This window comes from Rattus rattus, chromosome 14 (assembly GCF_011064425.1).
Source record: "Rattus rattus isolate New Zealand chromosome 14, Rrattus_CSIRO_v1, whole genome shotgun sequence".
NCBI lineage: Eukaryota > Metazoa > Chordata > Mammalia > Rodentia > Muridae > Rattus > Rattus rattus.
Genome location: NC_046167.1, coordinates 26097862 through 26242040, shown reverse-complemented (window position 1 = coordinate 26242040; position 144179 = coordinate 26097862). Strand labels below are relative to the sequence as shown.

The 144179-nt window shown below is 42.9% G+C and overlaps 2 protein-coding genes and 1 pseudogene across 4 annotated transcripts; 2 read left to right on the top strand and 1 right to left on the bottom strand.

Annotated features, from left to right (window-relative positions):
- Nucleotides 1-32091: 32091 nt before the first annotated feature.
- On the top strand, nt 32092-56658 carry Lgals8 (galectin 8). Of its 3 annotated transcripts, none has more exons than XM_032885298.1 (10): nt 32092-32218; nt 34129-34271; nt 37063-37151; nt 38675-38885; nt 41482-41601; nt 42141-42182; nt 43496-43525; nt 48864-48952; nt 50623-50788; nt 55133-56658. In XM_032885298.1, the coding sequence occupies exons 2-10, from the start codon at nt 34230-34232 to the stop codon at nt 55280-55282; spliced, it is 939 nt and encodes a 312-aa protein (XP_032741189.1). In that variant the 5' UTR covers nt 32092-32218; nt 34129-34229; the 3' UTR covers nt 55283-56658. The 3 variants fall into 3 exon arrangements, with proteins under 3 accessions (XP_032741189.1, XP_032741187.1, XP_032741188.1); XM_032885296.1 differs by having other exon boundaries at nt 32093-32218; nt 42141-42197; nt 43499-43525; XM_032885297.1 differs by lacking the exon at nt 32092-32218 and adding an exon at nt 32381-32501 and having other exon boundaries at nt 42141-42197; nt 43499-43525.
- LOC116883891 lies at nt 38972-40283 on the top strand (annotated as a pseudogene).
- Nucleotides 56659-57572: 914 nt separating the features above from the next.
- Heatr1 (HEAT repeat containing 1) lies at nt 57573-98258 on the bottom strand. Its single transcript, XM_032885299.1, is given in 44 exon segments — nt 57573-57661; nt 58442-58550; nt 60242-60400; nt 60909-61063; nt 61571-61739; nt 61822-61926; nt 62061-62195; nt 62343-62501; nt 63374-63524; nt 64172-64464; nt 65174-65314; nt 66132-66255; nt 66645-66691; nt 68854-69014; nt 69543-69669; nt 70407-70637; nt 71500-71628; nt 72824-72945; nt 73040-73158; nt 73778-73921; nt 74059-74162; nt 77484-77615; nt 78044-78286; nt 79574-79732; nt 80111-80280; nt 80929-81121; nt 81784-81920; nt 82064-82247; nt 83187-83378; nt 84273-84394; nt 84864-85075; nt 86240-86328; nt 86781-86876; nt 87528-87635; nt 88464-88581; nt 88969-89079; nt 89890-89992; nt 91207-91340; nt 91460-91671; nt 92922-93062; nt 93376-93477; nt 95115-95256; nt 97008-97224; nt 97729-98258. Coding segments are annotated over 44 exon segments (6432 nt in total). The 5' UTR covers nt 97871-98258.
- Between the last annotated feature and the right edge of the window lie 45921 nt (nt 98259-144179).

The following is a 144179-nucleotide window of genomic DNA, read 5'->3' as shown; positions in this document are numbered from 1 at the left end:
ATCTGCTGTTCTAAGATCAGGTAGATATTGGGCCTGTGCTCTGAAGTGTTTTCGTATAACCTTCCCATACAAATATACTCACTAACCTATTATTTTATGTAACATTACTTCAATACCTCAACTATCACATTCAGATAACTAGGTTTTGAATCTAATATAGAACCTTATCACTTATTTCCAGAGAAACTATACAGTAATGTCTAAATTGTGCAACTTCACACGAAAATACATTCCTCCTAACTTAGGCTGGGTATCCACATACTTTAATAGCCTAAAATTAGGTGTAATTGTAAAGAGTTTTTAACTGCATAGCACCCATTCTTTTTATTTTGTAGATATTGTTTCATATTATTCATCTATAAAAAAATTATCACCAGGCACTAAGTGCACCAGTAAAATATGCCTTTGCCATGAATAAAATGACAACATACAGTTTCTATTTTTTTCAATCCAGGCCCTGAACATATTATTTTGGGTTGAGACAGAATAAACTACAGAAAGAGTTCTTCGCTGGGCTTTTAGGCACCGTGGGAGACATAAAATAAATTTTCCCTATTTAATTATCAGAATGTGTGAGCTCTGCTCTTGAGATGTGGGGCCTGGGGATTTATTGTGTTGTTTGTTTCAAGAAGGCAGATCACCTCTGTATACTTAAAATATTAATCATTTTTGTTTTACTCGGTCAGCTAATTACATATATTCCTCCCTTATAGAAAATTGGATAACATAAGAATTGAAGCAATACTTTTGAAATTTTGATGAAAATTCTACACAAATATCTAAAAGTATTAACACCAAGCAAAACATGTGCAAAATACCCACTTGAGCACACACAAAATCAAACTGCTCAAGTGACGTAGTAAAAGCAAAAAGGTAAAATATCTGTAGAAGACGACAAATTACAAACACAAGCAAATATAAAGGAAAATGATTCTGTCTTTCTTAGGTTTCTATTGCTTTAGTGAAACACCATTACCAAAAAGCAAGTTGGAGAAGAGGGTTTATTTTTCCAAGCTGCTAATGCTGGTTTTGTTTTGTTTTGTTTTAATTGGAATTTTTTTTCTTTATCTTTCAAATGTTATTCCCTTTCCCGGTTTTCTGGACATAAACCCTCTATCTCATCCCCCTTCCCTTCCTCTATAAGGCTGTTCCCCTCCCCATCCATCCCCCTTTCCTGTGCCCCCCCAAACATTTCCCTACACTGAGGGTCCAACCTTGGCAGGACCAAGGGCTTCTCCTTCCATTGGTGCCCAACAAGGCCTTCCTCTTCTACATATGCAGTTGGAGCCATGGGTCAGTCCATGGGTAGTGGTTTAGTCCCTGGGAGCTCTGGTTGGTTGGCATTGTTGTTCTTATGGGGTTGCAAGCCCCTTCAGCTCTTTCAATCCTTTCTCTAATTCCTCCAATGGGGTCCAGTTCTTAGTTCAGTGGTTTGCTGCTAGCGTTTGCCTCTGTATTTGACATGCTTTGGCTGTGTCTCTCAGGAGACATCTATATCTGGTTCCTGTCAGCATGCACTGCTTAGCTTCATCAATCTTATCTAGTCTTGGTGACTGTATATACTTGGGGCACATGTGGAGCAGGCTCTGAAAGGCTGTTCCTTCAGACTCTGCTCCAAACTCTGTCTCCATATCCCCTCCTATGAATATTTTTGTTCCCCCTTTTAAGAAGGAGTGAAGCATCCGCACTTTTGGTCATCCTTCTTGAGCTTTATGTGGTCTGTGTATTGTATCTTGGGTAATTCAAGCTTTTGAGCTAATATCCACTCAGTGAGTGCATACCATATATGTTTTTCTGTGGTTGGGTTACCTCACTCAGGATATTTTCTAGTTCAATCTATTTGCCTATGAATTTCATGAAGTCATTGCTTTTGATAGCTGAGTAGTACTCCATTATGTAGACCTACCACATTTTCTGTATCCATTCCTCTATTGAAGGGCATCTGGGTTCTTCCCAGCTTCTGGCTATTATAAATAAGGCTGCTATGAACATAGTGGAGCATGTGTCTTTGTTGTATGTTGGTCCAGCTTTTGGGTAAATGCCCAGGAGAGGTATAGCTGGGTCCTCAGGTAGTTCAATGTCCAATTTTCTGAGGAACCTCCAGACTGATTTCCAGAGTGGTTGTACCAGTTTGCAATCCCACCAACAATGGAGGAGTGTTCCTCTTTCTCCACATCCTCACCAGCATCTGTTGTCACTTAAGTTTTTTATCTTAGCCATTCTGACTGCTGTGAGGTGAAATCTCAGGGTTGTTTTAATTTGCATTTCCCTGATGACTAAGGATGTTGAACATTTCTTTAGGTACTTCTCAGTCATTCAATATTCCTCAGCTGAGAATTCTTTGTTTAGCACTCCACCCCATTTTTAATAGGGTTATTTGGCTCTCTGGAGTCTAACTTCTAGAGTTCTTTTGGATATTATAGATATTGGAGTTCTATATTTTGAATATTAGCCCTCTATTGAGTGTAGGATTGGTAAAGATCTTTTCCCAATCTGTGGTTTGCCATTTTATTCTAATGACAGTGTCCTTTGTCTTACAGAAGCTTTGCAGTTTTTTGAGGTCCCATTTGTCAATTCTTGATCTTAGAGCATAAGCCATTGGTGTTTTGTTCAGGACATTTTCCCCAGTGCCTATGTGATCGAGACTCTTCCCCACCTTTTCTTCTATTAGTTTGAGTGTATCTGGTTTGATGTGGTGGTCCTTGATCCACTTGGATTTAAGCTTTACACCAGGTAATAAAATTGAATCAATTTGGATTCTTCCACATGCTGATCTCCAGTTGAACCAGCACCATTTGTTGAAAATGCTATCTTTTTTCCATTGGATGGTTTTAGCTCTTTTTTCAAAGATCAAGTGACCATAGGTGTATTGGTTCATTTCTGGGTCTTCAATTGTATTCCACTGATCTACCTGCCCATCTCTGTACCAATACCATACATTTTTTATCACTATTGCTTTGGGCTGTAGAGATGGCTCAGCCATTACAGGCTAGGCTCGCAACCAAAAATATGAGAAGAGGGTTTATTCAGCTTACACTTTTTTTAATGGTTATCTCTATTTATTTATGATGAGGCCACATATAGGAAAATAAGACATAGCTAATCCTTCCACTAGTATATTTTAGTTTATTAATAATATTATAATAGAAGATATACTGTGTTCACTATGTACCCATATACATAATAATCTTCACTCTTTTAATCTTACGAATCATTCTAAAGGTCAAAACCAGATATGTAGAGATAAGACACCTTCAGAGGACAAGTAGGGAGCAAGAATTATTTACGTTGGTCCTGTATATGCAATGTGCTATTATAGATAGTCTCTTTATAATTGTTTTTTATTGGATATTTTTCTTTATTTACATTTCAAATGTTATTCCCCTTTCTGGTTTCCTGTCCATAAGCCCTCATTCCCTCCCCCTCCCCCATAAGGGTGTTCCTCCCATCCATCCTCCCTTACCACCCCACTTGACATTCCCCTGCACTAGGGGTCCAACCTTGGCAAGACCAAGGGCTTCCCCTTCCACTAGTGCCCCAACAAGGCTATTCTCTGCTGCATATGCAGTTGGAGCCCTGGGTCAGTCCATGTATAGTCTTTGGGTAGTGGTTTAGTCCATGGAAGCTCTGGTTGGTTGGCATTGTTGTTCTTATGGGGTTGCAAGCCCCTTCAGCTCTTTCAATCCTTCTTCTAATTCTCCCAAAGGTTATATCACTTGTTCATCATAGAAGGAAGTGGGGACAGGAATGTAAGCAGGGCAGGAACCTGAAGGGAGGAACTGACACAGATGCTATGGATGAATGCCGCTTACTGACCTGCTCTTTAGGGCCTGCTCGGCCTGCTTTCTTATAGAACCCAGGACCACTAGCTAGGAGGTGGCCCACCTATGATAGCCTGGGCCTTCCCCTATCAATCACTAGTAGCAAAAATGCCTTAAAGGCCTGGCTACAACTTAATCTTATGGAGGCATTTAAAAAAATAAAAAATTGAAGTTTCCTTATCTCGAATGACTTTAGTTTGTACCAGGTTGACATAAAACTATCTAGCAAAGTCTCCCCCTTCCGCCCCCCAAAAAAAACCCTATGTTTTGAAGGCATGGACAATATTGTCAAGATCAACTCCATATGCAAAGAACCATGTGCTTGACTAAATTTGTTGAAAATAGTAAGTTTGACTTTTAAAAAATGTGGTGACAGTAGATATATTCTAATACAAGTAACAATAATGAACAGTCACTACCATCCAAGATTAGAAGAAAAGGAGATATATACACCATGTGACAGTATACAGAGCACCAGCACAATTTAGCAGGAGAATGAATAAAACACAAAGGAGAGGCCGGGGCTACAGCTCAGTAACACAGAGATAACATATCAACAACACCAATTAAAAAGCAACATGCAAACAACTTTCAAAGAATAAAATACAGTAATTGATATAAGAATATAATTTACGGAGGAAGGGACAGGAGGGAGAGGGAGAGAAGCCATGGCAGGTGACATTAAGATTCCACTCTGTGTATTTACAGGTTGTTATTAATGTTCTTAAGGAATGGATGTGTATTGGGCTTTGTATGTTTAGGTGGGCAATTATATCTTATCAATTGGGCCAAAAGTTATTGTGTTGTGTATTCTCTTATGTGCAGATTTAAGTGTAATGGAGTGTGGGGCCCCTGGTCTGGGCTGCCACAGAATTGGAATGTGTGCTTCTGGCAAGATATCCAGCAGATATCTTGGGGTACTGCGGTGCCAATCCTAGTGGGGGATAAAAGACAACCTTACTTAAAAGACAGCGTTTTTATTTTTTATATTTTTACAACAACAGATGTTGAACCAACATGATGGCCAAGAATCCACTAGTAATCCTAAGAGTTGAGAAAGTTTTTATTTTCTAAGTAAGAGGAGGCCAGCACCATGTTAAGTCATGTGATATCTCAAGTGTGGGAATTCAAAGAAACAGGGAAGTAGCCTGGGCTGGCAGGCTGTAGGTCCCCTGCTGTGTGATAAGTAATGGCAGATCAGAGAGTTAGAGATTAAAAGCTGCTTTTAAAAGAAAGTTGTTTAGAAAGTCTTTCAGGATACTCATATTCCTTTTAACATGGGCTCCACGGGAACTTTGGGTTGAAATCCTAGTTAGACAAGCTACTTCTTAATGACAGGCTTATTAAAAGGTGATTAAGTTTGTTTTTAGAAAGAGAGTAAAGTGATCACCTGAATCACATGGGGGTTTTCCCCCATGGTTCAGAACTTAGATAGGAAAAAATTAGTCACTAACTCCAAGTAGAGAGTTGTGATGAATGTCTGTAACACCAGGCAGAGTGAATGCAGACACATATTATACAAGTTATTAAGGTTAAAGAAAAAACCGTGACTCTGGGTAGAGAGCTTAACAGATGGATATATTTTGGACTAAAGTCCTAGTTTGATATGTTATTTATTGACATTAGAATTGATAGAAGGTATTTGGTTTGTTTTATGAATTACCCCTCTAAAGGCCATATGGCTTGTTGATGCTGGCTAGCAAGGGTTTGTGGTTACTTTTGATATTTACCACAACAGGACGCTTAGATTCTCTTAACGTGGGCTACATGGGAATTTTGGGTTCATTTCCTGATATCACAGAGTACAAAAGCCTATCAGGCTCATTGTTTAGCTTACTTCCTTTTTTAAAAATTGTTTAATCTTCATAATGGGTGTGACTGAGTTTTATGGTTATATTATTACTCTGGGAAAGAGTACAAGATATAAGCTCTTCTGGTTACAGGCTACGGAACACAGCATTTTCAGAGAAAGATTTTGTCTCTGTGTTTTTAAAAAATGTGATTAGGCTCTGGAAACCTCACAGAGTCATACTGATCAGATTTGATAGAAGTAGACCACCTGAAAAAAATGATTCAGGAGAATCAAACAAAAAGCTATTTTGATTCTAAACTTTTGTCTTGAGAGTTGTATTTTACAGAGTGTGCCTACTTGGAATCCTGGTCTCAAGGACTTTCGGCTGGGTCCAGTCAGGACACATCGGCTACAGCATTTGCTTCATTCTTCCTACCCCCTACCCCCAAGGATATCTCAACGCCCATGTACAGCTTGAAGAAGTTATGGAGGAGTCATTGCCCCAATTCCCTGGACTTTTGGGGGGCTGAAAACAGTTATTCTAAAGTTGTTTTTAATGAGGAATTTAAAATTGGTGGTAATTTAACAGAGAGGAATTAGCTAGATTGAGTTGTACAGTCATAATCTCTTTGGTAACTATGCTAAAATCATATCTTTGCTTTGGTATAGAATTTATTTGTCAAAAAGGTTTAGGGGGTTGGGGATTTAGCTCAGTGGTAGAGCGCTTGCCTAGGAAGCGCAGGGCCCTGGGTTCGGTCCCCAGCTCCGAAAAAAAAAAAAAAAAAAAAGAAAAAAAAAAAAAAAAAAAAAAAACAAAAAAAAAAATAAAAAAAAAAAAAATAAAAAAAAAAAAGAAAAAAAAAAAAAAAGAAAAAAAAAAAAAAAAAGTTTAAAAATACAAGGTTTAGAGCCAGTCCTTCTATTGATGTCATTACAAACTTCTGAGTTGATTACACAAGTGAGTTAAAGGCCAAATAGCAAATTCATGGCTCTGACTTTGTGAGAGTACTTTCAAGATAATATTAAGATATAAAGACAACTGTTCAGATTGTCTTATATAGATAGATGGTTTTCAAAAACATCAGAAATCCACAAAATTTGATATTTAAAGTTATTTATCTTTTGTTGAAACATATCTGCTTCTAACAGTTCCTCTTTGGTGGATTTAATGAAGAATTTGAACATCTCTACCTCCAGGTGAGGCAATATTTTGTGGCTAGGCAGTCACTGGACAAAATTGCCTGTTTCATCTGCAGACTAACGCTGTCCAGAAAAGGACAAATTATGCAGAATAGTTGACTGATAAGCCCTACCAAGACAGGGTGATCAGCCCTTCAAAAATCTGCATTTCAACAGTCTGCCAGTTGATTTTGGACCAGAAGGCTGAAGACTTGCACTCACATGTTGCTAATAGAGGACTGTACTAGTGGAGATTTGTCTCTATAACCTCTTAGTTCTGGAAGCCGTGTTAGGCTTCCTATGTGTATAGATATTTGGTCATTCTCAGATTTCTGATAGGGTTGAAGACTGGTGATCTTGTAGACAACCCAAGCTGTTTAGCATTGAGAAGGGTGGTTTTTCAGATGGCCTATGATCTCAAACCAGCATATCAGTCAGGTATAGAATTAGTCTTTTAGGATAGGTGACAAGGTGCTTTCGGTAATGGACAAAATTGATGGAGTATATCTTATGTTTTATAAATTGCAGAATGGTAACAATTGTACTCAATTTATATATAAGTGAAAATGCCTTTTAACTGGACAAAATGGGGAAAATGTTGTGGTTTGCCCTGGAGTTATCTGTATTTTGATGCTAATTCCACTACCACAAGGATGGCTGCCTAGTAGCGTACACTACTCAGGACTCAGGTGACTTCTCCCCATTGAATTTGTAAAATACAGGTGAGGGGCAGGTACAGGATAGAAGGAGGCCTTCTATCATCATTGGATGAGGAGGGGGGATAGGTGGGAGAGAAGTTTGAAGGAAGAGGAGGAGACTGGAATGGAAAAGAGGAAGAGACAGGAGGGAGAGGGGAGAAGCCATGGCAGGACAACATGGCAGGTGATGTTACGATTCTGATCTGTGTATTTACAGGTTGTTATTAATGTTCTTAAGGGATGGATGTATATTGGGCTTTGTATGTTTACGTGGGCAATTATAGCTTATAAATTGGGCCAAAAAAAAAAAAGAATATAATTTACACAACAGAAAAAAATAAAAATTTATACAGCAGAAAATATTCAAAAGTCATAAGTTATACTTTTTAATAGTCCTGTAATTGACATAGTTTTCTATATTTCAAAATTAACATAAAGCATGTATTATTCATAGAAGCACACAAAACATATTTGCAAATAAATTTAAAAGAACATTTAAATGAAAATGTCAATGTGCATTTATGACATAAAAAGAACAAAAACAAGTACAAACATGTTCATAGCTTGAAAGCTCTTAACTGTTAAGGTACTTATTAGACTTCAATTAATATGTAGGATCTAAAGCACATGCGTATGCAGTCAAATATGCATGCATTTAAACTATTTGTTACTAAATGAATTAATGGGCTTAAATATATGTCGATTGCAAAATTATATCTAATAACTAATAAAACTTGTCTTACTGCAACAAAACATCATAATTTAATCAAGTTTGCCATGCTCAATATCACTAGATTGAAAAATTTACCATTTAATTTTTTTCTTTATTTTTTGGTAACTTCCTGCATGCCTACAATAAAATAAAACCATCTCTATCTCATTTTTTTCTCCTAATTTCCCACGTTTACCCCTGAACATGCACCCTTCTCAATTTAGTGCCTCCCACCACCCCCATTTTTATACCCCACTAATTGTAGTTATCACTGCCCACATGTGCATGTGTATGGGACCATCCATTGGAGTACTGGAGCATGGTACCCATGGCCATACCTTCCCACAGAAACTGTCAGCTGTCAATAACTCCTCAGTTTAAGAGGGAAGCCCAAGACACTCACTGAGTGCAGAATTTTCACTCTTTTTTCTTGTATGTATACCAGATCTGCCCTGAGTTTGTGGTTTTCATAGCCATGATCAGCCCAGAAGACGGTGTATCTCCCAATCCTCCAACTCAGATTTCTGCCTCCTCTTCTGTGATGCTCCCTGAAACTTGGCAATGGAATGGTTAATACAGATGCCACGTGTTAATCAGTTATGCATCTCTCCCGTTGACTGCTACCAAGTACAAACAACAACAACAACAACGGGTTTCTATGGCCAAGGTTGAGAGCAGCCCAAATCTCTGAGAACAAGCACAGATATTTCAAGGCAATATTCAGCAAGACCCTTAGGTAAATAACAACAGTGGGCCCTACTCTAATCCCAGAGGTTGTGAAGCATAATAAGGAAGGTTTCAGAATAGTTCTAGGTTCAGAGAAAGAGGTTGGCACGGGTAATATCCCCCACAACTCCTTTTCCTGTTTCTCCACTTCCCTAGTCTGAGAAACTCTCTCCACACCCTCAAGAGCCTGATAGTCTGAGGGTGTGGGGAGCCTCTAGCCAGCCAGTGTGTAGGCAGAATGGCCTATGTGAAGCAAGGCCAGAAAGGCTTCAAAGCTGCCTGACAAAGGCGTGAATCTCCTGATGGGGACGGGCCTGCAGAGCAAGGGGAAACTGGAATGAGCAGAGCTGGCCTGGAGCCTTCTTCACTAAGGTCCAGCATCTTCTGGCAGCTGACAGGGTTAGAATCTCCACAGTGCACAGTCTGCCTCCTTCACGTCCTTTCCCAAGCACAGGCTGCCACCATGCCACTGAGCCCGGCTCCGGCTCCGAAGTCTCCAGCAGCAGCTCAGGGCTGCTTCCACCTTCCAATCCGCCTCTCTGCAGTCCATCACAGCACCCAGAGGCAAGCAAAGCCCATGCTAGGTCCACTTCTGCCTCCATCTCCACTCTCTGGCAATGCAGGTAGCCCCAGCTGCTTTCTCATAGAGCTTACTCGTTGCAAAAGGGTGAGGCCTCAGTACAGTATCGATCCACCGCTTGGACCCTCTCTAGCCCAGCTCCCTCCTGTCCATCATGCCCATTCTGCTAAGAAGTTCTGTGGATCGTGTAGTGATCACCAGTGCCCCTATAAAGAAGAGCGATGAGAATTCAGGCGGCTCCTTCCTAGAACTGCACCAAGGTTGGTAAAGACAGAACTCTGCAACCATCTTGGTGATAGAGTGCCTAGTACGTCTTCTTAGCCTGGACTGCTGGTGAAATGGCCAGCTCAGCTCCGTAGGATCACGTGAGTGCTTTAACTGACAAATGTCTCAGAACTCTGGATTTGACTCTGCGCCTCCATTTTCTTTCAGTGATCACAGAGAAATTTTTGTCTCCAACTTAAATAGTGGATTGTCTGCTTTCCCACATCCATGTGGGTTGAGTACTTTAGTTAGTGTCATTATAATTAATAGGGTTTTTGTTAACAAATCTTCCTGTTTTAGCTTCCTTACATGGATTTTGACATGTTTGTACATTCACCTCAAAATATATTCTCGTCTTTGATATTTCACTCAGTTTATTTAGGATTATGTTAATGTTCTTCCCAGTGCTGTTTTCTCACCCTTCCCCCACTCATAAGGCAAATGTGGTACACTTACGTATTTGTAGTCAAACATTCATACACATAAAGTTTTAGGAAATAATTTATATTAACGGATGCTAAATTCTATATACTTCTATTTTCATTTAGTGTTGTATTTTCTTATAGTAATGATTTTTAAACTTATAAAAGACTAATACTTTATCAATGTATTTTACTACACTAGATAGGGAATTTAATTGCAGGCTTTCCTTATTATAAATAATGCTGTTTATTATTTTTGTCTCTAGATAATGGCAAAATTGAGATGACTTTCACAAAGATGAGAATGTAATGCCAATGTCCCCAATCTTGATTTTCTTCCCTTCATGCAATGTTTTAGGGGAGAGGGAAAAGCAGGGTTTTTTCCCAATAGAATGACACTAACTATACTAACTATTCCAGGGGAGGCCTCGAGTTCAACACTTAATAGACTCCAAAATTTTTTGTTTGTGTGCTTTTATTTAAATTTGATTATTTTTTTTCCTGTTTGGGCTTTGTTTTATTCTGTTTTCTTGGTTGGGGAGTTGTAGTATTGGATTTTTGTTTGTTTCTATTTTTGAGAAATAATTTAAAGTTGGATGGGAATAGAGAGGGGGATCAGGTCTGGAAGAATTTGAGAAAGGGGAAAACAAGGTCAAATGTATTTAAATTTAAAATTGTTTTAAACAATAAAAAATAAATAGGAAAAATAAATGACATTTTCTGAACACTTTAGTGTCTAAATCATTTCTAAAGGTTTTTTCTTACAAGGGTTCTTTCTCAAGGATATTGAAATTTTATTTCATTTGGTATTTGGTTACTTTTGAATAAAAATAAAGGTTAATTATGCCCATCATAATTATTGTACTGATCTGCCTCCAACTATATTTGTTACTATACTATCATACCTATTTCAACTACATAGTATTTTCTACTACCTTCCTTTTTCCATGCATTTGTGTACTGCCAGGGTGGTTGTTTGCAATGTTCATGCATGAACAGGTGGGTACTTAACAGACAGAGGTTGATGCTGCATGTCCTCAATTTTCATTCCCTGCCTTCTCTCCTGAGGTAATGTCTTTCAATGAGACCAAGAAATCATCAGCCCACTAAGCTGGGTGTCCGGGGAGCTTCATGGATGGACTTGTATCCTTGAGAGTTATACCAGCCCTGGTAGTCAAGATATGCACCACCATTACCAACTTCCTCATGGCTGCCTGAGCAAATAATTTACCACCTTATCACCCCAGCCCTCTCACAATATTTTTCTTCTCTTGACGTGCCTCCAGCTTGTTATCAATATCACTATCCCTATCTCAACCTGCATTATTGAAGCATATATAAACTTAATAACCAATTCTTAACCTAAAGGGGATAAAAAGTCGATTATTCTGGAGCCAATCACGAATGACTGGTGGTCCAGCAAAATCAGGATTCAGCTTAGCCCAAATTTTATGTTCCACTGAGATAGCAGTTTGAAGATTTTTTTTTTAAATAGGAAAAAAGTCACAGAGCAACATACTTTTCAAAAACATTGGTAGAATTGTCAGGTAGGCAGGACACAGAGAATCATGGCCAAATCATCTGTAAGCTTCTGATTATTTTTTTCCTGTTTGGGCTTTGTCTTATTCTGTTTTCTTGGTTGGGGAGTTGTAGTATTGGATTCTTACAGAATTTTTAGGCTTTCATAGATTGGGAGTTTATACATTACAAAGAATGTGCCTAATGGTTAAAATGTTTGCTTATGTACAGAAAAGGACGGTGAGTAGCTATTAGGAAAGCTAAAAATAGCCTAATATTCTCTGGCTGAGGGTTTGTGACATTCTAAATTCTCCACAACCATGAAGTTCTAACCAGTTGGTTGGCTATGCTTCTAAGTTTGGAGATGAGGTCTCCTTTTGTGATTTTAATCTATTTTTACCTCACTTTATTTCTTATTTTTCTGTTCAAAATTGTTTTCCCGTATTCTCCTTCTGTTATCTAAAAGTAGTACTGTTTGTGTCCTCTGAAAAATTTTAAAACACAGAAGTCAGTTGAGAATAAATATCTAAGAGGTCATAGGTTCTCCAGGCTGGGAAAGAGTTCAGAAACCGGGAGCATCAGCTTCACTTCCAGAGGACCAGGGTTCAATTCCCAGCAACCATAAAAAGACTTACTCTTCATCAGTAACTCCTGTTCTAATGGACTCAATGGCCACACTTCTGGCCTCTGTGGGCAACTGACATACATTCAGAAAAAAAAAAACATATACACCTGAAATAAAAATTTTAAAAGTTTCAAAAAAGCCTCAAAGAAAACAAAATAACTAGGAAGTAAACCTAAGCACAGACATGAAGGACCTCTGCCATGTAAACATTACGCCTCTGAAGAAAGAGATAAACACTAGGAAATGGAAAAACATACCATCTTTATGGACTGATAGAATTAATACTGTGTAACAACCATTTACCAAAAGCTATGTACAGATTCAATTGTAATTTCAGTCAAAATCCCCATCTAAATTGTCAGAGAAATAGAAAAGGTTCCTAGAATTCAATGGAATCACAAAAGACCTTGGATAGCCCAAACAATCCTGAGCAAAAAGAATCATGCTATAAGGTTCCCAATCAAGGTCTTTATATATTACAAAGCCAGAGTAATAAAATCAATACGGTAGTAGCACAAAAATAGCCATGTAGACCACAGGTAAACCCCAGATACAAAGATGTCAAAAACATAAGCTGGAAAAAAAGAAAACACCTTCAACAAATAGTGTTGGACAAACTGGATACAAAAGAATGGAATTAGACCTATGTCTATCATCTCTCTCTCTCTCTCTCTCTCTCTCTCTCTCTCTCTCTCTCTCTCTCTCCTCTCTCTCTCTCTCTCTCTCAAAAATAGAACAAAGACTTAAAACCTGACTTACTGAAACCCTGTATCAACTATTTGTTGCCCCATCCTGACAGCCAGAGTGTTCTCTACAGTTTCTTGCTCTTTGGTATCAGTGGAAGTATCATTTATTATCCCCTTTCAGGCTGACTTACTTCACTCAATGCTACATCCATATTGAAGTATGTATCAGAATGTGCTTCATATTAATATCACCTCTTAATGTTCCACTAAATGTATTTTCATTTTGTATGTCCAGGCTTCTATGCATGTGGGTTATTTGCTGTGTCTTGTGTACAAAGTTCTTTATCACGTTACTAAGCAAAGTGATGTTTAGACAGAAATAACTAAAATAAAAATGACATATAGCATGCCAATATTCCAAACTATTAGTTGTACAGTGTAGACTCTGAGATGTGAATACATTTCTTGCATTTGTGGAAATAGACATGGGATTAAATTTTTAGGATGACCAATATCAGCCTTTTAAAGATATATGTATTATCATGCACTTACACTAAAATATCATTATAAACACATGTTTTAGTTGCTTTGTGTTTCTGAGATCAAATACTATAACTAAAATTGAAGAAAGAATTTGTTTGGTTTGTATTCCCAGAGGGAGTGTCTATAATGCAGAAAAGGCTTGGAAGCAAGTAGCCAGAGTTCCAGACTAACAGACCATATCTTCGACCTGATGCAGAAAGCAGACAGGGTGATTGGAAGTAGCATAGAACTATAAACTCTCAAAAACCACCCAGGTTGACATGTTTCTTCAGAAATGTTCCATGTCCCATAGTTTCTACAGTCTCCCTAAACAGTATCATCAACTGGAAACCAAGTATTCAAATGCCTGAGGCTCCGGTGATATTTCTTTTTCAAAGTAGCACTGTAGGAGACTGACATAGAAACCAAAGAAACACTTGTCACTAGACGTGACATATGGCACTATGTATTCAATGCCACTGTTCTACATCTAAAACAAAGATTCTACAATTCTGGATCTATCACATGACAATGTCTGATTGCATGGTTACTGTTTCTGTCTATGTTCTCTCTTAGAACTTCAGGGTCCAGGGGGCAGAACCAAAGAACGCTAAATCCTTGTGATATTATGTCCACCAGAGACAGAGTGTAGCTTCTAGAAATGCTTCTCCAGATGTCCCAAGTTGCTATTTAGGCTCTTACCTTTGGAATCAGATAATAAAGCAAAGCAAAAACAAGTCAAGCACAAAAGCAAATGCTTTGTAGTTCTGCCACGTCTTTTAAAGGCTAGGAATAAGCTCCCTAATGGAGTGCTTGCCAGGCATGCATGTGGCTCCATTCAATTTTCCACACCAGAGAGAGAGAGAGAGAGAGAGAGAGAGAGAGAGAGAGAGAGAGAGAGAGAGATTTAGGCAATTCAAAGGTTAGACTCTAGTGTGTTTCTAAAAATGTCTCTCTGAAATTACAATATAAAAAAAATGCAATTATCATGCTTCTGAGCAAGAAAAAGGCACCAGTAGTCCATTTGATGAGTCCAAGAAGGTAATCTCCCACTGGGGTCAGAATAAATATCATTTGTAATTCTTGGAAGAAACACTAAATCCTCAAGGCAGAATTTACATTTATTTCAGCAAAAGCTTCTTTCTAAAAGGGGGCAGGGTAGAGATATTTTCAATTGTGTAATTTTTTGTCAATGAAGGAATTCTGCTCTGATGGTAGCTGTGTTCTTCAGTTTCTATCTTGTTGTCTAGTCAGCCTGGCTATGATGAAAATTTTAATCTGGTTTTGCTTCTGTTGCAGGATATTTGATTATACTGTGACCAAGACATTCTGTTATTTCCTGGGGGGGGGCCTGTTTCTATGTTTGTATGGCTCAGCCCTAGAACACATCTTTAATCCAAGAGCTTGCTATTTACTATTAAGAGGCAAAGCAGGCAACCAGTTGACATGGAGTGAACACAGGGCAAAACCATAGAGAATAAGAGGAAGTCGGGAGAATGGGTAGAGAGACACACAGGAAGTAGAAGGGAGGAAGATACAGATCAGTGGGTTTTTAGGCAGTATAGAAAAGGAGAACTCGGGGTTGGGGATTTGGCTCAGTGGTAGAGCGCTTGCCTAGCAACCGCAAGGCCCTGGGTTCGGTCCCCAGCTCCGAAAAAAAAAAAAAAAAGAAAAGGAGAACTTACTTTTCCTTTTGGGAATTTGGTGAAATCGGAAGGTAAATTGGGTGCTTTCTCTGCTCCTCTGAAGTAGCAGGCTTTCACTCCAACATATGGCTCCCAAGCCTGTACTGACAAAATTGAACATTTGAGAGTTTGTAAAAACAAAACATTTGGTGACCCAATGCATGTCATGACAGAAATTACGCAAGTCACAGACAAACTAAGAAATCATCAGATTTAGTAACTCACCTCAGAACTCCTCTAGGAGAGAGTTAAGGATGGGAAATATCATAATAGATGGTGCTAGGACCCTATATATTGCCACTTTAAGTGACATGAGGGTCTGAACCAGTGCACTGAAGAAGACTTTGGGCACTGGCTCCACACCCAGAGGAACAACACCCAGAGGAAGCTCAACTCCCGGATGTTCTAACATGCCCAGGAACACAGGTGAGGAGGCCAGAAAATCTGTCCCAACCCCTGGTGTAACTGGGTCCTGCAGGGTCCAGGAACAAAAGAACTCCCACCCAGCCAGTGGCACATGTCCCTTCCAGTTTGAACCTGCACTAGAGGAGACCTGGGGTACTGGCTCTGCATCCATTCTTACAGCACCCAGAAGGAGCCCTGCTCCAAGGTGCTCTGAAATGTCCAGGATCACAGGATCACAGAGGAAACTCAACTCCCAGGAGATTGGACACAACCAGGAGCACTGGACCTTTGACACACTCAATATCACAGTTGAGGCCAAAACATCTTTCCCAACAACCAGTGTAACTGGGATCTCTACAGGAACCAGGGAAACACAAACCCCCCACCCAGCCAGAGGCACTGGTTCCTTCCAGCTTGCACCATGCCTGAAGAAAACCCAGGGCTCTGGCTCCCCGCCCACTCCTACAACACCCTGAGAAACTTGAATCCCAAAAGTTCTGAGACAACAGGATCTCAGGAGCTTGATCACACCAGGATTTCAGGACCTTAGAGGCAGCTTGACTCCCAGGAGCTCTGACACACCCAAGATCTCAGGATCACATTATCCCAGAATCACAGGATCACAGAGACAGCTGGACTCTGAGGAGTTCTGACAACCAGGATCACAGGAGACACAGGCACCAGTCGGAGACAGAAAGGGCAGATAGCACTAGAGATAACCAGATGGCAAGAGTCAAGCACAAGAACATAAGCACAGAAATCAAGTCTCATTGGCATAATCAGAGCACAGTTCTCCCACTACAGCAAGCCATGGATACCCCATCACACTGGAAAATCAAGATTCAGATTTAAAATCACATTATAATGGTAGAGGTCATTAGGAAGGAAATAAGTCCCTTAAAGAAATACAGGAGAACACAGTTATAGGCAGAAGCCCTTAAAGAGGAAACACAAAAATCCTTTAAAAATTACAAGAAAACAAATGGGTGAAGGAATTGAACAAAACCATCCAGGATCCAAAAATGGAAATAGAAACAACAAACCACAAAGGGAGACAACACTGAAGATAGAAAGCCTAGGGAAATAAATCAGAGTTATAGGAAAAAAGAATCGCCAACAGAATACAAGAAATAGGAGAGAGAATCTCAGATGCCAAAGATACCATAGAAAACATTGACACAAAAGTCAAAGAAAATGGAAAATGCAAAAAGCTCCAAACCCAAATCATCCAGGAAATCCAGGACACAATGAGAAGACCCAGCCTAAGAATAATGTGTAAAAGAGAGGGAAGACTCAACTTAGAGGACCAGTAAATATCTTCAACAAAATTACAGAAGAAAACTTCCCTAACCTAAAGAAATGCCCTTGAATATAAAAGAAGCCTAGAGAAATCCAAATAGGCTAGACCAGAAGAGAAATCCCTCCTGTCATATAACAGTCAAAACACCAAATACACAAAACAAAGGATATTAAAAGCAGTAAGGGAAAAAGGTCAAGTATATAAAGGCAGACCTATCAGAATTACATCAGACTACTCATCACAAACTCTGAAAGCCAGAAGATCCTGGGCAGATGTCATACAGACCCTAAGAGAACACAAATTCCAGCCCAGGCTACTATACCCAGCAAAATTCTCAATTACTGTAGATGGAGAAACCAAGATATTCCATGACATAAGCAAACTTACACAATATCTTTCCACAAGCCAGCCCAACAAAGGATAATAGAAAACTCAAACACAAGGAGGTAACTACACCCAAGAAAAAGCAAGAAATTAATCTTTCAACAAACCCAAAAGAAGATAGGCACACGAACATAATTCTACCTCTAACACCAAAAATAACAGGAAACAACAGTCACTTTACCACGATATTTCTTTCTTTCTTTTTTTTTTTTTTTAGAATTTTATTTATTTATTTATTATGTATATATCATACAGCTTTCTGCCTGCATGTATGCCTGCAGGCCAGAAGAGGGCACCAGACCTGATTATAGATGGTTGTGAGCCACCATGTGGTTGCTGGGAATTGAAGTCAGGACCTCTGGAAGAGCAGACAGTGCTCTTAAACCTCTGAGCCATCTCTCCAGCCCTACCACGATATTTCTTAACATCCATAGACTCAATGCCTTAATAAAAAAGACATGAAAAACTGACTGGATACTTACGCAGTACCCAGTATTTTGCTGCACACAGGAAAAACACCTTAGTGACAAAGACAGACACTGCCTCAGAGTAAAAGGCTCAGCTCGCCTCCCTGTCTCCATGACATCCTTTTTCCTGGCTCTCTCTTCTCAGAGAAGGCCTCATGTGTAATTTGACTATTGTCCCAAATACAGATGTTTTTGCCCCTGTGGGTTCTTTTTCTGGTGTAATGATACTTTTTTCAAAAAATCTTTAAGCTCCTGTAAATAAGAGCTGCTGTGCCTTCCCATTACCTTAGTACTGCAGTTAACCCTTTGCACCCCCACTGAATATCCTGCCATCCTTAAGGATGAAAAGGGCTGTTTTCTTACCCCTGGTTGCTAGATCGCCCTTGCTAAGTCCACTGTGGCTGCAGGCTCGGGAGGGGGAGCTTTAGGACATTCCCTTCTCCCCATGGCAAAACTTTCTCAACAGTTTCAATTAGCAGGAGAGGCCTCAGCCGAATCTCTGGCCTCCCCCCCCGAAGGCAGATGAATTCCTTTGCTCAGGTCACCTTACAGAACTGAGACGCCTTAGATCTCCTGACCATGGAAAAGGGCGGAACATGCCTGTTCCTAGAAGAATGCTGTTTCTATGTCAACAAGTCGGGCTTGGTGGAAACACAAGTTAATAGATTACATAAGCTCAGTGTTAAATTACAAAGACAGAAATTTTCCTCTGTCGTTGATGGTTGGTGGAGGTCGTCTATGTTTTCTCTTTTGATGCCCTTTGTGGGACCTCTGGTCAGTATTTTGCTTTTGGTTACACTGGGACCTGTGATTTTCAACAAACTCATGGCTTTTATTGAACAACAAATCGAAGCCATTCAGACTAGGCCCACACAGGTCCATTATCATCTCCATGAGATGGATGATCTAGGTGGATCGTCTGCTGCCAACCACCTCCCCTGTGAGCTGAACTGCACAGTCGATGACGGGTAAGAGAGCAACATTCTCTGACCATTTCTCGGCCTAAGACAGGGGGACCGACATAAGCTGCTGCCTTATCCAACGATGGGCCTAGAGAAGAATGTCTTGCTCCAACCTAAGACAGATGCAGTTCCCGAGGGGCTCTCTCGTTACTTGAAATAATAAAAGAGGAGGACCTGTCCGGGGCCTCCTGGCCTGCTTATGCCTTTCTTTGCCTGAGCTAGGTGTTTTCCACTTCATGGGCCCTTGTTTCCAAGTAACATACATGGCAGTCACCACCAGCCAAGAATACTGGAGAGTTCCTGGTAGCTTACTTCTGCACTAGAATGAGTTTCACTCTATTGTTAGTTAGAAGCTCCAAGGAAATGGAAACTTATTGTAGGTTAGAAGTTTTATGAAAATTGAAACTCCTGCCATTGGTTTCTAATGTGATGTGTGCTATTGTTACCCTGACGACCAGTTTGTGCTGTGTGATTTTTCTGCTTATAAGCAAGTGCCTTTTTCTTTGTTAAATGAAACTTGATCAGAATACTGTCTTGTCTCCATTACTTGTGCCTCTTGTCCTATCCATTCCCACTCCCCTCTCCAGGGTCTCCATTGACGTTCCCACAGGCTGGAACAAGAAATTATGGAGAGCAAGCCAGTAATCATCACTCCTCTACGGCTTCTGCTTCCGTTCCTACTTTCAAGTTCCCGCCTTGGAGTTCTGGCATTGACTTCCTCAGTGATAGAACATGACTGGAGACTTGTAAGATGAAATAAACACTTTGCTGTCCAAGCTGCTTTTTATACTGGTACACCATTACAGTAATAAATAAAGCCTCTTTGTGAAGCCTCCATCTTTTCAGATACTGGCCTTTGGACTTTCCTAGTACTGTTAGTTTAAGTTTACAGTAGTTTATTCTTGCTAGAATTTGATTTTTTTTTCTTTTGTGTTGAGGGAATGGTAATAATCACTGATTTTAGAACTGAAAGGTGTCTGTGCTTTTCGGAAAAAAATAATAGTTTAATAGGAGTTTTATCATAACCTAGATATAATCTACAAAGGAAGATTTCCTTTGTGTGCTTTGTTTTTGATTGTTTTGTTTTGTTTTTGAGGTCTGACCATGTAGCTCTGGAACTCACTATGTAGACCAAGCTGGCCTCCAACCCATAGAGATCCAGCTATTGTACCTCCCCAGTGCTGAGACTAGAGGCACATACCACTATGACAGGCTTTTCTCCTTACTTTTTAAGCTTTAGTTTATTTGTTATTATTTTTGTGTGAATATACATGGTATGGGTGACAATCACATTATGCCATGTTGAATGGCATCAGACAACTTTTGGATGGTTCTCCTTCCACCTATGTGATTGCTGGTTTCAGGGGCCAAAGAGCAGGTTGTAACTAAGGCCATCTCTCCCAGCCCTTTACCTTACTTTTTTACTTTTAGTTTATCTCATTTTGTGGGATATATCTTATTTTTAACAAACACATTGTGCTTTCCTGAACCTTTGGAAAGCCTTTTGTGGAGTTCTGTTAACCTATACATCCATGAGTTCAGGGTCAAAACACTTGTCCTAGCCTGGTTTGATTCTTGGCCCAGGGTCATCTCACCTTTTTCACAGATCTTATTTTTGCTACAGACTCTGAACCTAGAGGCTGATTCTCATGCTAGGGCAGTGAGTTCCAGGGAGTCACTTGTCCTAGGCCTGGTTTACTGATTCTTGGCACAGAGCACAGCTTTTTGTATGGGTGCTAAGACTCTGAACTGAGGTTCTCATGCTTGGGCAGCAAGCACTTTCCTCCCAGCCCTTGTATGAACATTTTTCAGAGCACAGCAGATCATTTTAAGGTCAGTCAGTAAGACAGAGTGGACAGTGTTTAGACTTCAATAAATCAAGTTTACTATTACCACAAAAATAGGGACAGATAAAAGAAGTTTTATTCTTATTTAGCTATTTTGGGGCAAGAAAGTTTGAGATAAGATTTTCCAGTTGCATTAAAAGAATGTGTTAAATTTATATCACATTTATGAAAATTTCTGTTGGTAGCATTTGTGGTTTCATTGAAGAACAAGGTTACATTCAAAATTAAACTATCCATAAGACTTCATTGTTCAAGTCTTAATGATAATGTTGCAAGGAAAGGCTTTGTGAGCATCTTTTAGAAGTAGGACTGTTTTCTTTGAATGTTCTAAGTGACAAGTTAGGGTTGAAATATTCATATTGGGGAATAAAAACATTCTTTATCTTTCCTTTGTCAGGAGTAGAATTACCTGAAGCAGAAGGTTTCAGTGGATCAATTGTTCCAAACAACTTACTTGAAAGCCTCACTCATGGGGAAATAATATACCCTGAGATTTGCATTCTGGGATTAAATTTGCTTTCTGGTAGCAAAGCTAAACTTGATGTGCTTGCTCATGTGTTTGAGAGCTTTCTGAAAATTGCCAGGCAGAAGGAAAAAAACATTTCTCTGCTCATGCAACAGGTAAGGATGGACTAAGTCCAATCAGTGCCTACCACACTCATGTTCCAACTATTCATTCTTACGTTTAAGCCAACTTGGTATGAAAGCTATTTGACATGATTTCTTGTCTTTCTTTTTATGCCTTCAGTGTGTTTTCACTTTCAAGTGATTTTTTGAAATCTTCTAATCCTATATTTCTTTTAGCTAAAAATTAATATTGTCCTTGCAGATCTTTAAACAGTAATGTTTAATCCTGAGACCAGTTTTAAAACTCATTTAATCCTCAATCCTCTCAATATCATTCTTTCTGTCATTTCTGTCTCTGTCTGCCTCTCTCTCTCTCTCTCTCTCTCTCTGTCTCTCTCACACACACATACATACATATGTGCACATGTGCACGCATAGGCTCTTATGTAATAATTAATTATGGCATTGCTCTTGTATTATGCTTCTGTCAAGTCAAATGTTTTAATTTTTTTATGTTTCATTCTTTAATCTTGAGGAAACTGTGAAAATCCTTCTAGAAGGGTTCTTAAATATCTTAACACAAACTAATTCTGATTTCCAAGGTGAATTGAACCTGGTTTAAGGAAACAACTTTGAAATTCTTATGTTCTTGCGTGAAGAATTAACGATTATGTCTTCCACTGCTCCTTGGTTTCCAAATTGTTACTCTGTGTATCATCCTCTCTGTTCCTCATGTTCACTCAGTAAAGGGTATTGAGTAGAGGGACAAATGTTGATTCCAAGGCCTGCAATGAGTTTTTCAGTAGCTTTGTGAGGACGGTACTGTACTGCTGCTGTATCTGGTGTTTTCTCCTCTTCTTGGCTCTTTCTCAGGCATTTGAGGAGTTTGTGATGGAAGCGAATGTGATTTCTGCCCACAGCAGATCTGAATTATAGTTGAAGGTTAAGACTAGTATATATGAAATTTTAATTTGGGTTTGTGTGATGCTTCCTTCCTCCAAATAAATTTTAATTTTCGTCAAGAATACCCAGTATTTGTGTTAAGTCCTCTAGAGGATGCCATATCCAAGGATTTGTGATGGCTGTGTTTTATTATTGGGGATGTTAATTTTAATCATTTCAGGTAAAGATGGTCTACAGGTTTTTCTCTATTGTAATTTGCAAATATCTTATGGGTGGCAACTTGAAAGAGTATAAATATCACTTTTCTCAAATTTTAGCCCACAGTTTTTAGCATCTATTTTTGATCATGTATGAGAAGGGTAGTACTGTAATAATCGCTAAATAGTGATTTTGTATTTCTGTTATTCTTTGAACATTTATGAATTGGGATTGTACTATAAGGAAAAGGTCTTTACCCCTCCGTTTACTTACTTAAGGCCTGAATATATCATACCTATGTCACACTTTTCCATACCAATTTTCTCATTACAAACATTAACGCTGGTAGGACACGTTTAAGTTCACAAACCTCTGTTAGCACATTATTACTATCTAACACTCATAACATATTCAATTTCTCATAAGGTGTTACCCAGTGTCCTTTTCTTATTCCTAAAGAGTGCTTCCCTTCCAGGATACATACGATTCATTGTCACAGTTCCTTGCTTTGGTTGCTGTGCCTTTTATGTCAGACATAGGGAAGACCGATCTATGATCGCAGAGATGTACTATTTCTAAAAGTTATTTTACTCTCTCCATAATCTTTGCCCTTTGTTTTCCTGTGTATGAGTTATAGAATTGGGCTTTGAAGGTTGATCTTCCCATGTATCTTATCTCGTACTTCTTTTGTGTTACATTTAGGGAGACTTTCTATTCCACTGGGGCTGGAGACAGAGCTCAGTGATTAGGAGCACTTAACTTCTTTTCTGAAGGTCTTAAGTTCAATTCCCAGCAACCATGCCCCGGCCTGTGGGGGTTCAGAGGAGACCTGGGAGGGGGCGAAAGAATGGGGGAACAGGAGGCACAAAGAAGGAGAGCAAGTCTACGTTCTGATCAAGCTCTCAAACTTTAATTTAAAAAACAGTGGGGGCTGGGGATTTAGCTCAGTGGTAGAGCGCTTGCCTAGCAAGCGCAAGGCCCTGGGTTCGGTCCTCAGCTCCGGAAAAAAACAAAAAACAAAAAAACAAAACAAAACAAAACAAAAAAAACAGTGGCTTATAAAGACAAGCAGGCGGGAAGGTCACCCAGGACCCAGGACCAATTTCACTACCAATTCCACCCTCCCTATATCCCTAAACCGTAAGTTGCAGGTATAGATAAGAACAGACGTTGGAGACTAAAGCTGTAAAAGTGATAAGAACGGATAACTGGCTGGGTGTCCCAGAGGGTGTAAGAGGGCTTGACATTCCTGAGACAGAGGGTGTGTAAGCGGGCTTGGCTCCTGGCACAACCACATAGCAGTTCACAACTGTCTGATGTCTTCTTCTAGTATGCAGATGTATATGCGTACAAAATACCCACATACATAAAATAAATAAATAGACATGCTTGTCAAAACTTTTAAAAGCAATTATATCCCAATCTCTTATTCATTTTTAAAATTATGGAGCTGCCCAATGTCTTAGTTCTATTTTTGTTGATGGGACAAAACAGCATCACCAAGGCAATTTATAGAAGTAAGCATTTAATGATGGCTTACAGTTTCTAAGGGCGAAACCATGGCTATCATGACAGGGAGCGTGGAAGTAGGCAGGCAAGCATGACTCTGGAGCAGTAGCCAAGAGCTTACATGTGATCCATAAGCAGGAGAGAGAGAGAGAGAGAGAGAGAGAGAGAGAGAGAGAGAGAGAGAGAGAGAGAGAGAGAGAGAAGAATATGAGAATGAGTAGAGCCTGAAATGGCTCAGCAGGTCAAAGTCCTTGACAAATAAGCCTGGCAATCTAACTTTGATCAATGGAACTCCAGTAAAGGTGGAAGGAGAGAACTGACTCCACAGAACTTTCCTCTAACTGCTACATGTGCACCATGGCAGGTGTACACATACACACACACACACACACACACACACACACACACACACACACACACACACACATCATACACTAATAAAAACTGTTAAAATGTTGACTCTTGGGCTAAATCATTTGGGTGGTTTTCATTCGTTCCAAGGTTCATTGTTTTCTGGTTGTATTAGCTCAGAGCTCTAATGCTAGCACCCAGGAGACACTTAGTGAGTTCCAGGCTACAAAATGAGCCTTGGCTACAAAATGAAACTCTGTGTCAAACAAACAAAAAGAAGACAATCATTTCCCTAGAAAACCCCACCTCCAGAGTCTTACAGAGCCATGTCTGATGTTAGACGCTACTCTGTCCTGGGCCACCAGCTTCTTTCCATAACCTTAGTGACAGCTTTCAGATGCTTTTGGTCTACAGATTAAGAAAATGAAGAAATACAGATCACATGGGGACCCAGAGCTCCTGGGTATCTGTCATTTCAAACCAAGATGATTTCCTGCCTAGTCATGAGATTCAACTTCCTCTCTACTACTGTTGCAGGAGTCCATTCCTCCACCACCAGACTATGACAGGCCAGTCGCATGATAAACCACTTCGTCAAAGCACTGGCAAAGTTTCTTCGGTTGTCAAGACTCTGTTCTGAATAATAACTAGGTAATCATAAAAATATGTGTCTGAGAGAAGACCGTAGGAGAAACACTGAATGAAATGAATGTTTGTATCAACAGAGGACAGTGAAAACTATAGGTAAACTGCAGAGAAAACAAATTGATAGGTCCTTTGCAGTAAGAGCCTTGGAGGTAATTCTTGCCCATTGAGCACAGCTGAGTTTCCGCAGTTGTACCTCTGTGTAACTTAGAGGAAGGTGGACCTCACTCCAACCTCAGCATAAGAAAGCAGCATGGGTAAGGTGTAGATTCTGGCTAGATCCTCCTTCAGCTAGCTGTGTTCCTGGATCACAGGGACACAGGTAACCAGCCAGGTTTAAAAGCAAAACAGAACAAAAAAAATTTTTAAAGGAGCCACTCTGCTGGCATGAGCCTATAATCTGTTTCTCAGGAAGCTGAGGCAGGAGGATCACAAATTCAAATCAAGGCTAACCTGGGCCAGAGATCTAGAGATTGAGTTCAAAGCCAGTCTGGGGTTGCTAAGGATATAGTTCTATGGCAGAGTATTTACTTAGTGTGAGCAAGTCCTGAGTTTAATTCCTGGTATAAATGGGGGGACGGGGTAGAGTGGGGTGTGATGAGTGTGGGAGTGGGGTGGGAGTGGGGTGGGGTAGAGTGCGGTGTGGTGTGTGTGGGGCAGGGTGGGGAGCAGTTTCACTCATCCCCATTACTTCAGACTTGCCTGATTCATTATTCCCACCTTTCAGCTCTTGGTTGGAACCTTTCCCATCTCCTCCTTATATTCCTTAGACTTCCTGGGCCCCTGACTCCCATGTGGTTCTGGACCCTGCTCACATCTTTGGTTTTGATCCCCTCTCACCTCCAGTGAGCGGTTTCCAAGTAACAGCCTCTTAAGTCTCACTCTCAGCATCCTTCCTGCCACCAGAGCCTGGACAATTTACTTATTTTTAAATTTTTATTTATCTTCTATTTGTATGTGTTTGTATGCATGTGTCTTAGTTAGACGCCGTGACCAAGGCAACTCTTATAAGGACAACATTTAACTGGGGCTGGCTTACAGGTTCAGAGGTTCAGTCCATTACCATCAAGGCGGGAGCTTGGCAGTGTCCAGGCAGGCATGGCGCAGGAGGAGCTGAGAGTTCTGCATCTTGTTCCGAAGGCAGACAGGTGAAGAGTGGCTTCCAGGCAGCTAGGACCAGGGTCTTAAAGCCCACGTCCACAGTGACACACTTTCTCTGACAAGGCCACACCTACTTCAATAAGGCTACACTTCCTAATAGTGCCACTCCCTGGGCACTATTATTCAAACCACCACAGCATGCTTATGTAAGTGACTCCATGTGAGGACAGGATCCTGTGGAGCAGAGGAGGGTACCCGATCCTCTGGAACTAGAGTTACATGAGCTTCCATGTGGGTGCTGGGAATTGAACCCTGGTCCTCTGGAAGAGCAGTTAGTGCTCTTAACTGCTGAGCCATCTCTCCAGTCATTCATTTACTCGTGAGATATTGATTTAATGTGTACTCCTGGCAGTCAAAAGTCAACAACAACAACATGCAGAAGTCGATTCTTTCTATCCACCACGTGGGTCCCAGGAAATGAATTCAGGTCACCAAGTGCCTATAGCTTGGTCTGAGCAGGTGGCCTGTCCTCAACTCCCTCTTGCTACATCACATGCTCTCCCCAGGGTGTGCTGCCTCGACAGACCCAAAAAGCATGGGCCAACTTACTTTGGTCCCAAACCTGCAAATCAGTAAGCTCAGATAAACCTTGGCTCTTTCCAGGTTAATTGTTTCAAGTCTTTGTTATGACAATGGGAACAAAGTTGCTTAGCCTTTGGCAGACTGAGGAGGAGGTAACTTCTCCTGAAAACCCCTAACGAATGAGGCAAAATCCAGTCCCATAGCGCTCTGATAAATTTTACAAATAGTGGATAGAAGTACCAGTATTTTCTCACAGAAGAATCCCACCCAAGCAAGGGTGGGAGAAATGATACATTAAAGTAGCACTGGTTTTTGGTTCTTACTGAAAGTGATTCTAAGCATGGCCATCAACAGCTAGACACTAAAATCATCTGATCAAAAGCTAGAATGAAAACTGAGGCTGGGGTGTGGCTCCATAGGTAAACTTCTGCCTAGCATACATGAAGCCCTGAGTTTGATCTTCACCACTACATAATCTAGGTGTGGCGTTGGACACTTTCAAACTCAGGTCTCAGGAAGCAGTAGAGGCAGGAGGATCAGAATCCTCAGCTACATAGAAAGTCAGGCCAACCTAGGCTACAAGAAACTGTAAACAAACAAACAAACAGAAAAGCAAGACAAAACTGGTGGGCACTTTGTATTATGTGGGTCAGTCTACAAGCAAGATTCAGGTCTGAGTCACAAGACAGACGAAGAAACATACAAGCCTCTGGATAGGATGCAATTACAAGTTCCGGCCCCTATGAATTCTGGCTAGAGAATGTTGAAAATGGGGTCTTACTGAACCTGTGAGTGTAAGAAGTGCTTCTGAAGTTTTTGTGGATGTCCTTGTGAAGTGGCCAGTAGTGGGCAGGAAGTAGGTAAGGCTTGTCACTGGGTAAGACTTGTCTGAAATAAGACAGGCTACACTGATTGTTGCCACAGCTGGGCAGTGAGTACACAGACATTCATCACGCTATACATAGCTATTAATCAAGTTTTTCAAAGAGTTCTTGGAGGAAGCTGGGGAGGTTGCTCAGTGGTTAAGAATTCTTGTTGCTCTCACAGAGAACCAGTTTGGTTTTCAGTATCCGTGGTAGTGGGCTCAGAAACATTTGTAATTTCAACTCCAGGGAATCTTGCACCCTCTTCTGCCTCAGAGGGCACCCATACACACACACACACACACACACACACACACACACACACACACACACACACACACACACACACACAGAGAGAGAGAGAGAGAGAGAGAGACAGAGACAGAGACACAGAGAGAGAGAGAGAAAACAGACAGAAAATAAAACATTGTTTTTGTATTTGAAAAATCACCTTGAGTTCTGATCCATTTTAAGCTACCACTGACTTTATTATTAATGTCTCACTCATCTTTGTAATGAGCTGCATAAACACAAGGACGAAGGAGAGTAGCTGAACCAGGAGGTCTGATTCAGTACCAAGACTGGGTTGCAGAGGGAATCCTTTTAGTAAGTCTCAGTGACTGGGCATGAGCAGATGAATGTGTGTGTAAATACAGCCGTTAAGCTCCAGGAAAGTCAATTTTTGGGGTACAATTCTACCTTTAGTGGGTACGAGACTTGGGTCTCCCTTTTCCTTTTCCTCTCTCTCCCTTTTTCTCTTTCAATATATATTTATTAATTTATGTTATATTAATTTGTATTATGTATCTATTGATATTATATAGTATATAATTATAAATTTAAATAATTTATATAGAGACTAGAAGTCTTTATTTTTTTTTAAGTATCTTGTTTGCCCTTTACATTTATACAATTTCAGAAACATTTTCACATATCAAATATTTCAATGTTTTCTAGCACTAGCACATCATAATTCAGAGGAAAATACTCTAAGAACTAGGACAGTATGTCATCCTTCAAGATACGCTGCTTCTATTTACCTTTTTCCTGAGATCTCTCCCTTTACTAAGATTCTACTATTTTGTGATATAACTAGTTCTAGAAGCTTGCTTCTCTCAGCTGAAACATTAAGACACGGGACATGAAACGAATCTGTAGCACATATGAGGTAAGCCTTGTGACTCTGCTGAACGGAGGCCTGGCTGAGGGGGAAGAGACTCAATGTTCCTGGGTGATGCTGCTCAAGTGTGGCAGTCATTAGGTCTAAGTGAAAGCATTTGGGGCTGGGGAGACAGGCGTCAGTGCAGTGCTTTGCACACATGACCATCTGCCTTTGAGCTTAGTATCCACATAAAAAGCCAGGTGTGGTGGCTTATAACCCCAGTGCTGGGGAGTCGAAGACACGAGGATCCCTAGAGTTTGCAGGCCAGTCAGTCTAGCCAAATCCAAAAGCTCCAGGTCTCAGTGAGATGCCCTGTCTCAAAAAGGAAGGTAGATTACTCTGGAAGAACGACATCCAAAGTTAACCCCTGGCCTCTATGTGCATCTGGTTATCAATCACGTGATGCTCAATATTTCACATCTGGTTTTTAAGAGAGAAAAATCCTGAGAGGGAGTAAAGTGTCTCATCCTGGACTAGGTATCAATATAAGCAGGACAGCACACGATGGCTTTCCTAGCTGGTATGAGCAGACTTTAATCTTCGTTAAGTGTCCATGGATGTCGGGTTACAACCTGCTACTGAGTTTTACAAACATTTTAGGTCTGCGCACCATATGTGTACATAAATAGTATTTTTTTTTTTGTTTGGTTTGGTTTGGTTTTGGGTTTTTTGAGACAGGGTTTCTCTGCATAGCTTTGGCTGTCCTGGAACTCGCTCTGTAGACCAGGCTGTCCTAGAACTCAAGAGATCCACCTCCCTCTGTCTTCTGAGTACTGGGATTAAAGGCTCCCACTGCCCAGTCTATGAATAGCCTTTAAAAAAAAAAAACAAAAACAAAAAAAAAACAAGGGGTTGGGGATTTAGCTCAGTGGTAGAACGCTTGCCTAGTGCGCAAGGCCCCTGGGTTCGGGTCCCAGCTCGAAAAAAAAAAAAAAAAAAAACAAACAAACAAAAAAAAAAAACAGATCAATCCAAGAATGAGTTTTGTGACAATTTGTTTCTTCACTGAAACATATGAAGTCAGGGCAGAAACACTTCTTATTGTGGCTTATGGTTACAAAGTCTAAAAGTCATGGTCACAAAGTCTGTTGTATTGTCTTTTTAAAAACAAAGCAGAAACATGGATCTTAGTACTTAGGAGAATGAAGCAGAAGAATTGAATAGTTCAAAGCTAGTCTACATAGGACCACAGTATCTCAAAAGTATCTACTCCTGGAAAATGAAAATCTTTAAAAAAAATATTTGTGTGTATGAGTAGAGGAGGCTGTCGAGACCAGAAGCTGTTATCCTCTGGACCTAGAGTTATAAATGGTTGTGAACTGCAGTTGTAGGTTCTGGGAACCTGCTCGGGTCTTCTGCAAATGCCATGTGCAAGTGTAGGCTTTTCTCCAGCCCCAGTGAAAACCATTCTTTACTCTTCCACCTCCTTGCTTCTCAATTCTTCCCAGCTAAATGTTTCTCGAGGTTTATGACTACTACTCCCACAGCTTCTCCAGCTCTCATTTCTACACTGCTTTAAAGTCAGTTCCCAGTGACCTCTGCTGCAACACCCATTGATCCTGTTTGTGTTCTATGACCCCTCGAGCATTCAGCAACCTGAATGTTCTCTGTTTTGGGTACCTATAGCCATTCCCAGCAGGTCTCTAAATTTGACCTCTCTCTCTCTCTCTCTCTCTCTCTCTCTCTCTCTTTCTTTCTTTCTTTCTTTCTTTCTTTTCTTTCTTTCTTTCTTTCTTTTCTTTCTTTTCTTCCTGGCCAAGTCTGTTTTCCCATTCTTTCTGTGCTCCTAAGGGACCTCCCATCAGACCCAGCATGTTGATCTTTATTTTCAGAGCACACCATTGCTCTCAGGAGCCCCAGGACTTTGTACTAGCTATTCCCACAACTTGGAATGCATCCAGCACCAAGGGAAATTTATCTTATTTTAGCTTTGTAAAAAAGCAGTTCAACTCAGGCAAAACTGAAGATACTCAACTGTTCTTCACTTTCGAATAATGTAGCATTCAGCCCAATCTTTAGGAACCTTTCTTTAGAGGCATTACATTAGGTGTTGGGAATGTGTAAGGCAAATTCCCTATTGACCAAACCAGCTCAGTCAGTCAACAGGTTCTCTGGGCAGGGCATGAGGATTAAAAGAAAAAAGACAACTAGACAGCACTGTAGCATGACCCTCGCCAGTTCTGAGGCTTAGGCTGGTTTATTTCTTTTCCAGTCCGCTTTCACACCACTTTAAGTACATGCTAAGTAATAAGATCAGTTCTGGGCCAAGGAACAAGCAAGGTAATAAGCAAAGTCCTGTGATCACTGTTTCTAGGGGTTTACCAGTAATGACCGAGATATCTGAGCCTACTTCCCTGTCCTAGCCCAAAGTCAAGTTCTTGCCTGAAGCCTACTTCTTTGTTTTAGCCCCAAGTCAGATTCCTACCTGAGCTTACTTCCAGATTCCCGCCTGAGCTTACCTCCACATCCTGGCCCAATGTCAAATTCCTGTCAAGTTTCTAGAAGCGGCCTCCAAAACTCTCCACACCCTATCTCAACTTACAAACCCCAGAAAGTGTAATGAGAAGCCCATCGCACCTAATAATAACAACAGAGCTAAAGCAATGTATATCAAGGGTTAACTCCAGCTATTTGGGTAGAATCTTGGAGTGAATCAAATTTAGAAAATGGACAAGAGGAAGGAGAAAAAATAACAACGAATCAAACATGAGGTTGCTGCTAAGAGGCTTGTAAAAAAAAAAATCCAAGTTCAAAATAAAACACAAAACCAGACAAAAGACCAAATGGCTATGTCAAACATGTCCTTTAAAAACAAACATGGGCAGTATCCAGAGAAGAGCATAACCTTGAGGCCGTTAGTACATCAAAACTAAGCAGCTTGGCCAGCCGTTCTCAGTGCCCTACAGCCTTACTTGTATTTGTTTGTACAAAAACGGGGCAAACTGTCAGCCGTGCAGGCCCCTGACTATGCAGCTAAGTGCTTACTGACCATCTATCTACTCTGCTCAGAACAGAGCACCGCAGTATCTAAACTGTTTCCTAAGGAAGCATTACATGTAGTAAACCCCAGCACAGAATAACCGGTCAATCACCCAGTGTTGACATGTCCTGGCTACTGCTCATAGGACGGGGTTTCTTGCTGGGGCAATAATCAACCGAGTTCCTCCACACCTTAGGCTAATTATTGGCAATAAGGAGCGGCTGTTAAATCCGATAGGCACAGCATTGCTCAGTTCTGACCCAAGGCTGCAAGGAGGCTACCTGGGAAGGCCCTGGCCCCAGCTACATCCGCCACGATTACTCTTTAAATGTTTTTTAACATTACCCTTGAGACGGTGTGTCTGTACCAGAGTGACCCAGAATGCCTTAAATTCTCTAGTATGACATTGAATTTATAATACTCCTGCCTCCACATCGCAAGGGCTGGGATTACAGGGGTGCACCCCGATCGATTTGTGCAGAGCTGGGGGACGGAAATCAACCTGGGTGCTTCCAGCACGTGTGGTGAGCCATACCCCAAGTCTAGACACCCACTCCCGCAGCCAGCCAGTAGTTTGCGTGGGTGACAGGAAGAGCCTAACAGCCCCAACTCCCAGCGTTCTGACGCCCCGCCCCTGCAGTCGTTCGCACGGAAACGGCTGCAGGCTGACCCCGCCCTCGGCCTGTAGCCGCTCCGGGAACCCGGACGGCGTCCGACAGAGGACACACGTCGGAGCGCAGCACCTACTACCACCTGGCTGGGGTGAGTCCTGGCGACTGCGGGCTCAGGGGCATCGGGATACCACTGTTCCCGGATTGGAATCCGAAGGGAGGTTCGAGTGTGGACACGGCGTCCCGCCGTCCCCTTCGTGACATGCGCACGGGCCACCAGACACCGGGAGCGGTCGTGGGTTGAGGCTTGTACTCGGACCGTATTCTTAGGACAACGCTGCCTGCCACGGGTGAGGGCTCTTCGCGGGGCGGCTCCCCTGCCGTGGAAAGGCGAGCATCACCTGGATCCCCAAGAATGACAGGCCCGGGGACAGGTGATTGACAGCTCTGTCACACTGCGCGATTCTAGACACGCACTTTAGGCTGCTGAGTCATTCGATGCCAACATTAAACACGGGGAAACGCAATTTCTCTGGGTTTGGGGATCGTCCTAAAACCTAAGTCATGGCTTGTTGGCTGTGACGGTGAGACATGCCTGGAGACTTCGGAGACTAGTTATTTAATGCCAGCCTAGGCCATCTTGATCTCTCTCTAGGCAAGCTATCAATTATGGATGTGGTAATGGCAATTCTTGTCTCCTTTTTATTCTTGTTCGTGCTTCCTGAATTGAACAGAACAGAATGAAAGGTTAAAAGGATTTGACTAAAATGAGTTAATGACAGATACTAGGTAGGGGCCTAGGGTGGTCTTTAGGGGTGTAACCAAGAGAGATGTAATTTTCTGTTCTCCGGTATAAAAGCGATTCAGCGAGTGCCTATTGTTAACAGCCTGAAGGAATTGTAGGAAGTAAACCGCAGGAAACTCTAGTTTCATTTTCTGGCCTGGTTCTGGTTTGAGCCATCAAGCCTAGAGGTAGTAAGGACACTGCGAAAGTGCAAAGCATGCACTCTTTAAAAACCAGGCGGATGCAGAACAGTGCTTCTAGTATTCAGAGGAGTAACTATGCCGCCCCCACCCCACCCTCAACTTATTTAATTTGGCTGGCTGAAGAAAACCAACGTCTTCTGTTAGTAACAGCTGACACATACTGAGCTATTTTCTACTATGTAAACTAGTTTAATCCTCGGGACAGCCCCACCATGTGATTCCTACTTGTTCTACAAATAGGAAAAGTTAAATGACTGTTGTCAAAGCACTGCTCGAGTGATATTTGCCATTGTTTTAGTTTAGGGGTCTGTGTCTTGTTTTTGTGTTAGGGACTGAACCCAGGACCTTGAGCTTGTTAGACAAGTTCTCTACCGCTGAGCCTCACCTCCAAACCCTTTCCCCACCTTTTGTTAGGTGTTGAGGATTGAACCAGGGTTTCAGGCATACTAAGCTCAAGCAAATGGCCACTGACCTTCTAGTTTGTATTTTATTTGTATTTACTGCTTTTGACTTGTTGGTTTTGCGGTGCTGGCATAGAACCCGGGGCCTCATCACAGTAGGCAAGCTCTCTTTTCAATCTGTGCCTTTAGCCCTTAAAATTGATCTTGACAGGATTTCTTAGCCTCTGTTCTACTGCTGTGAAGACACCATAACGGAAACATATAAAGGAACACTTGTAGAGGAAAGCATTTAATTGGAGCTTGCTTATAGTTTCAGAGGTTTGGGTCTATGGTCGTCACGACTGGGGAGCATGTGGGATGCAGGCAGACATGGTGCTGGAGACGTAGCTGAAAGTTCTACATTTGGATTCCCAGGCAGCGGGAAGGGAGAGACACTGGACCTGGCTTGGTCCCACCTCCAGTGACACAGTTTTCCCAACAAGGCCATACCTCTCTATCCTTTTAATTAGTTCTACTCTTTGGTGGCTCTTTTATGTATAAATACGTTATTATTAATATATGGTAGGTCTTTGGTAATACTCACTGTTGTCTGGTAACCATCAGTAAAGGAATTTAATTGACATAGGAAAGTTTGATTTGAAGAGAAACTGTGCACGGTTCTTCTTTTACACAGGACAAGTTATTACTTTGAGTAATCCTTAAATGAAGAGTGGGTAAAGCCCATATACAGAAGAGAGACTCCAGTCAACAATATCAATAAGTCGAAGAAGAAAAATGTTGTCCTTAAGCAATCTACAAAATATCATCTATAACCCGGTAATAACAGATTTTTAGCAAAGTTTTGGGGGTTTTTTTGCCTGTAGTAGGATTGACAGCGGGTACACTCAGGTTCTAAAGATCCACCGGGGCCAGGCGTGAACACGATTAAGTTAGCACTCAGGGCATTCTGGCTGGGAGACTGATACTGTGACAGGTGCTGGCTCAGACCTTAAAAACAGAACTTTCAAAGGAAAACGCATTTCTTAATCTATATAGTTTTCCCTTCTTTTTAAACAATTTTAATGATTTATTTTTATGGGCATTGGTGGTTTGCCTGCACGTGTGTCTCTGTGTGAGTGGAACTGGAGTTACAGACAATTGTGAATTGCCAGTGCGGTTTCTGACAGTTGAACCATTTTCCCAGCTTCTCCTAGTCTTCCCTTCATTTTTTATAACATTTTTATTTACTGTGGTGTGTGTGTGTGTGTGTGTGTGTGTGTGTGTGTGTATGTGTGTGTGTGCGCATGCACATAAACCTAGATGCCACAACACACATGAAGGAAAGGTCTGGGGACAACTTTTGGGGAGTTCTATTCTACCATTTGGGTCTGAAGTTGAACTCAGGTGGTCAGATTTGGCAGGAGGCACCTTTACCTGCTGGTGCTGTTATACTGGCCTCATCCTTCTTTCACCTGTCTGTCTGTCCATCCATCTATTGTATAGAGGATAGAACGTATGGCTTCATGATTTGGGTATATTATAGCACTAGGCCACACTGTCCATCCACCCATTCCCTGTCCATTCATTTATTAGCTTTTTCTGCTTGTTTTAAGATAAGGCACTGCTGTGTTATCCAGTCTGACTTCAAACTTGAAATCCACCTGCCTCAAGCCCTAATACTGGGATTATAGACTAGTGTGTTCCACCACACCCGGCTTTTTGTGGTGTTTTTGAAATGAGAACTGTCCACAAGAAGTTAGCGTCTCAGACTTCCCCTCTGTCCTCCCAACACTGCTTGGAAGTATAGCAGGGGAAGTGTCAAGACCTAGAGGCAAGAGACCTGAGCAAAACATGTTGTCCAGTTCAGGCTGCTGAGTCTGACTAACTGCTAGAAAATGCAGTCAACATCCTGGTCTTCTAGAAACCTGTGAAGGGCTTACTTTGGTTTTCAGTTTTGGTTTCAGAGCCTCTCTAGATGTGCTTGGTTTCTTTTTACCACCACATTGTTGATAGAGACCTGACATAGAGCCACTGGTTTTTGGTGACCCCCTAGGAGACTCTTGGGCAGTAGAAATGACAAAAGTCACTGAACCGGTTGTGTGTGTTGAGAACATAGCTATGATTTTCCCCCCTTAACTCTCAGTACCACAGTGAAAGAAAGGTTTTAAGAACCATGTCAAGCAAACTGAATTTTGGGGAGAAATAGCCTTATGTGGCAATGGGTTTAAAAAGGGTTTGCAAAATTTGACATCAGTGAAGACATTTAAAGTTATTTTATGCATGTTGTAGCTAAAAACGTCTCAAGGTTGTAGACTGGAAAAAACAAGACTAGGCCTATGTGGGGTGTGTGTGTGTGTGTGTGTGTGTGTGTGTGTGCATGTGTGTGTGCATGTATGTGTATGAGAGAGTATGTGCTTGTGCATATGTATGTGGTGTGTGTTTGTGAGTATATGTGCATGTGATTTTTTTTTTTCTGTACTTGGTGGAAGACAGGAACTGCTTCCTGTTCATTTGACCTTATGATGAATGTTTTAATGTTCTTGGTCTAGACTGGTGTAACGTCTGTCAGTGTTAAAGCTTCTTAGAACAGATAAAGTACACATTGTAACTGGTGGTGTCTTTTTCATCTTTCTACTTGGTATATTTATTTCATTAGTTCCACTGAAAGAATTTTAAAAATTAAAAGCCAGAGTCACTCTTCGTTCAAATCGAGTGAGTAACTTGAAGACATTGCCTTTGTTCTGTACCAGAAAGGCAGTCAAGCGGCATCTGTAGGCATTTCATTGTCTTCTCATAGACTTTGTAGTTGCTCTAGGCACTCTGGCTTTTGTTTTGTTGAGATGAGCACGGACACCTCACTTTTGTAGCCCAGGTTAGCCTCCAGCTTACCTCAGTCTCTTTGCCTCAGCTTCCCAAGTGCAACTTGAGCCTCCACACCCAACTTGTGGGGACTTAAGCCTCTCTTGATATTCAGCTGAACTCATCCACATTAACCCTAGCTGGAGCTGAGGAATGGCTCCTTCTGGAACCAGATTCCCTAAGGCCCCAGCCTGAGGCCTGAGGCCTGAGGTCTCCAGTGCATGGCGGATCTCCTAGCTGTTGAGTTATTACAGCCAAAGGGCAGAGAGCAACTCTGCCTGAGGAAGGAGTGCCGGGGCAGAGTCCAGAGGAATCCAGCACGTGCCCCAGGGCCATTTAGATCCGCCACAGTGTGACACTAAGGTGGTGTTGTCTGCTGGGGAAACTGAAGACTCAGGGTTTTTAACTGTGGCTGGTCACAAAGGTGCTGTCTGTCTCACATACAGGAGCACTCTAGACACCTAGGGAGGAAGTCCATGTGTCCTCCTGTTGCCTAGGGCAACAGCTGCCTTCTTGGAAACCCAAGCGTAGGACTCAGTCAGGAGCCAGCCTCTGGAGGGCAGCACTTTGCCTCATGTTTGCTTAATCTACTTCAGTATTTTTCGCCTCATCTCCAGTGACAGCTTCTTAATCAGTACTTGGGAGGCAGAGAGGCGGGAGAGTCAGAAGTTCAAGGTCATATCTTATTAGATACATTAATCACTGAGTTTGGTCATAATTGCCTTAATTCACGTATGAAAATAACGTTTGTAAAATGTCTTTCCCTTAGACAATCCCCTATGTCAGTACCATTACTGAGCAGTTGAAGCCTGGCTCTTTGATTGTGATCCGTGGCCATATTCCTAAAGATTCAGAAAGGTAAGATTACTGTGTGGGATGGAAGGCCAGCTGTCTCTCTGTGACTAGAGAGGACATTTTGATGCTCTGAGGCCTCTCTGCTTCACTAACAGCCCTGCTGAGATGTGAGGAGAAGGAGTTATAGGGTGAAAGTTCCTGGAATGTTCTGTTCTGTTTTGTTTTGTTTTGTTTTGTTTTGAGACAAGGGCTCTCCATAGCCTTGGCTGTCCTAGAAGTCACTCTATAGACATGTTGGTCTGGAGTTTATAGAGATCTGTCTCCCTCTGCCTCCCGAGTATGGGATAAAAGGCATCACCACCACACCCAGCTGATTACTGGAATTTTTTATATCATCACTGTAAGTCTGATTTCAAAATAAACAGATACACTGATGGAAAATCGGGGTTGTTGAATAACAGAAAGTCTCAGCACAGTCTTAGCACTGTCACAGCATCTCTCGAGAGTCTCTCGGTGGTGCTGCTGACAAGACATGGTGTTGCTGAGTGTCTGCTTTGGGTATAATAAACTCAGGGTGTTACTTCTCTTGTTCCTGAGAAAAACAACATAGAGAAGAAAGATTTATTTCATTCAGTTCATGATGTGAGGGTACAGTCCATCCCGGTTGGGAATGTCTGGCAGTAAGAGCAACTCTGCAATGGTGGCAGGGTCTTGAGGCGACTGATCACATTGTGTCCATAGAGAGGGAGTAGAGAGATGAATGGCTGGGGCTCAGCTCACTCACTCTCTTCTGTATTCAGTCAGGAACTCTAGTCTTTGGATGCTGCAGTCCACATTTAGGGTGGGTCTTCGCTCCTCAATCAAACCTCGATGAAAATGCTCTCACAGACACGCCCAGGGGTGTGTCTCCTGGGTGACCCCCAATTTGGTCAAGCTCACAAGGAAGAGTAGCCATCTCAGATCCTGCCATTCAGAGCTGGATTCAGTTCTGAGAGGCCGACATGATTGGTTTGAGTGATGTATGGAAATTATCCTACAGAGACCCCTTGAGTGTACCCGTGGGAACAGGCCTCATGACAAGAACCCTCACCAAAAACGTAGCCTGACTTTCATGCTTTGAAAGGCTGGTGGTCTATGCATAGCAGGGGGTGAGGTGGTAGAGCAGGAGTGGGTGAGATCAGGTACAGCTTGCTTTGAACAGACTCTTGGACCGGGAGTTTCCCTCGCATCTGACCTCTGTTCATCAGCAGATTTGAACACAGATAAGGCCAGCATCCAAGACAGGCAGGAGAGGGAAGTTCTTTTTTTTTTTTTCTTTTTTCTTTTTTTCGGAGCTGGGAACCGCGCTCTACCACTGAGCTAAATCCCCAACCCCGAGAGGGAAGTTCTTATTCTGGGTCCATTTAACTCAGCTCATACTGTGGGGCTCTGTTACTGAGGAAAGAAGAGGAGAAGATGGGCAGGCTTCCCTGTAGGTCCTGTGGATGAAATGGGGGGTGCTAGGGTAGGGGGTGGTTGGGGGTGCTTGTACTTTCCCCACGGTTCACCTTTGCAGACTCACGTGGTTCTGTTCTGCTCTTGCCCAGATTCCAAGTAGACTTTCAGCATGGCAACAGCCTGAAGCCGAGAGCTGATGTGGCCTTCCACTTTAACCCTCGCTTCAAAAGGTCCAACTGCATTGTTTGTAACACACTGACAAATGAGAAATGGGGCTGGGAGGAGATCACCCACGACATGCCTTTCAGAAAAGAAAAGTCCTTTGAGATTGTGATCATGGTGCTAAAGAACAAATTCCAGGTAGGTGCTGAGAGAGAGAAAGTGGGTGTGTGAGCATGCGTGGGGATGGCGTGGGGAACGATATGTCACGGTTCAGACGAAAACGCAGATGCAGAACAGAGACACTCTTAGGTCTTCTTCCAGGAGGGCTAAATTCTGGATCATGTCACGGTTAGGGGAGTGGGTTATCAAACCCACAGCTGCAGTGTCCCACTGCCCCTCATGGCTCCATGACAGATCTAGTGCATGCATCTCCCACCCCGAGAGGCCATGGTGCCCAAGAGGAAGGTTAGCGTGGATGGAGCGATGAAGGCGGAGCCCAAGCTCCACTCCTTGAGGCTGTCGGCCAAGCCCCGCCCCTGCCAAGGTGGACACAGAGCCGGAAAAACAGACAAAACAGTGCAGATAAAAGGGAAGAGGGGAGCGAAGGGCAAACAGGCTGCAGTGGCTGACTACAGATCTGCCTGCAGACAACGGAGAGACAGAAAACCAGAGAAGAAGAGAAAGATACCAAGTCCAACTCAGCTTCCATCGCGTCTGTCAGTGGCCCCTGCCGCTCTTCTTGTACAACCCAGAGGAATATTTGTATCAACCATTTTGTAAATGCCAGTTTTTTAGTAGCTCTAGAAACATTTTTAAAAGGTGAGGGGATCCCACCCCATCCCATTTTTTTAAGTGTAAATGTTTTTTTTTAAGAGGTTAAATCATTTGCTGGTTGTTTATTTTTGGTACAACCAGAAAATAGCAGGATACTGAATCAGGAGAGGCTGTGACTGTGTTGAGGGCCACCATAACATTCCGTAGGGGGGGGTTGGTTCTATATCCCACAGTACAAAGCAGACTAAATGGCAGTTTGGAGCCTCAGTCATGCATTCGTGTCTGGAATATTTTCAGTTATATCTGGTCCGGTGTTTCTAGTAGAGCCATTTTGTAAGAAAGCCAGTCTTTGGTCCTCGCCCTGTCAGAACTGTGATGCCTTTTGTCATGGCAGTCCATTTTCCTAACAGTTGGGATAATGTGCTGTGAAAGATGGAGATTTTGAGTATGTTCTGTGGTGGCATAAAGTTGTGAATTGGTGGAACTGAGGATTATGAGCATTTGGTTGTCATGAGAGGTCTTATGGAAACTTGCCAAGTTTGAGGAAACAATACGTAGCTCTTCGTTTGCGTACGTGACGCAATGTGACTCTTGCGTTTGCATACGTAACGCAATACATGGCTCTTCAGAGTTTGGGTCCTGTGATAAGAATTGAAATGTCTGTGTACTCTGCTCCTTGACCAATAAAATCTTAGTTATGAAAATAAATAAACAAACAAATCCCACACCTGAAGTGTGGGAAAGTCTGTATGACCCGTCTATTGGTGAACAGGGAGCACCTCAAAGGGGCATGCCCAGTCTCTCAGCAAGCTACTGCTGTAGAGCCCTGAGGGCCTTGTGAACAGTGACTTCCTGGGGCTGCAGTTTGGCTCCAGAGGCCCCTAAGAGTGCCAACCCCCAAACCCATAGAGGGCTTGTGCAGCGGGGGTCTTGCAGCACATTTTGGTCCAGGTCCTTGTGGGACATTGCCCTGTGGAGCCCCCTGTGCTCCTCGGTTTGCTGTCCTATGCCCTTCAGTCTTCAATCTAGCTGTACCCTCCGTTGTTGCCCTGGGTTTGTTGTATATGGGGATTTTTAAAGCTCACTCAAAGGTCCTACTGTGGGCCCTACTACGGGCTGCTCACGTCTCCCTCCTGGAATCTGACATACACCACCTGGCATTTGAAGGTCCTGTGTAGAAGATTCACAGATACAATCTTACCATCTCACACAACTGTAGCCCACTGAGTGAGGCTCTTCTCACACTTATTTACCTTATTTACTCTTCTCACACTTATTTGAGATAAGAAATCTCAAATAAGTCAGAGAGCTTACCGTCACTTTGCTTTGTGTGTGGTGGGGGGCGGGGTTGGTTTTGTCTTTTAAGACAGGGTTTTTCTGAGTTGTGCTGGCTAGCCTTGAACTCACTCTGTAGACCAGGATGTCCTAGAACTCAGGAGTCTGCCCGCTTCTGCCCACCAAATGCTGGGATAAAGCACCATCGTTGCTTGGCTGCTGCGTGCTTTCACCGAGTGAGCTCAGTGCCTTCTTGTCCCTCCCATAGAGGTGCGGCTGTCAGACTGTAGCCCTGAAAGAGGGTTGGGACCACAAGGAGGCAGAGCTTACCTGCATCTTAGGCTTCCAGACCTCGTGGATGGCTCTTGGGGCCCTGGGCATGGTTGTCTCCTGGGCACACACAGATAGATACATGTGGAGCACACATAACATCCAAATGTATGTGTTTGGAGAGATGAGCCAGGCACTTACTCAGACAGTGCTCGAAAAGTTCAGAATTTCTGCTACTGTGGTTGCTGCTTTCAGCCACAGTGCAAGCAGAGATCTGTGAGAAAAATAAACCTGAGGCGTCATCTCATTCATTCATTCATTCATTCAGTTTTGTGGTGCTGGAGATGAAACCTGGGACTTCACACTGTGGGCAGGTGTTGTACCACAACTCCAGTCCCACCCCGTAAGAGACACTTGTTTGGATGAGGACTTAGCTATCACTGTGCTGAGTGTGTCGCCTTCTGCGTCTCTCCAGGTGGCTGTGAATGGAAAGCACATCCTGCTGTATGCTCACAGGGTCAACCCAGAGAAGATAGACACGCTGGGCATCTACGGCAAAGTGAACATTCACTCCATCGGGTTCAGATTCAGCTCGGTCAGTGCCCTCCACACACCCCTGGGGGCTTCGGGGACAGTGTTTTCACGTTTGCTCAGACCAAATGGCAGAAACTTCCTTTAATTTACACCTTCCATTTAGGTAAAAATAATATAACTATTTCAGACCTAGTTGGGTTCTGCCCACTAAGCATGCCTTTGTTGTTATAGGACCTCAGATCTAGAGTGAGCCTACCAGTTGGTCAGTTAGTGTGAATCTCCTGTCCCTGGGTGTGAATAAATATTCCTGTAAGACAGTTTTCTATGCATCTAAATTTAAGCTTCCTGGACATTGCTAGCTTGTTTCCAATGCTGTGAATGGTGTAATTCTCAACAGCTGTGCCCAGCTTTTAGTAACATTAGATCTTGTTCTCACAAACTCTCGCCAGTTTGGGGGACCCCCACTGTTGAGTTGCATTTTTAAAAAGCATAATTATCAATAATTTTCCATGCTCAGTATCACCAATAAGTTTTTATTATGTTCAATATTTTAAAGAGATATTCTAATGGATGTTAAAATTAATGTATGTTCTTTTGCAGGATTTACAGAGTATGGAAACATCTACTCTGGGACTGACACAGATAAGTAAAGAAAATGTAAATATTCTATGAACCATCAGTTTAAAATGTTCTTAGTTACCCTCAGTGGAAGGAAGGATCTTTTCTCCCTTTAATGATGGAGTTTTCTGTATGTGTTCACATGCATGCAGGCGTGTGTGGTGTGTGTGTGTGTGTGTGTGTGTGTGTGTGTTTGTGTGTGTTCAGGGAGGCTAGAAGTCAACTCTGAGGTCTAAATCAACTGTTCTACATCTTTTAAAAAGTTATTTTGCATGTATATGTCTGCAGTATGTGTATGCATGTATACATGTGTGTTGGCATGAAGCCAGAAATAGACATTGGATGTCTTCTTTGATTAATCTCCACCTTTTGAGGCAGGGTCTCCTAGTTGAACCCGGAGCTGGCCAATTCAGCTAGTCTAAGTGGCTAGCTTGCCCTAGAGATCCTGTCATGTGCTAGGGTTGAAGGCAGGCGTCCATGCCTGCCCAGCACGTATGTGGTGCTGAGGATTTGAGTCCTCATGGCTGCCCTGCAAGTGCCTTAGCCTTGGACCCGTCTCCCCAGTTCTTCCACCTTGTTTTTCTGAGACAAGGTCTCTGACTGAGCCTGGGACTCCCTGTTGGCTAAACTGGCTGTTCTGCTCGCCACAGGGGCCAGCCTTCCTCTGTCTCTCTAGTGCTGGAGTTACAGATGTGCAGCTCCCATTCCTGGCTTTTATGTTGAACTCTCTCCCTGGATTCCCAAATTAAGTTTTTAATGTGAGGTCAGGCTAGAATTAGTAAAGAGCCAAGAGAAATACTGTTTCCTGGTGTCGGGCATTATGTTTTTGTTAACGTGTAGTGTATTAGTTTAAATGACTACCACTCTGGTGTATGTAAAAAGCACCCTGTCTCCCTGGCTTGATGAGAGGTACTAGCGTGAAGCACCTGTAAATACTGAACATCAGGTGCACTTCAGATGAATTCTCTGCTCCCGACAGGAACAAGAACAGTTTACAATTGACACTTTGCTGTTCTTAAGAAAGCAGGTCTTATCCCTGTCTGCACGTCTGTGCCTGCAGGCAAGACATGCCAGTGTTTAGAGAGTTCTTGGGCAGGACAGGTAAGATGCACCTGAAACTCACATGTAGACATTTGAATAACTTAATTTATGGATGATAAGGTGTTCACATGAGGATGCTAGACCTTGTTGCCCTTCATAAGCTTCCTGTCAGGAAACACAGTGCCCATGTCACTCCAAGGCAGATAGGGCACTGATACATGAAGCCACAGCAAACTGCTCCTTTGCAAACCTCTCAGTCGCCCAGTAGGTAGTTCTCACTTTTCTTTTTCTTCCACCAGATACAAAAGTCTGGCAAGCTGCATTTGGTGAGTACTTTTGCTTGGTTATTACATATGAAATATATTGTAAATAACCTAGAATGTGAACAGCTGAACCTTGAAGGCAGCTGCATTCTTCCTATGCTTTATTGTAGAACTGTTTCCTGTCATGTGGCAGTAGCGAAGACATTCCTAAAAGCCTGTAGTATGATTTATTTTGTGTGCCTGGCATTTTAAAGGACCCTTCAGTGCCCTTCAGTGTTGGTTGCCTCTTGAAATTCTGAGAACAGGGGAGGATATAAAAGGCCAGCAGAGGCTGAGAGAGAGGAGAAGGGTCCAGGATACAGAAGAGCAGGGTTAGAGAGTAGAAGACAGGACAATTGGTGATAGCTGAGCCAGGAGGAGCTGAGCTGAGCCAAAGAAGATATTGTTAAGATACAGGAGAAGAATTTAGGAAGAACCCACACAAAGTAGCAAAAAATTATGAAAAGCTACATTTGGCACTCAAGGTAGGGCTAGGCAGAATGGGAGGTTTGATTTTGTAGAGCAAATGGCAGGAAAAGGAAGTACAGATACTTTGTTTCAACAAGCGGACAGGGTGTTTGCTGAGGCTGTTAGAACATCTCAGCATGGTTTTCAGAAGCAGGTTTTTTTCCTCTCATTTTCTTCTTTATAGGCTATTTTGCTTATTAAAGGGTTGAAAGATTCTGAGCAACTGGAAAAAATAAGGGTGGGAATAGAGAAGCTTGGGAATTAAAAAAATGGAGAAAATGGAAGAAAAACAAGAGGGTTCGTTCCTCTCTTTTCTGAAAAAAGTAACAGTTGGCTGTACAGCTAGAGAAAGTTTAGAGTAGAGGCGACAAACTTGAAAAAAGCATCAAACATTAAAAGGGGAGGGAGAGAACAAATAGGTTCACTCCCAGTGACTGAACCAGGCAGTTTTTACCAGGTAGAAAAGGGGAAAGGGACTCTGTGTCAGACGGCAGTCAAGCCAAAGAAATGGAGAAGCAGAAGAATGAGAAAGCCTTTTTCAGGAGACACGGTTAAACCCACAGAACCTTCTGAGGACAGGCAGTCCTGGTCCCCGGAACCACCAACAGCACTCCCAGAAGTTAGACAGCACATGCCTGCTCACGGGGCTGATCTGCAGGTTATGATGAATTAGGATGGCGGCTGCAGAATGAGGGACCTGAAGCTTCTAAAGAGGCAATGATGCCTTAATGGATGCACTGCCCCTGTGAAACAAACTCTAAATAACTGGGCTTCTCGATAGACGTATCCCCCAAGACTGGAGGGGACTGGTAACGCATGCACAGGAGGCTGGCCCTCATTGTATGGTGGTTATGGTGGAGAGGAAAATGCAGACTTGGAACATTGCAGTGGGGTGAAGGGAATGAATGAAATGGGGGAGCAGTTGACAGGCGCAGGTCATTATGTGATACACAAGAACAGGTGCGGTTCGAAGACGCGGTCATGAAACAGTGTCATCCAGCAGCTTTAAGACCTTGGGACGACATTGAAGAGACAGGAAAGAAGCCCACGTCATTTCCAAAGATTATACAAGGCTCTGGAGAAACCGTCACTCATTTTTTTTTTTTACAAAGATTGATCTCAGCAGTAGATAGGACTATACTGGACTATATTAGCACTTGAAAACCCAAATACCAAACGTAAAACAAAAACCCTAAGACCACTAAAGGCAGGGGCAGCACCCATGGACGAATGGATAAAGAATACAAGTGACATTGGTTCTAATGTAGACCACACTAATGTAATAGGTCAAACTGTAGGTCTCTGGTATCAAAACGCCTGGTGCGTAACTGTGGGAAATATGGACATTCAAAACAAAATTGTGACCAGGCCATCTCTAAGGACAAGGGTTGCCACTGGACCAATGAATGTAGGACCAAGAGAGATAGCCAAGGCAATTTCTTACTACTGGGGAAATGAGATGGGCACACAGGAGGTGGGGGTGGGGCAGCCTTGGGCTCCACAGCCAAAAGTACAAGCCGTTTGCCACTTGTCAGCCAGGAAATAACAAACAAGCAGAAAAAACTCAGCTAAGTATCACAGATCTAACGCATGCTACTACTGCAGGCAGTGCTGCTCTAGACTTGGCCAGAGATAAACATCTTAGCTAGTCCTAAAAACCCAGTGTTATAAAGTAACTATTGGAGGTTATGGTCCTCTGCCCTCAGGGACAGTAGGAATGGTCTTGGGAAGGAGCAGTTTGCCTTCCCAAGGATTAACTGTTCATCCAGGAATTATAGGTGAAGATTTCAAAGGGGAAACCGAAATAATGACTATGTAAAAGAGAGATGCAGGTGATGGGATTGCTCAGCTCTTACTGTTTCCCTATATATCAAGGGCAAAGCTGCTCCAGTTAAAGATCAGAAGGGTTTGGAAATACAGGAAAATATGTGTTCTGGAAAACAATTGTTAACGATCAGAGGCCAGAATTAGAGTTGCAAGTGAATGACTTTGAAATAGAAGACTTGATGGATACAGAAGCTGCTTGGAATTCAGAGTGGCCACTTCCAAAGGTTTATACCCAGGTTCTAGGAATTGGAAAGTTATCTCAGATAAAACAAAGTGTGCAGTAGCTTAAATGTGTGTGATCAGAAGGTCAAATAGGAAGGTCAAACAGCCTTATGTGGCTAACATAGCCATAAATGTATGGGGATACGAATTATTACTCAGATTAATATTCTATCAATACCAGAGACAATCCCTAAAATAAAAGGGGTGAAGCGGCAGATGCTTCTTGGGAGGAAATTTGAAAAATGTCATTCAGAACAACCACAGGCTGGGCAGGTTGTCCAAACACAGGACACAGGGACTGAGTTTCTCAATTTCAGAGTACTACTGAAACCATACCCTGCCCTTAAAATGGTTTACTAACAAGCCTTTGTGAGTAGGTCAGTGGCCTCCAACTAAGGAAAACTTACAGGCATTTTAACAGCTTGTATAAGAGCAGCTGAGGGTTCAACATACAGAAGAATCTACCAGACCATACATTTGCCCTGTAATTGTTATAAAAAAGAAATTAAGGAAACGGGGAATGTTAACAGATTTGAGAGCCATGAATAGAGTAAGCCAACCAATGGGATTACAGCCTGGAATTCTTTTACCTTTTTTATTTTCTAAGGCATGGCCTGTAAAAGACTGGCTTTTTTTCTTCTATCCTCTTGCAAAAGCAAGATAAAGAAAAATTTGTCCTCCCAGTGCCTGCTTATAATAATGTTCAACCTGTAACTGGTTATTAGTGGAGAGTTCTTCCACAAGGAATGTCAAATAGTCAAACTCTCTGTCAATATTTTGAGCAACAACTGCTAGAAATAATTTTTAGGCAATTCCCTCAATCCATTATTTACCATTACATAAATGATATTTTGTTGGCTGATTCTGATGTAGATACTTTAGAGAAAATGTTTGGTGAAAATAAAGAATTTTTCTTTGTTGGGGTTTGTAGATTGCTTCTGAAATAAAATACAGAGTAATGACTACTATGGGGATACCTATACGAATTAAGACTGACAATGTTCCTGCAGTAAGATGAAGCAATTCTTTGCATAGTATAAAGCACATTTCAGGTATACCACACAATCGTAGAGGGCAAGCAATTGTAGAAAGATCTAGTCATATTCTTAAAAAAAAAATGCTTACAAATTAAAAAGAATAAAAACCCCTTAAGGAGAGACTAAATCATGCCCTGTAAACTTTAAGTTTTCTGAACATTAATGAGAAGGGAACAACAGCAGCTGAGAGACACTGGGTTATAGAAAAACCTGTGGGATTAAACCAGTCTATATATGATAAGGATATGGTAACATCTGAATGGAAGTGAGCATATGTTTTGTGTTGGAGTGGCGGATTTGTTTATATTTCCATAGGAAACAAAATGCTGTAGATCATCAAAACTAATAAAGCTCAGAGATGAGCAGGGAGGTGTCCTGACCCTTGGCCACTGAGCCAAAAGGAGTAAAGAAGAGAGCTTGACCAGGCACTGCCTTCCCCTGCCAGCCAGCCAATCCCAGGCACGAAACGTTCAGCACCTAACCACGACAGGCCTGCGAGCAGGACTTGGGTCTAAGCAGGTCTTTAAGACAGATCGTGCCGAGTACCACATCCTGCGTGTCCCAGTCAGGACTACAAGCCCAAGGATCACAGAGCTGGGGACAGAGATTGAGACTTCAAAGAGGGACTCCAAACTAAGACAGTCCAGAAGTATAAAAGGTTCAGGAAGTGGGACCCAAGTTACAGGAAAGAGAACATCACTGTTAGTTTCTTATCTCACAGAAAGGTCACATCAGACAACTGAGAACCCACCCTGGAAAAGGCATTGGAAAGAATGGAGAAGTAGCTTCTAAACTCATAGTTAGTAGCTAAAACAAATGGGGGGAAATGTAGTGTGACTTATTTTGTGTGCCTGGCATTTTAAAGGATCCTATGCCCTTCATTCAGTGTTGGTTGCCTCTGGAATTCTGACAACAGGGGAGGATATAAAACACCTGCAAAGGCTGAGAGCGAGGAGGAGGGTCCAGGAGACAGGAGAGCTGGGTCAGAGAGTAGAAGAGAAGGCCGTTGGTGATAGCTGAGCCAGGAGGAGCTGAGATGAGCCAGAGAAGATCTTAAGAGACAGGAGGAGAACACAGGAAGAACACACACAAAGTAACAAAAAATAAATAAATAAAAGCTACAACATCATATCCAGAACTTTCTACACCAAGAGCATAGATGCTACTGCCACTCACCAAAATCCTGTCTCCCAGCTTTCTGTCTACGGTTTGAAGAGCCAACAGTTTAACTCTGTATAGAAATTAAGTTGTGGGCTGGAGAGATGGCTCAGCGGTTAAGAGCACTGACTGCTTTCCAGAGGTCCTGAGTCCAATTCACGGCAACCACATGGTGGCTCACACCCATCTGTAATGGGATCTGATGTCCTCTTCTGGTGTGTCTGAAGGCAGTGACAATGTACTCACATATATAAAATAAATAAATCTAAAGAAATTAAGTTTTAATTAGCAACTACATGTAGCCTCCATTCCCAGCTGAAGCCAGGGCAGCCCTTTGCGTTCTGAGATGCCCTCAGGCATGTGTCTGAACCACTTATGTAGTTGCTGAGCCCACTAGACGGGATGACCTTGGTTCCAGTCACTGACAGCTCTGCAGGTGGTATCAGGTGCTATCCACACCACATCCTGTTCTGTCCTGTAAAGCAGTCCCTGTGTGTGCTGAGTGAGGCCGAGCTTTGCAGGGGACCCAGCTGAGATCACCATAGCAATAGCAAAGGTCTTCCCCTCCCAGGGTTCACAGACTGTTAACCCTGCCTTCGTTCAAGAGCCCTTTCTGAAGATGCCTCATTCTGACTGTGGCCCCTTTTCAGAGCCTGCCATTTGAAGCAAGGTTGAATGCCTCCATGGGCCCTGGACGAACCGTTGTCGTTAAAGGAGAAGTGAATACAAATGCCAAAAGGTCAGTCTGCTGCTGTGCCAGCGCCTGTGCACTTGGGCTATGTTGGAGCTGGTGTTGCTTTCCTGACAGGAGGGAACTGGCAGGGTCAGGTCCCACTGAAGAGCTGCTGGCAGGGTCAGGACTGAGGGCGGGTTCTGGCCAGGGAGGAGAAAACTTTGTCTACGAGGCCCCTCTTGCCTCAGTATCTCCAAACTTGGGGTCACAGTCCATACCCCAAGAAGCCAAGTTGAACGAACAATCCTCAAGGAGACAATGAGATTAGTCAAATCAGTAGTGAAAAACAGAAAAGGGATTTACTCAACATGGCCACAGTGGGGAGAGACAGAGATCCAGTGACCCCTCTCAAGTTCATCTTCAGGATCCAGTGGCAAGATCCAAGTTTAGAGGGCCAAGGATCTGTACATCTAAGCAGTCCCAGTCAAGGTGTTGTCCCACCACCACTGGCCCACTGGGCTCCTGTCTCACCCAGTGAGGTGCTCTGACAAGTTGTAAATCTTTTTTCAGGTGACAAGTTCCCTCTGTGAAACAGTGGTAGATGAGGGACACGTCTCTCTTTACAATATCTTCACTTCTGCCAGGCCAGTTCTGTCAGGTCAGGTTTCCCTCCTGTGACACAGAGCATTGTGCTTTAAGACTCTTTTCTGGGTTGGGCATGGTAGTGCACGTCTAATCCCAGCATGCAGGAGGCCGGCGAATCTTCGTGACACCAGCCAGGTGTACACAGTGAGACTGTCTTAAAAAATCGTTCATGAGTGGGACTGGGGAGTGGGTCAGCAGGTGAAGTTTGGGTCAACAGCACCTGTTTGAAAGTGTGGTGGCATGTACTGTCTACAACCCAGCCCTGGGAGGCAGAGACAACCCTGCCTCAAAAAATAAGGTAGAAAGGCTAGAGACATGGCTCAGTGATTAAAAATATACACTGCTTTTGTAGAGTCACTCTCCAGCACCAATGCCAAGTACCTCACAACCTCTGGTGACTCCTGCTCCAGGGGATCTGACTCCCCCTTCTGACCTCCACGGGCACCTGCACTTACATGCACAGAGCTATGTCTCCAGGGGATCTGATTCCCCCTTCTGACCTCCATGGGCACCTGCACTTACATGTACAGAGCTATGTATGTGTGCATACCTAAAAATAGTAAAATGAGTCTTTAAAAAATGAAAGTAGTGGGGTTGGGGATTTGGCTCAGTGGTAGAGCGCTTGCCTAGCAAGCGCAAGGCCCTGGGTTCGGTCCCCAGCTCCAAAAAAAAAAAAAAAAATGAAAGTAGTAAGTTAGTATTGGAAGACACCTAGTATCAACGTCTGGCTTCTGTGTGCACAGCCACCCCCGTGTATCACGCACATGCACGCACGCACGAACGCACGCCTCTTTTCCCAAGATGTCCATATTATTGGAAGCTTTTCATTTGTAGAAGCTTTCAAGAAGGGGTCATGTAGAACGGGTTGGAGAATGCCTACACTGAGAGACCCTGAGGCCTGCAGCCTGAAGTACTTAAGGGGTGCACCTGTTCTGAACCCCCAGTTGTGGTTCAGCTGGACCTCAGCTTCAGCACTGATCCCAGTCTCGTGTTGCATGAGAGTCAGCGGCATGCAGGTTGGAAGTCCCTCCTCCGCGTGCGTGTACATGGTTTGAAGTTCAAGTCTGAGCTTGCCTTTCTTTCTCTTAAAGCTTTAATGTTGACCTAGTGGCAGGAAGGTCAAGGGATATCGCTCTGCACTTGAACCCACGCCTGAATGTGAAAGCGTTTGTAAGAAACTCCTTTCTTCAGGATGCCTGGGGAGAAGAGGAGAGAAACATTACCTGCTTCCCATTTAGTTCTGGGATGTACTTTGAGGTAAGATTATGTTTGTTTTGTTTTGTTTTGTTTTGTTTTATTGGACAGGAAAGAGCCCTGAGAACACACTGGAATAACTTTTATTTAAATAAAACCCAATCTTCTATGTAGGCAATATCTGCTGCTGGTCACTGGCCATGGAGGTTTTAATCTGAACACGGGCCATTGGCGCAAACAGCAGGGCCAGAAAGATTGACATTCGTCATAGTGACAACAGCTGTGTAGCCCCAGGGAATTTTGGCTGGACCTTGTCATAGTACAGGAACCACAGATACACTTTTACTTACACACACACACACACACACACACACACACACACACACACACACACACACACATGCAGTTGTGCACACTCAAGGCCAGGGGTGGTTGTTGGGTTAGGTGTCTTCTTGTTTTGTTTGTTTTTGTTTCTCCCCATTTTTTTGAGACACATCACATGTCTCTTACTGAACCTGGAGCTCACCAATTGGTTAGGCTGGCCAACGAGCCCTGGGACCCACCTGTCCCTGCATCCCAGCACTGGGAATAAAGGTATATCCCACTGCACCCAGAGTTTTCCCTAACTCAGGTCCTGTGCAAGCACTTTATCTGATGAATCATCTTCCTAGACCCACATTATGTACTTCTAAGTGGATATATGGGAACCCTAAAATTGCATGGTTTCACTATCCATGCCTTCCACAGTTCCAGATAGCAGTAGTTTTAAGAGCCAGTCCTGTTGGCAGGTAGTCAAGGATTAGTACACCAGAAGGCATTCAGTTTCTAGTCCCCAGGGTGTACTGTTAATACATGGTGCTTCCCAAAACCTTTCTGAGGTGCTTTCTAATCGGAGAGTAACATCTCCTTGGGATATGGATGCCAGGTGGCTGGCTAGATTTTCTCTCGGCTTAGACCGCTCTTGGTCTTTAGATCATTAATTTAGGTTGTGCCTTACTACGACTACTACTACGACTACTACTACTACTATTACTACTTCTTTCCTCCTCCTCCTTCCTCCTCTTCCTTCTTTCTTCTTCATCTGTTTTCTGTGTAGTCTTGGCTGTCTTGGAACTGGCACTGTAGACCAGGCTGGCCTCTAACTCAGAGATCCACCTGCCTCTGCCTTCTGAGTGCTGTGATTAAAGACATGCACCACTACCAGCCAGCTACATTTTAAATTCATGTGCTCCAAACCTTCCTAATGCTGTGACCCTTCAATACAGTTCCTCATGTGGTAACCACCAACCATAAAGTTAGTGTTGTTGCTATTTCATAACTGTAATTTTGCTACAATTGTGAACCATAATGTGTGACACCTGTGAAAGGGTTGTTCATGGGGTCACAGCCCACAGGTTGAGAGCCACAGCTCTAAACTATTGGAGTTCTTGGGGATTCATCAAATTGGTTGTTGAAGCATGAACAATCAAGGTGATAGGAGGTGGCAATTTGATGTAACATTATTCCCCAGTTCCCAGTCGAGCCTAGTGCTTGGACGGTGAGTGATACGGATTAGACGTGGGAAGCCTTTGGAGGTGTAGGTACTGGTTGTGAATTCAGAAGGCTGAGCAAGGGCTGGAAGGCCAGGTTTAGGGCACTTTGAACAAGTCACTGGAAGTGGGAAGTATGGCTCAGGGCTTGTCGTTGGCAAGGGACAGGATCTATGAGATGACCTAGGGTGTACCTCTAGAAGGCAGCTAGTCCTTGTGGCTGAGAGGAAACCAGTGGTATAACTTGGTCTTGAAATAAAAAGATAATAACAACCAAATAATGCTGAAAACAACAAAAGTGAAAATTAAAATATTTACCTCCTCCAATTTAACTAATAAGTTGGATGAAGATTCCATGAAGCAGGGGCTGGAGAGATGACTCAGTGCTTACTGTTCTTGCCGAGGACCCAAAGTCAGTTTCCAGCCAGTCCCCACGCCAGGCAGCTCACAGCTACCTATAATTCCAGGTGCAGGAGATCTCAGACCTGTACTCATGTCCGCCCTTCACACATACACATAATTAAAACTAACATAAATCCTAAGGCGAGATAGATCAGTACACGTCGAATCCATACTCCTTCAGTACTTGGACTCGCTTCTCTTGTGAGCGCTCGTGCTACAACAGTGAGTATCTCATGTTGCTGTCAGTCTCCCACAAGAACAACACTCTTTGGGTCAAACTTGTGTCTCGTCAGTATATTTCCCTGAGGTTCTTGCAGATCTTTCCACTATGCCATTCTTTTCAAGTGAACAGGATCTTGCACTTCAAATTTCCTTACCCTGATTCTCTATGTGCATGTTATATGTGTGTGCCCAGGCCTACTCTACCATGCAGTGCCTTTTCCAGACAGGAAATCACTGAACCTGGGCTAAGTTGGTAGCCAGCAAGCCCCAGTGATCCTGTCTGGACTCCCCATCCCCCACAGTTACAGGTGCTTGGGCAGCTCTCTTCTTACTTGCGTGGTAGGACCCAAACTCAGGTTCTCTCACTTGTTTCTATAGCAAGTGCTCTTTTCCACTGAGCCCTCTCCAGTGGAAATAGTCACGCTGGGGTAGAGCCCAGTGCCTCACAGGCAAGCACAGAATCACTAAGTTACACTGGCTGTGTCACTGCAGACACTGTATCAGCGGAGCTCAGGAGACACCAATCAGCTTTACTGTACTCCATGTTGTTCAGCCCGGCCAGTGTGGTTACTTCCAACTCTGAAGACATAAGTCCAGGGCAATCACAACTGAAGAGCCAGCAAATTCTATTTTTCTGCCTGTTCTGAAGTCACTTAGGGAGGGTCTCTGCCGTTGGACATTTCTTGTCTAGGCCGACTGCAGGTCATGTGCCTTGTTTTTCCAGTGATCTCACTTGTTTATGAGAAGCATTTATTTGATACAACTGAGGGAACTTGCTAGGACTGCTCCTGGCTTCCTGCCCTGTGCCTATACCCTCTACAACAGGAGACTCTGATCTGAGACTTATTAAATATATTTCATCCAAGATCCCTTCCAGCTGGTTGAACTTGGGATTTTTCTCCCATTCTTGGGGAGATGTATTTCCCCAGTTCCCTGTACAGCATACTTTGATTTTGATCAGTTATTCTGACTTCCCATAGTAGCTTTTTCTGTATCTGCTGTGGAAAGATTAAACCCTCAACTTGCTTCTTTGCAGGTTCACGTTTATTGTTCATCTAATCTCTGGGAATGGGGCAGGTCCAAGGCCAGGCTGTGCTGTTTTCTGATGCTTCACATGGCAAGGAGCACAGTGTAGGGCCACCAAACTGGCCTTTTTAGTGAGTAGACATTTGGTACAGCCAACAACAGGCCTATTTAAGCTCTGTGTCAGAGTGTACAGCAAAGGGGAGGCCTAGGTGTTACAGGATCCTAGCTTTGGACGTTAGGTTTCCTTTTAGGGGAGTGCTTTGGAGGGTAGGCAATAGTGATCAATCTACCAGGATGCTGACTACTGCACAAAGCCTGGGAACTTGGCCCTAAAAAGCTTTTTGGAAACATGTTCTGAGCAAGGGCAGAGTTAGTAATAGGTCTCTCCACCAACATAATAAGCCAATTCAAGCCAAATTAAAAGTATAAAAGCAGGTTTGTTTGGGAATGTCTGTCAGGTTCACAGGTTTCAAAGAACAAGGCCAGAGAAGTTGCCATGCAGACAAAGGGGGGGGGGCGGGGAGGGGGGAGAGAGAGAGAGAGAGACAGAGACAGAGACACAGAGAGAGAACAGAGTATACAGGAAGGGGTAGAGGGCTGAGAGAGGGAGTAACCAAACTGTCTAGATCATATAGGAAGGGTATGCCAACCATACCCTGTAACAGATAGGGACTGAGGGATGCTAGAACCTGGAGACCAGTGCACTTAGATGTCAAGACACCTTAGCCCCTGGTCCTGGGTTTGAAATGTAACATTTAGGATTACCAAGTAACTGCTCTTTTTACCAAGTGTCCCAAGCCTTATCAGTTGAACCTTATCTGTGGCTAAGACCTTTAGTATCAAGGCATGATATTCAGGGTTCAAGACTCAGCTTATCAGAAGGGGTGGGAAGTGGGGCAGTGACTAGCAGCTGTTAATTCCCAAATATGAGGAGAGACATTTCCCAGTCTTCTGAGAAGAACCAGGAGCAGAATGGGGATAAGGGACTACTAAGGGAAGGACCTGATAAGACACAAGTGGGCTGAAGCAGAAGATGCCACCATGATATACTGGGGACTTGGGTCATCTTTAAAATCACTCAGAAGTGAAGTTAATGGAAGAAGGCTGGGGAAAGGTGTCTAAGCTCAAAGCAAACCAAATAGTTTTCCTTCTGACCTTCTGTTAGTATAGAAGAAACGTGTTTTAAAATGAAAGGCAGCTACTGATGGTATACCTCCTTTCTTTTCAGATGATAATTTACTGTGATGTCCGAGAGTTCAAGGTTGCGGTAAATGGTGTGCACAGCCTGGAGTACAAGCACAGATTTAAAGACCTAAGCAGCATCGACACACTAGCAGTTGATGGCGATATCCGTTTGCTGGATGTAAGGAGCTGGTAGCTATCATGACTGCCAGAACCCTGGAAATACAAAATGGCTTATCCGATACTGGCCACGTCAAATGCATCTCGCTTTCACCACATTGTTATACTGTTAAGTTGAGCTCGCACAACATCAAGTCCTACTGGTGTTGTCAGGCCTGGCCATGCAGTGTGGCTACCTCTGAATTCCCAGGAACAGATCGGGGCAATCACAGCTCACTGCCAGCGAGGCTCTGCACACTGGGTCCCTCTTATAAAACTGCACTCAACAAATAGATATCTAAGTGCCTAATATACTACATATGCTAGCTGACAGGGATAGCAAGCGTACTTCCTCTGTACATTCTCTGAGCTGGCCAGACATGGCAGTGCCCACAACTTGTGTGGTGCCTGTTTTCTGGCACTCCCGTGTCACTCAACCAGTTTCTGATGTAGGGTCTTCCTGCTAGCATTGCATTTACCCCACTAGGGGCCTTTGCAGTTAAGGTCAGAAAAATATACTAATGAATGGAAAACACTACTTCCCCAGTAATCCTGTCATAATCAACATTCTGTCATATCTCATAACTGAAGACTGCATAACATTTATTTAGCTCTCACTGCTTTAAACTTTATAAAATACATGATGCTGAACACAGCAGAAAAATCGAGGCCCAAACCCTGAATTCTGACAAGTGTTCTGCTCCAGGCAGATTTCTGCTGCTTGATTGGCAGATTAAGTCCAGGGTGTCTGTGGCAAAGTGCGGTAGAAGTTTATAGTTTGAAAAACCCTCTTGGGTAACGAACATCAAGGTATACAGTGAGTATATAAAACAGGCACTGTCAGAGCAAAGCCCATCCAGGAGGGCAGTGTGAGCTGCTGTGGAGACCAGCCCTCGTGCCTTTGGGTCTGAAGATGTCGGCACATCAGCGAGGTCAAGCACCGCTCTGCCTGCTAAGTCGACTTGTATTAGCAGATACAGCTTCTGTACTCCTGTAACCTCCAGGATTTGACTTTCTTCACTGGTTGTCACAGATGTCAAAGGTTGTCTGTTGGGAGGGGGAAGTGTTACTTTCATCAGGTCATTGTATGATATTAAACCACAGGATAGCATTCTGCCAGGGTTTAGGAGTATTCAGTCAATCTGCCCAGATACACGTAGCATACATAGGAAATAACAGCATCAGCAATCTTACTTTTTAGGAAGTACTCAAGGCAGCAACTGCTAGTCCTTCATTTTCATGCAGATTTATTATGTTTACTCTAAAAAATTCATATGGGGTGGTGGGTGGAACTGGGCAATTCGTAGGGAGCCCAGAAGGCTCTAGAATCCCCCAGTTACTTCCTTCATGCATTACTGAGATGTTGGAGGTTGAAAAACCCTCAGTTAAAAATAAAAGCCCATTCATACAAAAGTGTATTTTCATTTCTATTTTTATACAAAGCCATTAAAACTTATTTTGAATAGATTCAGTTTTAGTTCTTAGATTCTGGTCTTTTTAAAAAGCTACTGGAATTTATTAGGTTCGGAGACATTTTGTTGTACATTGCTAAGTTCTATCTCTAAACTATAAAATGTCTTTTTGCTTGCCTAATTCTGCATTAAAGTTTTATATTTAGAATGAATTCTCTCTGGAATAGTTACTCCAGGTTGGAGACACTGAAGGCAAACTGGTTTAATTCTGTTGGAACTCTCGTTTCCAGCCTCACCGAACAGTTCTAGATAGAGAACTTCAAAACCAGCACTAGTGTCTCTATCCTTCCTGCGTGCTGTCAGTCAGGTGTGGGTTGTTTCCCAAGCAGCACAGCTCCCCTCCCCACACACAAAAGATGAACGACGGAGACATCAGGGCCCTGAGTCAGGCTGCACCGAGGAGCTGCTCCAACTCTCAATCTACCCCGAATAAACGCAGAACCCAAATGGCTGTCACCAGAGCTTGCTGAATGCTGCTGCATGATGCCATTTTCTTGAGAGCACTGCTGTGGGTTGCAGTGCTCCTAACACAGATACCACACCCATGAGGTGCTGCAAGGAACAGTGAGTGACAGGTCATGTTTCAAGGAAGCATTCGGTTCTCAGGTACTGAAACTAAACATGCTGGTCTCATCCAGAACACCACTCAGGATAAACACAAACACCAGTTTGTATAAAAATACCATTCAGTTTACTCCTTAGCAACTCTGTACAAAAGGCAGGAAAGGATCCTGGGCATCCCAGACAGGCAGGGATTTTGTAAAAACATTACAGAACAGCAGATGTGAAAGTCCCAAAGTTAACATGGCACCACGCCCCCATTAGAACATGAGCATACATGAGAACTCTCCCGCCTCAGAAGTAGCTCTGCAGCGGCTCCCCCAGCACGGCCTCCAGCTGCTGGACGGTCTTCTGACACTGGTGTTCCACTTCTTCACACTCATCTGACAACGAGAGCCAGAATTAGATGTGGGCCTGCCAGCTGCCCTGCCTAATTACCACTGTCTGTCAAGGTCCAGGAGGCACCCAGCAGGCTGTGACCTGAGGTGCTCCCCAACTGTACCCACTCCCCACCCGCATGTCCTTGTTCTTGGCTGCTGAAGAGGAGCAAGCCACGAGAAGGGGCCACACATTCAAACCCAAGCTCCCCAGGGACCCTCTGCCCCAGGAGCTCTCCAACCCTCACCAGACACCAGGCCAGATGCACAGCCAACCGCATGCAGAAGTACCCCTACTTCCTTAACACCCCCGATAAACATGAAAGGCACTGGATGGTACAACGTAGAGGCATGTCAATTAGGAGTGTTCCTGTTTAAACCAGCCCCACCTGCCACTCAGTGCTGTTATTAAAGTCTTAAAGCTTTCCAAACCTCTCATTCCTTAGGTTCCTTTAAAAGGCAGTGTGAAGCCACTGAGTACTGAGGAAGAGGATGTCAGCACCTAACACTGAGCATCAAGTACACCCATCATCCCAGTGGACAGCTGATGAGCCCTTAACGGCACAGACAGCGACTCACGCAAATATCTGAGGTTATTTCATAAACAGTACTGTGGCCTATAATGAGCAGTACAACCTCAGGGGGAGACACCAGAAAGACGCTGTAGGCTGCTCTCAGGGGCTGTGAGGCGACAGCGTCCCGATTTGTGCCGGAGGACCTGTGTCACTGTGTCAGACAGACAGCCTGTGGCCACAGTATTTGTATCACTGTTGGCTCCAGACTTACCTTCCATCAATTCTGCTAGGAAGGGAATGGACTCTGGGAGCAGAACAATGTAGTTCTCTCTCAGCTTTTCAGCCAGTGCTAAGACAGTAATCAAGGCTGCAAACCGCACCTGCAAGGAATAATCATCAAGAATGAGACCCTGTAGTCTGTCCCTCACTGCTGTTCACTGCTGTTCGCTGCTGTCAGGCCTGACCTGAATGAGGATGGCTCCTTTATACACTGAGTGCTTTTACACCCTCACTGTACTCACTCACTGTCCACTATAGAATAACTACTATGGAGCCAGTAAGAGCTATCTAGACTAAGTGTAGCCTACGTAACCTTTTCAAACTGTGTCTAGCACTGCAGCTGTTTAAAATGTGGGGAAACAATACGGTATTTTCCTTTACAGAGAAAAAGAAAAGCCAGTGGGTAAAGGTGCTGCCACCAAGCCTGGTGGTGAGTTCTCTCCTCAGGAGCCACTTAGTGGGGGGAGAGGAGAACTGACTTTGCAAGTTGTCCTCTGACCCACACATACACCACAGCACGCTTATGCCCCACCCTAATATATAAATGTAAAACAAAACAATGCCACATGCGAGCTTAAGGGAGGCACACCATGGACCTAGAGGGAGATGGTTTGTTGGGTTGCCTAGCCTGTGCCAACCTGGTGATGTAGCACCTCTGGCAGTCCCTGCATGACCTAGGCCAGTCTCAATTCAGCACTGAATAAAAGCCGAGGGGTTTCTCTCCACATACCTTACCTATCGTAAACAATGCAAGGAGCTAGGAAGTGTCAATAGAAGTCCGTTGAATCAAAACAGTACTTTCTAATTTGGAATAATTTTCATAATTGTATCTAATCAAGATTTTCTAAATAGTAATCAGAATAAAATATTAAAATAAATTTGTTTCTGCAACTATATGATAGACAGCTTTACAGTTTTTTAACTCCTAGAAATGAAATCAATTGAATGAATCCCACTCAAAGTCTGCTTTGGGCTGTTTACGCAGTGAGCTCTTATTTGATAGTTTGATAGTGGTGGTCTATTAATAAAACTGCTGGAAAATTCCAGACAAGGAATGCTAACTTCACTCAAGGCACCAGGGCACTCATTTCTAACCGTGACTCCAAATAAAGAAGTCCTCTGTGCATACACCAGTATCCCTTATGTCGGCGCAGTGACATAAAAACATGACCTGGAGTTTTTACTGCTTGAGACTTAGAGGTATTTAGAAAGCATTTTAATGCTTATGCCCACTGTACCTAGGGCACTGTGAAATATAGCTATTTATGAGAACCTACAGATTCTGTGTGTGTGTGTGTGTGTGGTGGCTGTGTGTGTGCGCACGCACTCGTGTGCACATGCATCTGAAGGTCAGAGGCCAATCTCAAGTGTTGCTGTTCAGGTGCCACCACCTTAATTGTTTTCAGCCTGTGTGTCATCTCTGCATGTCACTCGCAGATGCATGCCAGCATGCTGGCTTTATTTTAACACTTAAACGATTATTTTCTATTTTATGTGCACTGGTATCTTGCCTGAGTGTGTCTGAGTAAGGTGGTCTGATCCACTGCAACTGGAGCCCTAGAGAGTTGTGAGCCACCATGTGGGTACTGGTTATCCTCTGGAAGAACAGCCAATTCCCGACTGTCCCCAGCATGTGGCTTTGTACGTGAGTTCTGGAGATCAAACTTTATTTATATGCTTGCACAACAAGCACTTCATCAACTGAGCCATCTTCCCAGCCCAAGAATTCTTTATAAAAGCTGTAATTGTATATTACACAGTATGTTAGGCCTCACTCCCTCACAGTCCTCACCTTAGGGGAAGAGTCTCTTGTCTTCAGCAGAATCTGGTAGTTCAGGGGTTTCCACATGGAGTCGTCTGCCATGGCCACTGAGAACTGTGCGATGCAGGGCACCAGGTGCTTTGTCACCCGTTCCTGAAATCTGTCTTCTCCTCCTAGCCTGTTTTCCAGCTAGGAAGAAAGACACATGGGCTGTCAGCCATAGGCCACATTTCCTCTGTGCCTGAAAACATCCCTAGTGTGTGTTTCACCATCTTTCATAGCATTAACAGGCTCACAAAGTAAGCCTCACTAACCCTGTCTAGGGCCAACTTCTCTCTGGAGCTCAAATAGCTGTAAAAGCCCTTAGCACCAGCCTCTCCCTCTGGAAGACTGGGGTGGTGGCACTTTCCCATGGGAGTAGCCATGCTCAGTGAAGCGCCTTTGACAATAGGTAACATACCTTTCCACTGCCAGTGAGACCTTATTCTTTCCTTTAGAGAAAATCCCAAGTAAAACTCAATGAACTCCACGATAAAGACAAGTCAAACCATGGAAATCCATTTTTGAGTAACACTTCCTTAAAGGATCCCTCTCCTTAAAAACACCTCATGACAAAGCCTTGAAGCTCCCATGCAGCACACAGAAACATGCAGAGACCGATCCAGGAGCCTCAGTGACAGGCCGTCCAATGGGTTACCTGATCCACCAGGGGCATCATCAAGGCTTCCGCTCTCTCTTTACTCATGAAATTCTGGGTGTCAAACAGGAAGATCTTATACAAGCAGTTCAAGATAAACTGCAGCAACAAGCAGCACTTCTCGGGGTCATGCTCCGAGTCAAAAAAGGCTTCGTCTGTACGCAGGGAAAGAGTACAAGTGCGGAACACTAAGTCCTGGTGCTTACAGACACTGTCACAAGTATAACAGGGAGACTGGGAATTACTTAGAAGCTATAAAAGGCAGAACACAGAACAATGGCCTCCAGAGACGGGGCTCTCCTTCAGAGCTAAGACTTTGATGCTTAAGTTGGGCAAGGTCAGTCACTTCAGCTAATTATTAGCAGAGGATAGACCAACCCAAACCTGGGGACGGAACCCACGACCTTACTTAGTCAAAGAAGCACTCTGACAGTGGGCTGTCTCCAGCCCCAAATCTACTCTTACACAGTTACTACCAATAGTAAGTAATAATGCCCATTTTACCCTTCTCCTTTGTCAATTGATTATTTGTTCTAACATAACAGAAAATATTAAAAATTCATCATCCTTAGACCAAGGACCATAAAGTCTTTTCTAGGTCTTGTGCTAACTGTCTGTCAGACACACGGACAAGGGTGCCTCAGCGCAAAAGAGCTACTAACCTGTTTTGGAGATGTTTACTTGGTTCAAGGTATCTGCAAAAGGTTTCACCAAGTGGCCAGCAAACAGAGTGAAAAGGCCTTTTAACTTCTCAGCAATGCAGTCGGCCAGATTGTAAAATGTCAGCAGCCTGTCCTTCGGGGCATCTTCTGTCTTGGCCCAATCAAACAGCTACAACCATGAGAGAACAGTGACATCATCTACTCATCCTGCTACTGACAGTGAGCAAAACATGCAAGCAAGAAAGGCTCACCTTGAAGAAGAGAGGCCTGAATGTGACCTCTGAAAGCTTCACCACCATGGCTACTAGACAGTCAATGATCCAACTTTCTGTTTTCCCAACTTCCTCTAGATCATCCTGAAAACAAAGGAACTACTTAGCACAGACTAAATGCTTTGGCAAGGACAAATGCTACACTGTTAATTTTTATCTGGCTCTTGCACAGATAGGGAATGGCAGTTCCAGGGCATGGGGAGTGGGAACCAGCTCACCTCTGAGTGCTGTGCCCGGAAGTCCAGGGCTTCCAGGAAGAAGGTGGTCAGCTGAGACTGGTGAGATAAGAGCTCTTCCTTCTTCATGACCCCAATGTGCTCTTGCAAGATGCTCATAAATGGGCCCATGAGGTTCTAGCAAGAATACAGCAGAGAATATGTTTGCCTTGTCTTAGAGCTCAGTGCATCCTCACAGAAGTGAATGATGTTATGCTCCCAGAAGTGGACATTAAACATTTCAGTACCACCTTCCCTCTCCAAAGTTCAACAGTTAACACCCACCTTCCAGTTCTTCTGGATCTGCTTGAAAGTTTTGCTAATGGCTGGCAGGAGGACTCGAGGCGAGAGCCCGGTAGCCAGGGTCTTTTTAAGAGAAGTCAGGCGGATGTTAGCCTGTGAGGCAGAACCCATTTCACTAGTGATTTTCTCTAGGTGAATCACCTGCAGGACATGAAAAACAGTGACTGAGGGCACTGGACGGTGCTGGCAACCACACTCACAAAAAGGCTTGGAGATGGCATGCAGCCAGCTCAAATGCCAGAGCAAATAATTCCTTTAAAGCAAACTATCTGCAGATAAACCTGAGTAGATGACTCTCCTAGGCATGGGAGCTGATGCAGGTGAATGACAAGCAAGCGCAGAAGCACAAAGGCCCCTCAGCCTGACCGTTTTCCTACAACTCATGTTTTTGTTCACTAAGAGCCGTTGAGGAAGACTCCATCAGCCTAACCCCCTTCCATTAGACAGCAACTTTGAGCCCTGGCTGTAGACAGTGAATGTCAGTCACTAGCACCATGGCAGTCAAATGCAGCTTCACACGGCAGTAATCACAAACCAGAGCACTAGTAACCGGTCAAGGAGGACGACTTTCATGGGTAGTGTTCTGACAGGCAACTGCTCACGTAAATGAAGGCCACTACACAAAATACCTTACAGTTCAAGAAACTTTCCCATCAAAAGCACAGCCATGCTACTTTCCAAAACTACAGTAGGCAACTCTTCCCGCCCTTCCTCACAGATGTAAGGTAAGTGAAGTGGTACATCACACACAGCTGAAAGACCCGATTTTGCCTGTTGGTTCCATGATGAACCAAAAATGACAATGGAAGAAAAGAGATATATTCAACAAACCATGATTTTGTTTCTGAACAGAGTGTTTTTCTATTTGTTGACCTATGTTGGGAAACAAAAAAATCACGTAATGAATCACAGAAAAGCAAGGAAGGAGTAAAGAGCCGAGCCAGGGAAGACTGAATGGTAAAACTGTTTCCCTGCCCACCCTGGGTAGCAAACATAGTCAACTAAACTCCCACCTGGGTCAGAAGACCTTCAGGTAGGGGCTGATGAAGTCACGGCAGAGTCTCAACGACTTTGTGCAGGGCAGCCAGGGCACTGAGCAGGCAGACCTCACTGCGGACCAACTCACTGGTGCTCTTTATGGCTGTCAGCAGCGAAGGCATCAGGCTGGCAAAAAGGAACAAGTGCATTAGAGCGGCTTCAAGCCACAAACACACACTATGGAAGGGAGCTGGGGCATAAAGAAAACAGCAGCCAGCTGTGTTTGCTAAACACTGTAACCCCCAGTGTGCAGAACACTGCCTGTACACTTTCTACCACTCCACCCAAGAAATCCTTGGTGCCAACAGGGCTGCCACATGGTGACTGAAAAAGAATGTTCTTCAATGGCTGAACATGTGCTAGATGTCAGGGTTGTGTACAAAGCTCAACAAGACCTATAAAGAGAAACATGGGGGTGGTTAGGATATGCCCCTGTATCATAGATGACGGAGCTTTAGGATAAGTAACTGGCCACAGCTGCATGGCAGGCTATGGTCAGAGGCAACAGCAGAATTAGGAGCATCTAGCTTCCCCCTGCACAGCAAATGCTGCTCTGGACAGGATTCGTAATAGGGAATTACACCACTGCTTCCTGAGCACAGTGACTCCGAACATCACCAAACAACGCCTGAAGGTCACAGGAATGGTGCATTTTCCAGAGCAAAGAAAAGATTGATTCTTTCCCGTCTATTTTCATTTACTTTCTAGTTAAGAAGCCAAAAGTCCGGAAGGCGCTCCCCCTTTCTCTGCTGCATGGCTCCTGTTCCAGGTACCTGGGTAGCTGGGGAATGGCCAGCGCTTCCAGAGTGGAGGTCACCTCTGCTATGCAGAGCAGGGCGCTTCCCAGGACATTTTTCTCCTCCTTCTTCTCCGGTGCTATCAGCTTTACTGCAGTGCTCAGAACTGGTATGAAAGGCTCTCGGTTCTGTGCCCCAAAGTTCTTGCACAGGAGTTTCAGGGTGTACAGCGCTGTCTGTCTGTTAATCGCTTGTTCTTCTTCTGCCTCCTTTTTCTTATGTTGCACAATGGCCAGAAGGACTGGCACCAGTTTGAGAAAGCGGTGAACCTGAAGAAAAGGTGGCCAAAAACCGTAATCAGAGCTACAAGAAGGGCCGGTCTCCTCTCCCATCTCCCCTGCTTGGGTCTGAGTCCCACACCACACGACCACACTCTAGCGACTGTTCCCCCCCAGTCCCCAGGGCAGAGAAGCTGGCTAGGGCCTTGGTCTACCATGGAGCTCCAGCTCCAGACTTCTGTTCATTGTTGACTTTTGAGATAGGGCCTCACTCAGCCGTCCAGATTGACCCTGAACTCACTATACAGCCTAGACAGGCCATGAACTTGACATCCTCTTGCTTGGTCTCCTAGTCTATCTGCCTTTCTTACTGCTAAGCATAAGTTGTGTGACCGACCTCTGATCTAAACACAGCATCCATGAGAAAAGAGCAAAACCTGTTTCAGCTAAGGGCTGCATGGGTCACAGCAAGCACAGGTGCCTTAGGAATTCCATCCTCAGATTTTAACACAGCTGTAGCACGAGAATCAACAGCATGCGTCTGTGTCTGTGTCTGTCTCTCTGTGTGTGTCTGTCTCTGTGTGTGTGTGTGTGTGTCTGTGGTGTGTGTCTGTCTGTCTCTCTCTCTCTCTCTCTCTCTCATCACACACAGTATGCCAGCCCAGACAGTAAGAGCCTTCCACTTAGGTGGTGTGCCAGAGAACTGTGGGAGAGCTAAACGAGCAGAGGAGGTCACGCGGGTTTGCAGGAGGGTCCTCACCATTTTCTTCTTCCAGAATGTGCTGTGCTGGAGCTTGTTATTCAGAAGGTCCAGAGCTTTCCTCCGCACAGATGGCAGGGGGTTGCCCACCAGCCCTTTAATCACAGAGATGAATGTTTCTGTGGGCAGCAAGGCATTGACCTACAGAGAAGGGAACACAAAAGGAAAAGGAGAAGCTCAACCCTGTTAAGATAGACTTTACGATTTTGACAGAAAGCGTATCTATGTAGCCCAGACTAGCCTTGAGTTCAGATTTGAGTGCTGGGTTTCGCAAGTTACCATGCCCAGCTCAGACTCTTATTATAAACCCTGAGGTGCTGGACACCTTCATACATGCTCTCTCAACGTAGTTCTACAATAGCTCTTGGACAGTTATTACTAATCACAAATAAAACCAAAACAGGGGTGGAGAGATGGCTCAGCTCTGACTGCTCTTCCAGAGGTCTGAGTTCAAATCCCAGCAACCACATGGTGGCTCACAACCATCTGTAAGGGAATCTGATGCCCTCTACTGGTGTTTCTGAAGACAGCTACAGTGTACTCAAATACATAAAATAAATAAATTTTAAAAAAATTAAAAAATAAAACACTAAAAGGAAGTAAACTACTCTAGGCCATGTCCTAATTTCAAGGCCAATCATGTATTGATTACATCTAATTGGCCTTTTTATATTATCCCACTTCAATAACAAAGAACATTACATATACATGATCAACCATTAAATTCATCACATTTATTGAGGCACATGGTCTCATCATTGGTAGGGAAATACTTGCTTTCCAGAAAAGTTTGTTTTTAGACATTAAGAGACTTGAATAAGAAAAACATGAGTTTTCTTATATCAAGAAAAGTTATTACTAAGTGTATTGTTAATGCGGAAGTTTGAGTTAAATAATTTTACAATGGCATAAAAAGTAGTAACACACATGGTAATTAAGGAGAGAAACGAAAGCCTACCTTATCCAGCATGTCGTAAGCTTTGCTGAGCAGTGCTCGCCAAAACTTCCCAGTCAGTTTGTCTGCGTTCTTTTCCATGGAGTGCGCTACTGTGTTAATATAGCCCAGAACTGTTTCTAGCAAACTGAAAGAGACACATTCAGAAAAGGCAATTTAGTAAAGTATTGCAGACTTACTTCAGAAGTTCCAGGAGGAAAAGGAGAAGAGGGACCAGCACTGGTTATCCTCTGCTTGGAAAACCAGTCCACAGTCTTCACTCTGCCTTGGAGCAAAGTATCAGCAAAGAAACAAACTTAACAGATTTGCTTTCAGAGACAAAATGTCTGCAGCAAGAATAAGGAAGCCGGGTGCAAAGCGGCAGTGAATGTGGCCAGACTGTGTGCATCTGTCATGTTCATATTTCTGATTCCTTTGCAAGTTGGATTATTCCCACGACGTACATAAATAAATAAATAAATAAATAAATAAATAAATAAATAAATAAATAAATAATAAATAAATAAATAAGCATACCTCTGTTCAAGTCCGTGTAGGCTCTCAGGACCACCACTCTCAACAACCTAGGAATTAAAGAAGCTCCATGAGCACAGTGTGGAGAAACCTAGCGTTCTAGTTGTCTCGGTCCAGTGATATATACTGTTCCTCGGTAGAAACACTCAATCACTTTCCTTTATTGATACATAATTATGCCCATTGTTTCTTCACATAGAATGAATACTTCCCCTTACCCAAAATGCTTGATGAGACCTATTCCAATTTTGAATCTTTTATTTTGGAAAGTTTGCAAATAATGATAGTGAGGATCGGACATGTGTTTAAACATGACATGACCGTATAGCCTAAAGGTTTTCACGCCATGTTTCATGTGCTTCTGTTTTGACCGTGACCTGACTGACACATGAGGTCGGGTGTGTGGTTTTCCGCCTATGCTGTTAAGTGAGGGGTTTGAAATGGTTTTACAGTCTGGTATTTTGAAGCATTCCTGCCAGGTTAGTCAGGGATGCTCTCCTGCACTAATACGGCTTGAGAGCATCTTTATGAGTCTCTTAGGCATCTGGGCAAGCTTGTCTAGCTTACTCGCCTCTCTGACCCTTTCTGAAGTGGCTGCCTGTGCACACACACACTACCGCCACTGCACGGCCGGGCCCTTGCCTCTCTCGGCAGCAACAGTTTTGCCATTTCTGCCACTTGGATGAACAGCAAAGCAGCTTCCCATTTAGCCCACGCTTCTTGCTTTGCTCACCAAGGCATTTGAGTCCTATCAAGTATTAAGCAGCCGTTTGTGGTTCCGAATGGAAACCGATGAGCTCACTTGTGAGCTGCAATGTTCTGTGTCTGCAGCTTTCCTTCTGCTTGTTTATGGCGGCCTTTTGTTGACCCACGATTTGAAAAATTATTTCTTCTTTGCTCACAACACTGTTCTCCTAGATTTCCTTTGAAAAAAGCTCTAGCTGTTGCTTTTCACATCAAAGTTTTTATTCTAGCTAAAATTGATGTACATGGTGTGAAAGCAGACTCACTTTCCCCATAAATAGAACACACCATGCCAGCATTGGTCCTTAAGTGTACTTTCTTTGTGCCTTTGTAAACCATCTGCCACTCTCCCCCTCCACCTAGGTGTGCTCTCAGCCTGCTGGTCAGTCACAGTGACCTTCTGATCGCTCTTCCTCTACCACTTGGCTGAGCCCTCAGCACAGCAACATCATTTTAAAAGAAGTTAACTGGGGAAGTGTATGCACGTCTATGTTAATCTAGAATCTTTGAACAGTTGAGTTTTAAAAAAAACAAAAAAAAAACAATTTACTTGGCGCGCGCGCGCGCGTGTGTGTGTGTGTGTGTGTGTGTGTGTGTGTGTGTGTGTGTGTGTGTGACTATCACAGAAGAAGTATAGAGGTCAGAGGACAGCTTGCAGGAATGGGTATCTCTTGCCCTGTGGGTCCCAGGAATTAAACTCAGGTCATCAGGCTTGACAGGAAGGGTATAACTCACAGCCCAACAGTGTATCTTTGTATACATGAACACTGTCTCTGTTTCATAATATTCTTGCCAACGTTTCATTAGGCTGAATTTTCAATACCTCATTTATGTTGTATTGCTTATGAAGATTTTTCCCTATAATTTAAAATTAGTGACGTTTTATAATGTGAAGGTGGCTGGCACACTGAGGAAGCTGCAGAGCTAATGGCTAGGTCTAATAGACTGCTGACTCTCTTTCCCTGATTCTCACTCTATTTCTTAGCTTGCACAGAAGTGATGACCGAAGGTGCCTGTGTTCCTGACTTCTGGAGAGGTGTCGACACCTCATCCTTGATATAAACCACAGTTTCCTAAGAGAGCTTCCTCAGGTGGCTGTGTTGTTCACAATCTTCCCCCAGAACCAGGTGATTTATCCACTCCGCTGGCCGACACTGGACTGTTAGCAGTTTGGGGCTGGCATGAACAATGCTATCCTCTATTTGCCTTGAAATGACTGGTGATGTGCATGCTCCCGTGCTTCCACGGGGTCTATACTGCCTGAGAACGAAATCACTGGGTCCCGGCTCTGGCAGACAGTGTCCAACAGTCTGCACGGTGAAGTGCACTGTTTTGTCACTCTCTTTCAAGGCACACCTCACATTTTTACAAGACATTTGGTGACCTATTTTTCTGTGAGTCTAAGACACTGTTCTTTAGCAAAAACAAGATCAGTTTTTATCATAAACATGCTTAAAGAACATATTACCTTTTTGAGGAAATGATTGGAAGCCAGGAGTTGGGCCATGAAGGACACTGACAAATATTTAAAATGCCGAAGCTGCTTGCTTGTGTGAGTGTCCACCTTAAAAACTGGTAACATTTCATCCTGCACTTCAATCTTAGCAGATACTGCCTTAGAGGTGGCTTCTGAAAAACAGCAACAGAACAGGGAACTTTATCCATCTCCAATCTCCAACGACTAACCTGTACAGTGTACACGGGGAGCATGGTGAGCAGGATGCCATCTCACAGAGAACTGTGCTGGGCTCAGACACCAGACTTTTCCTTAGCCAAAGCAGTGAGCAGTGAGGGAAGCACCCACCCCACAGGCCTGAAAAGAGCCAATCAATCAAAGCAGAAGATATAACAACACGGGAAAGTGGAGACGATCAGACATTCTAGATCTGGACTGAGGTCCTGAGGGCTGGAGCCCAGAGGCTAAAGGAGGGCATCTCCACTCAAAATGCTCGTCTAAAAGCTGGAGATATGTATCTCAGAACTTTAAACTTCAGATATAGCTAATAGAGTGTTACAGGTACAGTGGTCAGGGGTCTCTGATGAACTTAACATCCACAGTTCATCTACGGATGTACTAGGTTCCAAGGACATCCTCAATCCTGTCTGCTCTGCTGCAGCTCTCAGTTTAATGGTAGCCCACACCTGACCAGGGCTTACCTTCCTTTTCCTCTGGCAGTTTTTCTAGGTACTGGAGGATATGCATCAAGCTCTGGACCTGATGCTGGACACTGAATTCACAGCAGACTGAAATCCAGAACTCGGTATCTGCCTCTAAAATAGCATCCTATTTGGAAAGAAGGAGAAAGGTGACTACACTGCCTAACAAGTCCATCAGTGAGCACAAATTAAGGACACACCCAGAACACATCCTGCAGCACCACGTGCCTTGCCCTGGAGCTGTCAGCAGATAAGGAAGCTATGAATCCCTTCAGTAATTCAAAACCCTACAGTGATTCAAAGAACCTCGCACAGGAGCTCTGGCCAGCCCTCCCCTCACACAGTGCCTCCACAGGCAGACTGCAGAGATCCCGTTTCAATGCCCCTCTCTGCTGGCCTTAAAACAGAATCACCGGAGGGCTCCAGACCCATTTCTTAGAAAAAGCCAAGGGCCCTTAGAAGATGTTTTGTTGCTATTTAAAGATGTTCTGGGTTGCTGGGCAGGGGTGGCACCCACTTTTAATCTCAGAAATCAGGAGGCAGTGGCAAGTGGATCTCTGTGGAGGCAGCCAAGGCTACAGAGTGAGCTTCAGGTAGGTCAAGGATACACAGAGAAATCCTGTCTCGAAAAACAAACGACAAAAGGTGTTCTGGGTCTACACACTCTGAAAGCTTTAAAAGTCAAACAACAAAACAAAACAAAACAAACAAACAAAAAAAAGAAACAAGAAACAATCTTGAAAAAGCTTGTGGGCGAGCACTGTCAAACTGCACACACAGCAGTGCTAGCCCTATACGTAAGCTGACCAGCATCACAAAGCCCATGTGACCCCAGCCCATTCCCTAACACCCCAATATTCTGACCTTTTCTCCATAAGCAGCCACCAGCACTGTTTTAGTGACGTACTGTTCAAAAAGCAAGGCGAGGAGAATCCACAGGAATTTTTCTGCACCCAGTGTGTTGATAAGCTGAACGAGGATGGGCAGGCGCCGGTGCTCTGGCACATGTGGCAGTGCATCCACAAACACGCCGATGATTTTCACCACAATCTCCTCAACATTTCTAGTGACTTCTATAGAGTCTCCATTATCAGACTGCAAGAGAACAGACAGGGATTGGAGGAGGCACAAATAACCTTCAAAACCAGCTTTCAGAGGGATTAGGTCTCTCAGTGAAAACTCAGCGAGTGTCTTATCTTGGCTCTTCCGTACTTCTGTATAAATCGTGCCCTCCCTTTTGTTGGTTCAAATCCTGTTTCTTCTCAATTTTTCTGGTTGTTCTAGACCACGTAGATGTTTCCTTACTCTAGACTCTTAAGCATTTACTTCTTCATTTGGCAAATAATGTATGTATGTATACAGAAACATACTTTAGGCATTCACCCTATAGCTGCCAATGTATTGAACACAGAAAGCACCAATCTAAAACCAAGAATAAATAAAAGGAGACAGCGTGAATCTATTTTATCCCCAGAACAGTTAAAAATATGGCAAATGATATTCTCAAGTGTGCGTGTGGGGTAACAGAGGCTAGAAGTTACTTTCACATCGTGTGCTTGTCTCCACCTGATAAAGACAAGTCCTGGCTCTCAGACCATGCTTAGAAAACTTCTGTCAATTTGCATGCTAATGGATTTGACATTGTAGTTATAAAAGTTCCTATCTCATTTTTTCTTTATTGTACTCTCAATCTAAAAGCTTCAATATCAAATTGTAGAACAGTCACTTTACTCACTGGAAGGTCAAACGCTCCCACAGCACATTACTGTAGTTCAGTGAAACCAGACTTACATATCTGATGGTATAACAGAATATGTGATTAACTTGTGAGCCCATTTGCTGACTTCAGCACTGTGGAGCTCTGGACAAAGAAGAACCTAAGTCTTCCAAACTGGAATTTACATGAAAATGTACAAACTAAAAATAGTAACAACAATGGTGGCATGCAGCAGCTTACCTGAATAAGTGCTGGGATGACCATTTTCACAGTCTTGCTAATAACTTGAAAGCTATAAGCATCATCTAGGCGCATGACATTGGCTCCCATGAATGTAAAAATAGACATAATGTTGTGAAGAACTTTATCCTGAAATAAAGTACAATTATCACCATTTTTCCCTTTCAAATACCAAAGAGTTATTTTTAAAAATCAATAAAAAATAGAACTATCCTTCCTCAAGAACAGGCAAAGGCTAGGACTAGGGCTATAGTTCAACAGCAGAGCACCTGCTCAGCATGCACAGGGACTTAAGGCTAATGCCCTACCCCACCGGAAATAAAAACAAGCAAAAAGAATGTAAAATAAAAATGGGGGGCTGGGGATTTAGCTCAGTGGTAGAGCCGCTTGCCCAGGAAGCGCAAGGCCCTGGGTTCGGGTCCCAGTTCAAAAAAAAAAAAAAAAAAAAAAAAAAAAAGAAAACTAATAAAGTATTTAAAAAAAAAAAAAAAAATGGGCAGACTCCCCCTTGCTGGGTGCAGTACTGGATGGGCCAATCGGGGCAGGGCAGGAGAGCTCTCCCTGATGGTGTGCAAGTGAGAGAGCTGGTGGGCCGACCAGCTCAGATACCTCTGAGGCCCAGATCCAGGTCTTTGAATTGGTCCACCCAACATCTACCCCATCAACAAACTATCAGTGTGTGTGAAGGGGCCAGTCCTGCAGATACAAAAGTGTAGGGTCTCTGTGACACAGGCCAACAATAGAAGATATTCCAGTGAGGAGTCCCAGTGAGGATCCACTATTGACAGTGTAGCAAAAACTATAGGCCTCAACCAGACCAATGAGTCATTGAAATGAACATTTGTAAGCAAAGAAGTGTGGACAGAAGAGACACACTATAGCCTTGCGAGTCTGTCTGTCTGTTTGGCTGTCTTTCTTTCTTTCTTTCTTTCTTTCTTTCCTTCCTTCCTTCCTTCCTTCCTTCCTTCCTTCCTTCCTTCCTTCCTTTTTTGCTCTTGTTTACTTCGTATCTTCTGGGAATTGGCAAGCTAGTCTTCTTGGAGAGTTACAGGATGTCAGATAATATATGAAGGGCTAACCACACATTGTCCAGCTGAAGCTTCGCCACATCTCAGTGAGAAAAATTACTATTATTTTTACTTTACTGACTGAAGCTTCTTCTTTTTTCTTTCCCCAACACTGGGAATCATACTAGGTCTTACATTTGCCAGGCAAAAGCTCTACTGCTGAGCCTCAAACTTCTGCCTAATGAATTTAAATCCGCACACACCAACGCACGCACTGAAGAGACCTGAAACGGCCACTCGAGTCTTCTTTGACTTACCGGAAATATGCCAGCAACAGTACCCAACAGCAGCAGGGCATGGTGGTGAGTCTGCGGCATCTCCGAGAGGCGGATGCACTGCACTATCAGCTCCACATTGAACTTCTCCTCATCCACAACATCTACAGTGGAGGGGGAGGAGGAAGTCTGAGTGGCTGACGCACTCATGTGCAAAGCAGGCGGTGCCTTCCTGGCCTCCTGTCCCCAAGCACATACCTTTAGGTATTCTGCCACCGTCTGGGGACAGTTTTTGGCAGATGTTGAGCAAACAACTCAGAATTAACTGCTTAGTGTACTCCATGTTCCCCTGCTCTGACGACAACGGCTCTAAACACCTTCAGGAACCCCAGAAGAGAAATGATGAGTAATTCAGAAGTTAATACAGTCACATTGTTCAGAAACTATTCAATAAGGAATAAAGAAAATACTATTACTAAACATAGTTTAATAGATTTCTAACTCTGGTTTCCCACGTAGCCAAGTACACCTAATGATTTTTCCCCCCACAAATTACGCATTTCCTACTAACCTACTTGTAGTCTTCTAACAATGTGGAGAATCACTGTACTTTTCTAATGACAACAGACTCCTCAGCGCAGTGGTAAACTCTGAAGTTACGTTTTCTAATAATTTATAACGAAAATTTAGCAGGTGTCACACAGCATCCTTAAAATACAAGTGACAGTGGCTAAGATATGGCACTGTAAGTTAAGTAGGAAAGCAGGTAGAGCAATGAGGCCAGCTTCTGCACGACCCAGGAAGAAAGAAGTCAGCTTAGGAAATCCATAATGGGTTACTAAACCCAGTCTTCAGTATTTCAACTACAGTTCTTTAACTTGCTTTATTGGTTAGATGATCTGAACAAGAAAAGTATCCCCAAAAGACAAGGATAAATTAACACTGGCACATTTTTACCACCTTATTGTCTCACTGACCAAATCCAAGTGCCATTACCTTGACAGCAAGTTAAAGAGAGTCGGAATCAGTATCTGAGGGCATTTGAGCTTCTTTTTGTGCTGCAACAGCTCCAGGATGAGGGTGACTCTTTGCCAGTAAGGGCCCTCCACTTCTTGGACAGCTTCTACATCTTGTGACTTTCTGGGAGACAGAGAAGACGAAGTTGACAATGTAAACACTATCACAGCTGTTTATGCAAAACTGGTGAGTAGAAACCACAACTACAGCCTGAGCCTGGGGAACAAGACCAGACCCCTTAGTGTGTTCAAAGCACTTACTTTTGTTGCATTTTCTGCCTTCTCGTTTGCTGAATTGTGCCCAAAGATTTAGCTTTATCTCGTGGCTCCAGTTCTATTCTGATTTGTTCAGCATCGACAGAAATCTGAAATATTGAAATAATGGCAAGTAATGTAATTCACTGGAACAAGATTACAGCAATAGTTGTAATTCTAAACTATCAACTTTAAAGTAAAACAAGAGAGTTGGGTGGGGGTGGCATATACCTTTTATTCCAGCACTCAGGAGGCAGAGGCAGGTGGATCTCTGAGTTCAAGGCCAGCCAGAACTCCACAGTAGAAACCCTGTCTCAAAAATCCAATAGACAGACAAACAGACAGACAGACATTGCTGCAATAAACATAACTGCACAAGTCAATAAAAGCATTTCAGTCCACATTTATGTCATTATGCCACTTGAAGCCTGCCCATTCCCCAAACACAAATGACTCCTTATGCATTATCTAGGATGTCCTCAAGTACTACGTTGAATAGATTCCTATGGTATTTACTTGCCGTCACTAAGTTCAGACATATGTACAATATTACTCACACTGCCTAACAATCAAGGCCAAGCTCATCTTTAGCTGATATGGCATGTTTGAAAATATGTCTTCTTTGGTTTATCTGTTTTTGGATTTTTAGAGATAGAGCCTCAGTATGAAGCCCAGGCTGGCCTTAAATTTGTGATCCTACTGCCTCATCTTCCAAGTGGTGGAATTAAAGTGTGCATCAACCTATGGTTTGCAAATATTTCATGTGCACACTAGTTTACTATTTACTGAGATGGAAAGGGAATAATTTAGAATTACATGCTCCTTCTTACAACCTCTTAACTGTCTTATGAAATTATCATATGAAAGAATGTCATATGAAAGAAATGTCTCTTTTGGGCTGGATCTCAATTTAACAGAATTAAATTGTCATTGTATTTAAAGTCTGTTAAAATATTATCTACTATGATTTTAATTATCCCCATTTCTTTACAAATAAAAATAAAGGAAAGTTGTCCCATAAAAAGGGACAAAAGGGGACAAACTCTTTAACTAAAGCTAGAAATGCCATCCTGGATCTGCGGCTGCAGGCCCTTTCCCTATATGATGTTGTTACTTTACAAAAAAAAGCAGGAGGAATAAGGGTTCCAACCAAAGCCAACACCACATTTGCCAACATGGCTTTAGCTTGAAGGTTCCCTTTAACTGAGCCCTCTTGCTAGCACACACTGGCTAGGGGATCCTGGTCTGTGAAAGGCCTCTTCTTCTAAGTACGGCGTGGTACCACTTCTCCAACACAGCATCTGACAGTTCCACATTCAGCCTTCAGTGTGGAAAACCTGGCTCCACATGCCAAGGCAGACATCCTCACCAAATGGGAAAGGTTCACAGATTCACAGTCCCAGAGAGTCTTTAGGGATGGGTACAATCAAGGAATCTTTTTTCAAAAGTTTTGAAATTATAAGTAAATATTTGGATTCAATTCAAAGAAAATAACTATAAAATATATTTGTGAGACATTCATTAAAACACAACTGTGGACTGAGTAGTAAATGGAATCAAGGGATTACGATCAATCTTTTCAGGTATGTTGTAGTTATGTTAGACAATGGCCATTTTTAAAAGGTGAAAAGGTAAGAAGTGCACAGGGATGGAAATTAAACATTCTAGACTTGCCATAGAGTACTTCCTTCCGCAAAGAAAAAGCCATTCAAGATTGAGAGCTAAATCTGGACACTAGACCCTCACCATCATCAAGTTACATACTTTATGTGTATGGGTTTGCTGATGTACCTCTGTGTACCACCTACATGCCTGGTGTTGGCACAAGAAGATGCGCTGGAACTAGAGTTGCGGATCCTGCGAGCAGCAACGTGCGTGCTGGGAATCAGAGCCAGGTCCCCTCCTGAAGAGCAACAAGTACTCTCAACCACTGCAGCCCTCTCTGCAGCTCAGACTTCCATTGTTCTTACTGTTACATACACTGTGTCTGCTGTGTGTGTACACATGCGTGTGTGTGTGTGTGTGTGTGTGTGTGTGTGTGTGTGTGTGTGTGTGCATGCATGTGGAGATCCAACAAAGACAGGGAATCTTCCCTGACTGCTCTTCACCGTAATTTTTGAGGCGAGGTCTCTTACCTGAACTCGGAGCCCAACTACACAGCTAGTCTAACTAGCAGCTTGCTCTAAAGATCCTGTTTTTGTCTTCTAAGCGCTGGAACTACAGGTGGGCTACTATGCACACCCACAATGTATGTGGGATACAAACTCCAGTGTTCACACTCGTAGGGCAATCACTTTATCCACTCCTCTACCATTCTCTAGTTTAGTCAATTCCAGAAATGGAATAACCCACTCCAATGATGGCTAGGTTTCAATGCACAAACATAAGAAGCAGAACTGCAACTCCGTCTTATACATCGCATATCTATTTAAGTGAAATAAGGCCATCTTGCTCAACAGCAAGCCCCTCACAATTCCCCATTCCTTTCATGAAACAGGCAGGTGCACCTAACATGAGTAAGATCGTAGGTGTAACTCACTGAAAATATACATTTCATATAAAACAAACAAACAAAAATGGTGAGTGGCTTTGCCCCACCAACAGTTGTCCTGCTTCTGGCACATGGATGGACATGTGGCCTCTCAGCTTCTGGCTCTAGCTGCTTGTTACCACACCTCCCTCACCATTACAGACTTGTTTTGGAGCCATTTATGCTGTTCTTAATCTTGTTCAGAGAAGCTGCCTCCACAGTGGGTAGTGGCTACTACAAACTCCTAACCATTCAAAATACTGAGAATAAATGACTGTGAATGTTCAGCCAGATGGGACATCTATAATGACCTGCTCCATACCAAACCAAGACCAGAGAACATTGTGGTAGAGTGGGCAGACATAATCAAAGACCAGAAAGTGGAGAAGAATGCTGGGGTTACATGTACAATGTCATCTGTTAAACGTTAGCACGAATGGGGGAGGGGTTCCTGAGGCTCCGCTCCTGGCTCTGGAGCTGTGGACAGCAAATGGCTTCTGAGTGAAGGATAGCACTGGCAGTTTGCCTATGCCCCGGTGTATGACCCCACAAGCATCCACACATGGGAAGCACTAGTTGGACTTAGTGGATTGTTTCTTTTTAAAGAGAAGGCTTGAAGCCGGAAAGGAGGTATACTGACAGGGGACAGAGGGGGAGGAAAGAGAAATATGTGGATACGATTAAAGTGAATTGTATAATCTATGAAAAATTTAAAGAATAAATTTAAAAATAAAAAAATGGTAAAGACGTAAGATTTGGGTTTTGAACCTCTCCAGTACATAATTTCCTATGAGTCTTGTTAATAACGAAATCTGACCCAAAGAAAGGCTGTAAAACACAGGCGAAATGCTTTGTCAACTGGAAAGACTAAGCATGTACAAATACAAAGTTTGCAACTTACCCCTTTAAAAACACTGCCAACCGTCTGGACACAATGTGAGTTTTTGCAGTTCACTAACAAGTCAAACAACACACACAGAAGCTTCTGCTGAACTTTTCCATCTGATACAGCCGCAAAAAACGGCTTTGTAATCTAGGAGCAGAAAAACCCAGAAGTCAGAAAACAAACTTCAACCTAACTTTCCCTTACTATTAAAAAAATAAAATAAAATAAAATAAAAATGGTGCTTCATTATTCCATTTAAAATTCAATGCTTAAAAAAATGGGAGGGGGTATCTCTTAGTATTGTGTGCCTTGATGCCCGCATATAGAACTTTTGGGAATCAGTGCTCACTGCGGGTTCTGGGGAATCACTCAAGTAGTCAGGTTTGCATGACAATCACCTTTACCTGTGGCGTCACCTCACCAGCTTTTAAATGCAATTCTTTCTAATGGCCTGCATGCAACTTTTGTTCAGTAGGTAAACATACCTGTGCCTCTATAAGTAGGTTCAACCTATTAATAACTTACAACTGTCTTCATGCTTGATCAAGCTTGAGTTTCTAAAGGGAGCCACTGACCTTTTCAAGAGCAGTAATCTGAACGGTTGGCATTCCTGGGTGAAGCTCCTTTGTTGTGTGCATAGCTTTTATGAACAGGTCTAGACTCTTCGAGTCTTTTTGTAAAAGCGAAGCTGAATACTCATTGTATTTTCCCAGAGTGAGATGCAAAACAATGGCCTCATCTTTCAAGACAGCTGTGGGCTTCTTCTCCACCTTCTCTAGGAGCTGTTCCACCATAGGCAGCAGCTGGGCAAGCACCATCTAAAGACATAGAAGGTTGTCAGACTCATGCTCTGCTCAGGAAAGCTCATCTGACAGTTCTCTAAAGGACGCTGTGATTGTGAGGACAGAAAATATGACCTAAAATATGAGTAGATCAACAGTTAAGCATTTGCCAAAGCACTGCATTTCCCTCAACCACCATTTCCACTTTGACATGACTAATGTGAATTTAAATGAGGATGTCAAGGCTTCAATAATTAAATCATAGGTTAGCAAATCATGGCTGTCTAACAAATTCAGTGATGTCCTGCCTTTTTAAACTTTCATGGACAACAGCCATAATTATCTATTTCCATACCCTCTGTGGCTGCTTTCCCGAAAGTGGCAGATCTGAGCTGCAAAGAAAGATGGTTCACAGAGCCAAGAGCTGTTTCTTGATGTCTACAGAGTACTGCCTCTAACCCATTCCTTAAACAAAACCCTATATACTCAAGCTCCTCACAGAACATGGCATGGTGTGCACATATAATCTAGCACAGCTTTCCGAAACTCAGTTCTAAGCTAATTACAGTAACAATGCTGTGCTTTATAGGAAATAAGGAAAAGGGAAAAAAAACCCTGTTTACTATAAACAGAATTTTTCTCCCAAACATTTCCAAGTTGGGCCTGGTTGAACCAGAAAACAACCTCACAGACAGGAGTATGAACCATATTCACTCCTTTATACAAGAAATTTCATCAACTTGCAAATGTCCCTCCCCACTGACAACCCAGGGCTGATAACTGATACAACTGATTATAATATCAATTAATTTATATCCCCTTGTACCCACTTTATTTCTCTGAATATTTGTCAGTCAAGAGCAATGGGGCACCTGGGCAATCGAGGCAGGATAAGAAGGGACTTAAAACTCTGAACAGAGCAGACACCTCCTTCGCATCACAGGCTTCCTCAAGGACATAATGCAGGCTGTGCTTTTCCCTCCAGAAAAATACATGAAGCCATAAATTTTATAAGTAAGAAAAACCAGTTCCAATTCAGAGACTGCAAATATGTTTCTTTGTAGAGGAATTCTCCTTGAAAAATGGACACAAATCAAAAGCTATCTGGAATAGCGCTGATGTGAGATAATGCCCACAATTTTAAAGTGAACGGGCATTTGTGATGTGTGCTTTTGCATCCTGTATCCTTCTTTCCTCTGTAATTCTTCCTCCTAATCTGAAGAGCATTCTCCCCCTGGAGCACATGGTTGCTTCCTCATACATGACAGTTACTCCTCGGGTCAGGGACACATGTTCTACTGCATTCTGTGAAAACCTCCCTACCTCACTGTTCACATCCTGTAATACTTTCATCAAGTCTTTTGCAATGTAAGACGGGCAGTCATACACACAGTGAAGAAGGCTTCTCAGGGTTTCAGACAACTTATGGTGTGATTTCTGTTTCTCTTCATTCGGTAGTTCACCAAATAGTGTAGCCAAATCCTAGGATACCAGAAAGAAAGAAAAATGCAGTAAGAAGGGAAAACGAACTTTAAGGACTAAATATTCTAATTCTGGAAATTTCCAAATGGCATGACACTTCTTACACCTTTTTAATTTCTCTTAAATAAGGTTCCAACTAGAAAGAATATCAGTATCCAAAAGCTAGCTCACTGAAAGGTTCAACATTACTCTTTCATGCAAGGACAGCAAAATTGAAACACAGTTTATGACCTTTTAAAAAAAGGATCAAAAGCCTGTAGTTGCTGATGTGAACTTTAAATTATTGGATTAGTCCCACAGTCCCTGCAAGGCACAGGAAGAGAAGGCTGTTCCTGTTGCACAGGCCTCAGATCTCAACCTTCTTTGACAGTGGTCTACCTGAACCACATAGGTAGCATCTGAAGTGATCTCCTCTGCCTTAGGAACGAGGTGATCTATCACCAGTTGAAACTTTGAGGCTACTCCGCTGAGGGCCTGGAGACACTGAACAGCAGCTCTGCGGACTTCTTTGACAGGGCTTCCCAGATTGAGGAGTAGAGACATCACCACTAATGCCAGAGGGGAAAGAATGTGTCAGTGGGCAAAACTTACATAGTGTCAAAGGTTCACAGTGATAGGCTTCCTTCTAGGGCTGGGAGCACGGCTGAGCTGCATAGCATTCATCGGCCTGGCTACGGTCTCTAGCACTATTCCCACCCTGGCGGTCATACACACAAAGGTTCCCTCTCAGACTCCCTCTTCTGAAGACTGTTCACCATCTAATTATTTCAGGAAAATGTGGGTCATGTTTCCCCAAAGCATACAAATGAGCCCAGAAAATCTACTGTCACCATGTGCCACCACACCTGGCTTTTTCTTAATTTTTAAATTACATTTTTAATAAATAAATAAAAGCAAGGATATTTTCTGTAACTATATTTGGTAGCGGTGCAATCACCACTGACTGAGTGCAGAGGTCAGAGGACAACTTTGAGGGATCAGTTCTCTCCTTTCACTATGTGGGGACTGGGATTAAATTTAAGTCATAAGGCTTGGTGGCAAGGGCCTTTATCCTTGTCACCGTCTCCCCTATAGAATCTTCTACTTTAATAAATCATGTTATCTCTATACAATCAAGTACACGATTATATGTTCCCCTTCCTCAGCGTAAGATGTCTACAATGTACTAATTAAGATGATACATGGGACCCGCCTACCTGGAGATGCAGGATGTGCCAGCTTTTGTTTACTCTGTGTACTCTGAGAAGACAGCATCGCAGAGCCTATGTAAAGAGCTTGAGTCTGCAGCTCCGACTTCACAGTGCAGCTCAGTGGATTTGAAAGGCTAGAACCATAGGTCCACAAAGTGCAAAAGAACTTGAACAACTGAAGAACATCTTGTAGATGTACCTAATCAAAAGAAAGCAGAACCAAGTGAAGTCTAGTTCTTACTCAGATATGCTGTCTCTAGATCTGTTCATTACTGTACCATAACCACACGGGAGTGATTTGATGAATCACTTCTTCAATATTTGGACTTCAACCTGTTAGGATGTCACTTGAATGACATTCAAGAAGCCTCACTATAACTTTGCACTTGACAATACTGAACAAAAAAGACGTGTGCACTGACTAAAGGTCAAGACAAGGGTGGGACCCGGGAAGCTTCACTAAAGCTCTGGAAGGAGTGAGAGATGGCGACCATGCTGAAAGCCGCAGAGACAAGACCACAGTGCTTGCAGCATGGAGGTAACAAGGCCCAGAGAGGTCTCGTGAGCGACTGCATTTCCAGAATATCATCTTTGAACACTTAGCTAGTTTTCTCATCTTTAACTGACATTTAAAACACAGATGGAGTTGTTTGGTCTTTGAACACAACTGCTCATCAACAGGGACGCGGCCTGCTACTGCAGACTCAGCGCGCTCGCTGCCTGGCCGTGACTGCCTGACTGCTCTACAGGGCATGTTTACCAGCACGCACTGTTCACTGGTGGAAACAGACCTTATTATTAGACTTCAGGAGTAAAATAGCCGACACCACCTACAGCGGATGCCTGAGGAGAGCCACCTACCTTCACTATGAGCCTCATCAGGACCCTGAAATGCATGGCATCAGAAACCCCCAGCAACATTTCAAAGAGGCCAATGAGCAGGCACAGGTAGTGTCTGCTGTCTTCATCCAGTCGCTCAGGATTCCACCACATGGCACCTGAGGGGACATGGTGACAAAGAGAAGCAATGACAATCCTACACGAGCATGCTGGGGGAACTAGTCGTTCAAGTGAAGGTGAACCACGTACAGCGCTAAGAATGCAGTGCCTCATCTCATTAAAGACCATGGCCATGCCTTACCTGTAGGAAAAGATTTTGGAGCCTTCAGTGCAAAAATAAAAGATTTCAGGGAAAATACAAGTAAAATAGAGTCCTCCGTGGCAATCCTCTGGGCACCGTGGAGCTGCTGCACGTAATGCACCCAGAGCTCCTCCGGTAACCCTCTGTTCAGCATCAGTTCCAGATGCCACTCTGAGGGGACTTCCTGAAACACGAATGGAAACGGAAGCTAGCTTACCCTCAGAGTAGTTCCAAACAGAGTAGGGAGTGAGCTAACAATTGCTCTCTCACACACACACAGAGAAGGGGGAGAGAGGGGAAGAGAGGGAGGGAGGGAGGGAGGGAGGGAGGGAGGGAGGGAAGGAGGGTGGATGTTGCTACAGCTGAAAAGATACAGTCCTCAGAAAGGGCACTAATAGAGCAATGTGAAACAACCTGCAGCCTACACTGAATAAAACACAACTGTTCTATACTGCTAGCCCCAAAAAGACAGTCAGACATTAAAAGGGGCTCACTTGAGCCACTTTTGAACGTTTAAAGAAGTATGCTAACTTCACATAATTTTAGTTAACAATGTCTACAACTAGAATTTATAAAACTCCTGAGAATATACATAAATATGAAGTGTAATTCTCTTAGCAAATCCTGTAATGAGCAGCCCTTTGAAGTTCAGAAGATAAAAGAAAAATACTGATGCGAACAGCAGATATTAAAACAAGCTTGCTACCTCAAAATGGGGTACTAGGAACTTTATTAACACTGTCAGGGACAACAGTAGGCCACAGACACCTAGACCTACTGAAATATTCAACTATTTTAAATAAATAGGATACACTTTCAATAAATACTAGAACAAGTTTTGTGAGGAAGTGAATCACCAGTAGTTAGGAAAACTTGGGTTATGCACTGATAAAAACAGCAGGAGAAGAGTCAGTTATGACAGAAAACCTTCCAACCTTGGAACCCTGGGATTCAAGTAAAGTTCCTGCAAAAGCATGAGAGCGTCTTATGACACTCGCGGCTACAATTCGGACCAGCACCTCCCACTCCCCAGCAAGAGTCAGACTAAGCACAGCTTCTGGGCTTCAGTTTTGCTGTGACTATTAGCCCACACTCAACTTCCTGCAGACGCTGCACTCCTTACCACAGCAGTGATGATGCTTTTGAGCTTCTTTATTTTTTTCTGCAACAAACTGAACACTTTTATGGCGAATGGGAAGCAGGTTTCTCTCAAGGATGAACAGCAAGAGACAAGCACAGACACAATCACGTGAAATGCCACCTTCTGCTTCACGGTGTAGGATTCCTTTTCTCCAGCACATACTAAATCTTCCACCTTGAAAAATAAGCATGTTCGATTACTAGTAAGTCATGGCCTTTACAGACCATTTTTCTTTTTAATTTTTTAAAAAGATTTATTTATTATATATAACTATACTGTAGCTGTCTTCAGAAGAAGGCATCAGATCCCATTACAGATGGTTGTAAGCTACCATGTGGTTGCCAAGATTTGAACTCAGGACCTCTGGAAGAGCAGTTGGTGCTCTTTAACCGCTGAGCCATCGCTCGAGCCCCAGAACAAGCTTTCTATCTCAGGCCTATGTAGGTATCGTGTATAAAATAAGAGGACTTTTTAAGATCAGTAAACACTGATTACTAAGTCATTAGACACTCTTAGAAATTATAATGAACATAAATACACTTGGCATGTTAACACACTTAACCCACAGACCTAAAAATACAAACAGTAATAAAAATCAATAAATCAGACACCTAATACCATTAAAAAGTTTACTGAAGTACTTTCCTTTAAATTCATTTTGCTATGGTAACAATGAAAAGACTTCAATATTTTAAATATAAATTAGAAAAAAATGAGATTAAAAAGAACAAAGTATTCTCACTAGTCCAAAAAATGATATAAAATATTAAGAATTTCAGATAATCTTTACAACATGCTAAGTTAATCCCAGCACTTGGGAGGCTCAGGCAGGAAGACCAAAATTTCTAGGTCATTTTGGGCTATACAGTGAGTTCTAGGCCAGGTTGAGCTGTAACTCTCAGCTACAGCACCAAGGAAATACACAAAATTACCATTGTATTTGTTTAAAGCAAAACAGGGTTTAAGAATGAAATAACAGCAACAATTCAGAAGAGAAGCCGTGTGGAACGGAAATGGGAGCCTAATAAGCATGAGGAGAAGTGAGAGGGGAGTGGACAGCACACATACCAGTTTCAACATTGAAGAGCGGTCTCCTGAACTTAAATTGCTGCCCAGCAACTGAACCATCTTCTGATTTCCTACACCAATTATCTCTCTTGATTTCCTGCTTTTAATAACATTTTCAAGAGCTGTAAAAAAAAAAAAAATTAAAAACTCTATCACTTATATCACTGGCATTCCCATAAAGTACTGGGGAAAAGTAACTCATTTAGATAAAATATTTACTAGTTCTCTACAAAGGCTTGCTTTTTATTTTTAATCCAATTTTGAATTTGTCTAGTAGCCGAGCTTCCCTGTCTTAGTAAACTTAGAAACTCTTTTGTTGACATGTAACAAGTATCACTGTGAACAGCAGCGACAGTGGACTCTTAACTGACTCTCTTCTTTATAAGACAGTTATCTGCTTTATAAAGTCGTTTTAGGCCAGCTTGAGTTATAACTCTAGCCATGGCCTCAAAGGAATACACAAAATTACCTTTGTACTTGATTAAAGTAAAACAGCTTTTAAGACTGGAACAACAGCAAAGAGTGAGGGGGACAAAACGTTGTAGAGCAGAAGTGGACATTTAACATTGACTTTAACACTGACTTTCTTACCTTCTTTCCAACCTCTCAATAGAGGATGCAGGGAACAAATCCCTGATCTTGACAAATGTATAGCCATTTTCGTATCAGGAGACTCTACATCATTATCAATAATGACCATAAAAGGCAGCAACTGGGCAACCACCTGATTTGATAACTGGTCGTTTTTACTCAGTATCTCTTCTCTGACTAGTATGTTTGCTGCTAGCTCCAGCACGCTGTACCTGGAAGACATAAAAGTGCATGTGACTCAGACACATGCTAGCGTCTTCAAGTCAGCAAAATTCATCATCACACTGCTTTGGATCAACTGCCAATAGCTTGTCTGGTCTCCTAGTCAAAAATACTGCTCAGAGATCACCAAGATACAACCACAAATCCATTCTAATAAAGGAGTTATCTAGCCAATAACTTTGTCCTGTCAAATACCTTAAAAAGAAACAAAAACAAAAATCAACAAATGAAAAACAAGAAACCTGTAACTGTTACTATATATATATATATATATATATATATATATATATATATATATATATACACACACACACACACACACACACACACACACACACACACATACATATATATATTTTTATCGGACATCTCCGCTCCACTGGCCAGTAGAGATTCACTCATGTAGCCAAAAAAAAAGCACATCCCAGAGTGGCTCAGTAAAGAGCACTGCACTGGCTGCTCTTTCAAAGACCTGGGTTGTGTTTGCCACACAACAGCCACATGGTAATTTAACGAACAGTAAAATACCACTTCTGGGGAATCTGACACCCTCTTCTGGTTTCCAGAGGCACCAGGCATTTATGAGGTGCATGTGAATTTATGCAGGAGAAACACCCCCATGCATCACACTGCATCATACAATAAAACAAATATCCTTTCTGGGAAATGGAGACCTAGTTTTCACTAAGAGTGTGGCCTCTGGTAGATCAACATGCTCTACTGGATGGTCCCACACCAGCACATGGGCAGCACATGGGCAGCACAAACCTAGAGGGTTATAAAGGATGGATGTAAGACAACAAAACTGAGAGAGAGGAGATGAGGAGAAAAAGGTGGATCTAGGAGGAACTGGGGTACACATAATCAAAATACCGTGCACCCAAGCGCACCTGAGTTCAATTCCCAGACCCATAAGAAGGTAAAAACAGATGACTCCACAAAACTGTACTCTAACCTCCACGTGTGTGCAGTGGCATATGCACACATATGCACACAGACACACAATGAGAAACGTTCTTAAGGCTCTGTTCTACAATCATGAGCAAAGGTCAATCACAAAGTTACCGAAGTCATTAGCCAGAAAGGAAGAATAGTAATGTGAACTCGATGAGAACATCGCTAACAAGAGCATGAACACAGAAGCGAACACGTACCACCCCTTATTCTTTGAAAGTTCTGCTCTTTGAAAGAGATTCAGAATGTTTGAAACCGTCTCTTCTACACCAAAGTGTTGTTGAAAACTCTAGAAGAGGAAAAAATACCATGAGTAAACATTTACTTGCTAAATATTGTAAAGCGTTTCTAAAATGAAACTGAAAAATGATTAATTATTAAGAATTTCTCCCCAGATTCTAATGTAACTTTTTTCTATGAGAACTTTTCTCTTCACTTAGAACAATTTCTCAAAAATTGCTTTCATGACCCAATTTGCCATGGTCATGGGACACCGGCTGTTAACAGAAAGCTCTTACAGCAATATTAAGAACTCACAAAGCATTCTTCCCTTTTGTAGTACTTCCTTATCCAGCAGATTGTGTAGTCTAACTACCCCTTTGAGACTCATGACCAGACTTAAGTCTATACTCAGCAAAGTAATTTCTAAGCTCCCATTCCTGCCTAAAGTCAAGGACCACGTGCGAGGAACAAGAAAGTATTGACAAATAAAACGTGCACATCCACAGAATGCTTACTTACCCCAAAGGCACTCAGAGCCGCTGAAACAACATCCACATTATCATCACCTAACCGAGTTAGAATAGCCTCTTTAATAAACGTCTCATCAATGCCCTCCTGAGGAAGAGAGAAACAAATCAGACGTTACAACAAAGAAGCTCACAAACTTAGAGACACCTCAGAACACCAGTGCTGAGACCACGGCCACCTCTGAGAGCGCAACAAAATCAGAACCAGGCCATCAACAACAGGCCTTCTGGGACTGGTGACCACTACAGGCCTCTTCCAGTCCCACTGAACATAATACTACACTCTAAATACCATCTTTTCATTAGGGAGCTGACCTTAAAAAGAGAGAGCCCATAGAGAGATGATAGGTCCTTAGATGGCTCTGTGGGTGAAGGCCTTTGCCGGCAAGCCTGACAACCTAACTTCAATCTCCCATAGTGGTCCGCTGACCCACAAGTTTCTCTCTGACCTCTGTGCACACACCTGTGTATATATGCATAGGCACCAAATACATACATACATACATACAAACATAAACGTAATTTAAAAATTAACTATAACCTTTAAAATATAACAATATAAAAACACAAAACAAAAACTCTGTAAGGCAGATATTTAAAAAAAAAAGGTAAAAATTGACTCATCTACAATTATACAATATAAATTCTTTACAGAGACTCCAATTTCTTATTCTAGAATTAGATTTGTTACTTACTATAAGGTGGAAAAAATCAAAAGTAAAAGCTGTTTGGCACAAACCTTTGATGTTTTCATGATATTTTTTAGGTGATTAACAGCCAGAAGTCTCACAGGAGCCAATGGGTGATTCAAACTGAGCATCAGAGAGGTATCAGAATCCTCTAAAAACTGTAGGCCAACATAATTAATGTCATTTAATCTCAGCAACATATAACCAAAAATGAAAACAAAACAACCCACATCGCCCAGTGTACTATACAACAACCATAAATATAGAAACAGAAAATTACATTCATCTCTAAAACTTAACCAACACGTATGAGTTAGAACACACGAAAACATGCATGTTGTACATGGTATGTTCTGTGTACTTGTGTGGGTTCACTTTAAAGTAACTCAGCACTTCTCGTGGATATTTAATTCCAAGTGAAAGTACTAAACTGGTACCTGACTGAGGACAGAACACAAAGGAGCTAAATAACAAAGACACGCTCCAGCTTAGGCGACCATGGAATCAGACTAAAAGTGACAGCTACTTGATTGGAAATGCAACGGCACTGAGAGTAATAGCTCAATTTCAAGAGAAAAACTGCATTTCTCTTTAAAATATTTGTTTTGAAGGCTAATTATAAGAACTTCTGTGTAAACATCAGATTTCTATTGTTTAGGCTTGAATCACCAGATTCAAGATCTAGCATGGTCGTGCTCATGTGACTGCAGGCTCCTGTACTGGTAGATGCACGCCAAGAGGAAAAAGGCATGCTGGGAGCCTGTGAAGCCACCCTGTGGTGACTTAACCAACATCATACGAAATTCCCAATGTTTGCCTGATATTATATTCTTCTCCAATTATGATTCCTGCCCTAGAGCTCTATTTCTAGTAACTATCAAACTGTATAAATCCTCAGTTCTTTGAAGATTCAAAGAGGGAGGAAAGCAGAAAATTACTACCTGACACTCTCCAAATAACCGCACCACCAATTCTTGTCAACATACCTGATACTTCCCTCCACTTGTAGAAAGAGAAATGAACTGGTGGAAAAGCTCCTGTTTTTTAAGGCCTGTAATCTCCTTCAGGTGTTCCTCTAATACAACATCCAACGTTTTGGGGTATCTATGCAGGAGTTACACTTCGTCAGTACTCTTGATAGAGCTGTTAACCACATTCACCCACGTACATAAAATACATGACATTTTAAGTTACATAGAGTGAAACTTAATTTTAATACATGCTATCCATAAAGGCTAGTGTTGACCAAGCTGTCACTATGAAGACAATAAAGTCTCTAGTGTAAAAATATTATACTGTTCACAAACTCTTACAGTCCCTGTTTCCTTTTGTCTTTCAATATATCTCATTATAAACATACTGTCCCTTTCTGAAAAGGAAAAAATAAAAACAAGTAACCATAACCCACTGCTTTAAGACACAGCTTGCAAGTTATTTCTTTGAAGACCAGTCAGTAAACAATGAAGATGATATCCACAACACTAAACTTACTTGCTTTCTAAAAGTCTGACGAGTGGAAGAAACTGCTCATTAAGCAAAGCCACTCTATTAGCTTGGGTTTCCTCCTGGGAACTGTATGAAATATATTCTTCAAAAAGACGGCTGCAAAAGAAAGTGGAGCACCAGCAAACACGGGTTATCATTCATGGAATTCCCTGCTATGTGCTAAATGCTTTATAAATCACATCTCTAATAATCACACTTCCATAGGAAAGAAATTACATTGATTTTGCTTATGAAAAAACTAGGACATAGAAAATCTTCCAATTTGCCTGAGGTCAAACAAAACAGCAACAATAGTGACCCTTTCTCTGCGAAGAGTAGGGGAGGGCTTTAAGTTTTAAAGGCTGTTCTGATTCCACACTGTAAACTAAGCCTCCGTGAAAACAAATTCAGGCAGCTCCCTTTCTCACCTAACATAGTGGCAAAAGCAGACCCAGGAGGACTGGCTTCCAGAACTACTACTCTAACTGACGTGGTGTTAGCCAGATCCAACCTGTGTCCACTACTACACTAAAGCATGCTATTCACCATATAGCACTGTCCGTCAACTAGGGAATGAAAGGGGGAGACAGAAATGCCTTTCAGAGAAAAGGAGGAAATAATTTCCACCACACACCCATTCTGGGTGACATTCACTGAGTTTTCAGCTTTGATGTGCTATTTCAGGCACTACAGCCCATTTATTAACAGAAGAACTTAGACACTTGTAAACTTAGTTACAACTTATAAGAAAATTTTGCATTTGCATTTTATGCTGTCAACTCTTAGACTCAATACCAACAATTAGTGCAATGATATAAGCATTGCAAAATATGTTAAAAAGCATTCAGAAAAGCACTCCTAAATCCTGAAATGTATACTCACCCATAAATGTGCACATCTATCAGAAGCACGCTAAAACCACCTTACCTAGCCAGTAGGTGGTCTAAGTTGTTCGTCAGTGGTATTTTTGTAAGGACTGCTTCTAAGTGTTTCTTGTAGATCTGACCATCGATCCCTTCAGTTTCTTCTCCTTAATATGTAACAGATGGAAACTGAATTAGGGATATTCTTTTTGACAGGCTCATGATTAAATTTACTTACAGTGAACAACTTTTCTAGTAATAACATATATACTATCTAACTTAACCTACTTTCTTTTTATAAAAAGGCTGTTTTATTTATGTGTATGACCATGTACACCGAGCTCATGTACACCAGATGTATGCAGTAGCCTGCGGAGGCCAGTGGACATCCGATCCCCTGGAACTGGAGTCATGGACAACTATGAACTCCCCAATATGGGTGCTGGGTACTTAACCTGGGTCCTCTGCAAGGACAGTAAGCACTCCTAACAGCTAAGGCATCTCTATAGCCTTCTTTTACTTATATTTGAATATATATTTTCTATTGAGTACGTTACAGTTTTCAGACTGTTTCTGTGTATACTACTCTCATCTGTCTGTCACCTGAAATTCTCCATACTTTTAATAAGTATAATCATGACACAGGTATCAATAAAGTGCAAATATCCTGCTTCCTCAGATCACACTGAAAGTTAGCAAGGCTGGGCTACCACCTAGATTTCTGAGAGTAAATAAGCTAAGATTTCATGTCAATGCCTCCGGACTAAACCAAGGTTGCCATCTTCTAGAATTTACTGCAATAAAAGCTTGAAGGTAAGATTGGGTCATGTAAACCTTTTTTACATCTGACTCAACATAATTTTAAAAATGCTTTTCTTAGTATCCATCAGATTTAACATAACTTAAAGACTTTTTGTTAGTATTCTCTAAGCAGTAACAGAACCAAGTATTTACTTTCTTTTCTGTTTATTGAAGTAAAGGGAAATAATGCAAATTAATCATTTTCTTTCATAATTTGGATTTTTATACATGAAATCTTCTTGGCTTACTTCCTAGAAGCTGGATATTTACTGTGAATGAAACACTAGAGACCAGTTAGTATCTAAAAGGGGAAAAAAGGTTTACTTGGCCAAATTCTCTCATTCCTTCAGGCCCTATCTAAATAACAGAATCCTGAGAAATTTCTCAGAATAACAGGTTCCCCCTTCAGTGAACCTGCCCCCAACCCTAAAGATTTTTCACTTAATAGAGAAGTTACATAGAAACTACTGAATTAGGAGAAATTTTAAATAGTTAAATAGTTAAAACCTATCAACCAGGTGTCCTAGTTGAAGATAAATGAAACTTGGGAAGCTTTTAGACCCAAATGCAAGCCACATACCTGCAACGTGCTGAACAAGAGAGGCAACCAGATGGGGAAGCATGTAGCGCAGAAGAGGACTCACATCGTAGTTTTCGGAGATCCCATGAAGTAGCCCTATAAGGTCTGGAACACCACACAGGTGAGGAAACGGCCTTTCAAGAAGCAAGCATACACAATAGCAACACATTAGACAGGAGCAATTTAAAAAGCACACTTACCGAAACACATTCAAAACAACTTTACTAGCCTCTAGCTATACAACAATACATACTTTTTCCCAAGGGTCTCTGGCTTCTGTCGCTGTAGGAGAATTATCAGGCAACCTAATCCATCCTTGACCTGAGAAGGAACCTTGGTCAATGTTTTGATGAGCTGGGATGCCAGTGAGTTCACAAAGGTGTCTTCCATTGTTACTTTGACAGAAATCTGACAGATTATCATGTATGTCGCAGCTCTATAATCTGCTAAAGATGATTTCAACCCCTAAATGTTTTTAAAATATAAAGAAAATGACAAAATTTAGAATTATGTTCTTCTACTTAACTACAACAAATCATAAATCTCAATATTTGCCCTGCTTTAAATGTTAAACATAGTAAATACACATACTGAAACATTAGTAGCAGGACTGTGTACATTCCTTATGTTTCTATGTATAAGATAAAAAAAAAAATTCACAGCACTCAGGGGCTGAGGCAGGATGAACATGGGTTCAAAACCAGTGTGGACCACACAGCAAAAACCTCAAAAAACAGAACAAAAAACCCTAAGGCTGGGGGCTGGAGAGATGGCTCAGCGGTTAAGAGCACTGACTGCTCTTCCAGAGGACCTGAGTTCAAATCCCAGGAACCACATGGTGGCTCACAACCATCTGTTATGAGATCTGATGCCCTCTTCTGGTGTGTCTAAGATAGCTACAGTGTACTCACATATGTAAAATAAATCTTTTCAAAAAAAAAACCCTAAGGCTGGCAGGATGGTTCAGCAGGTAGACACTTGGTATCATGCCTGATGACCTGAGTTCATCATCAGGGCTCACATATGTTGTCCTCTGGCTTCCACCTCAGTACACACATGTACAGACAAACAAGCAAATGAAAAGGATGGGCCCTTTAAGAAAAACGTAGTTTTAAAAACACTTTAACAAATAAATACATTGTAAATTTAAAAGAATCTATAAAACCTAATGACGCTAACAGACAATGACTCTTTAGAAGTAGAAAACCAAGGTGTTCACTTCCATTCTTATATGGACACAGGGATGAGACAAGTCTATAGGATGAGAAGGGACTTCTGAAAAGTCTCCTAACTCAGACATCTCAACAAGAGGCAACAAGCTCTGCCCGACCTGTGAGCTCATATCTTTGGAAGAGAGCCGACCACCTCATCACTCACGGGGTAAAAACTACTGAATTAAAGATAGTAACCTGGGCCTAGAAGTAAAAGCAGAGCCTCTGCCAAGTGCCTGGTACAGATGCCTGTGCTAAAAGAACAGGTAAGTGACCGCCTGTGCTCGCAGGACAGTCTCTGCCTAAGAAAACAGATCCAGGACACAGTGAGAGCTAACACTAATTACTAGACACTTACTTAAGAACTGACAGGTCTTTTAAACCGAAAGATTGAATCTTACCAACGATTCAAAATAAATTACCAATCTAAAAACAATTATTTCTCCATGAAATTTTCACAAGCAAGAGAATTACTTTATGTATTAAATGATTTATTTGACCAACCTTTTGGATGTATGGAAATAGTTTGGCAACTACATTGTCTGACAGGTTCTCAGCAGCCACTAGAGCAGACACAATGGTGGAGGCATAGAAGGCCAAGAGCACTCTCAGCTGGGCTGAGCTTCCCGGATACTCGGCAAAAGCCTGAAATAGGGATCACAGCACACGTCAGCTCTTCTGAAGCACTCTGGCTCTAAGTACCATACACAACGAGAATGACTTGCCTGACAAGCTTCCTGACATTTTTGGATAGTTTCTACTTAACAATCACTATAGCTGGAACCTGACAACCAATAGACTAACTTATTTTTATAGAAAATATCTTTGGTGAAAAGACTGATTCTTCACCTGCTCATGCACCCCAAGGAACTTCTAAGTTCCACTGAATATATTTCCTTTCTCGGGGTAATTAATCATTTTATGAGTCCACACACTGAACAACACACTCACAGCTCACCTTCACAGATCTGGTCACCAGGCTGCAAATAAAATCCATGAATCCCAGGTCTTTGTAGCAATGGGTGACCAAAGTTCCTCTAGCTAACGGCACTCCAGATTGCTATTGACAAAAGAACAAGCTATTAGAAACAATTGCCAACTGACCATTACCTCAAGCATCTACCTAGTAGCATTTGTATATTGTGGCAGGTCCTCAATACAGATACAACCTCTCCTTATAACTGGTGGTGATGAGATTAACACATAAACCCTTAGAAACTCCAAAGAGCGGATAACGATGAAGGCAAAAGAATTCAGCACAAAGCACTCAGCATGTGCTGTTTATGTACACACTGAACCTCAACTCTGTAGCTCTGCACAATCCTACTCGTAGGATTGTTCTGTCTCCACGTCACAAGGTCCTAAGAGCAGAAGACCTGGGCCAACCTGTACTATTACCAGCTACTATTAACTACTGCCGCACATGGTCTGTGACCAAACATTAACACAACAATTAAATGAAGCCTGCAAGGAGCCTTTAGTGGGAGGATGAGGCTTAGATACCCAGAAAGGGTTCGTTTCTAGACAATGGTGAAGTCTGTGAAGACTAGAATGGGCTTGATGTTCTCAGTGCTGGGAAAGGCAGTTTGAACAGCAAGTTTATCACGGATGCAGGTTTTGAACTCCAGTTAGTCCAACTGTTTTACATCCAGTCTTAAATTTTCTTTTTAATTCAAACTGGGGATTCCTTCCCTCGTTCCTTCCGACTGCTGAGTTCACTGCCGCTGTCATTAGCTCCTGGCGTAGGCCAGTGGTCTGTCAGTCTGCTCTCTTCCTCAGCAGCTCCTTGGCCAGTTCCATCAGCAAGCTCACATGGAGTTCCGCCCATGACATACACCTACTTTCTTCTAGTCTGTGTTGCAGCAGATAGATCCCGCTAGGCCTTCTTCTCAGGTAACTATCCCTTCATTCCAAACACCAACTCGATTTTAACAGTATCCTGATGCTCTTCTAGTTATACTAATCCCTTTAATTTGTGTAAGTATTTTAAGAGTTCCACTGTCTTTTGTACCAAAGTTACAGATGCAGAGTAGCACTGTACAGAGAACAGGGCTCATATAGTAACCGTGTTCACTTCAGGTATAGGAACTCTATCAAATAGCTGAAATTTTCTGAGTCTGTCCTCTCCTGTATAAAGAGTTTATGAGGCTCCATGGGAGTATGATGTAAAATGCACTGTCTAACATTGGGCACTAAATACACGCTAGGTGGCACTGACAGAGTTTCTGCTAGGAAGTCAATGGCATAGGTACTACTGGACTATCCCAGGATCGTTAAGGGCTTTACTTTTCCCAAACTAAATTGAGTTGAACTCAAAACTCCCCATCCATTCTCCCCTGTTCTGACTGCCAGCTCCACCATCTGTCATTAGCAATTGGTGCTGGCGGATCTGTGAGTTTGAGGTCAGCCTGGTCTACATAGTGAGTTGCAGGCTACCCAGTGCCACATAGAAACCCTTTCTCAAAAAAATAAAAGTTCATAACCAGCTTTAGATGTATAGTGAGACCCTACCCCCAAAACAAAAGCAGCCAAGCAACTAAGGAGGGAATTGAGGCCAGCCAGAACTTCACAGGGAGTCTCTACCTCAAAACAAAACAACAAAAGCAAACCCCACAAAACCAAACCAAATCATAAAACCGTAATCATGACTTATAATAATTATGTCACAAATGAGTATGTCATTAAACACAATGTTACCTTAACAGGAAAGAGCCAAAACCATTTGTTTTTCGGATTACCAATTTTTAGAAGCTGTATCACACGCACAAATACCCGTGTCTCGTGGTATGGCAGAACACAAGCGATGAGACTGTCTGGATTGTAAAGATGGATGTGGAACCTAAGAAAAATATGAACCCATTAAAATACAAAATTCAAAAGTACAAAATATAAAACTCACAGGTCCTTCTTTTTTCTTTTTCATTTCTTCTGACAAAGTATCACTGGATGGCCCTGTCTGTATGGAACTTGCTATGCAGACAAGTTCAGGGCACTTCCAAATCACAGATCCCCTGCCTCTGCTTCCCAAGAGTTTATCAACACGTCCGGCAGACCCACGTTTCTAAAAGGTCCAAAATCTGCCTTGATGAAGTACAAAGTATCAATCACAACAGATGAAGACAAGAAGCCCTCCATTTTGCATTCCAGTTTGAGTCAACATGGTTCAATCAATTCGGAGCAATAACATTTTGAATGTTCAGTATCAAAATGCATACCCTATTCACTTTCTTTCAACTTTAATGAAACTGTGCGAGCATCACTAAGACACAGCAATAACCACTGAGCTTATCTGTGCTCCAGTCACCTTCTACAGCTTTCCTAACTACTGTTTCCAAAACCAAGAGGTTTTTTTTTTGGGGGGGGGGCAGTTGGGGGTTGGAGGGATTGGTTTTTTTCAAGTCAGGGTTTCTCTATGTAGCCCTGGATGTCCTGGATCTAGCTTTATAGATCAGTCTGGCCCTGAACTCAGAGAGCTCCACCTGCCTCTGCCTCCCAAGCACTGGAACTAAAGGTGTGAGCCACCATACCCAGCAAAAATCAAAAGACTAATAAAATCACATTAATTTATCCAGATAGAAAAATGACAACACATATATTTTGTATATGAACTTGAAAATGTCAGTTCTTCTACGCTAAGAACATTAAGAAAGATTCTCCTATTCTCTTGCATGTACTTAAAGAAAAAAGATTATATACAGTACCTACACAAGCATGTGCACCTCATCCACACACTTGCCCACAAAGGTCAGAGGGCACTGGATCTTCTAGATCTGGAGTTACAGATAGCTCTAAGTGCCCCGACACTTGAGGGGTCCTCCTCAAGAACAGTAAGCACTCTTCACCATGAGCAATCTCTTAAACTCCTACATGTACCTTAGTAGTAGCAGACCTTGCCTTCTATCTACTTTATACAGGTTTTGGTATTAACTAAGACACTACTTAAATGAAGTTTTCCTCAACAAACCTTGGCATAGCTACCTCTCTAAATCTTGTGTAAAACATTAAGGTATTTATTTAAGACACATAGTCAGTTCCAGGCCAGCCAGGCCAAAAAACAAAGTAAGTTAAAAATCAGCTTGAGCCAGGTGGTGGTGGTGCACGCCTTTAATCCCAGCACTCTGGAGGCAGACACAGGTAGATCTCTGGGTGTGAGGCCAGGCTGGTGTACACAATGAGTTCCAGGACAGCCGGGGCTACACAGAGAAACCCTGTCTCCAAAAACAAAGCATTCAACAAACAAAAAGCATCATCAGCAACAAATGAGGGCTGTATAATGTATGAGACCCTATCCCTAAAACAAAGCTAGCCAAAGACCATGACATACTTTCCAGCACTCGGGAAGAAAGGGGCAGATCTCTGTGAGTTCGAGGTCAGCCAGAGATACACAGTGAGACCCTGTCTCAAAAATCAAACAAACCCCTCAGACTCCAAACACACCAAATAGGAACGAATGACACCTTATTCAAGATCAGCATGGTTAATATAAGAGAATGTTTACCTGACATTCTAGACATCATATTAACCTTCAAAATCTGCTAAAGCTAACAATATAGCTTATCAAGTGTTTGTAACTACTTAAGTTTTAGCTACCTGTGAATCAGCCATTCCAGACACTTCTGTGCTGGCTTAAGGAGGAAATAAGGAGACAAGTGAAGGAGGAACAGTGAAATGTTTTCATCCAGCTGCTTGTTCACTGCTTTGGTCTGGACGCTGCGCTCCAAGGTTTTTGCTAGCTGGCTGAACAAAGGTGCTTCAAACTGTTCAAAGGCAGGGTCAATTCCAAGAAGTTCCTCCAGGCCAGTGCATCCTAGGAGAAGAGTCACTTATAACTTCTCTGTAAGCAAACTCAACAGGTAGTCTTCTACAGTCTTCCTCACCCCTAAGTTCATGAGCTCTGTTATAACGTGTAATGCACTCCCAAACATTGGCTTTAGTTGTTAATATATAGGATAAATCTGATCCCACTCATCAGGAGAAAAGAAAGTACTTCATGACAAGAACTCCACTCCGACCCCTTCTTTTTAGTCCTTAATAGAACTACGCCTAGTTCTGAAAGTCTCCTCTCACACCGCAGTCATTGTCTCGGTTTCTTTACTTTTCTTCCTTTTTAAATATTAGTTGACTTGTGAAATTCCAGATACTATTACTTATAAATACATTCAAGCATCTAGCAAGATTGGTGTTTTTCCCCGTTTAACAAGATAAATCAAACCCCGCACTGCTTGGGGAAAAAAAACAGACAAGAAAATACAGAACACTCCACCACCAATATCATTGCTCCAGGAGCTTTGCTAAGTGAAAGGGTGCTCACCGATGGCAAAGGCGGTATCCCTGTCGATTGTGGCCGCTTCTTTGGGGTCAAATAATAGAGAGGCAACTTCACGTCTAGATAGAAGGCTGGAATCAGTCTGAGGGAGGGCGAGTCGCTGGAGTTGCTGAGCTAAGGACGTCATCTTGCACGGAGGCGGATGTCTCAAAACGCCGGCTAAGAAAAAACAGCGTGAAAATTTCTTGCGAAACTTCAAGCGGCTTAATTGATGGCAGCACCGGCCTCATGTACTGATAATGCGGCGTTCAGTACTTTCGAGGACACAGAAATCTCCTTTCCAGCCACTCCAGGACCCACGAAGCTCAAACACCACAGCATTTGCATTAACTACACCTCGGCAGCACCAGCTTTCCCCAGCCCTGGACCATGGTCTCAAGGCCCACCCTGGCCTCCCGTCCCAAGACACGATCGCGCCTAGCCGCACCGTGTTCCTCCTCACCCCGAACTAGGAATATCAGCAGGATTCGACAGCTAACAACTTCTTAGAGGAGCTCCCACATGGTGCCGGCACTGTCCCGGAACTCTAAAGCACGCCTCATAGGAACTTCCGGCTTCCTACTACGGCAAGAGAAAAGGGACATCTTAGTAGGAAAGGCGTTACAACAGCCCCGCCTCCCTGACACTAAGTTCCGCCTATTCTTCAGGCCAGTCATTTAATTCCCCACCTACTTTCCCCTCCATGTGCCTGACCCTCAAAGCCCCGCCCTCCGCTTGCGCATCCCTTTAAGCTCCGCCTTCCATCCTCACCTCTTTCCAAACCCCACACTTATTACCCCTCTTTTAAGCCCCACCCATCACGGAAACGTCTAAACCACGCCCATAGCCCCTCCTTCTTGGAGTTCCTTCTTTTCAGAAAGTCGCCTATAAGACTCGCCTCTTTCGGAACCCCGCCCCCTCCAGTCCTTGGTACTTAAGCTCGCTTCTGTGGGTTCGTTGTATGTGCCCTCAGGCTTATGTTTGGGATTCAGTTTCTGCAGTCGTCTTTTGGAGCTTTATGGGTGTGTAGCAGGGATGGTTCATTCACGGGAAACTTACACAGCCAGCGAGAGGCTGAAACAAGGGAAGCCGCGTTTCTAATCATGTGCTACACACTTGGCTTGAGCTGCAGACCCTAGTGCAATTTGGTTGCTTTGTAAGTACACACACGCTGCACGCAGCTAATGACAACCTTATCACTTTTGCTTTGTCTGCATTCCTAGGGAGTTCATATTTCTTATTAATTCTTATTTCTTTTATTAATTATTATTATTATTATTATTTGAAACATGACATTTTAATTTTTAAGTGAAAATAGCTTTTTTTTCAAGATGAGAGGTGGGGGCTCACTCCTTTAATTCCAGCACAAGGGCGGCAGAGGCAGTCGGATCTGGGTTCGAGGCAGGACATCCAGAGCTGCACAGAGAAACCTTGTCTAGAAAACAAAAACAAACAAACGAAAATCAAAATCACACAAAAAATTCTTTTCATAGTCTTGTTACAGTTTCCTTCCACAGCTCTTTCCAGATCCTCCAACACTTCCCCACCCACCCAAATCCACACTGTTTTTTCTTTTTCTCGTTAGAATGCAAACTGATGATGATAGGTAAAATAAAAACAAACAAATCATAATAGAAGAAAACAAAGAAACAGAAGAAAAAAGAGCCAAAGCAAAGCTCAAGAAACACATATAGACACAGAGACACACACACAGAAAATCATATAAAAATACAAAATCAGAAACGGAAATATATATGCCAAGGATCTATGGGGGGGGGGAGCCCTGGCAAAGAATTATGAGGCAAAGAACCTCCAAAAAATGCTACAGAGTTCATTTTGTGTTGTCCATATGCTAATTGGGGCTGGAACCTGGCCTTAGGCTTGTGCAGTGGATTAGTTCCATTGGAGAAAACTGATTTGTCAGTGATTATCAATGGGAGATAGCTTCTGGGTACGGGACAGGGGCTTATATCCTTCCTCTCTCAGCGCTGGAAGCCCATCTGGCCCAGACCCAGGCCGGCGCTGTGTGCTGCCAGTCTCTTCTACTGACTTTGGAAGGCCTTGTTTCCTTGGTGTCCTCCACCCCCACTTACTATCTTTTGCCCTCTTCTCCTACCTTACCTTTTGGCTTCCTTTTTGCCTTCCTAAGGAGAGGGTTTAGATGGAGACCTCATATTTAGGACTGAGCAACTGAGGTCTCTCACTCTCTACACATTGCCCAGCTGTGTTGTGGGTCTCTGTATTCTCTTCTGCTACTGGAGGAAGTTTCTCTGAGGGCAGCTAAGCAAGAGAAGCTGATCTGAGTATAGCAGAATGTCTTTAAGAGTCATGGGGGTAGGAGAGATGACTCAGCAGTTAAGAACACTGATAGTTATTCTTCCAAAGGTCCTGAGTTCAATTCCCAGCAACCACATGGTGTCTCACAACCATCTGTAATGGGATCTGATGCCCTCTTCTGGCGTGTCTGAAGACAGCAACAGTGTATTCATATAAATAAAATAAATAAATCTTTTAAAAAGAGTCATATATGTGTGTATTTAAGAGTTATATATTGGGCATATACCCAAAAGATGCCCCAACATATAAAAAGACACGTGCTCCACTATGTTCATAGCAGCAGCCTTTTTATAATAGCCAGAAGCTGGAAAGAACCCAGATGCCCTTCAACAGAGGAATGGATACAGAAAATGTGTACATCTACACAATGGAATATTACTCAGCTATCAAAACAATGACTTTATGAAATTGTAGGCAAATGGTCGAACTGGAAAATATCATCCTGAGTGAGGTAACCCAATCACAGAAAAACACACATGGTATGCACTCATTGATAAGTGGCTAATAGCCCAAATGCTTGAATTACCCTAGATGTCTAGAACAAATGAAACTCAAGACGGATGATCAAAATGTGAATGCTTCACTCCTTCTTTAAAAGGGGAACAAGAATACCCTTGGCAGGGAATAGAGAGGCAAAGATTAAAACAGACACAGAAGGAACACCCATTCAGAGCCTGCCCCACATGTGGCCTATACATATACAGTCACCCAATTAGACAAGATGGATGAAGCAAAGAAGTGCAGGCTGACAGGAACCACATGTAGATCTCTCCTGAGAGACACAGCAAGAATACAACAAATACATAGGCGAATGCCAGCAGCAAACTACTGAACTGAGAACTGGACCCCCCCGTTGAAGGAATCAGAGAAAGAACTGGAAGAGCTTGAAGGGGCTCAAGACCCCATATGAACAACAATGCCAAGCAACCAGAGCTTCCAGGGACTAAGCCACTACCTAAAGACTATATATGGACTGACCCTGGACTCTGACCTCATAGGTAGCATTGAATATTCCAGTAAGATCATCGGTGTAAGGGGAAGCCCTGGGTCCTGCTAAGACTGAACGTGATTGTTGGGGGGAGGACGGCAATGGGGGGTGGAGGGGGAGGGGAACACCCATACAAAAGAGGAGGGGGATGTTGGCCCGTAAACCGGGAAAGGGAATAACACTCGAAATGTAAATAAGAAATACTCAAGTTAAAAAAAATAAAATAAGATGACTATAAAACATCTCGGAGTCCTCTGAGACATCCATGAGGACCACAACATTGCGTGTCTGAGGTCCACATCAAAAAAAAATAAAATAAAATAAAATAAAGAGTTATATATATTTAAGATATATTTATTTAATATATTGATATTATATAAGATATATATGATATATATATATATATATATATCAATAAATGAACAATAGTAGTTGGGTTTCCCCTAGTTCCCTAGCCTATCTGGTTTCAGATTCTTGATCACTGAGGAATGTAAGGCAGACAGGTCACTATTATAGGTCAAAGGTTTGGCGACTAGATTGGTTTTACCTTTTTCCTCTTGCATGCAGAGCACCCTCCAGGACCATGAACACCAGTCAGTAGGTGTGAAGGCTCTGTGTAGGCACCAGCTCGACCTCTCCACTTTCAATGAGTCGTGTAAATGTCTTCAGCAGTACGGCCTTACAGTCAGTTTGTGGAGAGCAATCAACAGCTTCGTCAATAGGTTGTTTGGGACTTCCTATGGGGCCCCCTTGGCTGACAACTCGGTTAGATGTAACCCTTTCCTGGAACTGGAGACTTCATCTGGTAATGAAAGATGTCCAGTTGGGGCTCCATTTCCCCATTATTTGGGAACTCCAATTGGATCATCTTCATATATGTACGTATTTTAGAAGTTTCTTCTGTACTAGGTTTCCATACAACGTGTCAAACGGCCCTTAGTCTTAGCCGTCCCTCTCTGAATTTCCTCCCTCACCCCTTTCTTCCATCCCCCTCTTTTTTTGATCCTCTGTTCCAATCCCATCCCACCCCATTCTCCCATAACTGTTTATTCTATTTCCCTTTCCCAGGGAGTGCCAACCTTGTCTGCCCCACCCCCAACCCCTTACTCTATACCTAACCTCTATGTGTGTATAGATGGTACCCTGCTTACTGAAAAATTAACACGTATAAGTGATTATTTACCATTTTTGTCTTTGGGGTTCTTGGCGACCTCGCTCAGGATGATTTTTTTTTTCTAGTTTCATATGTGCACCTGAGAAATCCATGATTTCATTTGTTTAATCTTTGAGTGACATTCCAAAGTGTCAACATGCCAAGTTTTCTTTCTCTCATCCATCCATCGATAGGCATCTAATATAGTGATAAGTAAGTATGGTGTAGCCTTTATGTCTGACTTTAAGTGAAATGTTTCAGCAAAGCCTTTATGTTTGCATGAATAAGTAGAGGCTGAGAATTGTTTTGAGAATGTTCGAACCTCGAAGAAATGTTGTCTCTCCAGAGAATCTGCCCTTGGTGCTCTGTGAGAGCTTGCAGCTGCACCAAACTTGATCCTAAGACACTCCTGGCAAACCTGGAGTTCTTACTTTGGATTATGGGTAGCCATGATCAAAAGGGACTGAGATTTATATGGGTCATCTGCTCTCACGGGCAGCAAGAGAAGGATAACTTGGGTAGCTGGAACCTTTCCCAGTCCCACTTAACCTCGTACACTGTTTGAATGAAATAACCGGAGTGAGCTAGCTGGATGTCAGTCTTTTCCAAGAAGGCTGAACCCCTTTCCTCCTTCAGAAAAATGAAAGCTTAACATCTTGATGAGTTTCTCTCTCTACCGTGGCACCTACAACTGACATCAAACAATAATCTAGTCTGTCTTCCATTTCTGGCTATTACAAATAGACCAACAATAAACGTAGTTGAGGGAGTGTCTCTGTAGTAGGGCATTAAGCCTTTGGGTATATGTTTAAGGATGCTATCGTTCGGTCTTGGAAGTAGATCTTTTCCCAGCTTCATAGAGCCGTCACACTGATTTCCATGCTGGCTGTGTAAGTTTACACTCCCACCAGCAATGGAGGAGTGTCCCTCCCCCCTTATTCCAGATCTCACCAGCAGGAGTTGTCATTTATTGATCTGGGTCATTCCGACTGGCGTAAAATGAAACGTCAGAGTGGTTTTGATCTACATCTCCCCAGGGGCTAAGGATGTTGAGCGTCTCTTAGAGTTTCTCAGCCATTTTTATTTCTGACTTTAAGGATTCTCTCTTTAGATCTGTACTCCAGGATTAAATTGGGTTGTTTTCTCGATGTCCATTTTTTTTTAGCTCTTCATATATTTTAGATATGTTTAGATACTAGCACTCTATCAGATGTATAGTTGGTAAAAAATCTTTTCCGTTCTGTAGCCTGCCGCTTTGTTCAATTGTGTCTTTGGACATACAGAAGCGGTTCAGTTTCATGTGCTCTCTGTCTTTTCTTAGTGCCTGTACGGCTTTCAGCATTCTGTTCATAAAATCTTTCCTTGTGCCGGTGGGCTCAAGCCTATTCCCCACCTTCTCTTCTCTCAGACTTGGTGTATGTGGCCTTATGCTGAGGTCTGTGGTTCACTTAGAGTTGAGCTTAGTGCAGGATGGTAAGTGTGAATGGATTTGCAGCCTTCCAGTTTGACCAGCATCATTTGTTGAAGATGCTGTGTTTTTTCCAGTATGTATTTCTGGCTTCTTTACCAAAAATCAGATATGCATAGATGTGTGACTTTATGCCTGGCTCTTCAATTCAATTCCACGGGTCAATTTTTATTACTATTGCTCTGTAGTACAATCTGAGGTTAGGGATAGGGAGACCTCCAGCAGCTCTTTTCTTACTCCAGGGTGTTTTAACTATCGTGTGTGTGTGTGTGTGTGTGTGTGTGTGTGTGTGTGTGTCCACATAAAGCTGAAAATTCCTCCTTTGAAGTACTGGGAAGAATTTTATTGGAATTTTGATGAAGATTACATTGAGTCTGTAGATTGCTTTTGGTAGGACGGCCATTTTCATTATGTTAACCCTCCCAATCCATGAGCGTGGGAGATCTTTCTATCTTCTGATATCTTCCTCAGTTTCTTTCTTCAGGGACTTGGAGTCCTTGTCATATAGGTCTTTCCCTTGCTTGGTTAGAGTTACACCAAGGTAGTTTATGTTACTTGTGGCTATTGTGAAGGGTGTCATTTCCCTGATATCTTTCTAAGTTCTTTCGTCTATAGGAATGCTACTGATCTTTGTGTATTAAATCTGTATTTATCAGCTGCAAGAGTTTCCTGGTGGAATTTTTAGGGTCACTTATATATACAACCGTATCTTCATCCAACATGAGGCTTTGACGTCTTTCCATCCTGTCTGTGGATCCTTTCCATCCCTCGTCTTATCGTTCTAGCTAAGACATCAAGTACTATCCTGAGTAGGCATAAAAGGAGTGGGCAGCGTTGTCTTGTTCCTGATCTTAGTGGAATTGCTTTAAGTTTCCATTTAAGATGATACTGGCCATGAGCTTGCTGTGAAAAGCCTTTATTATGCTGAGGGATGTTTCTTGTATACCTACTCTCTCAGGGACTTTTATCATGAAGGGTATTGGATTTTTGTCAAAGGCCTTTTATGCACGTAATGAGATGTTCGTGTGGTTTTGTCTTTCACTGTTTATATGTGGATGGCCTCTGTGGATCTATGCATGTCCAACCATCCTTGCATCTCTGGGATGAAACCTACATGATCATAGTGGACAGTCTTTTTGATATGTTCTTGTATCCAGTTTGCATGACCAGGGGGTTTCCAGGGAGAGTGTCTCGGGTCAGACAATAGGATGGGGTGAGGAAGGAAGGCTGTAGGAGAAGATATGGGTAGTTCCCCAGGAATCATGTTTTTTCCTTTAAATCAAACCTAGGCCAGAGAATTGACTGAACAGGTAAAAGCTCTTGCTATCAAGCCTGATGACTTGAATTACAGGGTAGAGGGAGAGAACTGACTCTTACAAGAGAGCCTTCTCTTGCATATAAATAGTAAATGTCTTTAAAAGGCACCTTGTTGAGGCATAATTTTGAAACAATAAGAGCAATCATTTCAGTGAAACCACTTGGCAACTGTTAGCAAATGAACACGCAGGTGTAACCATGTCTCCATCCCTAACAGAAGTTTAGCATAGCTACAAGTTATTTCGCTGCAGCCTCTGCGATGACGTCAACACAGCCTAGCCCCAGGAGTACCAGGTAACCACACAACAAACCTGCTTCAAGGTCACTGTGGCAAAGGATACGCTCCGTGGACCACACGGGGGAGGCTGGATGCTCTGCCTCTCTGTTCTGGAGGCATCCATTTCTCTCCAGACTTGGGGCTCACCATTGCAGCAGCATCCAGCTTTCTGTGCCCCTCTTCCACTGGAAATGTGGGAAACACAGCTGCTCTTTTGAAGGCATTCTTGGCAAAGTTCCTGCATTTCTCTCCATTGGATTAACATAGTCTCCCATCGTTGGCTTAGCGCTGGTTAAGGCAAACAATAAAAAATAAAAAAACTACCTTCCATGTATCTCTTCAGACAGTTAGTAACCTGTGTCTACACAAGGTGTTCATTACTGAGAACAACAAATACAGATTATAGTGACAACATTTTAATAAAATTATTTAAGTAAACCTGAAGTTTTAGTCCTTGATAAATATTGTCTCAGGAAATATATATCACGATGACAAATTACAATTTTGTTATTTAATATTGAGACCTAAGAATTATTTAATATGGCTAAATATCTTTTAGCTGCCACTAACTAAATAAAATTCTGTTGTTGAGAATTTTACACTAATGTCTGAGTACATCCATAACCATAAGCTGAAAATACATAGGGAAATTGGAAATTGGATGTTTGAGGCTTCTTAGAAATAACTTCTACTCTGCCTGAATCTGTTACGTTGTAAAAGGAAGGGTGACTGGCCCCCCAGTCCTTTCTTCTCACTAAGAGGTTCTTAAGAGTCTCCCTGAAGCCTGGAGCCATGGCTGGAAAAGCGGTAGCCCAGGAACATCCAGCCTGTCTTCTAGTTGTGGGGACACAGGAGAAGAGCTGCTTCCAAAAAACTTAAGCACATACCCAGTTATTTTTAAACTTTTATTTATGTATATGTGTGTGAGTGCATGTGTGTGCACACAGACGTGAGTGTGTGTATGTGTGTATGTATGTGTATGTTTGTATGTATGTGTCTGTGTCCATGTGAGAGTGTATGTGTATATGTTGGTGAGAGAGAGAGAGAGAGAGAGAGAGAGAGAGAGAGAGAGAGTGTGTGTGTGAGAGAGAGAGAGAGAGAGAGAGTGTGTGTGTGTGAGAGAGAGAGAGACAGAGAGACAGAGAGACAGAGAGACAGAGTGTGTGTGTGTGTGTGTGAGAGAGAGAGAGAGAGAGAGAGAGAGAGAGAGAGAGAGACTGTGTGTAAGAGAATGTGTGTGTGTCTGTGTGAGTGTCTGTGTGGTGTGGATGTGTGAGTACTCTTGCACAAGTGTTTGCAAGTGCCAAGAACACAGAAGAAAGGTTGTCAGGCTTGACCTCAGACACTTTGATTACCCACCCAAATTTATCTTTTGTTGAAATGGGATCAGCTGGACACAGTGACATATGCCAGAAATCCCAGCATCTTGAAGGTGGAGGCAGGGGGATCAGGAGTTCAAGATCATCATTGTCTACACAGTAGGTTTAAAGCCATCCTGGGCTACAAGAAACAGACTTTATTTATTTATTTATTCATTCATTCATTCATTCATTCATTTAGCAGTCAGGGTTTCTCTACACAGCCTTGGGTGCCCTATAGACCAGGCCAGCCTCAAATTGACAGAGTTTGTCTCTGTCTCCCCTCCCGAGTGCTGGGATAAAAGGCCACCGCTGCCCATCAAAACTGTTGTTAAAAAGAAAGGAAATGAAGAGAAATGGAAGGGAAAGGATAGGAGGGAGATGAAGGGAGGGAAGGGGAGAGGGAAGGAAAAGAGATGGGAAGAGAGGGAGGAAAGGGGAAGAGGGAAAGAGAAGAATAAGGGAGAGGAAGGAAGACAGTGGGAGGGAAAGGGGGTACAAATGTCCTTAGCAAAGTAAACTCAAAACGTAAAGTCTACACTTTGGCTACGTACTCTAAAGCACTTTGAAAAAAGTACTTTAAAGTGGGAAAAATAATACAGTGGTTCATATTTCAAATATCGAGGTATTAGAAGCAATGGGTAAAACAAGATCTTAGCAACCAAAACTGGGATATCAGTTTTAATAGCTCTGATCACTTGTTGTTGTGGGAATTTTCTAATATCGATAAAAAGAATTGAAAATGGGGAAGCCAAAACAAATCCTTTCTCAACTTAGGAATATTTTACTTTGACAAAACAAAACAAAAAAATCCAGTTGTATGTAGCCCAGGCTGGCCTGGAATTCTTGATCTTCCTGCCTCCGTTTCCATAGCTCTATGGTTAAAGACATTCCACCACATCCACATAATATTTTACTTTTAAAGTAAATATTTTAAGTTTTGAGTTTGTTTTTTTTTTTTAAGAAAAAGATTTGGAAATAATGGCAAGAAGCACCTGTCATACCTCTGGAGTCCACCAGGTGGCACTAAAGCACCTTTCCCCGGTCTTCCAGGAGGTCCATAGAATTAGAAATGTATACTGTTGTCTAAATACTGATTTATTGCCCCTGAACATGTTGTAAAATTTACTAAAACAATACTCAAATACCATTTAGGGAGCTAAAGAATTGTTTAGTGGTTTTTAGCTAGTGAGAACTATTCAGTGATCTGCTTATAAACCCATTCATTCAATTAGAGGTACAGGTAGCCCAGAAGGGTCTCGTCTCTCTGCCTTGTGCTATGCTTATTTTGTTGAATATCTACCACTTCCTATATTGATTATTTGCCAATTACAAATAAGACCAGCACTGACATAGATTTTAGAACCGGCATCTACAGATAATAAATGGTATATTTTATTTGTATTCCATATTTCTAAATACAGGGCTAAGGAGATGATTTGGTGGGTAAAAGTGCTTACTTAGACTTAAGTCTAAATTCCCAGGACCCATGTGAAAAAAAAAGCTGTGTGTGGCCTTTCAATCTTGTATTCCCGGACACAGTCAGTGTAGACAGGAGAATCACTGGGGTTGCTGGCTGCCTAGCTCCAGATTCAGTGAGAGACCCTGTCTCAAGAGAATAAGAGAGAGTGACATACTCACACACCCACACGCATACACACATACATACATACATACACACTAACACACATACATACACTCACATTTATACACATACATACTCACACACCCTCTCTCACACACCCACACACATACACACATACATACATACATACATACACGCACACACACACATAGGTGTGCAAGATAAGCACCTTCTGTATATACCATGTATATCCTCAACTGGAAAACGTTTAAGTAGCTGGACAGTGGTGGCACGCACCCTTAATCCCAGCACTGGGGAGGCAAAGGCAGGCAGATCTCTGTGAATTCCGGGCCAACTTGGGTTCAGAGTGAATTCCAAGATAGCCAGGGATACAGAGAGAAACCCTGTCTCAAAAAAAAAAAAAGTTAAAGTAATTAAGTATATAAGTGATCTTTATCAATCATTTACTATCTAAAGCAATATTACTTGCTCCTGACAAAAACATTTTAAGACATTACCAACAATGCTGCCACCCTTTAGGCACCACGACCGTTTAGGAAGCAATTTGGAAACATGTGTCTGGAACTTGACATATGTGCATTCCAGTTAATGCACTGATTCTATTTCTGGAAGTCTTTAACAAGTTGACATTCCAGAGCCAGGAACAGACCATTATCATCCTCTTGTGTGGGACGGCAGATTTTCCTTTAATTATAGGGGCTGAAGAGAGGGCTCGGTGGTAAGAGAACTAGCTACTTTTTCACGGAATCCGGGTTTGTTTCCCAGAACCAACATGGCAGGGGATCCAACACCGTCCTATGGCCTTTTTAGGCTCCAGGCACACAAGTGGTACACACACATACACACACACACACACACACACACACACACACACACACACACTCTCACACACATACATATACATTCACTCATACACACACACACTCACACATACACACATTCACATACACACATATACACACACACACTCATACACACACATACACACACATACACAAACTCATACACACTCACACATTCACATACACACATATACATACACACTCAACATACATACACACATATATACATACACACTCACACATACATACACACATATATACATACACACACTCACACACATACACACACACACGGCAAAATGCTTATACACATAAAATAAAATAAAAAATTTTAAATATAGTTCTATATTGTTAAGTATAAATATAGTTCATAGAAATACATATTTCTTTTTTGGGGATGGGGGGAAGAGTTTTACTATGTGGCGCTGACTGTCCTGAAACTCACTATGTAGACCAGGCTGGACTCAGAACCACCAGCTTCTGCCGCCCCAAGTGCTGAGATTAATGGTGTGTACCACCATGCTAACCAATATACATGTGCGTGTGTTATTTCAAAAACCGTAGTTTGATAACTTTAAATAGGAGCAATTGAAGGTATTTTTGTAAGTTATCCATGCATATCAATAATTTTTTGTATTGTGTCATTTTCTGTCTAAACCAACCTCTAAATTTTAAATCTTAATATGCATTGTTAAGTTTTTTCCCATAAACAACTACATATAAGAAACGAACTAGAGACAATAAACCAGGACTCCAATAGAGCATGTTTTTTGTCACACAATTTTAATGGCAGGTCTTTAGAAGGAGAACAATTGAACTCTTTGAAGAAGGCTCTTAGTGCTGGGGGTCAGCTTTCTACAGATAAGGAGACGGGGGATCATCCTGTTAAAGACACTAGGTGGTTTAGGGGTGTGTGTGTGTGTGTGTGTGTGTGTGTGTTAAACATTGGGAAATCTTGCATTCAGTATCTCAGAGCAGCTTCCTGAAAAAAGAAAAATTAAACAGTATTGTACAGGCAACATTTTAAAGTTTGTTTTGTTTATTTGTTTTGTATATACCTGCGTTTTGTTTTACCTGTGTGTATATCATGTGAGGTACCTGGTAGCCTCAGAGGCCAGAGGAGAGGCCAGAGGAGGGCATCAGATCCCCTGGTTTGGAGTTATAGGTATAAGCCACCATGTGGGTGCTGGGAATTGAACTGGGGTCCTCTGGAAGAGCAACCACTGTTCTTACCTGCGGAACCATCTCTCCGGCACATATTTTTAATTGTGTGTGCACGTGGAAGAACTGTGCATTCTTGTGTGCATGTGAGTGTTGGTGCCCAAGGTTCAAGACATCGGATCCCACATGCAGCCCGACTTAGGGAGCTGGAGTTGCAAGCACATGCAGGCTGCTCCAGGTGATGCTGCAAACTAACTTGGATCTTCTTCAAGAGCAATCCTCTGCTCTTAATTTCTGAGCTACCTCTCCAGCCCTCGAAGGACTTCTGTTTTTGTAAATTACCTCTTAATCTGGGTAAGGTGGTGCATGGCTTTAATCCTAGCACAGAGGAGGCAGAGACAGGTAGATTTTTGTAGGCTTATATTTTTCAAAGCCTATTTTAATAAGGGTTCTTTAACCCTTTGACGGTTTCACCTACCTTCTAGCCTACAACCTACCAGAGGGAGTGGACAGGAAAGGTTAACAGGGCAAAGGAGGATGTGGACCGGTTTAGGAGTAATTCTCTGTGGCTATTCCAATCTTCATCGTCAAGATCACAGCAGTTCAGTTCCCAGACAACAGTAGCTTGATCCACTCACAGGCAATGGCAGTTCGATCGAGAAGAAAGGAAAGGCTCCCCCAATCGTCCTGGATCCAAGAAAGTGCCAAGAAGCTGCTGGAATCCCGCCAGAAGTTCTTAGGTGACCTCTCTCTCTACAAACGGAAGGACAATGAGGCAAGGCAAACCAATGCCACAGCATCGTCAGCCGCTGTCATCGATAAGGCCACACTGTATCTTAGCTGTCTGTTAGCTTCTATCTATACCCTTTCCAAACATCACGTGTTCTCGCAAAGCGTCTGCTCGAGCAAAACACCAAGCGCCCCTTTCCCAGTCAGCTTCCAGAAAAACACCACGCGTCTGTGTTCTCAGCAAAACATTCTCCCACGTGTCTGCTTCAGCAAAAACACCCTCCCATAAGACCGTTTCTAGAAAAACACCACATGAAACAACTGAGTCTCCAAAGAAATCAGAAATGTCCATGTTGGATCTCTGTGAGTTCAAGGCCAGCTAAAGCTACATAATGAGACTCTGTCGTAAAAGGTAAGTAGGTAAGTAAGTAAATCCTTTTTTTGTCTTGTTTTGTTTTTTTGTTTGTTTGCCTTTGATTTTCAAGATGGGGTTTGCCTAGCCCTGACTCTCCTGGAACTCACTCTGTAGACCAGGCTGGCCTCACACTCAGAGATCCCTCTGCCTCTGCCTCCCGAATGCTAGGATCAGAGGCATTTGCCATTACTCCCCTGCTGACAAAAACTTTTTAAAAACTTTTTTTAAAAATTTAAAGATTTTGCAGCTATGTAAAGATTTTATGAACGCTAAAAAGATACCAGAAAAGAGAACATGAGACCAAAACTACTGGTAAATAACAAACCTCTGAGAGCTGTGGCAGTCACTCTCTGAGGCCTGGACTTCTAGGAGAAGGCTTCTGTGGTGTCAATCAACAGAACCATAAATCCAAACGGAAGAACAGAGGCCAGGGCCGGCAGAGCCCATCAATCAAAATCACCTCCTCCTGGCAGACTTTCCATCATGATGCTGTCATAATCTTTTCTCTCCCTTTAAGGCTGGCAGGAGTTTGATCAGCGTTAGGATGGGCCTACACATCCAACGTTAGCCAGAAGAGATGGCTTCCTAGGAACACTTACTAACGTCCCTAACCGAGACTCTGGCAAGTGATGGATTTTGCAAAGCCACACCTCTTCAGTGAGATACTCAGGTTTGTCTTTGCTCCATAATGAGCAGAAAAGAAGGGATAATTTTTTTGTCTTAAAATGGAGTTTTAGATCAACATACAAAGATTGCTTTCATAACACAGTCATGCGTTCTTTGGTGTAATTTATTCCCTCCTCCAAGCCCCTCCTTCCAGTTCCCTTCCTTGGTCTCCTCTACTACACCCCACTCCCAGATATTTTACACTTCTTAAAATATGTTTTTACTATTGTTTTTTTCCCTTTTAGTTAAAATAGCAGAAAATATCGATCCCTTCATATGACATTGACTGGTTCTGTGGGCGGCCTGCTCACCTGGCGCTCTCTGAAGAAACAATCAGGCCTATGAATTGTGGTTTCTATTAGCATCATCATAGCGTGTGTGTGTGTGTGTGTGTGTGTGTGTGTGTGTGTGCGCGCGCGCGTGTGCGAGCACATGTGTAGACACACGTCCTCTCTCTCTCTCTCTCTCTCTCTCTCTCTCTCTCTCTCTCTCTCTCATGCTGTGTGCTGCAATCTGATAGAACAACAAACATTTTTAACTATTGACACATCTCTACAAACACCCTTCCTTCCTCCCTTCCTTTCTTCCTTCTTTCTTTTCTTTCTTTCTTTCTTTCTCTTTTGGGTGGTGGAGAAGTGGGAGGGGGAGGATGACGGTGCTTCATTTGCCCAGGCTGGTCTTGAACTCACTCTACAGCTAAGTGAGGCTGGGCTTGAACTCCTGATTCTCCTTGCTTCACCTCCCAAGTACTGACACTCCAAGCACAGGCCTGGGTATTTGCTTATTTTTAATTTAACTCTTCCCATACTCTATCCCTTGTCCTGGAATCTCCTTTTGTCTGCGTCTCAGAGCTCCTGTTTGGTAAGTCATTCTCTTGGCGTAGGAATGTGACCGCAGCCCACCCCTCTCGTGGCTGTGATTTCTTTCTGCTGCCAGCATAATGTCCTTTGTTTCTTTGTTTGGCTTAATGATCATTTTACTTCTTGCTGTCATTTTGTTGACTTTTTATGCATCGTAGGCTGGCCTTAAACTCACTATGCAGCCTAAGCTGTCTTTGAACTCATGACCCTCATGCCTCAACCACCCAAGTTCTGGGATTAGAAGCACATACCACCATTACCACCAAAAAGTAGGTTTACCTTTTAGTTACCTTTACTGAGACATTGTTTACATATAAAATTATAATAAAAACATCCACATTGATATTTTACAGTGTCCTGTTCTTAACAGCCCCTATGTTGTATTCATCTTCCTTGTGTATACAAAGGCCTCTGGGTATAATGATTGAACTGGTGTAGCCTTACTCCACATCGTATATAGTTTAAGGGCCCTTGATACATCTTTGACCTCTTTCACATTTCCTCTGCCTTTTTCCCTCACTGTGAGCCACTCTGAATGTGAGATATACTTCCTTTTCAAGACCTTTGTGCTTATTGTCCTCTTCTCTTCGCTCTTGACCCTAACCTGGTTAGCTTCAACTGTTAACTTGACACAACTATCTGGGAAGGAAGCCTCAGTAGAAAAAAATTGCCTGTGGGCATGTCTCTAGGGGGAGTCTCTTGATTGGCAATTGCCTACTATGGGTGGCATCATTCCCTAGACAGATGGTCCTGAACTAATGGGAAGGTTAGCTGCGTATGCCTCTAGCCAGCAAGCATAATTCTCTATGGTTCCTGCTGTACTTCAGCTATGAAGTGAGTTCCTTGGTCAGAGACATTGCTGCATGGAACATCAAGCAGGTCTGTACCCCCACTCATTTTTAGTGAGCCCTGGCCTGAAGATTTCACAAAAAGCTACAAGTCATTGGCACTATCATAACACTTCTTCTTTTTCCTTTAGCACATGTCGCTCAATATGCTAAATGTACCTATCTGACTTGTTTACCATCTGTCCCTCAATACAAAACACAAGCTCTGTGCGTGCAAAGATCGATGTCTGCCTTTCTTCCTGTGTCACTTCTGCAGCGTCTGGAACACAGACTGACAGGTATCAGGTACTCAATAATTATTCTTTGGATTTCATATCAATTTGACAAAAGCATTTCATTTTTCCATAGTACAATCCCCTGATACTCTTCGCAGATTGACAAATGGCACTAAATTACAGAGATGACTCACAATTCTGCCTTAATGCTTCAGCCCTTTTAGCAACAAGCAACAAGCTCTTGGTGCTTAGGTGGGTAAGACAGAAAGAGCTGGGAAAACATAGGGGGATCCAATGCACAGTCAAAGATTCCACAAGGTCACTTAGAAGCCAATTGATTGGACCTCCTAAAGTTACTTTCAGAGCACCATCGGGTACAAAGGGGCAGCTTCAGAGAAGCCTGAGAAGGCTGCAAAGTGCCAGAACCTGAAACCAGATCTGCCCCACGGGAAAGGCTGGCCCTGGAAGGACAGGGACAGGTACTTTGAATGCCAAGGGCATTTAGTGTATCTGGGAGGATGTTGTTCTGAAGACAGGGGAATCAGAGAGTGTTATAGGGGGCCCAGAGGAAATGACGTCATAACTCTGTTGGGAAGTAGACATCAAGTGCTCACACTCTAAGAGTGATCATGCTTAGAAGACAGGCTTGTCAAAAACACCGAAAAAGAGGATGCTAAGGACATAGCCCAGTTGGTAGAGCCCCTGCCTAGCATGTATGGGCGTCGGGATACAGTCCCCGTCCCTGCAGTTAGCAGGCGTGTTAAATGCACACCTGACGTCCAGCACTTGGGAGATAAAGGCAGGAGGAGGATCAGAAGTTCAAGAATAGCTTTAGCTACATGGAGAGCTTCAGGCCAGCTTGGGAATACATGAGACCACAAACAAACACAAAAAGAACAAAAGTATTTGAGGGTGAGCCACAGGATACAGAAAATCGTTAATATAAAATTCATGTATGTAACAAATGACTCATGAGAGAATATTTTAAAAATTGTTCCAAAACAATAAACATATTTATGTGTGTATGTTTGTATATGCACATATACCCATATGTGTGTGTGTGTGTGTGTGTGTGTGTGTGTGTGTGTGTGTGTATAATACAGAAACTACTAAAATGGCCACTTGATTATTAGGGTGGAAGGTTTTATTGTTAATAAAAGAGAGGAAATATCTAGAGACTTCTAGAAGATCCAGAGCAGAGAGAATTAAAAAGTCAGACTGGACATGGCTAAGGGTAGGAAAATGGGATATGGGAAAGTTTGGGGTATAAGGAGGCAGAGTAGCTGTGGGGAGGGAAGTCTGAGCTGGAGCAGGCCTAGGAGTATAGAAAAGAAGGGACTGCAGGAGCCTGGAAGCTAGCATGGGCTTCGGCACGCTGGTGGTGCCACAGTTACTTGTCACTGCAGAGCCATGTGTTTCTTCTGCCAGAGGCAAGGGAAGCAACGCCTTTCCTCAGTTAGAAAACAAGCTCCTGGGGAGTGCTGGCTTTTAACAGACCACAGAAATCCTCTGTAGCTCATCTTGAGCTCATTTCTGCGTTCCCCGAGACCTAATCAAACATGCTCGATTCCACACCAGGAGAAAAATGAGCAGACACCTCAACGGTCATTAAAGCAACAGTGATGCTATCCCCATTACGGGTAGCCCATCAATCAGAGCCACCGTGAGGCTTCCCCACACAGGACCAGCAAGGCTGGAGCGGGAGAGACTGTCAGGGTCTGAGGGTGGACCTCAGTCCTCTTTTTCCAGGAGGGAAAAAGAGCAAGGGAGAAAGAGAGAGACAGAGAGACAGATAGAGACAGAGGAGGGCAGAGAGACAGAGAGACAACCATGATAGGAGCTGGGCATGGTAGCTCACATCTTTAATCTCAGCACTCAGGAGGCAGAGGAAGCAGATCTCTGTGAGTTTGAGACCAGCCTGGTCTACTTCCAGGCCAGCCAGGACTGTACAAAGTGCGGCCCTGCTCAAGGGGAAAAAAGCAAAACAACCATCCAAACCAAAAACCAAACCAAACAAACAAACAAACAAAAAACCCACCTAATATTCTGCTGGTGCAATATACTATCAGGACAGATACTTCTTTAAATTATTATTTCACAATTAGGTACACTGTCAGGTGCGCTGTTCAGAACAGAAACGCCCAAGAAGACCCACAAGAGCATGGTTTGTAATGTCTTACATTACAGAGCCAGAGCCAAGCCAGACGTCGACGTCCAGCAGAAGAATGGACACATGTGCTGGCCATGAACCCACACTCTTGCCCTGTACTATAAAAAGGACGAGCATCCTGGTGAGCAACAGGTGCCAGGTAGAAGAATGCACATGCCGTGATTCTACACGGATCACGAGGTCAAAGGTTGCTGGAGTTAATACCTCACAGAAGCTAACCTACACAGCAAGGATAAGAAGACACTGGGCAGGGTGAGGGGTCCAGGCTCCTTCGATAGTCTGTTTCTAGGTTTGGAGGATAAAGGGTGCTCATTTTGTGAAAAATATCTTCAAGCTATGCATCCTTCTCTCCTATACACAAGCTATATACTAGTAGGATACTTTTTAAATTTTTATTTAAACAGAAAAGAAGACAGGACAATGTAAATAGCAAGACTTGGATGCCATGCCCAGGGATGAAAAGTAGCCTCAGGTAAAATTGACCAACAAGAGTCACACAACCATAAAGCTGCTGTCTACTGCTCTGGCCCTGTCCCTCAACAGCACGTCTTGGATCTCAGCTTCCTTGGTTGCAGAACGGAAATAATATAGAGCCCTCCGAGGTAGACAGTTCCCTCCACTGAGCCTCCTCCACTTCATAAACGCCCTTCCAAAAGTGTCTGTCAGTCAGTGGGAGCCAGGTGCCCAAACACTCGAGCCTACGGGAGACATTTCACATTCGAAAAGCTGTACTGTGCTAAATGACTGAGTCAGTCACACAGAAAAAAATATCCTGTGATTCCAATCACAAGAGCACCTGCAGGAGTCAAATTCAGTGAGAGAAAGCAGGTCAAGACTATGGGTTACCAGGAGGAAGGAGGAATGAGTTCTTTTTAAAATATTCATTCACTTATTTTACGTGAATATGTTTGTACCCGTATGAGTTTGTATGCACCACGTATCCAAAGGAGCCTGCGGAGGCCAGAAGGGACCATTAGATTCTCTAGAGCTGGAGGAATAGCTGGTTGTGAGCCACTAACTGGTTGCTGAGAACCAAACTCTGGTCCTCAGTGCACTTAACCACACTCATGATCTCCTTCTTCAGCTTGTGGTATGTTTTAATGGACACTAAATTTTGGTTTTATGACACACAAGTCTTAAGATGGGTGGTAGAAATGGATATGCAACACGAATATACTTACTATCACTGGGCTGTGCTTGAAATGGTTAGGATTTTATTACATGTATTGTACTGCAATTTTAAAAGTTAAGAATTGATAGAACTAGCAGGAACACACTTGTAAGTGGTGTGATGGCTTGAATAGAGGGAGGGTGCTGGGATGAGAAAGGGCCACAGACACAGCTGTATGCTGGACCCAGATTATAAAAGGGCGTGTGTGCCACAGTGAAATGTTCACTAGATGCTATGCATTGTAGAAGCAAGAGGAAGGCCCACCAAATTGGCTGAAACACAGGGAATCAAAAACCCATGTCTCTGCAGTCCTAGAGGCTGGATCACAGCCTTTTCCACAGCCAACTTCACGCCACTAGCTAGCCTCCCATGGTCAAAGAAGAAGCTAGCAAGTCTTGGAGGCCATGTGATGTGGGGAAGGAGAGATCTCAGAGAGGAAAGGCTGAGAAAGGAGATAGGGAAAGGAAACATATATATAACGATCCAGAGACTGGAACTTTCTGGACATGAGCCCACTTGGCGGATGCAGGCTCTAAGAGTCACAGGCCAATTCAGAGCCTGCCCCACATGTGGCCCATATATGTACAGCCACCAAAACTAGATAAGATTGATGAAGCTAAAAAATGCATGCTGAAAGGGACTGGATATAGATCTCTCCTGAGAGACACATCCAGAGCATGTCCAATACAGAGGTCAATGCTAGCAGCAAACCACTGAACTGAGAACAGGACCCCCTTGGGAGGAATTAGAGAAAGGATTGAAAGAGTCGAAGGAGCTTGCAACCCCATAAAAACAACAATGCCAACCAACCAGAGCTTCCAGGGACTAAACCACTACCGAAAGACTATACATGAACTGACCCAGGAGAGAATAGCAGAGAATAGCCTTGTTGGGGCACCAGTGGAAGGGGAAGCCCTTGGTACTGCCAAGGTTGGACCCCCGGTGCAGGGAAATATGGGAGGACAGTAAGGGGGATGTATGGGGAGGAATACCAGTATGGGGGAAAGGAGGAGAGGGGATGGGGGCTTATGGACAGGAAACCGGGAAGGGGAATAACATTTGAAATGTATGTAAAGAAATATATCTAATAAAAAAATTAAAAAAAAAAAAAGGAGTCACAGGCCAGCCTCTCTTCCCATTTGTCCCTGCTCTCCAATCCTCCAAGATAAAGCAAGCTGAGCCATGGGTACCTTTCACCTCTGATACGCCCTGGTCACCACACCTTCTTGATCCCAATGGGCTGTGTGTGTTACATCAATCACAGAATATCTGACAGAGGCAACTTAAGGGAAGAAGGATTTTATTTGACTCACAGTTTGAGAGGGTGTGGTTCACCGTGGTAGGAGAGACACACTGGGTTTCAGGGTGACAGGGGCATGCAAAAAAAGTACTCCTTACACCCTAACAAGCCAGAAAGTAGAGAGCAGAGGCACGAGGCTTGCCACCAGTACAGGGCCTTTCAGCTCTTCGGTCTAGAGATCAAGTGTCCTACCTAACACATGGGCCTGTGGAAGACGTTTCATACTGAAGCCTGTTTGGACCCTGAGACAAAGTAAATCTTTTCCTTAAGTGGCTTCTTTGAGGTATGTGGTCTTAATGATAAGAAGAGTAGCCAACATACTTCTCCTTTCCTTCAGTGGTGTTCTCACGGCAACCCTCTTTCCATTGTCCCCAGCAGAGTTCAATCCCGCACTGTTCTTCACTGTATGTAATCCCCATTTAGCCTCCCTACCCAGACTCAGGTAGACCTGGAGAGGATGGAGTGAAAGAGAAGCTACTGGGGGGCAAAGAGTCACAAATGATTAATCATTAAGGGGGCAGCCTTCTTTTCTCTAACTGTTATCCTCTGTGGGATTTATTGTGAAATGAGACAGTAAGTATTGTTTGCTAACCTTAAGCAAATGTCTGATAAAATTATCCGTGGCCAGCGAGATGGCTCAATGGGTAAAGGGGCTTGCTGCCAACCTTCATGGCCTGAGTTTGATTTCAGTGACCCTGTGGTGGGTCTCTCTTTTTTTAAATTTTGTATTGGTTATTTTATTTATTTATTTATTTACATTTCAAATGTTATCCCCCTTCCTGGTTTCCCCTCTGCAACCCCCCTATCCCGCCCACCTCCCCCTGCTTCTATGAGGGTGCTTCCCCACCCACTCCCCCTCACCACCCTAGCATTCTCCTACACTGGGACATCAAGCCTTCACAGGACCAAGGGCCTCCCCTCCCAATGATGCCAGATAAGTCCATCCTGTGCTACATAATGCGGCTGGAGCCATGGGTCCCTCCATGTGTACTCTTTGATTGGTACTTTAGTCCCTGGGAGCTCTGGGGGAATCTGGTTGATCGATGTTGTTGTTCTTTCTATGGTGCTGCAAACCCCTTCAGCTCCTTCAGTCCTTCCCCTAACTCCCCTGTTGGGGTTCCCATGCTCAGTCCAATGGTTGGCTGCAAGCATCTGCATCTGTATCAGTAAGGTTTAAAAAAAATGAAATATATCAGTCATGGGCAGGGAAATAGCTCAGTAATAAAGGCAATGGTTGTCAAGCTTGACAGCCTGACCTCAATCCTGAGATTGGATCTATATGATGGGAGGAGAGGATGGACTACCACAATTTATCCTCTCACCTATACCTACCATGTGCACACACAAGCACAAATAAAAAATGTATTTTCAAATCATTCCTTTAATTGTATAAAAATTTGTAAGCAAACTTACAGAATTCATAAATTTTTAGTGTATTACACTTTGCTTTACACACAAATATATATAAATATATAATAAATTTATATATATCATATATATAATTTTATGTGTTTGGATATTTTGCCTGCATGCACATCTATGTACCACATGATGCCTATGTAGAACAGAAAAGGGTATAGGATCTCCTGGAACTAGATTTACAGATGACTGGGAGCCACCACGTGGGTGCTAGGAATTGAACCTAGGTCCTCTGGAAGAACAGCTAGTTCTCTTAACCACTGAAACATCTCTACATCCCCTAGATTTTTGTTATATTAACAACTAATGTCTGCCTATTAAAGAGAAGGTGCTAGAATCCTACCTTGGCTCACAGAATTCTGAGAGGAAATGGTGCCAGTAGAACGCACCGTGTATCTTCCGTAGAAACAGTTCATAAAAGCATCCCCTAGTGTTTCCCCTTCCTCTGCAGGACAAGTATTTCCGGCAAGCATTTCATGCAAATACTCATGTGTGTCTGCATGAAATGACTCTTCGCGTGTTTATCCTCTCACTAGCTTATGAGACTTCCTTGGAAAGGTTTCAGGTCTGTTCGTGTTGTGTCCTTGTCTGATCCTGTCTCAGTGACTTCATCATAATTAAGTATGACAATGGACATATGTTGGCTAGTCAGCTGTGTGCAAATGTTCATGATGCGCATAGGTGGCTGTGCTGTGCTGGACGAGTTTTGCCAAAACAAATTTACCCCTTAAATGCATAAGCATTCCCCTCCCCCCACCCCAAAGCATATTTGCTACATCAAACATTGATGCAAGCTTTACTTCACTTTCTCCATGATGAGGCTTGCTAGGGAGGGCATCCCAAGCAGAGGATCACAAATGATTTCCCAGCATCCTCAGCTCATGACGTCAGCATACGCATTCAGCCCATTCTCTTCAGCTTATATAGCCCTGGACACCGGCATCATCTGAGGTTACAATGTCACTCAGGTGGCTCACGTCACCACTTTCCATTCCCTCCCACTGCTGGAGTCTCATTTTAGCCTCGGGGATCACAAGGCATGGAGTGTCCAGAATGTCACTTGTGGAGATAACATTACTGTTTGCCCCTACTGTCCAGTGACCCTGCTCCAGCACCGAGCACCACGTGCTGAGCGTGTGACTTGAGAGGAGGATGGAGGAGGGCTTTGCTTGGGGTTGGTGTGGCCAACAGAAAATGCAAACAAGGCAGTTTCTTGTGCTCAGCGGCAAACTTGGCATTAGTCTCCCTGTGGCTGTCCCTGCAGCAAATGACAATAGTATTTAGATACTCAGTTTTCAAGCGTTAGGAGCTCTGGTGCTTGGAGTTCTCACTGGCTGAGTCGTAGGAGCTAGAATGGCAGCTCCCGTTTTTCCACCCGGGAACATCTCTTTAGGACAACCACTTCCATTTTATGGCTTTTCAGTTCAGCCTCATAAACCTCCCCTCAGAGGGAAATACAAAAATAGAATCAGAGAGACAAGGAGAGAGGGCAGGGCGACGGAATGCTTCTTCGGAGCCCCATGGACTGTTTGGAATTTCCTTTCTCGATAATCCACAGGATCATCAAAGATAGGGTCTGTCGGCTTTCCACAGCTCTGCGAAGTTCTAGGTCTGGGCCCTCCTAACTCAGACATGCCGCTGGTGTGGCGGGGAGGGCCCACGGGGCAGGGGTCGCTTGCTAGCACAGCTGCTCCTGAGCCCAGGAGCTTACTCTAGCCAGCCATGAGCCGTTGCCAGGTTTCTGGAGTGTTAGAATAGTAAACAGTTGTTTCTCAGAAACAGAGATAGGGTGACCTGCAGCCTCACATGCTAAATTTAAATTTCATTACGCTCTTTCCTAACAACAGGGATCAGGGATTTTCAAGCAGGGTGGGGCGGAGGGAGATGTGGCTCTAGAGGGTTGGAAGAAAGAACCACTAGGCGATTCAGTAACTCCAAATCTCAATGGATGCTTTGCTCATGCGCTCACCGTGTCCCCGACATTTTGAGAGGAACCTAGAAGCTCTCAGGGAAAATTCGACTGAGAGGTGTCACAAGTTCTTGGTCCCTGGCCCCAGTGCTGCCCCTGTGAACTTTCTCACAGTTAGCAGGAAGCAGCCAAAGGGCTGGGAGCAAAGGCGAATAAGGTGCACATAATTAAACGCTGACAAGAGTCCAGCTGTAAACTCCGATGTCATCAACCATGTCATCAGAACAGGGGTGGCGAAGCAGATGAAAGGGACCGGAGGGGCTGCAGACATGGCTCTGTCAGTAAAGCATCTGTCACGCAAGGACAAAGTCCTGAGTTCAGTCTCTAGAATGCACATAAAAGTCATGGTAAACATCTGTAATCCTGACTCTAGGAAGAGGGGAAACAAGTGGATCCCTGAAATTTGTTGGCTAGCTAGTCTAGCTAACTGGGGAACTCCAGGTTCAGGAGAGACCCTGTATACATGTCTGTGCACTCAAAGACAAGTGTATTTATACACACTACACACACATACACACACACAAATAAAGTGATGGTTTGAATATGGTTGGCCCAGGGAAATGGCACTATTAGGAGGTGTGGCCTTGTTGGAGTAGCTGTGGCCTTGTTGGAGAAAGTGTGTCATCATGGCTGTTGGCTTTAAGACCCTCATCCTAGCTGCCTAAGTCGGTCTTATCCTGTTTGCCTTTGTAACAAGATGTAGAGCTGTCAGATCTTCTAACACCATGCTTGCCTGGACTCTGCTGTGCTCCAGCCTTGATGATAATGGACTGAACCTCTGAAACTTAAGCCAACCCCAATTAAATGTTGTCCTTATAAGAGTTGCCTTGGTCATGGTGTCTGTTCACAGCAGTAAAATCCTAACTAAGAAAAATGTTGGGGGGTTGGGGATTTAGCTCAGTGGTAGAGTGCTTGCCTAGCAAGCACAAGGCCCTGAGTTCAGTCCCCAGCTCCAAAAAAAAGAAAAAGAAAGAAAGAAAGAAAGAAGGAAAAAAAGAAAGAAAGAAAGAAAGAAAGAAAGAAAGAAAGAAAGAGAGAGAGAGAAAGAAAGAAAGAAAGAAAGTTGTTGGTACTAGGGACTGGGGTATTGCTGTGGTGGGCCTGACCATTCTTTTGTTTGGAAGAATGTGGATTTGGGGCCTTTTGATTTGGAAATCAGTGGAATGCATTAAGTCGATCTAAACGAGCTATCCTAGAAGGAATATGGAAGACTTTGTTGCTCAGAGTGATTTGAACTGTGCAGAACTGGTCCAAGAGGTTTCCGTGGAAAAGAATTTCAGTATGTGGCATAGAGACCTTTTTTGGGGGTATTTTGGTGAAGAGTTCACCCACACACAGGAAGGAGAGAAAGAGAACAGAAAGTAGGGCCAGCAATAAAACCCTCAAAACACGCTTCCCAGTGATGTACTTCTCCAGCAAGGCTCTACCTCCAAAAGGCTCCCTAACCTTCACAAACAGTGCAACCAACTGGGAACCGAACATTCAAATACATGAGCCCATGGGGGACTTTTCTTATTCAAACCATCACGATCTCCCAATGAACACCTATCTTCAGGTATTAATTACCACTGTTGGCAAAAGATTAAGAAGTTAAATATTTATTTAGTCCTTACAGCCCATTAAGAGGTGACCCACCAAAGCAATCCGATTTAGGGTTTATATTGTCTCAATTATTTTGAAAAGTAGTTGATATCACTTAGTTCTAGACTAAGCATGGTCATTTTTGGAAAGAGTGGAGTTCGTGAGAAGTCTCATTTTATCTATAATATAAACAACACTATTCTCCTCATGCTTTGACCTTGGCACCTGCCTCAACCGAGCATCTCTAGGCAAACATTCTTACCTCTTACTTTTACCTAGAACACTTCTGCTACCAAACATACAGTTCTCCAGGACTTTGCTTATTGGGGTTGAGGGTCTGTGATAGTGAATACTGAGGATGGACTGATAGAATCTATACTTAGAAGACAAGCTCTAGGCAAGGCCATAAGGGGTTCTCTAAATCAGGATACCTGAGGTAGGAAGAGCCATCATAACTATGAGTGGTACCTCTCTGTGGCTGCAGTCCGGACTAAAGAAAATAAGGAGCAAGCAAGCTGGGGGTTTTGTTACAGCAATAAGAAAAGCAAACAATGTATTATTGCCCTGCAGTTTCATGCTGTTCTGATATCAACGACTGCTAGCACAGACCCAGTGACTAAGTGTGCAATCCCACAAGCTGGTGGCCCTCGTCATATGTCAGTCGTAAGCCTCAGTTTGTGAGACCCACTTCTACCCAATGGCTCCCATATATTTCAGGTGCTATATGACTGAATTATTAGTTGTAAGATCTGTGAGAATTAGATTGGTGTCCTGGTTAATACCAGCACTCGGGAAGCAGCAGGTGGATCTCTGTAAATTCAAGGACAACCTGGTCTACCAAGTGAATTCCAGGATAGACAGAGCTACATAGGAAGACCATGTCTACAAAACAAAAAACAAAACAAAACATAACTAAAAAAAAAAACAAAACAAAACCCATGAAACAAACAAATGATTGGTAGAAGTTACTTGTCTGCTAAGTAGTGTGTTCTAAAGGTTTTACCCCACAGTCACGAAAACACTAGTTTAGTGGCAGAGGTGGAGGGTATGTGGTGACCAAGGGAACTAATAACAGTCAAGATAATTTTGGCCCTGGATCTTGTTGATGGTTGGTTTTCATTGTGCATTTGACTGGGTTTGGGATCACCTAGGAGACACACCTCTGGGTATATGAACACGTTTCCAGAGAAGTTTAGCTGAGGAGGGAAGACCCATCTTGAATGTAGGCAGCACCATCTCATGGGCCACAGTCCTGAGTAATAAGGGAAGAGAAAGTGAGCTGGGTGCCAGCACTCATCTCACTGCTGTGAGGCCACTCCATGCTCCTGATCCCATGCCTTTCCTACCCTGATGGACAATATCTTCAAACTATGTGCTAAAATAAACCCTCTCTAAATTACTTTTGTCACAGTAACAGGAAACACTACAAATATAATCTCCAGCATCCCATCTCATTACAACCTCACACGTTCTGCCCAGTATCTGTAAGATCTTCTACACAGATATCAGTTCCTTGGGGAATTTCAGTTGACAATTCAGAAAACCTCAGTGAAGAGCAGTTCTTTGATCTTTACATCCGGCCATAATCCTGCCAAGGCGGTTGTGCAGCACGTGGTGACATCCCCAAGGTGATGTGCAAGTGTGTGTGTGTGTGTGTGTGTGTGTGTGTGTGTGTGTGTGTGTACATATGTGCAGCACTTATAAATTTGCTTATGGCGGAGACCAGAAGAGAGTGAGTTACATACAGATGGTTGTGAGCCACCATGTGTATACTCAGAATTAAATCCAGGTCCTCTGGAAGAGGAACAAGTGTTCTTAACAGCTAAGCCATCTCTCCAGTCCCAACATGTGTTAATTCTTGACAATAGCCTGTAGCAGCTTTCCGAAAGGAGACAGCAGCTACGTGACAGATCTGCCCAAGTTCCCTCCAACTGGGTCCTTAGGAACAGCAGCCTCTCTTTAAAGGCTGCAGAGAGCTCCAGGGCACACGGTTTGCTTCAGGGACATTGCAGCTTTATATGGGGATGACGACAACTTTCTGGCTTGTGGCTGTGAAGCACCCTAAGGAAGGGTATTCCTACTCTGGTTACTCTGTCTCCCCAGACACAAACGGTGAACTGTGGGGAAAGAGGGCTCCATCACTTGTACTTTTGTAGTGGTTTCCCCATGGTGGATGAAAGATAACATCCTTTACTCTCTGCCCTGCTAAAACCCCATTATTCCGGCAGTCTTGGCTAGAATCAGAATACACACACACACACACACACACACACACACACACACACACACACACACTAGCATATCCACTAGTGCTCAATGTGTCCTGGTGACTCTTAGCTATCATATCTGATTCTTCCCTATTCTATCTAATAAATGTTACTTTGGGTAATGGCTCATGCATTTCCTGTCCCTTATATCCTTTTGGTCAAACTTATCTATGTCCATATGTGGAATTCCAATCACCGGAGAGAAGCAATAGAAGTGGATTTTGGCTTTATAGTTCCTTATGCTGTCAACACTCACAACCAAGGGGCTATATAAAACCAAGTGCTATTATCAGCCCTGACTGAAGAGAAAACAAGCCAGAGAGGTGTGCCAGCCTAGGAAAACCCATCCTAAAAAAAGATATGGATGTCTTCAGTTTGCTGGTAAGAGTCTCCAATCTTGACTGCTCACGTCAGCTCAGCCATGCTGCGAGAGTTTTTCCTTGGTGTGTTTCCAGGTTAAGCACTGAGGCGCTCGACTCTGAAGGACAGGAACGGGTCCAGGAAAGAGAGAGGTTGGGTGGATGGTGTTCTATATTCAGTGAACCAGAGGATGAAACCCCTGCCTTCAAATATAATACTATGGCTTCCGTCCTGGGGGTGTTCTGTTTCAAGATGCAGATATCTCTGCTAGATATCCTGGGAAAAGGTTTCTCGGATACGGTTGGCAGAGGACAAGAAGGAAGATGGGTCCATTAGGTATTTACAGGGGCAGAGAGAGGAAAGAGAGGGGCAGGTGCTAGATCGCTAGATCACAATCTGTTTTGCTTTCATCCAGGGCTTGGCCTCATGGATTAGCAGGTAGCTAAGACACGGGTGAGTTAACCATTTCCAGGAAAGCTGGTTTCTTTGGGTGTAGAAGTAGCTTGAAGGTTGTTAGACATATTTAAGGATCCCTTTGAAAATAACATTTTCCTTACAGGGGTTGTTTTGGCTTTGGTTATTTGTGTGTGTGTGTGTGTGTGTGTGTGTGTGTGTGTGTGTGTGTGTGTGTGTGTGTGTGTGTGTGTAGGTCAGACAACAACTTGCAGAAGTTGATTCTTTTCTACCACGTGGGTTGGTGGCAAGCACCTTTCCCCTTTGAGCTATTTCTCCAGTCCCATCCATCTGTTTTTTGTGGGTTTTTGTGGGCAGAACTCAGGTCCTCAGGCTGGCAAGACAAGTATTAGAATTACGGGGCCTCCTATCCCTCCATGAGCCACTCTGAACAGGTCATTTCCTAAGATAACCAGCCTGGTCGCCTAGAACTGGCATTTGAGAGGACACAAGCTGGTGGAGTACAGCTTGGCCCACCTGTCAGGCAGCTCATGTTACCAGGGTGAGGGGGATGGAGAGGGGATTTAGGAACTGTGAGTTTAAATCCCAGCTCCACTGGTCAACTCACTGAACACTTCTGGCGTCTGGACTTTTTTCATTTTTAAAAGCGGGATGTGTCTGGCTTTGCAGGGAGGGTGACTGGGAGTGGTTAGCCATTGCAAATGAAACCAAGGTACCTTCTCCTCGGTAGGAAGAACAGCTGATTACAAATCCCACACCCCCCTCTGCCTCACCGTGCTCCAGTTTCCTCATAACTAAGGCATCTTTATGTGGTTAGCCCATGTCTTAGTCAGGTTTTCTATTTCTGCACAAACATCATAACCAAGAAGCAAGTTGGGGAGGAAAGGGTTTATTCAACTTTCACTTCCACGTTGCTGTTCATCACCAAATGAAGTCAGAACTCAAGCAGGTCAGGAGGCAGGAGCTGATACATAGGCCACGGAGGGATGTTACTCAATGGCTTGTTTCCCCTGCCTTGCTCAGCTTGCTTTCTTATAGAACCCAGGGCTAACAACCCAGGGATGGTACCACCCACAATGGACTAGGCCCTCCCACCCTTGATCACTAATTGAGAAAATGTTTTACACCTGGTTCTCATGGAGGCATTTCCTCAAGGGAGGCTCCTTTCTCTGTGATAACTCCAACTTGTGTCAGGATGACACACAAAACCAGCCAGTACAGGTCATGTGATACCAAAGCCTGATTCTATTCTGAAATCCATCATATTAGTTACTGCCTATGGTAGGGATTGTCAAACCTGAACTCGAGATAGGGATTCCATGGGAAAGAGGACGTGGACTCACTAAGACATACGTAGAGATCTTCCTATGTATATCTGCATGTGTGTAAGGAACCATGAGCATGAGTGGTTGCACATGCATGGCAGCACACATACATGTGGAGGCCAGAGGCCGACCTCTTGTTTTTCAGGAGCTGTCCACAGTTTTGCTATTCATTTATTTTTATTTTTTATTTTCCCATGTATGGTTTGGGCATGTGAAGGTCAGAGGAAACTTTGCCAAGTTCAGAGAGAACAGCTTGGCCCACCTGCTCACATTACCTGAGGGCTGGGTGAGGGGGATGGAGAGGGGATTTAGAAGCCCACCTTCGTGTGGGTTCCTGGGAGTGAACTTGGCTCACCGGGCTTGTACAGTAGGCCCACTAAGTCATCTTGCTGGTCATGTCCTCAAGTTTGTATGACAAGCATTTTACCAATGGGACCCCACCCAAAACTGAGCGCTTCTGTCAAGTTCCCAATCTGGTCCATACTCAGTAGATTTTGGGGAAAAAACCTAATCAAAAGAGGGATGCCTTAGAGTACTTACTCCTACTCTAGGCATCCCTCCTGTGTGCAGCTGGTGGGCCCACAGTTCCCTCCCTCCCAGTGACACAGGACACTCTACTGTAACCAATGACTTGAAGTCTTCCTTCCACCCCCAGGGCCTGTCTCTTTAGCTGGGCTTCTCCTATAACTCACTTTATAGCCCAGGTTATATCTTCCTACCTTACTCTCCCCAATGCATTCTCTCCGTCTCACCCTTCAAATTCTTAAAATGAAAAACCAAGCAAGCAACAAACAAACAAACAAACAACAACAACAACAACAACAAAAACCCTACCTGAGCAAGGTGGCGTGTGCTTATAATCCCAGAGCTGAGGAGGAAAAGACAGATGGGTCCCCAGATCTTACGAGCCTAAACATCTAGTCTAATATGTGAGCTCTAGGCCAGTAAGAGACTGTGCCTCAATAAAGAGAGAGTAAAAATAAAGAAAAACAAAGATGGCTGACATCTGAGGTGCAACATGCATGAGTGCCTGCACACATGTGTGCATCACACACACACACACACACACAACACAGAGGCCGATTTCAGTGGAACCACAGGGATTTAGGAAGCTGTTGTTTTGAAGAGTATATTCATGAGACACGTTGAACATACCATCGCTCACATCTTGAGATCATCTGTGCCAGTGCACGGAGGGCCCTGGGGGTGGGTCAGACCCGAGGGCTCTGCGCTGTGGGACGCCTGCTGCTCTGCAGCCCTGTGTCTGCCACTTGCATTCCTGTCAAGAAGTCACTTTGAAGGCCTTGGCCATGGCTTATCATTTTTTCCACTCTCAGGCCAAGGCTATTTGTGGTCCCTCCACCTGTCACCATATGTGTTAGTCCGAAAAAGGCCGAGGGCAGCTTCATTAATAGCCTAAGACCAGCGCAAACTCGCCAGGAACACCGTGCTTTCTTTGAGGGCTCCATCCCAGGGACCCTGGGTGAGTCCTCACAGATTCTCAGCTGTGCTGGCTGCCTTGAGTCAGATACACAGCAAGGAGTGCGTTTCTCTCAAGGCCTGAGCTATTCCCATTTGTAAATGAGGAATGTGTAATCGCTTACTAATTGCATAATATGTTAATGACTAAAGAAGTCGGTGCAGGCAGCCAATAATGCAGATGCTACAATAGCTTGCTATCAAAGAAATAACCATAGGAAAGTAATAAAAAAGCTCCCCAGACTAAAAGTGAGAGGAAAACCTGATTTTCAGAGTGCCACACAGTATAAAATGCTTAAAAAAAAAAAAAACCCACCAATAAAACAATAAGGGACATTGTAGTGCACACTAGTCAGCGAAAATGAAATTTAGCAAATATTTAAGAATAAAACATTAAAGTAAAATTTCTAAAAGATAAAGTAGAGGAAAACCTAGGTGATATAGGCTGTGAGGATCTATTTTAGATAGATCACCACAACTGTAAACAACTCAAGAAAAATAAAAGCTGAGCTTTATTAAATATAAGCACCTTTGTTCTGTGAAAGGCACAGAGAAGATGAGTCAGCAAGTAGGAGAGAATATTTGAGAAGTGTGCATCTCAAAAGCAAGCAGGGGTACAGGGTGGTGATGGGTCAGCCTGTAAAGGTGTTTGCTGCCATGCCTGATGGACCTGAGTTCGATTCCCAGGACCCACATGGTAGGAAGAGAGAATCTACTCCCACAACTGTCCTCTGACCTCCACATTGCACACACATGCACACGCGTGTACACACACACACACACATACACACACACACTCTTTTAAATTAAGGATCAGGTTTGGATTGGTGAGTGGCTCAATGAGCGAAGGCACTTGTAGCCAAGTTTGACAACCTGACTTTGATCTCTGAAACCTCTGTGATTGAGGAACAGAATCAACTCCCAGAAAGTTGTCCTCTGACTCCCATGTGCATATTCCCTTCGCTCCCTTCCTTCCTCCCCTCCCCTCCCTTTCCCTCTCCCCCTCCCCTCCTCTTCCCTCTCCCCCTCCCCCTCTCCCCTTCCCTTTCCTTCTCCCCCTTCTCCCTCCCCCTCTCTATAACACACACACTATAAATGAATGACTATATAACTGTAATTATTTGGGGAAAGGTAACATTAATCCTCACAAAAGGCTTGCGGGATGCTAGAACTTCAAGCAGTATTAGAGATTCTTCAAGCCTGAGCTTTTCATTTTCCACATGTGTGAGTATCTAGCCCCGGGCGTACCAAAAGCTGTCTAAAGTCTCCCACCAGAAGGGCCAGACTGAGTCGGTCTGGTTCTAATGCCATTCTTTTCTGCCTCTCCTATTCCTGGTTAGAGCTGGAAGAAGCCCCTTAACCACTCAGCCTCAGAATCCTCATCTTTACAATGAGAGCTGGATGTGTCCCCAAGATTCCTCTAATACCTAAGAGTTTTACAGCCCTGCTGTGCTTTGGATTTTGAAACGTCCCCCACAGACTCACTTGGCCCCCAGACCGTGGCTCTGTTTGAGGAAGTTGTGGAACCACTGAGAAGAATACTCTAGTTGAAGGAAGTAGATTATTGAGGTGCTCGGTCGGTGAGCCTAGAGGCTTACAGCTGGGCCACGGTTGCAGCCGGATCTTTCTCATCCTTCTGGCCCACTTGGAGTGGAGCTGGCAGCCTCGGGTTCCCGATACCTGTGAGCCACTCCTATTACTGCGAATGCAGCCAGGTCTTCACCGCTTTGAAACCACGAACTAGTGGTTTCTGTCAGGCATTTTGTCCCAGAGACCTGGAAAGTACAAGTATCTTTCTTTCTAATGCAAGAAAAGGTTAGTGAATAACAAAAATAGGCCACTTGGCTGTCAGAGACCTTTGGACCCAAGGCAATTAACTCAAGTGCAAAGTGCTGTTTCCATGAAGAGCAAAGTATAATGTTGAACAAGGTGACCCACACTCAGAAAAACACTGCATGCTCTCCCTCATATGTGGATCCCAGCCTATGCCATTTATAAACACTGTAAATGTGGATAAAGTAAAATTTAGAAAGGAGTCTGTGATAGGGTAATATAAGGTCGTGGAGAAAGGACAGAATACGCATGGGTTTGAAGTGAGTGTGTGTGTGTGTGTGTGTGTGTGTGTGTGTGTGTGTGTGTGCATGTGTGTATGTGTATGTGATGGGGAGGTCATGAAAAAAGGACATTGAGTGAGTGTTTTTCTCTTCACTGACCTTTTGAAGGAACATTTGGCTCTGTCATTGTTTCCCTCTCCTTCCCCCTTCTCCCCTTCCTCCTCCCTGCCCATGCTGGATACGAGAATTCAACTTTCTGTGTATTGAAGTAGTTAGAAACATTTCCAAAAGAGCCCAACATGTGTTATGCTTTGAAGCAGTGACTATTGGAGTTGGATGCTCTTCCCAATTCCATCAGCCATTAGTACAACAGACATTACACATGACTACTCATCACTGGATTCTTTTGTCACATTGACCCAGTTAGAAACAATGATTTTTTTCTTTAAAAAAAATCTGTTATTGGAGGAGGGGTTTTGTAACCTGAAATTTTTTCTTTTTTTCTGTTTTAAAATATACCCAGTCATTCTATTATAATATTACTTAGTATGTAGATGATATTCTGTACGCACAGTGTGATTTTATACTTAAAATAAAATAAAATTTCAAATGGAACTATACCCTATCCACTGCTAGAAGAATCCTCTTGCTTTCATATTCTGTCAAGCCTTTCACTCCTGAGCTCTGGTCATATTTTTGGTTGAAGTGTCTTAAGGACTAAATTATAAGGGGGACTTGGAATGTGGCTATCTGTCACTAGAACAACCACTTCAAACCGGAATCATCCTGTGTATCTGGATCTTTGCCAAATCTCCCCAGAAGAGACTTTAACAGCCCTTTAGTGTTCTTCAGAGTTCCTTTACCACCTGGCTTCTTTCCACTTAGAAACCCAGTTTAGTAGGGAGAGATTCTGAATGGGACACATGGTGTAACTGATCTTTTTGAAAGTCTTTGAGGATTCCTCTTGGAAAAGGGAAACGAAGTTGCTAAGAATTTTATCATTTTCGAGAGAGCCCACATATCTGTATATAAGTAAAGTATGGACAATGAAAGCATATTATTTGAAAATTATTTTTTAAAGATAGGAAAAAAGACCAAGCAGAGGCCTTGGGAGTAGCCAGAGAGTAGGCTTGCCTGGTATGTAGGAAGCCCTGGGTTTGATTCTCAACAATTCATAGCTGGATGTGTGACACATGCCTCTAACCCAGCACTCTGGAGACAGAGGCAGGAGGATACAGAGTTCAAAGTTATCCTCAGCTATGTATGTGTTTTGAGGCTTGTCTAGATATCTAAGGTTCCCCATCAAGCAACAACCAGAAAAGGAGCAGGAGAGATGGACCAGTAGTCAAGAGTACTTGCTGCTTTTGCAAAGGGCCGGGGTTCAGTTCTCAGCATCCACATAGCGTCTCACAACCATCTCTAACTCCAGTTCCAGGAAATCTAACACTATCTTCTGATCTCTGTGAATACTAGGTGCATGTATAGCGCGCGCGCACACACACACACACACACACACACACACACACACACACACACAGTCACTCACGCAGAAAAGTAAGATTTCAAAACTTCTGCCAATGAGAATTAGCTACTTCTCCTGCACACTCAGTAGACCAATGTGTTCTGTTTATAATTGGAATAAGTAATAACAGTTTTTAATCTCCAGCAGTGACCAGTGTGCCCTGAGCATGCAATTTCATGTATTTGGGCATACCCAAACAGCCTATACTCAATGATCAATCTCATCTCTACGAGACCAGATGCTCCCTCATTCTCGCCCAATTGCTCTCCTGGTTAAGGCTGGGCTGGTCATAGTTCGATGTGAAATGCCCTCACAGGTTCCTGTTTGAACATTTGGTCCTTAGGTCGTGGTGCTTGTTTTAGGAGATAGTGGGATGTTTAGTAGGTGGGGCCTAGCTAAAGGAAATTGATCTGTAAGGGGAGGCCTTGAGGGTTATGGGCCAGTGACACTTCTGGTCCACTTTCTGCTTCTGATCTGCTAAGATGTGAACAAGTGGCCTCACGTTCCTGCTGCCACAACTGTCATACTGTCATGCCTTCCCTAAGATGAACTGCACTCTTAAACCATGGCCCCCAATAAACCCTTCTTCCACCAAGTCACTTTTCTCAAGTATTGTGTCACGGATGAGAAAATACTCCCTCAATTACACCTGCTAATTGAGAGTGGATGGGCTTCTTAATACAGGGTGCAATGATTGAAGATGTCTACAGTTTACATTCTCTGTCTCACCCAACCCTTCAGCATGCCCCCATGTGAGCTCTTTTCCCTGTGTCATCTCAAGGAGTGCTGATTCCACCCACTGGGCATGTCAAAAATTTAGAAGGATGCCTAGGGACCTTTTTCTGTCTTCTTACACCTGGATAGAATCAATCAAAACATCTTTTTCTTCTGTCTTCCAAATGTCACTCAGGCCCACTTCCTTCCCTCCATCCTCTTCACCAGCCTCCTAAGATGTTTGGAAATAATTATTCTAGTTACTCTGCATGTCCTAGTCAAAATTACAAAATACAGTATGTACCGCTTAATTATAGTCCAGCCAGCAATGGACTGCATAGCCTATGGTGGCCCAGTGAGATCATAATAGAGCTAAAAAGTTCCTGTATCCTAATTATAAATTATACCATGCGATGATTATATATATATATATATATATATATATATATATATTTACTATATGCTCTGAGCATGCAGTTTCATGTATGTGGGGATACCTGAACAGCCTGTACTCAATGATCAAATACATATATTCTCATATATTCTCTTAGTTAGGGTCTTATTGCTATGAACAGACACCATGATCAATGCAAGTTTTATAAATGAAAACATTTAATTGGGGCTGGCTTACAGGTTCAGAGGTTCAGTCCATTATCATCAAGGTGAGAGCATTGCAGCATCCAGGCTGGCATGGTGCAGGAGGAGCTGAATTCTACATCTTCACCGGAAGGAAGCCAGGAACAGACTGAGCATCCTCAGGCAGCTAGGAAGAGGGTCTCCAAGCCCACCCCCACAGTGACACACTTCCTCCGAACAGACACCATGATCAATGCAAGTTTTATAAATGACAACATTTAATTGGGGCTGGCTTACAGGTTCAGAGGTTCAGTCCATTATCATCAAGGTGAGAGCATTGCAGCATCCAGGCTGGCATGGTGCAGGAGGAGCTGAGTTCTACATCTTCACCGGAAGGAAGCCAGGAACAGACTGAGCATCCTCAGGCAGCTAGGAAGAGGGTCTCCAAGCCCACCCCCACAGTGACACACTTCCTCCAACAAGGCCACACCTCCTAATAGTGCCACTCCCTGGGCCAAGCATATGCAAACCACTATATATATACATATATATGTATATATTACAATATGTACCACTTAATTATAGTCCAGCCAGCAATGGACTGCATAGCCTATGGTGGCCCAGTGAGATCATAATATGATATATATATGTATATATATATACATAATATATATGTATGATATATATACATAATATATACATAATATATATGTATGATATATATACATAATATATATGTATGTATGTGTGATAGATAGATAGATAGATAGATAGATAGATAGATAGATAGATAGATAGATAGATAGATAGATAGATCTACTATAGCCATTGTAACCTAACACATTAGGGTGTGTGTTGTAGTGATACTGTTGTAAATAATGTAACTGCTAGCAATAATGTCAAGAATAAAACATGCAGTTACAACAGAATACAACACAATACATAAACATTCCTGGTTTATATATTTCCCACTTTGCGATTTCTTTTGTTATTGTCATCTTAGAGGATACTTACAGCAAAATGGTTCCCCGTGAAACAGTACACCGTGTCACATGGCAGCAGACTCACCGTGTCACATGGCAGCAGACTTGAGCATCTCATGTCTTTTGGCTGCAGGAAGAAGCTAAGCTGAGCAGTTGACCGTGGCCATCTGGGCCTGTGTGACGTACTCTATGCCATCCACACAGCCACAGAAATCATGTGCAGGTCCTTTCCTCAGGAGCTCCCCTGTTAAACACCTGTGAGGCTAGGTACAGTTCTTTGACCTCTCCCCCTCCTTTCTCCTTGCTTCGTGGTATTAGCTCAGTCCTTTACCTTCTGACTTCCTGCCTTTCACCTACCTATACTTTTTCCACTTTATAAAAACCTAAGTAAAATCTCATTACCTAGGAAGTAAACTACAAACAACAAAACAAAACAAAACAAAACAAAACAAAACACCTACCATGTCCATTTCAAACGGTGCCCAAACTAAGCAATTGCCACAAATGTATGGTGTGGTAGTTTCAATACGAAGTAATCCCCCCTCCATAGTCTCAGGACATTTGAAATCTTGGTGTTAAATTAGTGACACCATTTGGGAAGGTTTAGGAGGTATGGCCCTGCTGCAGAAGGTATGTTATTAGAGGCAGACTGAGATGAGAAGCCTTGTGTCATTTCTAACTTGTTCTCTCAGCTTTGCACTTTCAAGATCTGAGCTTAGCTTCTGTTCCCGCTGCCGCGCGCCTGTTGCTTGCTGCCACAGTGGACTCTGGAACCATAAGCCCAAAGTTGCCTTCTCTAAGATGCCTTGGTCATGGTATTTATCAAGGCAGCAGAACAGTACTGAATGCAGATGGCTTTGAGTGAGTGAGCTCAATGGTGCATCCATTTAGTCCTATACCCATAGGAACAAGCATATTCTCCTAGACTTTCCTACCCAGGCTGGATCTTGGACAGCTCCAGCAAGGACAAGATCTCCTCTACAGAGAATCAAGTTTGCCAAAATGGACAACCAAGGAAATAGATGATTCAGATGGAGATGAAGAGTTCAAAAGCTTTGGTAGACTTAAGCAGATTCTAGAACGGGTGTGGTTAGGGACAAGGAATACAGGAAGCCAGGACATTGGAGCTAGCTAATACTTGGATGGGCTGAGCAAATGGAGGAGACTTCTGAAGTATCTGGCACCGACCCTTGCTCAGATGCTAAGGTCCCCTGCAGAAACACTGGCAGCATTCTTCATGAAGAATCTATTGGTTCAGGCAGCGGTCTGGGCATAGGAGACTCTGATGGCTAATCTTTGTTGTCAGCACCACACGGCTAGGAAGAGCGAATCTCTTGGTTGGTGGATGGCCTCTATCGGTTGACCTGAGGGCATGTCTGTGTGGCATTTTCTTCATTGCTAATTGATGCAGATACTATGAACAGGGGAGCAAGTCAGTAAGCAGTGTTCCTCCATAGTCCCTGCCCTGACTTCCCTCAGGGATGGACTAGGATCAGAAGTGTATGCCAAATAACCCCTTTCTTCTAGAGTTTCTTTTGATTGTAGACCTTATCAAAGTAGGTTAAGCAAGGGAGTAAGGATTTATTCTACCATGGGGTTCTTGGAATACCAATCCATTCTGGTGGGGAAAGCATGGGGGCAGTAGCTTTAGCGTATTGGCTGCAGAGCCACAAAGCCGGAAAAGCAGGAAGTGGGGTTGCACTATTAACCTTCAAAGCCCGCCCCTCCAGTGACTCACTTCCTCCAGTGAGATTCTGCGGCCTGAGTTACCGCATCAGGTCAGGGCCAAGTGCTCAAACACAGGATGAGCCCGTTCGGCATATTTCACAAATCATAATGACCTGTGTGGGATAACGGAATGCCTCCAATACACAGTCACATCCAAAAAGGAAATCGCACAATAGCGAATTTTGTTTAACCTCATTTAAGTTTTACAAAAATAATATTTATGTCTGAATATTCATAGAAAAAAATCTGGAGGCATTCACAAGTCTCTGTTAACACTGAATGTTTGTAGGGTTAGGGAAAACGTTCCATCCACGCATACAACAACAAAAAAAAAAAATAGACAAAGAACTTCCAAATGCAATGAAAATCGAGTCTGCACACCACCCACCTAGACTTTCTCGCTTTTCAAAATGGTTCTGTGAACCCAGAAGTAACTTGAGAAACATGATAAACATCATCAACACAAAAGAGAAGGTGGGTTGACGTAGCAAAGGCTGCGGAAATGTCAAGGATTTCCTGTTGTTTGAAGGTTGTTTTCAACAGTGAGGAACAATAATTGGATTGTTGCTTTTTACCCACGCTCTTCCTGGGTTTGGGAAAAGGACCCAGGTGTCGTAGCTGATGGGGAGCTCAATAGAAGCTGCTGTGGGTGGATGAAATACCAAGTGCAAACTTGAACTTCTCAGATGCTCGTTCAGTTCTTGATTAAAAACATTGTTTGGTGAGCTGGCAGGGCCACAGATGGAGTAAGAAATGTTGCCATTTAGTATAAATGCAACTGGCTCTCGCCACAGAAAAAGGAGTAAAGATAGTTTTAAATCAGTGGTAAATCCCGGCACCTGTCCACCCCCTACCTAATCCCCAGGGTTTGTTGAAGAGCTTGAGATGTTTTCTTCCAAACACAGATTTATTTATAGATATATAATTTCATCACAGCAACTTTCCTTCCTTCTTTACTTCCTCTTTCTCTCTCTTTCCCTCCCTCCTTCCCTCTCTGTTCTTTATCTTAACCGCCACCCACCCCTTTCTCTTTCTTTTGAGACAAGGACTCACTCAAGCTGGCCTGGAGCTTACTGTTGGAACCCAGGTTGGTCTGGAACCCATGGCAATCCTCCAGCATCAGCCTTCAAGTGCTGAGTTTACAGACATGAGCCAATATGCTGGACTTGATGGATATAATCAGCTGAATGACATATATGTTCATATATGTTCATATGTGAACACATACACGAAATTACTTTTACGATTTACTTTTCACTTCTAAGTCATTGATGTCTAAGTTTAGAGATTTTCTATTTTCTGTAAATTTCTTAATTGGCCCATTACATGTGAATATTTGCTTTATTTGTTGTGAAGATCTAAAAAAGAGATCCTGGCTGGGCGTGGTGGCATCTACCTTTAATCCCCGTAGAAGAGGAAGGTGGATCTCTATGAGTTTGAGGCTATCTTGATCTACAAAGCAAGTTCCAGAACAGCCAGGGCTCTGTTACACAGAGAAACCCTATCTAAACAAACAAACAACAAAAACCAGTTCCTGGTTCAAAAGGGGCAATTGTAATTTGAAGAGGGCAGTAAAAAAATCCTTTATAAAAAGGTTGCATGGAAACCACATTACAGAAAAAATAGTTATACAAACAGGAAGTGTATCTAGAAAAAAAAAGGAAGCAGTATGACACGGTTCTTGACTATAAATGTGGGTTTTATAATAATTTGTTTCAAATTTGATCAGTGTCTTTGGTCATGTCATATTCAACACTTCTCCAGTGTCATTTTACTGCATTTGTAAGCTGGGAGTCACAACTCCTTCTTCTCATGTGGCAGCAAGTGCTAAATGAGGTAACCCCCTTACTCTAGTGTTCAAAACATAGGAAGCCACCATGTAGAAGCTGGGAACAGAGCCCACGTCCTCTGCAAGAGCAACGAGTGCTCTTAAACTTCTGAGTGATCTCTCCGACCCTAACTTTAAAAGGTTTTATTTTATTTGTGTGTATGTGTCTGTGTACACATGTATGTAGGTGACCACAAGGGGCTGTTAGATTCCCTGGACCGAGAGTTATAGCTGTCTGTGAGCTATCTGATATGGGTGCTGGAAACTGAACTTAGGTCCTATAGAAGAGCAGTAAGTGTTCTTAATCACTGAACCAGCTCACAGCCCCAGGTCATCTGTGTGTGTGTGTGTGTGTGTGTGTGTGTGTGTGTGTGTGTGTGTTATGGAAGCACATAATTCAAGGCACAGATTTTCATGGTGGGGAAGCCAAGGCAGCAGAAGCTTGAAGCAGCGGCTTACATTACAGCATTATAGTCAGGAGAGAATGATATATGCATATCGGTAGCTCTTAAACTACTCAGTTTCTATGTATCAAAGTATCTTTCTGAAGAAGAAAGAATAAGTCAGGTAGGACACGAATTAATATTCCTTAAACAGTCAGTAACTCTTAAAGTTTTTCTCAGGAAGAACTGCAAAATGGCAGTGCAGAAGAAATCGAGAAAAGATCGAGGCTGGGAGAACCTGGGAGAGACAGGCGAGGAGCTTGAGACACTGGAAGAAAGAAGGCGTTGGGAACACTTGAGGCTGATCTAACTCTCTGAAGAATTGGGTTGGTATTTTGATGGGGATTGCATTGAATCTGTAGATCGTGTTTGGTAAAATGGCTATTTTTACTATATTAATCCTGCCAATCCATGAGCATGGGAGATCTTTCCATCTTCTGAGGTCTTCTTCAATTTCTTTCTTCAGAGTCTTGAAGTTCTTATCATACAGATCTTTCACTTGCTTGGTTAAAGTCACACCGAGGTATTTTATATTATTTGGGTCTATTATGAAGGGTGTCGTTTCCCTAATTTCTTTCTCGGCTTGTTTCTCTTTAGTGTAGAGGAAGGCTACTGATTTATTTGAGTTAATTTTATACCCAGCCATTTTGCTGAAGGTGTTTATCAGGTTTAGTAATTCTATGGTGGAACTTTTGGGATCACTTAAATATACTATCATATCATCTGCAAATAGTGATATTTTGATTTCTTCTTTTCCGATCTGTATCCCTTTGACCTCCTTTTGTTGTCTGATTGCTCTGGCTAGAACTTCAAGAACTATATTGAATAAGTAGGGAGAGAGTGGGCAGCCTTGTCTAGTCCCTGATTTTAGTGGGATTGCTTCAAGTTTCTCTCCATTTAGCTTAATATTAGCTACTGGTTTGCTGTATATGGCTTTTATTATGTTTCGGTATGGGCCTTGAATTCCTATTCTTTCCAGGACTTTTATCATGAAGGGGTGTTGAATTTTGTCAAATGCTTTCTCAGTGTCTAATGAAATTATCATGTGGTTTTTATCTTTCAGTTCGTTTATATAATGAATTACGTTGATAGTTTTCTGTATATTAAACCATCCCTGCATGCCTGGGAGGCTGAAATTAGGATTTGTGTACATGTTAAAGGGGTGTTTCAGAGGAGTAAGGAGACATTGCAATTCTTCAATCATGAAATTTAAATTTTAATTAATTATTTTCTCACTATGTGTACACATATATGTTGAGGTCAGAGGACAATGTAAAAGAGTGGATCCTTTTTATACCACGTGGATCCTGGGATCAAACACAGGTTTTCAGGTTTGACCGCAGATGCCTTCACTCTGAACCATCTTGTCAACCCAATCGGAATTTTTCCACCACCTTAGGTGGTGGTTTGGCAGTTGACCTAAATAAAAATGGCTAGGAGATATACCTGTGGAAATACAGAAGTGACTTCCATTTATCTGTTCCCATGTCCTAACTAGGCCCTCCGGATCCTTAGCAGTGACTAACAACAGCCCTGGGGTCAGGTTCTAGGTTTCACCAACTGTACCAGTCAGGATTCTCCAGAGGCAATCAAACACCTACTACTGTATGAGAGATCCGTAGGATCAGAGCCTGAATGGCTGCTTGCAGTTATTGGGCAGTAGAAACCCGCAGCTCAAATGAAGGAACTAAGAACAAGAGGGACCAAAGGTGCCATTCTAGTCAGAGCTAAAGCTCTGGAAGCCCCAAGAGAGCCACTGACATGGATCCCTGTACCAAGATTGGAGAACCACCTGGGACAATCTCAAAAACAAAAGACAAAACAAAACCTACACTAGCTCAAGTGTACACATGTACACACTTCCTTATCTTTCCCCCTTCTGTTCTGGTCCCAGCCTATTGGACAACACAGCATCTCCACTCAGTTTTGGGGCCAGATGCTAATCTGTGCACATAGCAGACATGGGCTTTACTGATTTGATCGTCTAGGCATCCCTGCATCCGGTCAAACTGACAACCAAGACTAAACAACTCATTGATGACTGCTAGTCGGATGATGGTGGGGGAAATTGCTTCATTTCTTTATGTTTGACTGTGTAACTCGGGGTGATTATCTTACTGAAAAGATAAGGTTGGTGTGAGATTAAGGTAGCTAACATCCAATACATTCCCAGGCGAAAGTGGCACAAAATCAATGTTCAATATGTGTCAATTATACTTATTAATTAAAACAAATACAAAACAAAAAAGCACTGTGTCCCGAGACCGGAGAGGGCTTAGCGAGTAAAAGCACTTGATGCTTTCTAGGGCTCCTGAATCAGTTCCCAGCACCCACATCAGGTAATTGGTTTACAACTACCTGTAACTCCAGCTGCAGGGCATCTGGTGCCTTTGACCCACGCCTGGCTTTGAGGCAACAGCTGGAGAGCCCAGACTTTTGCTCTAAAAGCTCTGTTTACAGATATGAAATGCTTTTGGTATATGGAAGTGAGTGATATCACCAGGGGTCATGTTAGAGGATAGGGGTTTGGGAGCTTAAAACATGGGCAGAATGTTCAACACTGGAAATTGTAAGACGTACTGACGGAGAGACCATGTGTGGGTGTGAGCCCATCCAAACAGAGAAATACTGGTTTTTTTTTTAAACAGCTTTGTTGAGATATAATCAGTGTAAAATGAACTGTGCATATTTAAAATGTACGATCTGTTAAATTTTGATATACACATGCACCTGTGAAGCCATCAGTCAAAGCAAGATAATGAACACATCTGTCACTCCCAAACATTTTCTTTAAATTATTTATTATGTTTATTTATTTGTGTATGTATGTGTGTGTGCATAGAGGAAAAGCATACGATCTAGAAAACAAACAGAAGATCCACATTTGACAGAGCTCATTATTACTATAGACACAGCTCTTAGGGAACTAGCAAGAAACTTTCTGAGACCAACAAAGAAAATCTTACCAACAACAGCAGCAGGAGAAACCATCTTGTCAACCCAATCAGAACTACTGAGTTCTGCACACGCACACACACACACACACACACACACCACACACACACACACCACACACACACACACCACACACACACACACACACACACACACACCACACACCAAACACACACACACACACACACCACACACACACACACCACACACACACACACACACACACACACACAAACACACACACACACACCACACACACACACCACACACACCACACACACACACACACACACACACACACATCAAACACACACACACACACACATACACACACACACACACACACACACACACACACACACACACACACACACACACACACACACACACACACACACACACACACACCACACACACACACACACACACACACACACACACACACACACACACAAGAGGTAAGACAACTTCTCAGGAGTTTGGGGAGCAGGGTCTCTCTTGTTTTTGCTGAGATGCATATACAGACTTCCAGCTAATTCTGTCTCCATCTCACTGTAGGAATTCTGGAATTACAGATGCACACCACTGCCTCTGGCTTTTCGTGTGGTTTCCTGGGAATTAAACTCAGGTCATCTATCTTGGGTGTTGAGTGCCTCTCTATGTGCTGAGCTATCTCATGCCCCTGTTGTATTCTTTTAAAATCCACCACAGTGTGTGAGAATTTGCACTTTCCTGCTGACTGCTGCCATGGAGCATCTGTTGTGGTTAGCACCTCTCTGCACTGCCTGTCTTTTTGTAGATCTGTATATTAGACCTACTGGTGCTTTACTGTTGCATTTAGAGAACTTTAAAAAAAAAACATTGGGTTTGCTTCAGTCCCTGTATGCAGCTCTGGCTGTCCTGAAACTCATTTGGTAGATAAGATTAGCCTCAGACTTGCAGCAATCCCCCTGCCCCCGTTTCCCAAGTGCTTGATCATAACCATGTTCCACCATACCCAGCTATATGTTGGCTATAAATACTCTGTTGGAAATATGATTTGCAAGATTTAAAATTGTTTTTTACATACTACTGAGTTCAGTTTGCTTGCATCTCTGTGGATTTCTTTGCATATCTGTTGATGGGAGAACTCGTGATACAGAATTTCTTTTTTGAGACTGTCCTTGGTTTGGGTGCAAAGATAATGATGGTCTCATAAATTAGTTAGAAAGCTGTTTTCTAGGAAAACCTGTGTAAGATTACAGGTTTGTTATTTTGTTTATTTTTTTTAATTCTCTGGTGGGATCTTGAAGAAGGAGATTTAATACAGTAGACTTTTGTATATTAACCTCGTTAGTAACCTATATCCTTGAGAAGTCACCTTAACTAGTTTCAGTAGGTTCTTTGAAGATTCCATCAATTTTTCTATGTAAAAGACCACAGTTTCAGTTTTAGTCTTCCTTTCCACCATAGATAACTGGTTTTCCTTCTGTTTGGTTGGCTGGCTAGAGCCTCCAGTGTCAAATCGAATAGAAGCTGGCAACAGACAGGCCTATTAGCGTTAAGGGCTTTTGTTGTTGTTGTTGCTCCTGCTGCTGGTAAGATTTTCTTTGTTGGGCTCAGAAATTTTCTTGCTAGTTTCCTAAGAGCTGTGTCTATAGTAATAATGAGCTCTGTCAAATGTGGATCTTTTGTTTGTTTTCTAGATCATGTCCTTTATTCATCTGTTAACATGACAGATTAAATTTATTGATTTTTAAAAAAATATTAAATCCACACTTGGTTTATGGAATAGACGTATTTGATGATCATGGATCCAGCTTACGAAAACTGTGTTAAATTTTTTTTGAAACACTTTGGGGAAATGTGTGTGTGTGTGTGTGTGTGTGTACGTATACACACTTTGGGGGCACATATATAATTGTGTGTATATACACACACACACGTATAGTACTAGGTTATATAAGGGCATATACATAT

What these genes read in the sequence shown, in the direction of transcription:
- Lgals8 (XM_032885296.1), top strand. Translation starts at nt 34,230, where the DNA reads ATGTTGTCCTTAAGCAATCTACAAAATATCATCTATAACCCG. An exon ending in TGCTAAAGAACAAATTCCAG is followed by an intron (nt 38,886 to 41,481) that starts GTAGGTGCTGAG and finishes GCGTCTCTCCAG; the next exon opens with GTGGCTGTGAATGGAAAGCA. An exon ending in AGTCTGGCAAGCTGCATTTG is followed by an intron (nt 43,526 to 48,863) that starts GTGAGTACTTTT and finishes GCCCCTTTTCAG; the next exon opens with AGCCTGCCATTTGAAGCAAG.